This window comes from Salmo salar, chromosome ssa26 (assembly GCF_905237065.1).
Source record: "Salmo salar chromosome ssa26, Ssal_v3.1, whole genome shotgun sequence".
Lineage (NCBI taxonomy): Eukaryota > Metazoa > Chordata > Actinopteri > Salmoniformes > Salmonidae > Salmo > Salmo salar.
The window spans coordinates 30,379,466-30,509,275 of NC_059467.1; the positions used below are offsets into that span (position 1 = coordinate 30,379,466).

The window sequence follows — 129,810 nt, forward strand, 5'->3', positions numbered from 1 at the left end:
TGCACAACATTTTAGAAAAATAAGCTTTTTGTGCATATGGAACATTCCTGGGATTTTTTTTATTTCAACTCATTAAACATGGGACCAACACTTTACATGTTGCGTTTATATTTTGGTTCAGTGGTTTATCTGCATGTTCTGTTCTGCAACCCACCACCAGGTGACAGCAGTCATCCACTTGACCAGCATCATCCCTCTCTCCAAGGGAAGAGGATAGGAGTTGAACAAGCCAATTGGAAGCTGGGGATGATTAAATTTCTTATTGTATGATGGCCGCGGGATGATTGTGGCTATAATTAAGATTCATGTCAGCAGAGGTGGTGCAGTGCACATCTACAAAATGCTTGCTTTTAGCTTTTGTTACTTGATTCTTACTTACAACATTTATTGTAAACTGGGAGACAAATACAACCTTTTAACCCCATGATGGAGATACTGATGTATGTATCACACAATGGCTGCGTTTACACAGGCAGCCCAGCTAATATTTCTTCACTAATTGTTATTTTGAGCAATCAGATCAGCACATGTATTTATTTATTTATTTTTCACTAGGCAAGTCAGTTAGGAACCAATTCTTATTTTACAATGACGGCCTTACCTGGCCAAACCCTCCCCTAATCCGGACGACACCGGCCAATTGTGTGCTCGCCTATGGGACTCCCGATAATGGCCGGTTGTGATACAGCCCGGGATAGAACCAGAGTCTGTAGTGACGCCTCTAGCACTGAGATGCAATGCCTTAGACCGCTGTGCCACTCGGGAGCCCAAAGGGGATCTGATGTGAAAAGATCTGATGTGATTGGTCAACAGATCAATTGGTAGAAAAAGTTATCTGAATTGGGCTGGCTGTGTAGACGCAGCCAAACTGGCCCAACATCTTTTCACTGCCATCTATTTACCAACATGCATTTTAGTTAACTATTTCAATTTCATTTTTACTAGTGTCCAGATTACCACAATATATATATATATATATATAGAGAGTTTTCTTTTAATTGTAAATTAATGTTTTGGCCTATTTCTTCACATTGTGCTGGATAGCTATGCTGTTGATACGGTTGATACCTTATTAATTGCTCTTCTTTTCCCACAGTCAGGGGCATTAGTTAGCTCCGTGTAGTTTGTTTTTTACTCTCTTCTTTCTGTGTAAATCTCTCAGTTGACTATGGACCAAAAAATACTTTCTGAAGATTTGTCCCTCAGAAAAGAAGGGGATTTAAATGAATGGGATTTAAACCTGTCACGCCCTGACCATAGAGAGCCCTTGGTTCTCTATGGTGTAGTAGGTCAGGGCGTGACTAGGGGGTGTTCTAGTATGACTAGGGGGTGTTCTAATATGGTTCCCAATTAGAGGCAGCTGTTTATCGTTGCCTCTGATTGGGGATCATATTTAGGTAGCCATTTCCCCACCTGTGTTTTGTGGGATATTGTTTGTGTTTGGTTGCCTGTGTGCACGTCATGACTTCACGTTTCGTTGTTTCTTTATGGTTTTGTTTGTTTCACAGAGATTCAAAATATGTGGAACTATACTCACGCTGCGTCTTGGTCTGCTCATTACGACGATCGTGACAAAACCTAACTGCAGAAGAAAATCTAATCGTTTGTGAAAGAAAAGTATAGCATTGATTACCATTCTCTAATATCTGGCCTAAGGAGGCTAAAGTCTATCCAATTACCTTCGGCTGCCACCATCGTTAGCTTGACGGGCCCTCTAGCCAGTCGGCCCCTATTGTCTGTCTTACTGAGATGCCAAACACAGGGACAATGGCTGCCATGCAGTGAGATGGTCCTAATTAGAGGCTGCTGGCTGGGTATGGGTATGGTAATACCTCCAATGTAAAACCTCTACTAGGGTAATACCTCTCCTCTCAACTAAAGCTGTTTTACCAATCTCTTCTGTGGGCTGTGGGACTTTTACATTTATTTATTTCACCTTTATTTAACCAGGTAGGCCAGTTGAGAACAAATTCTCATTTACAACTGCGACCTGGCCAAGATAAAGCAAAGCAGTGCGACAAAAACAACAGAGTTACACATAAACAAATGTACAGTCAATAACACAATAGAAAAATCTATATACAGTGTGTGCAAATGTAGAAGAGTAGGGAGGTAAGGCAATAAATAGGCCAAGAAGGCGAAATGATTACAATTTAGCATTAACACTGGAGTGATAGATGTGCAGATGATGATGTGCAAGTAGAGATACTGGGGCGCAAAAGAGCAAGAAGATAAATAACAATATGGGGATTAGGTTGTTGGGTGGGCTATTTACAGATTGATTGTGTACAGGTACAGTGATCGGTAAGCTGCTCTGACAGCCGTTACAGATCTACCCACCAAAAACGGACCAGGCAGCGTGGAGGGGAGCAGCACCAGGAGTGGAGGAAGCAGCGTGCTCAGGAGGTGATGGCATCCTGGTCGCTGGAGGAATTGAAGGGAAGAATAGACTGGACTTGGGAACAGCTATTTTACCATTGCAACAACCTGCCGGGAAGCAGGTGGAGGTGAAGAGGCAGCCCCAAAAATTATTTGGGGGGGGCACACGGGGAGATTGGCAGAGTCAGGCGTTAGACCTGAGCCAACTCCCCGTGCTTACCGGAAGCGGCGTGGTACTGGTCAGGCACCGTGTTATGCGGTGGAGCGTACGGTGTCTCCAGTGCGCGCTCATAGCCCGGTGCGCTACATCCCAGCCCCCCGCAAGTGCCATGCTAGAATGGGCATCGAGCCAGGACGGGTTGTGCAGGCCGAGCGCTCTAGACCTCCAGTGCGTCTTCAGGACCCGGTCTATCCTGTGCCTGCGCCCAGAACCAGGCCTCCTGCATGTCTTCCCAGCCTGGTGAGTCCTGTGCCTGCGCCCAGAGCCAGGCCTCCTGCATGTCTTCCCAGCCTGGTGAGTCCTGTGCCTGCGCCCAGAGCTAGGCCTCCTGCATGTCTCGCCAGCCTGGTGAGTCCTGTGCCTACGCCCAGAGCCAGGCCTCATGCATGTCTCCTCAGCCGGGGGAATCCTGTGCCTGCGCCCAGAGCCAGGCCTCCTGCATGTCTCCCCAGCCTGGTGAGTCCTGTGCCTGCGCCCAGAGCCAGTCCGGAGCCGCCAGAGCTGCCCGCCAGTCCGGAGCCGCCCGCCAGTCCGGAGCCGCTGGAGCCGCCGGAGCCGCCCGCCAGTCCGGAGCCGCCGGAGCCGCCCGCCAGTCCAGAGCCGCCGGAGCCGCCCGCCAGTCCGGAGCCGCCGGAGCCGCCTGCCTGTCCGGAGCCACCCGCCTGTCCGGAGCCGCCCGCCTGTCCGGAGCCGCCCGCATGTCCGGAGCCGCCAGAGCTGCCCACCTGTCCGGAGCCGCCGGAGCCGCCCGCCTGTCCGGAACCACCGGAGCCACCCGCCTGTCCCGGAGCCGCCGGAGCCGCCCGCCTGTCCGGAGCAGCCAGAGTCACCCTCCAGTCCGGGGCCCGCTGCGAGGGTCCCCAGTCCATGGTCGGCGGCAGGAGATCACGCTCTAGGGGAGCCAGTGAAGTGGGGTGAGCCAGTGGTGGAGCGGGGTCTGCGTCCCGCTCCAGAGCCTCCACCGTGGAGAAATGCCCACCCAGACCCTCCCCTATAGGTTCAGGTTTTGCGGCCGGAGTCCGCACCTTTGGAGGGGGGGGGTACTGTCACGCCCTGACCTGAGAGAGCCTTTTTATGTCTCTATTTAGGTTTGGTCAGGGTGTGATTTGGGTGGGCATTCTATGTCTGTATTTCTATGTTGGGGATTGCTTTGTTTCGGCCGGGTATGGCTCCAAATCAGGAACAGCTGTACATCGTTGTTGCTTATTGGGAGTCATACTTAGGCAGCATGTTTTTCCTTTGGGTTTTGTGGGTAGATATTTTCTGTTTAGTGTTTTGCACCTGACAGAACTGTTTGGCTGTCGGTTTCTTGTTTAAAGTGTTTAAAGTGTTCGATCTTTAATAAATTCATGATGAGCACTTACCACGCTGCGCCTTGGTCCACTCTCTCCAAACACAGCCGTTACACATGTATATTCTCTGTTTGGACCATAGATTGTGGGTTTGGACCTTTTTGTCTCTCTAGGCTACTAAAACATGCTGCCTCCTTTTCACATCTAAGTTTGAGTATGGTAAACTAAGGTGGTCAGGGACGGACAGGTTAATACCCAATCCATCAAAGGGCCAACACATACCCTAACCGACTGACTTTGCACCTGTTGGATGGACAGGGCAAGCTCCAACTGGGCTCTGGCCAAGCTTACTATTGACCCATTCAAAGTCTCTTGTCTTCCCTGCAATTCTCTAGGTTGTTGCTGTATAAGAGAATGTTCTCAGCTCAATTGACCAGTTAAAATAAGGGTTAAATAAGACAGAACAGGTGAGAATATGCAAAATTGCATGAATTTCAGTAGAATTGCTTGAATTGGCTGACAGGTGTTTAGGGTTAGAATCATATATTGTATGAGGGGTGTTTAGGTAGTTTATGCAGGGTGTGCAGGTAGTTAATGCAGGGTGTTTAGGTAGTTTATGCAGGGTGTTTAGGTAGTTTATGCAGGTTGTGCAGGTAGTTTATGCAGGGTGTTTAGGTAGATTATGCAGGGTGTTTAGGCCGTTTATGCAGGGTGTGCAGGTAGTTATGCAGGGTGTTTAGGTAGTTTATGCAGGGTGTGCAGGTAGTTATGCAGGGTGTTTAGGTAGTTTATGCAGGGTGTGCAGGTAGTTTACCCAGGGTATGCAGGTAGTTTATGCAGGGTGTGCAGGTAGTTTGTGCAGGGTGTGCAGGTAGTTTATGCAGGGTGTGCAGGTAGTTTATGCAGGGTGTGCGGGTAGTTTATGCAGAGTATGCAGGTAGTTTATGCAGGATGTGCAGGTAGTTTATGCAGGGTGTGCAGGGTGTAAGCCTATAATACTGTAAGTGTGTGGGGGGACTGACAGCTGGAATGTAGTGAATATAGTAGTTACTTTAAGGACCAAGGGTCTACTGTTTTTTTCTATCTAATCGTATTCTCTGTGCCACTCCATCTTCTGTATGGCCACTGTAGAACAGCAGAATAGAGCTCAGAGCTACCATAACCAGATGCCCTGACATGGATAGAAATCTACCAGATAAGGAATACGGAAATCCTACTCAAGTCTTGGCACAAACACCTATTGCACTTTTTTATCAGATCACGAAAACACTCTGCCACAGGATAACACACTTAGGGACTTTACAGAGTATGTAACTAATTGTAACATGAAAAGACCTCCCTGTAAAATACAGGATAAAACAGTGCTTATAGATGGATTGTTTCCTTCTTTGACAGAAGCATCCTATTGTACTCCCATCCCTGGGTTTTTGTAACTCTTTCAGAGAACAAACACATATTTTACATTATCTAATAGCTACTTTATGTATTCTTATTGTTTCTCCCTTGATTCATATAGTAGTACTACTATAATAGCACTGCATGTGTTTCACAAATGCTTGAAATGAAAAACATGCATATGAACCCCTCCATGTTTTGTCTTTGTACTTTTATTTCACAATATTGTATTGCCTGCCTGCAGGTGTAAGTGGTATGGACAGACCGATGCCTGTCAATACACACACACACACACACACACACACACACACACACACACACACACACACACACACACACACACACACACACACACACACACACACACACACACACACACAGAGAGAGAGAGAGCCTGGTCGGACGATGCTCCAGGGGCCTCACACACACACACACATCGCCGGTCCTCGCCTCGGCCTCCCAGGAAATCCGCTGCAGATGGACAGGATAACATCAAGTCCACTTCCTCAAGCCTGTGGTATGGCTGTAACAGATCCCAGAGCGAAACGCTGCTGAGCAGAGGACGAGAACTAGAAAGGATTAGAGAAGAGGGAGAGATACGATCTACAGTATACTCCATAACTCTGAGTCAGGGAAACAAACACTACAGAGCGCTCTCTCTCTCTCTCTGTCTCTCTCTCTCTCTCTGTCTCTCTCTCTCTCTGTGTCTCTCTCTCTCTCTCTCTGTGTGTGTGTATGTGCGTGCGGTAGCCACATATCCCCTCTGCCCACGTCTCCGCCTTTCCCCCCTTCCCTGTCTCTCTCCACCTCCCTCCTCTTGTTTGTGTTGTGTGTTGGCAGCGATATCACGGATGTTGTTGCAGTGTTGCACATGGTGGGAACTAGCACCGGTGTTGTGACCACCACCACTCTGACTGGGTTCAAAGTGTTCAAACAGTCTGTGTCCCAAACGGCCCTGGTCAGAAGTAGTGCACTATATATGGAATAGGTTGTAATTTGGGACACAACCAATGTTTTACGTAACTATAACCTTCTGTTAGTGTGTTCTTCTGGTTCCTGAATGTACATTGCGTCTTCTTGGGCAGAAGCTTTTCTAGTCATACTGTACCCTGAGGTCAACATTTTTAGCAAATTGCTGAAGCGCCACTTCTCCTTGCTCATGAGTTCATTGGATTTCAAAGGGCTTCCTCATAGTGCAAGTGCAATGATATTATGCATGGCCATAGGGGAGATGATGCTGTAACTGTATAACTACAAGATGTGTAGAGTAGGGTTAAGGTTTAAGCTACAAAAATGGTTTACTGTACTTATATTCCTAGAACTGACTTACCAGGCATTGGTCATGGATTTACTTGTCATTGTTTTGGAGGTTAAGTCCATAAATTCTTTGTTCTGAGGTCTTCAACTGTTCCACAGACGTCTCATATAGCCTACAGACATAGATGATATACTGTTGTAGACGTTGATGAAAGAAACTCCTAGAACTGTTTAGGAAACAGCTTCTCATTGTTATTATGTGCATGATGTCAAGATTGAGTAAAGATAGTCCTGTATATTGGTTCTTGATGACAATAGGCTACAACACATTAATTTACCATGTGAATATAGGACACAAGAGGCTCTGAGGACCTACTGTATCTTAATTTCTAATACAAAAAAGCTAGGGTTTGTTATCATAGGAGGGATAAATAGCCAGATAACTAGAGTTCATTGTGGGTTCAGTTTCAATGACGCACTGTAACTCACTCATCATAATAAACAACAATAATTGGGCTACAGTAGCTTTTTAGACTGAACAGACTGCTTTTCTTACCTGAACACTGGAGTACGAGCATTATGATGCCGTGTCACGTAAGACTTCATTGTATTCTGACTTGATATATTGATATGTTTCAATGGAAAATGAACAGCAAAGACATATGCCTACAAACTTACACAACCCCCCTGACTCACCCTGACTCAGGATTCTATTTTTTGATAATCACAGTTGGTGTACGTCAATGAGAAATCAAGAGAAAATTGAATTTCCTGTTGATACTTATCTTTACTTGACAGCAGAACGGGTTGGAAGATAGCAACCCATTGTCTTCTTATTTTGTTGCACAGTCATCATGCCTTTATGCAGCATTTCAGAAGCTAGACCTCTCCTCACCTGGGCTCATGTGGTCACTTCACCCTATTCTTTCTCCACAGAGGGCTCTATGGCTGGCAAGAGAATGTACTTCAACTCAATGTCTCAAGACAGTGACACTTCCAGTACAGTAGTACTGTACCAGCACAGGAAACGCATGGTCAAATCTGCAAGAGTTGAATCCCTGCTCACACACATGTAACCCCATATGGCAAGGTCAAGCAGATACCCGCTTGACCTCTGAAAGACGTCAACGCACCCTGGCAGCAGAAAAAACAAGACACGGTACTGCAGAACAAAAAACAGCTGTGGAGGAAACATACTTGAACCGTTAACAAACTCTTAGAAGAGCTGAGGAGTGACTGAGTGAGGACTGCCCATGGCCCGCTGGCTGGCAACACAGAGCTGAGCAGCAGCAATTGTGTATCCAAGTTGTGATCTCACTCTGTTTATGCATATCATCTCATAGGCATTCTCATCTCAAAATAATACAGTGAGGGAAAAAAGTATTTGATCCCCTGCTGATTTTGTACGTTTGCCCACTGACAAATAAATGATCCGTCTATAATTTTAATGGTAGGTTTATTTGAACAGTGGGAGACAGAATAACAACAAAAAAATCCAGAAAAACTAATGTCAAAAATGTTATATAATGATTTGCATTTTAATGAGGGAAATAAGTATTTGACCCCCTCTCAATCAGAAAGATTTCTGGCTCCCAGGTGTCTTTTATACAGGTAACGAGCTGAGATTAGGAGCACACTCTTAAAGGGATTGCTCCTAATCTCAGCTTGTTACCTGTATAAAAGACACATGTCCGCAGAAGCAATCAATCAGATAATTTTTTAAGAATCCTCTTTGCATTATTGCATCTCCATGAAATGCAGTTTTTCCTACTAGAGATATATATTTTTAGGGCTCTATTCAATCCATAGTGCTGAAGATCCACTTTATAGCTTGATTGACAATTAAAGGCAATGTTGCCGCGGTCTCGCGGACTGCATTCACAGTAAATGCAGCATATGTCGGCTCAATCGCATTTTAATGCGGATTGGATTAAATCCAGCCCTTAGTTATGAAATTAAGGGGGTAACCTTTTACCCAGATAACGTTCACCATGTACTTTCTCAGCATAATGAAACAGCACTATTCAATATTGTTGTGCTTCATGTCATGTTATACGTTATATGTAATATGTCTGACAGGAGTTTCTGTCTGTCATGTTTGTGAAAGTCCAGAGCCTAATACTAATATTCCAGTAAATTGATAGGGTTGTGACCTGAGCCTTGTGTAGGTGGATCATATCATCTCTAAATGAACATCATTTATGTTTGAACTCTGTCTATAATATGCCAAAAGTCAAACCTCTCTGGAGGTTAAGTCTAATAAATCGATTATGTCTAATATGTTATATCATATCAGAGGGTTTTTTCTGCCGTGAGACTCTCCAAGTTCAAGCTCAGGTCCACAAGATTTAGTAGCCGTTGCCAATTCATTTTCTACTGGATCTGTCTTCTGTGAAAATCCTACAATGTTATTCCAAACAGTGACATCATGTGTTATAGTAGTCTGATGGTGAAAGAAGACATTGTTCTGGCAAGGAGACATTAACTGGGAACAGTTAAGCAGAACAGTTGTAATATTATTAGAAGCCATTGTCGTTGCAAACACAAATGTTAGGGAGAGGGCCAAGAGTTCATTCTTAAGTATCTTATAGAATCACAACAATAAATTGTACAGGGATGTCTATATTTATCTAACTTTGGTGTTGTAGACAGACATGTCTGGCTATGTCAGAGAGCATTGCTTAACTTCTACGACTTAAAAGATTGCAGTAATGAAATAATAACAATATGGATGTTGAATGTCTATTCCATTACTAACTATATGTCTCAAAATGATAGTACCTGTAGGTTGGCTTAGATTGTTGGTAACATGTAGACTATATTTCATCTCCAATGTTTATTGAAAACATACATTAAGTTGCACAATGAGCACTTGTCTCTTAAATACATTGTTACAGTTGTTGGTTAGCTAGTTTGCAAATTTAAGCCATATTTGCATAGATGTGACATCAGCCAAAACACCTCAAAACAAGACATGGTATCAATAACAAGACCAAACTAGCTGCAACGTTCCACTTACAATTCACTACATGGCAGTTTATAGTCATTGTTGCTAGCTATCTGGCCATCCACAATGCAATACACAGCCTTCTGTCCCTTTGAAGTACATACATTGGGAATAACAAAAATCAATGGAACATATTTCGTCATGCATGTGTCCCACTATCTAATGGAAAGAGTTACTTCTCTTAGTTGGAAAGACATCTCCCTCAATCATTTGCCAGTTCATTCTATAAAAACATGTTTATAGATTTTTATTTTTTTATTTAACCTTTATTTAACTAGAATGAGTACCAATCTCTGTCCTGTCAATTTTTAAGGCTGGCCTGCTCTTAGCAACCCAACAAAGAAAATTATAGCAGATATTTTTTGGGGCAGCTTCCTTAAATAGTACCCGCAAAACACCAGTCTCAACATCAACAGTGAAGAGGCGACTCCGGGATGCTGGCCTTCTCGGCAGAATTGCAAAGAAAAAGCCATATCTCAGACTGCCAATAAAAAGACTAAGATGGGCAAAAGAACACAGACACTGGGCAGAGAAACTCTGCCTAGAAGGCCAGCATCCCGGAGTCGCCGCTTCACTGTTAACGTTGAGACTGGTGTTTAGCGGGTACTATTTAATAAAGCTGCCAGTTGAGGATTTGTGAGGCGTCTGTTTCTCAAACTAGACACTCTAATGTACTTGTCCTCTTGTTCAGTTGTGCACCAGGGCCTCCCACTTCTCTTTCTATTCTGGTTAGAGCCAGTTTGCGCTGTTCTGTGAAGGGAGTAGTACACAGCGTTATACGAGATCTTCAGTTTCTTGGCAATTTCTCGCATGGAATAGCCTTCATTTCTCAGAACAAGAATAAACTGAGTTTCAGAAGAAAGTTCTTTGTTTCTGGCCATTTTGAGCCTGTAATCGAACCCACAAATGCTGATGCTCCAGATACTCAACAAGTCTAAAGAAGTCCAGTTTTATTGCTTCTTTAATCAGAACAACAGTTTTCAGCTGTGTTAACATAATTGCAAAAGGGTTTTCTAATGATGAATTAGCCTTTTAAAATGATAAACTTGGATTAACTAACACAACGTGCCATTGGAACACAGGAGTGATGGTTGCTGATAATGGGCCTCTGTACGCCTATGTAGATATTCCATAAAAAAATCTGCCGTTTCCAGCTACAATAGTCATTTACAACATTAACAATGTCTACACTGTATTTCTGATCAATTTGATGTTATTTAAATGGACAAAAAAATAGCTTTTCTTTCAAAAATAAGGACATTTCTCAGTGACCCCAAACTTTTGAACGGTTGTGTAGGTACGTGGTTGCAAAGGGCATTAGTGTTCCAAGGCAGGATACTCTGAGCACAGCCCAATCCAGAAATCTGGCAGTGACTTCTGATTAAATTCAATTTTCACAGAACCGCTTGTTGCAATTTCGATGAGGCTCTCTTGTTCAGATATCGGTAAGTGGACTGGAGGCAGAGCATGAAAGGGATAACGAATCCAGTTGTTTGTTTCATCCGTTTCGGGGAAAGTACCTGCGTAATTGAGGACCCAACTCACTCAGGTGCTTCGCTATATGACAGCTTGAGTTCATTTGCACACAAAAAAATCATACAATGATGGAAAGACCTGTGTGTTGTCCTTCTTAATGCAGACAGAGAAGAGCTCCAACTTCTAAATCATAGCCTCAATTTTGTCCCGCACATTGATTATAGTTGCAGAGAGTCCCTGTAATCCTATATTCAGATCGTTCAGGTGAGAAAAAACATCACCCAGATAGGCTAGTCGTGTGAGAAACTCGTCATCATGCAAGTGGTCAGACAAGTGAAAATTATGGTCAGTAAAGAAAACTTTAAGCTTGTCTCTCAATTCAAAAAAACGTGTCAATACTTTGCCCCTTGATAACCAGCGCACTTCTGTATGTTGTAAAAGTGTTACATGGTCACTGCCCATATCATTGCATACTGCAGAAAATACACAAGAGCTCAGGGACCTTGATTTAATATAGTTAACAATTTTCACTGTAGTGTCCTAAACGTTTTTCAAGCTGTCAGACATTCCCTTGGCAGCAAGAGCCTCTCAGTGGATGCTGCAGTGTACCCAAGTGGCGTCGGGAGCAACTGCTTGCACGCTCATTACCACTCTACTATGTCTCCCTGTCATGGCTTTTGCGCCATCAGTACAGATACCAACACATCTTGATCACCAAAGTCCATCTGATGTCACAAAGCTGTCCAGTACCTAAAAAATATCCTCTCCTGTTGTCCTGGTTTCCAGTGGTTTGCAGAAGAAGATGTCTTCCTTAATTGACCCCGCATAAACGTAATGGACATATACCAGGAGCTGTGCCAGGCCCGCCACGTCTGTAACGCACAGCTGTAACGCATAAAATTCACTGGCTTGTATGCGAAGCAGTAATTGTTTCAAAACATCTCCTGCCATGTCACTGATGCAGTACTGTGTGTAGTACTGCTGGCAGTAGCAATACAACCAGTAGAGCTGGTATGTGTTTCTATGGACGTGGGCCTTACTTTACTGAACCATTTATCCATTTTCGAGCAAACGGAATGAGCAGCAGCTATGTTTGGCTACATACGGACCGTTAGTGGAATTCCCGTGAGAGAGTAACGGTTAATGTGATTGGATGTTAATAATTTCACTAGGCTACCTGTATTTGTGTTGTTACGTCTCTGAACACTAGATGGTTTAATTTTATTTTTGGCAGTGAAACGAGGCTACTCAGGCGAGAATAAAACCTCACCCAAATGTATAGCCCCGATGGGAAATATAAATGGACTGTTTGAAAATGTGAAGAAAAAAAATAAGAATGTTTATTTTCAATTTTTTATGTGAATCACATTTTTATTTGGCGTACCCCCGACGTCATTGTGCGTACCCCAGTTTGGGAATACCTGACCTACAGTATACTGTCATTCACACTGTGCCACAGAAAGACAAAGGGACCTAGAGTCCTAGACCGTGTCAATGTGGTAAAGTCAGATGACAGATGAATCCAGGCCTGATCATTAAAGAGGCTGGACAACCTTGGAGAGCATCTGGTGTCCTCTGAGAGGAGGAGGAGATACATCTGTACTTTCTCTGCGGTCGGCAATCTCCAGGAAAGACACACATGTTGGATCAGTCTTCTTTCTTTCGTTCTCTCTCTTTCTCTCTCTTTCGCTCTCTCTCAGTCTCACTCTCTTCATATCTACATTTCTTTCTCTCTTCCCGTCTCTTTCTCTATTTTGCTTTCTCTCACTCTCATTGTCTGTCTCTCTCTGCTAATTACACTGTTCTTATTATCAGCCTCTGTATAGAGATAAGGGGAAGACTCTATTGTATCAGAGACAACGGACACCTGGCTTTGACAAAGTGCACAATCAATTCACAGAAGAAGCAGAACTGCATGGGAAATTGTGCATATTGCTCATTTATTTTCATATAACCAAACTTCAATTTGCAGGAAATATAGTTTTCATCAGGTCTATTAAATCCTTGCAGGATACTTGAATAAAGAGATGTCTGGTTTAAATGTCTGTGGTTACTATGAGCTGTTAATGTTTAACCTCAGGTCATGGAAATACATGATTGATTGAAACAACATTTCCAGCAAATTAAAGTTTAGATATTTGAAAATAAAGTTTAGTCTTGTGTTCAGCTTAATCAAGAAGATGTCCAGTTGCTAGGTTACTGCTATGATTAGATACCTGTGTGGCCCACTACACTAGCTTTGGGGACAGGACAAAACAATCCACTGTGGACACCCTAGCCATCTTTTGGACACCTCATCTTCAAAGCCCTCATCTATGTGGTTGCTTATGGGGTAGGGCAGGGTCCAGTGTAGGTCTGCTGGTGGTGGTGGTTATGATGGTTGTAATGGGGGTGGGGGGAGAGTTACTGCCGTGGTCCAGGGAGAAAACAGGAAACATGTGCACTGAGGCAGGCACATCCTCCCTGGAGTGTGCCCATGTGACAATAAGTGTTTTGTAGCAGAAAGGAATGCTGGTCTAGCTGTTAACTGCACCCTCGGTGCCCACAAGCTGCTCTCATTGGTTCCTCTGAGTCTAATGGTCATATTGGTCATGTGGTCATGTTTAGCCTTGGTTAGACCCACAACGTTGTCATCATGACTTGCCTTTTGCCTCGGCTACAACCGCTGGTGTTGTGACCCTCACTGAATAAAAATGGAATGTGGTCCTACTGGACCCCACCCCCTTAATCCCAGAATGTTGGATGTATGGAACATACTGTACTATCACTACCATTACACTGTAAGGGAGTGCGTAACTGGCGGCAGGGAAGTCAGGCGCAGGAGAGCAAAACTTGGTAATCAACGGAGAAGTTTTATTCATAAAACTACCGGTAACCAGAATCACAAACAAATGGGTACAAAACCCGTCGCGCACCAGAGAAAACGTGCACATGCACTTACAATAAACAATTCCGCACAAAGACATGGGGGGAACAGAGGGTTAAATACACAACATGTAATGAGGGAAATTGAGACCAGGTGTGTGAGAAGACAAGACAAAACACATGGAAATGAAAAGTGGATCGATGATGGCTAGAAGACCGGCGATGCCGACCGCCGAGTGCCGCCCGAACAAGGAGAGGAACCGACTTCGGCGGAAGTCGTGACATACACACTGACTGATGTTCTAAAGTTTCCTGTCTCTTCACTTGCCTAAGAGATAATGACCTGCAGTAATCTCACAACAACAACTCTGCTGCCTATTCTAGTGTTGTGACATCGTAAGGTACGCAATATGTTTCGGCACATGCCGGTGGAAAAGCTAACGGCATATTATATATATCAAATAGATAAACAGTATTGGTCTTATAAGCAACAGCAAACGTCTGCCATTGAGACTGATCCAACATGTGTGTCTTTCCTGGAGATTGCCGACCGCAGAGGAAAAACACTCATCCTTCAATAAGCTTTCCTCCCCTGTCCAACAAAAACAACCACAGGGAATATTTACTGAACTAACGAAGACTATTGATGCCTGACTTCCTGTGTTACACCCTAAATACTCCATAAACGATCAAAATAAAGAGAGTCGCACACTCCATATATCACCTCCCAGTCATTTATTGGGTAAATCACCAACGTCTCAGCATCACTGTGCTTTATTTTAAAGTTTATTCACCGTTAGTCAGCACCTCCACATTAAATCATGTTTCTCGGTGTGCCCCAGCTCATGTTTTTTATCACACCCTAAATACTCCCCAGTACGGGAGAAAGAACCCCAGCATGACCTTTCCTCTTATATCAGTCTATGCAAGTCTCCTCAATTGTGTGTGTGTGTGTGTGTGTGTGTGTGTGTGTGTGTGTGTGTGTGTGTGTGTGTGTGTGTGTGTGTGTGTGTGTGTGTGTGTGTGTGTGTGTGTGTGTGTGTGTGTGTGTGTGTTCGTGCGTGCCTTTTGATATCTGTCTTTTGAAGTCCCCTGATAATATTTACTGAATACTGCAGGGAACCAGGTGGACTGGTCATATCGCACAGGAGGGTTCCCATGGGACTATTATACCAAGGTGTAACGTGTGCACTGGGAGTCGGGAAGCAAGTTCAGGGAGTGAATCATTTAATAAATAAATGAAAACATAATACAAAACAAGAAACACAAACAATGCACAGACAAGAAACAGAAACAATAAGTGAGATATATTGTCACCCCCTGACCTGAGAGAGAGGGTTTGTTTCTCTATGTGGTTAGGTCAGGGTGTGGGGTGGGCATTCTATGATGTCTATTTCTTTGTTTTGAGCCAAGTATGGTTCCTAATCAGAGGCAGCTGTCTATCGTTGTCTCTGATTAGGAATCATACTTAGGCAGCCTGTTCCCCACCTGTAGTTGTGGGATCTTTATTTTGTACTGCTTGTTAAGCCTACAAGACGTTACGGTCGTATTCATTATGTGTTCCTTTTGTTTGTAGTGTTCTGAGGGAAATAAATACTACGATGAACACTTACCACGCTGCGCTTTGGTCCACTCCTTTTGACGGTTGTGACATATATAGGGAAGGTAATCAGGGAAGTGATGAAGTCCAGGTGAGTCCGATGATGCGCAGGTGCGCATAACGATGGTGACAGGTGTGCGCCTCTCATGCCCTGGCCATAGAGAGGGTTTTATTCTCTATTTTGGTTAGGCCAGGGTGTGACTAGGGTGGGCATTCTATGTCCTTTTTTCTAGGTTTTGTGTTTCTTTGTTTTGGCCGGGTATGGTTCTCAATCAGGGACAGCTGTATATCGTTGTCTCTGATTGGGAGCCATACTTAGGCAGCCTGTTTTCCTTTGGGTTTGGTGGGTGGTTAATTTCTGTTTGGTGTTGCTAACCTGACAGAACTGTTTGGCTGTCGGTTTCTTGTTTCTTTGTTTATGTGTTCTCAGTACAATAAATTCATGATGAGCACTCAACACGCTGCGCCTTGGTCTACTCCCTTCGACGGCCGTTACAGAACCACCGACCAAAAGAAGACCAAGTAGCGTGGATTGGAGCACCGGGGAGAAGGATGGACATGGAAGTCGGAACGTCGATTCTGGGAGGACAAGTTAAGGGAGCTACAGGAGCCTGAGAGGCAGCCCCAACATTTTTTTTGGGGGGGGCACACGGGGAGTTGGGGTAAGTCAGGTTGGAGACCTGAGCCAACTCCCCGTACTTATTATGGGGAGCGATGGATCAAGCAGGCGCCCTGTTATGCTGAGTTACGCACTGTTTCACCAGTGCGCAGCTATAGCCCAGTGCGGTCGATACGGGCTCCTCAGCGTTGCCGTGCTAGAGTTGGCACTCAGCCAGAGAGAAGTGCGCTGGCGCAGCACATCTGGCCACCAGTGCGTCTCCTAGGTCCAGCCTACCCTGTGCCTGAAGGCCGTGCGCTCCAGACCTGCAGTGCGTCTCCAGGATCCGGTCTATCCGGTGCCTGCTCCCAGAGCCAGGCCTCCTGCAAGTCTCCCCAGCCTGGTGAGTCCTGTCCCTGCGCCCAGAGCCAGGCCTCCTGCAAGTCTCCTCAGCCTGGTGAGTCCTGTGCCTGACGCCTGTCCGGAGCCACCAGAGTCGCCCTCCAGTCCGGAGTCGCCAGAGTCACCCGCCTGTCCGGGGCCCACTGTGAGGGTCCCCAGTCCGGGGTCGGCGGCGAGGGTACCCACTCCAGAGGCGCCACCTAAGTGGGCCAAGCCGAAGGTGGAGCGGGGTCCACGTCTCGCACCAGAGCCACTGCCGTAAGGAAGGCCCACACGGACCCTCCCCTTTAGAGTCAGGTTTTGCGGCTGGAGTCCGCACCTTTGGGCGGGGGTACTGTCACGCCCTGGCCATAGAGAGGGTTTTATTCTCTATTTTGGTTAGGCCAGGGTGTGACTAGGGTGGGCATTCTATGTCCTTTTTTCTGTTTTGTATATCTTTGTTTTGGCCGGGTATGGTTCTCAATCAGGGACAGCTGTATATCGTTGTCTCTGATTGGGAGCCATACTTAGGCAGCCTGTTTTCCTTTGGGTTTGGTGGGTGGTTAATTTCTGTTTGGTGTTGCTAACTGGACAGAACTGTTTGGCTGTCGGTTTCTTGTTTCTTTGTTTATGTGTTCTCAGTACAATAAATTCATGATGAGCACTCAACACGCTGTGCCTTGGTCTACTCCCTTCGACGGCCGTTACAGCGCCATAACAAGCAGCCTGGTGACCTAGAGGCCGGAGAGGGAGCACATGTGACACAAGGAGAGTGCATAGGGCTCATACAGAAAGCAGACTCTCTGCTTCCTGTACACAAACATAAATACAACTGTACACTTAGCATACCAGTAGTTTAATATGTCAGAGCTTCAAAAGAATGTGAATCTTCGATAAAGCGTAAATCATGGTTCTGAGATGCAATAGTCTGGCCGGAGTCCCACGCAAGAACACGCACCTCCCCACAAGTCCTCTATTCATTTCAATGTGTTGACAGCTGGAGAAGTTGCTTGAGCTGCGCTGAGAGTTCGATAAGTATGAAAGCCAACGATCCAATATTCTAGAACACTGCTGTGTGTACGAGTACACATTTGCTAGACCCTTATGTGCAACACTTTGAAGGACAAATTTGCTTCACAGCAGCATGCAGAATACCCTGTATCCTGGTGGGCTTTTGACTTGCTTAGAAGTGATTTCCTGGCACAGCCATTTCTCAGTTCTGGGTGCTACAAGTTCAGGCATGGGCTGGTTTAATATTCTTTCTAAGTAGTTGAAATAAACGTCTGTAAATAGCAGGTAAAATCCAAAAAAGTCAACCATTATTATACTGACTGGCTTTGTGTCATTTTCTGATTCATTTCTAAGAAGAAAAAAACATGTAAAAGAAGATCTATTGGCATCATATGGTCATTGAGCCACTGCTTTTGTTTTATGTAACACTATGAGGACAATGAACAAGTGTTGATAATGGCAAACTATGTTGAAACAAGCGCTTCTATTGAATTGAACATCATGCTGGTTACTACTTAGTTTCATAATACCTAGAACCATCTCAGGCTTGAACGTACGCTGGGGAGAAATATCATTGCGTAACACAGGGAAATAGAACAACATAAACACAATTAAGGACCAGGAATTCTTGTTATTGTGGTTATCCTAGAATGTGCAATAACTCATGTTAACCTTGGCATTCATTTGTGAGCTCATGGAATCTGATATTTGTTTTACTATCTCCATTCAGTTGCTCAATTCCTTCAATTTACAACATTGGGTACCTACTGTGGTCTTGGGTGCCAATGGTACTTTGATTTATCATGCGTAAAGCCTCAACAAAGATTTGGCTGAATAATGTTCTCCTCTATGCCAACCACACTTCTGAATTCCACCAAGCAGACCTCTGCATCTATCTATTTTTAACAACACCTTCTCTGTTCTCTCAGAGGCTAAATCCATCAAGGAGTCTTTAGCTGCCTGCCATCAACAGGAGGAAAGATCTGTCGGTCACATGGATTCATCTCCACCAATTGGATTATAAGTAGAAAACAAGGCTTGGATATGAAGAGGAGGTAAACCTAAAAAAAGTCCTTATTTTCTCCCCAATCGCATTAGCTCTGCACAGAGCCAGTAATTAGGAGGCTGTCTGTGGAAGGCCAGCTCCAGCTTGACTTTTATTGGCTAAACAAATTTGATGAAAGTTTGTGGTTTTGACCTTTTTGCTGCGTTAAGGCCCAACGGGAGGTTCAGAGAGGCAGGCAGAGATAAGACTGAACGAAATGGAATGGCAGACGATGTCAGGGCCAGATCACCAGAAAGAGAGAGAGGGAGAGAGAGAGAAAGACAGAGTGAATGATATAGAGGGAGAGAGTGAGAGAGAGCACGAGAGAGCATGAGAGAGAGAGAGAGAGAGAGTGAGAGAGAGAGAGAGAGAGAGAGAGAGAGAGAGAGAGAAAAAGAGGGAGGGAGGGATAAAGAGAAGAGAGAAGAGAGGAGAGAGAGAGAGAGAGCGAGAGAGAGAGAGAGAGAGAGAGAGAGAGAGAGAGAGAGAGAGAGAGAGAGAGAGAATGGCGGGCATCTCCTGTAAATATCAATGGAAGTGTCCAATAATGGACTTCTAAATAAAATGAAAGACATCCTGCTTTTTGAAATGGTGTTATCTTCCACTCACAGCACTTTTTCCCCATTAGGTGCCCCAGCGGTACAGGTAATAACCATATCACCTGTGTTGATAACAGCCTACTTTATGGCTGACAAAACCCCTTTGATATGACAATTGCCTACACATTGTGTTTGGTTCTTATCGTTGTCATAATGGAGAAAAGACCCAACCTCAGACTGAGGAAACAGAGAGGCAGCATAGAAGGGCACATGAGGAGAGCATGTAAGTCCCTCATTGTCTACACGGGGAATGAGTTACAGTATATTTCTCTGTTGTTGCCAATAGAAACCATGCAGCGCTGTTAATAAAGGATTTTCTCAGTTTCAGCTTAGGTCTTAATCCTTTGGCTTCAAAGTCTCCTGCTACTTAAAGGAACCCCCTCTCAAAGACTGACTGTTCTCTCAAAGACTGACTGTTCTATCAAAGAAAGACTGTTCTCTCAAAGAAAGATTGTTCTCTCAAAGAAAGACTGTTCCTCAAAGAAAGATTGTTCTCTCAAAGAGTGACTGTTCTATCAAAGACTGACTGTTCTCTCAAAGAAAGACTGTTCCTCAAAGAAAGATTGTTCTCTCAAAGACTGACTGTTCTATCAAAGACTGACTGTTCTATCAAATCCCAGACTGGCACAGATTCTCAGGCTCCATCTCAAATGTCCCCCTGTAGGGCACTACTACTAGTACTTTAAACTACAGTAAGAGACCTGTCACCTGTCAATCGATGTCATTTCAAATAGGATGAACTGTGTATGGTGGCTGTGAACATGCCTGAATGCAGAGAGATAAGCTGTAGCATTGTTCTCCCAGGAACATCTACTGCACAGCAGTATGGGGTTACCTGGGGTCATAAAGGACTGTTACGGTACATCACCCACTCCCCTGACCTGTCATACGCCATGTTTGTCAGTTAAATGTAATGTTACACAATGACTGGCTGTACATGCGTTAATCAGACTAATTTCCTCTTCATTTGATTAGGTTTATCACACCATGTCAAGGTGATGATCTCTGCACCAGCTGCAGACCTTTGCAGTACATGAAACTGTCAACATGGGCAAAAAAAAGAAGTTAGCATATTTCTTTGACGTTAATGAGGTGATCAGGCAGTGGAAGTGTCAGTGTGGGAGAGAAAGCAAAACATGCTCCTGGCAATTACAATAATGAAGTGATCTTATTATGGAGCTGTGCCAGTCATTACTAATGTACTGTTAGATATAACTACTGTACTGTGTTAGACATAACTACTGTTCAGTGTCAGATATAACTACTGTACTGTGTTAGATATAACTACTGTACTGTGTTAGATATAACTACTGTACTGTGTTAGACATAACTACTGTTCAGTGTCAGATATAACTACTGTACTGTGTTAGATATAACTACTGTACTGTGTTAGACATAACTACTGTTCAGTGTCAGATATAACTACTGTACTGTGTTAGATATAACTACTGTACTGTGTTAGATATAACTACTGTACTGTGTTAGATATAACTACTGTACTGTGTTAGACATAACTACTGTTCAGTGTCAGATATAACTACTGTACTGTGTTAGATATAACTACTGTACTGTGTTAGATATAACTACTGTACTGTGTTAGAAATAACTATTGTACTGTGTTAGACATAACTACTGTACTGTGTTAGATATAACTACTGTACTGTGTTAGATATAACTACTGTACTGTGTTAGATATAACTGCTGTACTGTGTCAGTCATAACTACTGTTCTGTGTTAGATATAACTACTGTACTGAGTTAGATATAACTACTGTACTGTGTTAGATATAACTACTGTATTGTGTCAGTCATAACTACTGTACTGTGTCAGTCATAACTACTGTACTGTATTAGGTATAACTACTGTACTGTGTTAGATATAACTACTGTACTGTCTTAGGTATAACTACTGTACTGTGTTAGATATAACTACTGTACTGTGTTATATATAACTACTGTACTATGTCAGTCATAACTACTGTACTGTGTTAGATATAACTACTGTACTGTGTTAGATATAACTACTGTACTGTGTTAGATATAACTACTGTACTGTGTTATATATAACTACTGTTCTGTGTTAGGTATAACTACTGTACTGTGTTAGATATAACTACTGTACTGTGTCAGTCATAACTACTGTACTGTGTTAGACATAACTACTGTACTGTGTTAGATATAACTACTGTACTGTGTCAGTCATAACTACTGTACTGTGTTAGATATAACTACTGTACTGTGTTAGATATAACTACTGTACTGTGTTAGATATAACTACTGTACTGTGTCAGTCATAACTACTGTACTGTGTTAGATATAACTACTGTACTGTATTAGGTATAACTACTGTACTGAGTTAGATATAACTACTGTACTGTGTTAGATATAACTACTGTACTGTGTCAGTCATAACTACTGTACTGTGTTAGATATAACTACTGTACTATGTCAGTCATAACTACTGTACTGTGTTAGATATAACTACTATACTGTGTTAGATATAACTACTGTACTGTGTTAGATATAACTACTGTACTGTGTTAGACATAACTACTGTACTGTGTTAGATATAACTACTGTACTGTGTTAGATATAACTACTGTACTGTGTCAGTCATAACTACTGTACTGTGTTAGATATAACTACTGTACTGTGTTAGATATATCTACTGTACTGTGTTAGATATAACTACTGTACTGTGTCAGTCATAACTACTGTACTGTGTTAGATATAACTACTGTACCATGACTCCCTATGAACAGTTTTCAACCACATTAACACAGTTCCATTAATGGCATCTACATGATGGAAGATGTAGTCGTACAGTATCATAAGGAGAATATCTGGGTGGAACTCTACATGTGGGTATTCCATTTTTCTAGTAATTGTTTAGTTTTGTTCTCAGGCTAAACTAGAACATTGGATGTTGTTAATTGAATAGGATCTAATTAGGTCAATGAATTAGCAACAGCAAAAAGACAAGAAAGGCCTGTAGTCAGTCTCTGTAGGTGTGAGCTGTTCAGAAAGAGAGAGAGAAAGGGGACAGGGAGAGAGAGAAAGAGAGAAAGAGAGAGAGGGGGACAGGTACAGAGAGAGAGAAAGAGAGAGAGGAGGGAGATAGAAGATCGAGAGACAGTTGGGGAGAGAGAGATAAAAAGAGAGAGGGGAGAGCTAGAGAAAGAGAGAGTCTTAAAAAGCACTGCACAGTCACATGTAATAGCTTTTGGGGATCCCTCCAGAAATGTGTGCATTAATACCATAGAGCAGTTTGGCAATAGGCATGCAGGAGAAACAGACAAGGATTATGTACTGTTCTGCATCCCACACCTGCTGCTGATTAAAAACAATAGCAGCATAGCCGGCCACTCAGCCGACAGCAGAGCGGAGCTCAGGGACAGTGGCACAAAGCTTTGGTCATTGTGTGGTGGCCTGTGTGGTGTGGGGTATGACATGGGCACAGAGCAGCCGCACATGAAGAGAAAAGAGACATGACAGCAGAATGCAACAGTTAGCTACAGTACTGCAATGAGAAATCCTCGCTCAGCAGAAACAGAGGAGAACACTGTCAAAATATTGTCAAAGAGCAGCATCAACCGTGCTGTTAAATTGCTATTTGGCTCACCACACACTAAGCATCTGTTAACTTCATATTATATGTGGAGAGTGCTAAAACTCTGTATCATATACAGTGATTCCGATGCCTTTGAATCATGGATACTATATCTGATGGATGTGAGATGTGAGATTTGTTTGACTAACTCGTTATTGTCATTTTTATTGTATTACTATTTTTCCTTTAGTTTATTTAGCAAAAGTTGTCATACTTTTTTTTTTAACTCTGCATTGTTGGTTAAGGTAAGCGTTTCACGCTATACAACATATTCGACGCATGTGACAAATAACATTTGATTTGCATCAGTCTGTGTAAGGTGAGAGAAATGAATAGGCTTTGTTGTTGTTATAAATGATTCACCTCTGTATAAAGCTATTGCCATTAGCTTCTCTTTGTACTGTATATCCTTCACTTGTTGCTGAGACAAAAATTGAAAAATACATTTAAGGAACCTGCATTACTCTCTATAGCTGTGAATATGCAATGTTTTTGCACCGGCAGAGATGCTTCGCTGTATCTGTGTCAGTCAACGCTGCAGAATATATATCCTGACGAAACATAAACAATACAATTCCCACATAGCTTTACTTCAAAAAAGAACTCAGAATAAACGCATGATGCATGGAGCTGGAGCCTCCAGCAGTGAAAACAGAAGTACATTTCTTTCTTCTGTTGAAGTACAATTATGCAACACTTGCTGAATCAGTGGAGAGAGAGAGAGAGAGAGAGAGAGACAGAGGGAGAGAGAGTGAGAAACGTATGTAGATGGTCCCTTCCAGAAGAAGAATCCCCTTTCCCTCATCAGAGCTCCAAACATCCCCCCTTTCTGGTTCCTCTATTATCTAAGCCCCATGCATTCATCCTTTGGATACTGTACAGTCTACCCTCTCGAACACAACACAATGGACCGGGAATTCAATTCCATTCACAGAAGCTTATAATCCCATTCTTCCAACAATAAATCAATGCTTATACCCCCATCTGTGTGTGTAGAAGAACTCTTTATTATAATAGTGTGCATATTTTGACTTCTTCATATATAGTTGTCACTCACGTTCAACAGGACTTTTGTATTGTACACAGTGTTCTGTAAACTTAGCTCAGGTAATGCCAGGGCTCTACATTCACGTTGCAAAGTTACCCCGGTTACACTGGAGAATACATCTGTAAATAGATTAATCTTACCTACATCAAACACAATGATATAACAGTAACAGTGGACAGTTACGTTTAAAATACTTTACATTCACGTTTCGTTTATAAACAATTTGATAAATACAAGATTAGATATATAACAAAAGAATATATTTATATATTTTTCCATATCTTATACTCCACATACAATATAATTTTTGTGTGTGGCTTGCTTCCTGCCATTAATGTTATTTCACAATTTAAAAAAAAATCTATTACATTTCAACTCCATTTCAATAAATAGAGAAACAGAACAAAACAAAAACGAAAGACAAAAACAGCAGACGTCTCTAAAAAAAAAGGGGTGAACATTTTGGCACTTCCTTGGTGGTGAATTTTCTTTAAGTCAAGTTTGACAAAAAATAGGCTTCAACAGATGCCAATGTAACATATAAAGACACCATAAACTATTTAACATAACAATCCTTGTACAATGAATGAGGCATTTCAAACTTAAAATGCACTATCTATCCACACACACACACACACACACACACACACACACACACACACACACACACACACACACACACACACACACACACACACACACACACTCTTTGAAGGAGAAGCTCCTGATTTCCCTCACCCATATGGACCACAAAACAATGCATTGGAAAGATGCAACATAACAAAGAGAACATTATATAAAAAGTAAAGAAACGTCACTTGTTTTGTTGAGTCTACCTGTGTTAGTGCTGTAATTCAGTTAAGCTTTTGATAAAACAGGGCATTTCTTGCAGGCCTGAAAACATTCCCTAAAACACTAAGAGTGCTTACCTATCCATAGAAAACTGAAACAAGTATTTCTGTTAAAGACTTCTTTCAAGTGCTGGATTCAACTTCATTTAATCAAAGCCTCCCTTTGTGTCTTCACCACTGTTCAATTACTACTGTTTATCCACAAGCACAGTGAAGGTAAAATCATTGGATCAAGGGCACAAATATGCTAGTACTATGCAACACATTAAAGTTGGTACACACAGTACCATTAGTAACCATAGCAGGACAATGTAGACCTCTACTCTGTGTAAAGGCCATGTGGAAAGCATAAGGACGACCACTTGCAAGACAAAACATTTCTGAGTCTCAACATAAATTGTTCCCTTTTCTGTGAGACAGGTGACAAAAGCTTCACATCTGTTTCAGGAAGGTTTCAAAAGATGGAGAAGGCAACTGGGAAAAACCTCTACTGCTGTAAGATGAATATCTAAAGCACATTGTCATTCAAACTGAATTAATAACGTATGTTGGTAACCATAAAGTGTATCTATCATCCACGAGCTCTGATCTGCAGGAGGATTCCTGAGTCGTCGGGTAAAACCTTTCTGTATGGACCAATGAAAACATTTACCTTTCTGTATGGACCAATGAAAACATTTACCTTTCTGTATGGACCAATGAAAACATTTACCTTTCTGGATGGACCAATGAAAACATTGGCAGGTTCTGAAGTGTCTAGCTCGATAAGGCACTGACACAGTTGAGCTGCTGTTATCTAGAGTAGTGACTGGAGACCTACTCAGTCAGACATACAAAGAGGGCAATGAAACTAGATTTCTTCCCTTTCTCATTCACCTAAAAGCTTGAGGGTCCTCTTTGAAAAGAATCAAGAAGATAAAAAGCAATGTAAGTCATGTTTGTCTCCCCCTGCCTAGAGTATACATGATGACAGAAGTGGTCATTTGGTACTTTCTGACATGGTTTAAGTGTCTAACCCATGTATAACTAATGAACACAGAACAACAGTCATCGTAAAAAAAACATGTAAAAAAACGAATGATATGAAAAACAATAATTGTGTCCATGAACACAGAAAACACCTGTAGATGCTCTGCATGGAATGTCTCCATCTTATGAGTTGTATACATTTAAAAAAATGACGATGATGACGATGTCACATGGTATAAAGTTTTAAATAAAAAGAAAAATTTAAAAATAAAAAACATGGAGGATACTGGGTTGACTCTGTAGGCAGAGGTTGATGAGAGAATCTGTAGTCACTCGACATAGAGAGAAGGAGATGAGGGGCGGAGTGGAAAAGAGGGGATGGCAGGTCGCAGGTTGGGTCAGAACCAACAGAACACAGAGAGGCAGAAAGGAGCATGGCGTTTTCCCTGTCCATCCTCCAGTAGCAGGAGGCTCAGCAGCAGGAACATCTGCCGTCGAAACACAATGACTCCAACACCCCGGAATTGTGAGTAGTGGGGAAGGTTGGGTGACATCAGGTTGTCAGATAGCCAACCAGTGCTTGAGCTGAAATAGAAAAGGGTGAATTTGATAAAGCTTCATTGCCAATGCAGTATGGAGCATCATTAGATGTCACATTCATAGTTTTCCATTCTGGTCATCACTCTGTCTACCTCCACTATACCTCTCTGTTTTCCAGCCCTTACAGATGTAGAACCTTAAACACACTACAAGTCTGCATTTCCTGCTGTGCAAGAAAATTGTCAGCAACAAAAGAGTGATCAAATTGAGTTTTAAAAAGGTTTCTAAAGTTTTTCATTTTCACCTTAAAATGTCACTTAATTTGCCATAATGAAAAATATATCAACCCCTACAAAAATGTCCATTCATTATAATACACATAATAATTCAAATGTCCTGTTGCTGCAGGATTATTTTCCTGCTCTAGCACACTGGCTCAAATTAAGATCCAACATCTGTACTCACCGTGAACTGTCTGATGGTAGCTCCCTCCGCCACCAGATGATGTTCGTGTTCTGGTGTGATGCAGTAGGCTATCCTCTGAAAATAAACCATTACAGTACGTTATATTACATAACTCATACCTTACAATAAACACATAGTTTTACACTGCATAAAACAGAATCCAAAGAGTTTAGATGCACATTGTCCAAAGCACAAGAGATAGGATCTTGAAGCTTGTAATAAACTAGCGCTTTAATCTATGGTCACAGTTTATTCTATAGATCCACCATTTCTTCTATAGATAAGGAACTTCGAGATAGCTCAAATATGTCGAACAGCTTTCTGATTCTGATGTGATCAGGCTGGACTGGATGTACACTGTACTGTAGTGTGTACTGCATGACCTCTGATGTCTGTTCCAGATTGCCCCCTTCCTCATATCTGACTGAGCGCACTTGGTGTAATAACCGTAGACTGTGATCTCAGCTGGAGGAAAAGCATGGGAGATAGTCACGGAAGGAGTCTAAACACTGCCAGGATATCAGAAGGAAATGCCACGAGGAGTGAGTAAGAAAACACAAGGTAACACTGTTTACTGCTCAGGAAGATAATCAAAGCTGTGGAATGTTGTTTTTATGATTGTACTGTACACTGTTCAGGCTTTGAACCCTCAAGATCTCTAACCAGCGTCCCAAAAGTATTGACATCATCAACCATCAACCATTGAAAAGGAAAAAGTCAGTTTATGAGTCAATTCAATGTCAAGCCGTGAAGACTCCAAGCTAAATGCCTGCCACTGATCTAAGAGTATCTTTGCATAAAATAAACACATACTATTCCAGGGGGGAAACCCTGGTTGAAATGACATCATAATCTGGTTATAAGGATGGCATTTCAACCAGTTTTGACCGCTGGGATACAGATAAGAGGTTGCTATTTACCACAGCTTTCAAGTTACATGACTTCAAGCTACAGTACATACTGTACCTGCCAACATTAACACACTACATGTTAAAACCTCCTAAGGATTGGACCCTTTTTCGCCTAAAATTATATACCCAAATCTAACTACCTGTAGCTCAGAACCTGAAGCAAGGATATGCATATTCTTGATAACATTTTTTATAATTTTTTATTTAACCTTTATTTAACTAGGCAAGTCAGTTAAGAACAAATTCTTATTTACAATGACGGCCTACCCCGGCCAAACCCGGACAATGCTGGGCCAATTGTGCACTGCCCTATGGGACTCTCAATCACAGCCGGTTGTGATATAGCCTGGAATCAAACCAGGGACTGTATTAACGCCTCTAGCACTGAGATGCAGTGCTTTAGACCGCTGCGCCACTCGGGAGCCATTTGAAAGGAAACACTTGGAAGTTTGTGGAAATGTGAAATTAATGTTGGAGAATATAACACATTAGATCAGGTAAAAGATAATACAAACAAAAAAACATGCTTTTTCTATTTATTTTTTGGTTCCATAATCTTTTAGATGCAAGAGAAAGGCCATACATTAAGATAGTAGCCTATGTGTCATTTCGATTGTGTCCACAAGATGGCAGCAGTGTGTGTGCAAAGTTTCAGACTGATCCAGAGAAGAATTACCTCACTATACAAGATTTTGCATCAATTCTGCCAGGAGTTTGCCAAAATGTGCCGAATTGGTCAATTTATACATTTTCAAGTACATAACTATAGAGAACATACAAAAATGCTATGGAAATAAAAAATTGAAGTTTACACACTCCCAGGAATGTCATACATGATGGATCATTAGCTCCCCAACAGAAAAGACACATCAAGATGGCCCGGCAGGGTGGGTGTGGAGCCAGACACAGCAGTGGGGTCAAACTATAGAACCCAGTTCCTACATTTGAATATCAAAATCGATTTTTTTCAAACAAAACTACACTACATTTGTGACCCGATTCAGGAAACTATGCGTATGTCGCAAGTCACGACTTCACAAGGGAGCTGTTTGAACATCAAAAATATTTTTTTTTAGCAAAATGCGTTTTTTGGCAGAAATGCCTTCTCAAACGTGAACTTTCATGTGCCTTAATATCAAACTTGTATGCCATCTGTAAATATTAATACAATTGTTAAATTACGAGCCTAGTTGGTTTAGCCACAGAAAAAGTGAGCAACCTTCCCGTTAGTCATGATTCACTTGAGATAATGAGTGGGCTGGACATGCCGAGAGTTGGATTTGGGTCTACCATATAGCCCACGTCTGTCTACTGGAGCTGGTCAGTATGTTTAGGTAATTTTTATCATGTTGTACAACTGAATAAACCTAATGTCAAGTTAAAGTGTACTGTTAGCTAGCTAACGTTAGCTGGCTGGCTCGCTAGCTAACAATATGTGTATGCTCTCCACTTTCTGGAAGACCGAGTTTAGAAATCAGTGGAATCCGAGCATGATAGCTAAGGAGATAGAGAAAACACCAGTCTGGATTACACTGTCAAACTAAGGCAACCATGCATGGCATCAGACAGGAGACACGTCCAACCATGATGTATACTGGTAAGATTTTCAGATATTACATGTTTGACAGAAAGTGAACTGTTAGCTAGCTAACGTTAGCTGGCTGGGTCGCTAGCTAAAATTAAGTGTATGATCTTATTCTTCGTATCTCATTTGCTTGACTAGTTATAGCCATAGAACCTGGTTGGTTAGCTACCTGCAGATTCATGCAGGGTAGTAACGTCATGAGTTCTGATTATGGTCCATTGTTTAGCTTGCTAGCTAGCTAGCTACATATCTTAACAAAAGACCCTACTCTAATTTTGACAAAGTATTTTCATTTCAAGTTAAAGTGTATTGTTAGCTAGCTAGCTAACGTTACATGGCTGGCTCGCTAACTAACGTTACGTCATGCATTGGGATTCATTGTATACCTAGCTAGCTATCTAGCTACATTTCTTAACAAAAGACTCTCATCTTAGTGTGCCAGAGCGCAGAAAAACTGATGCATTTTTGAACGCTCCACACCTGTTGAATATGTCCGGTGTCAGTAAACGTCGGCAACAAAGCGTATTTCAATTGTTGCCAGCAGCACAGTTAGTCACCAACGCTCTGGATAACATGAAAAAAACCTAACCAGCTCTGCTAGGGTGAGTAAAATGGTCAGTGTTCTCTCATTATGTGTCTGGAAGAAGCTAGCCAATGTTAGCCAGTTAGCTTGGATGCTTGACTGTAGTTGTGAGGTCAGAGCTTTCGTACCAATCCTACTTATTGGCCAGAGCATCCAGTGTGCACTCTGAACGCGAAACCACAGACAGAGCAATAGGGCGAGTAATGTTCAATGAGCTGTTCTCTCTCTCAGATGTCTGGAAGTTGTTGGCAAGTTAGTACAGAACGCACGGATCAACCCTTAAAGAGATTGGTGGGGCTAAGGCTTAAGAGGGTATGAACAATGTTGAATGGGTGTAGACAAAGAAGGGCTCTCCAATAGTAGCACCAAAACATTGAACGACGGTTTTCTCAAAAGTGAGTTTACAAGTTGATCAACTTTCAAAGCAGAATTACTTTCCCATTGTTTCCTCAAATGCAGAGTATGATATACCATTTTGGATCTCTAAATCTCTACTTTTATCCAATGTAAAAAACAGAAATTCAAATGTTGCTACATAAGACCGAATCCAAGTGGTGAGTCGCATTTTATCTCTGGGACCCTCAGCATGACAAATCAGAGCAAGATTACTGAATGTAAGTACATTATTTACCTTCAGAGGTGAATGTCTCAAACCAGTGTTTTGTTGTTGTGCACTATCCTCGAACAATAGAATGGTCGTTTTTTCTGTAATAGCTACTGTAAATTGGACACTGCAGTTAGATTAACAAGAATTTCAGCTTTCTGCCCATATAAGACATGTCTATGTTCCGGAAAGTTGGCTGTTGTATACAACATTTTCTAGTCACATTATTGCATATGAGCAACAACCGTTGACACCGATCCCGTAGAGGTTAATGTTTTTACATGTATGTAAATTGTAAAGTCTTTTGTCTGTAATGTCTTTTATGATATATGTCGGACCACAGTAAGACTAGCTGTCGCCATTGGCGTTGGCTAATGTGCATCCTAATAAATCAAATCAAATCGATCTAAGGTTATCTTTACATTATATAAACAACAACTATGCAGATGAGAGGGATTTGTTTTTCCACAGACCTGTTTGAATGTCCCTGGCATACTGAGGAACTTGTAGATGGCGTAGATGGGCACAAACATCATGGAGGACAGAGCTACGCCCCAGCCAATCACATTGGACCATGAAGGAAAGACATAGTCATCATAACTCAGGCCCGTGGACGTCACGATGCTGGCTATCACCACGACCTGGGGAGAGGAGAGAAACAACAGAACAGATAGCTAGGTCATCATACAAACTGAGGACAGGAGAAACAACAGAACTGTTAGCTAGGTCATCATACAAACTGAGGACAGGAGAAACAACAGAACCGTTAGCTAGGTCACCATATAAACTGAGGACAGGAGAAACAACAGAACGGTTAGCTAGGTCATCATACAAACTGAGGACAGGAGAAACAACAGAACCGTTAGCTAGGTCACCATATAAACTGGGGACAGGAGAAACAACAGAACCGTTAGCTAGGTCACCATATAAACTGAGGACAAGAGAAACAACAGAACGGTTAGCTAGGTCATCATACAAACTGAGGACAGGAGAAACAAGAGAACCGTTAGCTAGGTCACCATATAAACTGAGGACAGGAGAAACAACAGAACCGTTAGCTAGGTCATCATATAAACTGAGGACAGGAGAAACAACAGAACTGTTAGCTAGCTCACCATATAAACGGAGGATAGGAGAAACAACAGAACCGTTAGCTAGCTCACCATATAAACTGAGGACAGGAGAAACAACAGAACCGTTAGCTAGGTCATCATACAAACTGAGGACAGGAGAAACAACAGAACCGTTAGCTAGGTCACCATATAAACTGAGGACAGGAGAAACAACAGAACCATATAGGTCACCATATAAACTGGGGACAGGAGAAACAACAGAACTGTTAGCTAGGTCACCATATAAACTGAGGACAGGAGAAACAACAGAACCGTTAGCTAGGTTACCATACAAACTAAGGACAGGAGAAACAACAGAACGGTTAGTTAGGTCACCATATAAACCGAGGACAGGAGAAACAACAGAACGGTTAGCTAGGTCACATATAAACAGAGGACAGGTGTAAAAACAGAACGGTTAGCTAGCTCACCATATAAACTAAGGACAGGGAAAACAACAGAACCGTTAGCTAGGTCATCATATAAACTGAGGACAGGGGAAACAACAGAACGGTTAGCTAGGTCACCATATAAACTGAGGACAGGAGAAACAACAGAACGGTTTGCTATGTCACCATATAAACTGAGGACAGGTGTAAAAACAGAACGGTTAGCTAGGTCATCATACAAACTGAGGACAGGAGAAACAACAGAACCGTTAGCTAGCTCACCATATAAACTGAGGGCAGGAGAAACAACAGAACCGTTAGCTAGCTCACCATATAAACTGAGGACAGGAGAAACATCAGAACCGTTAGCTAGCTCACCATATAAACTGAGGACAGGAGAAACAACAGAACCGTTAGCTAGGTCACCATATAAACTGAGGACAGGAGAAACAACAGAACAGTTGCTAGGTCACCATATAAACAGAGGAGAGGAGAAACAACAGAACCGTTAGCTAGGTCATCATATAAACTGAGGACAGGAGAAACAACAGAACCGTTAGCTAGGTCACCATATAAAATGAGGACAGGAGAAACAACAGAACCGTTAGCTAGGTCACCATATAAACTAAGGACAGGGAAACAACAGAACCGTTAGCTAGGTCACCATATAAACTGAGGACAGGAGAAACAACAGAACCGTTAGCTAGGTCACCATATAAAATGAGGACAGGAGAAACAACAGAACCGTTAGCTAGGTCACCATATAAACTAAGGACAGGAGAAACAACAGAACCGTTAGCTAGGTCACCATATAAACTGAGGACAGGAGAAACAACAGAACCGTTAGCTAGGTCACCATATAAACTGAGGACAGGAGAAACAACAGAACGGTTAGCTAGGTCACCATATAAACTGAGGACAGGAGAAACAACAGAACGGTTTGCTATGTCACCATATAAACTGAGGACAGGGGAAACAACAGAACCGTTAGCTAGGTCACCATATAAACTAAGGACAGGAGAAACAACAGAACGGTTAGCTAGGTCACCATATAAACTGAGGACAGGAGAAACAACAGAACGGTTAGTTAGGTCACCATATAAACTGAGGACAGGGGAAACAACAGAACGGTTAGCTAGGTCATCATATCAACAGAGGACAGGAGGAACAACAGATCCACTAGGTCTTGATGCTGGCTATCACCACAAAGTAAGGAGAGGGGAAAAAACAACAGAGTGGTTATAATATTTCCAACGAGACATCAAACAGAGCTTCTGTAGAAATAACGAATACTCCTCCTCCACTCCGCCACTGTTCATTTTGACAAAAAATGTAAGCATTGCAGAGATGAAATTGAGTTGAATAGAACAGATTAGGGCATGGTTGCTCCCTCTGGGGTTTGAACATACTCTAATAGGCTTTCACTGTAAGTACTCTGGTTCACCTGGCTGCTGTAGACTAGAGACTGGAGGCCCATCACCATTGAACTGTAGCTCTGTAGCTTTGTAACTGTTGCCCCAGAGAGCAGCAAACATCACTAGTAGTTATAATACAACACTGGAAGGTCAGGGAAGTGTCTCTTCCTCATCTCCAACTGAATATCAAAGGCCAACAACATTATTCTATGTCCCTCTTCTACAAATGCCATCTATGCAACAGCCAAAGTTGCGTGCTATCTTCCTGACATCTGCTGTTTCTGCCTTGCTTCTGGAGGTAAGGCTAGCAGAACTATGGTAGCATACACTACACATTAAAACTAAACAATGATAGCTCCCCTCAGACATAAGGTTTAAAGATCATGGTGATGTATTGGTTTACAATCTAATCTACCTCTTTTCCTGGCTTTCAATCTTCCTCTGCTCTTTTTATTTCCTGTTTGCCATATAAAACATATACACTTCCCATATGGAAGGAAGAATATTGACTTATGACTGATCATAATCAATGTAAAAGCATTAAGGGAATAACATAATTTCCCACCAAGACAGATAATGTGCTTTTGGTAATCCCTATCTATACAAACCCATACAGTATCTGTGCTTCATTGACATAGCGTATTTCTAATATTATAAAATATAGAGACCTACACATCCTTAACTAATTCCTAGTGCACTGAACATTCTGTAAATCAATATGTTCAGTAAGTTGTAGTTCAATCAATCAATCAAATGTATTTATAAAGCCCTTTTAACATCAGCCGATGTCACAAAGTGCTATACAGAAACCCAGCCTAAAACCCCAAACATGCAAGCAAAGCAGATGTAGAAGCACGTTGGCTAGGAAAAACCCTAGAAAGGCAGGAACCTAGGAATAAACCTAGAGAGGAACCAGGCTGAGGGGGGCCCAGTCCTCTTCTGGCTGAGCTGGGTTGAGATTATAACAGTATGGCCAAGATGTTCAAATGTAGTTATATTGTAGTTTAATCAGTTTTCATGCAGAGTTCATGTGATGCTAATCTATTCTTGGAGAAACAGTACTTCTAACATGGAGGCGAACAACCTTTAAAAAAATGTAACAGGAAAACATATTTCCTGTGGAAAATTACGAATTGCTGGCACATAATAGGAGTTTAAAAAGACTATAGTACAGTATATGGCAGCCAGTAACAATTAAGAAACCTCTGTTGTGAATTTCCTCATTTAAGCACAATGACATACCTTAGATCATGATTCCTACAGTATGTTTAATACCTTAGGCTTGTGTCAGGCACTTTTCCCTCCCATCCCCACCCCCAGCACCATGCCAAAGGCTTCCGCCCCACCCCAGTCCCCCAACCCGCCCTTTCTTGCCCCCCGGGGGTCTCACCAGTAGGAAGGTGGGGCTGACAAACTTCCAGCACAGCCTCCAGTAGAGACCTGGCTTGAAGCCCATCATGCGCTCGATATCCTCACTGAAGCGGTCCACGCCTGGAGAGGAAACACAGGGCAGAAGACCAGGGCTTGAACTCACGCACACAGAACCAGATCCATAAACCCACTGCAGACCTGGGTTCAAATAGTACTTGTTTCCTTACAAACACTGAAGCTGAGCTTGATTGAGCTTGCCCGGTGCAATACAACCAATAGTCCCGAAAGTATAAACCCTGCCCATCTGGCACTACGGTAAGGTTGAATCAACACTCAACGTACTTGCAAATACTATTTGCACCCAGGTCAGACCCACAGTCCGCTTTGCTTCTGATGTCTCAAGTTCACAGGAGAACTAACGCTCCTCTCATCAATTTCCATACCTAACAGGTGGAGCATTGGCTGACAAAGAGCTTCATGGCACCCAACTCCAATTTCTTGTATAATTATGAGTTCACACAGCAGTAAAAATGCAGCTCAATGATATCTGTTTCATAAAAGTCTCTAAGCCTTCCAAGTATGTTATATTATAATTTCACACAGGGTTAAGTCTGCCTATAAGGAGATGGATCGTGTCCCAAACGGCACTATATAATACACTACTTTTGACCAAAAGTAGTACACTATATAGGGAATATGGTGCCATTCGGTACACAACCATGATGTTTCTATAGCTTGGGCATAATGTTTCTTAATCAAGGCAGCCCAGGCTTGTTAACATCTACAAGAAGACCCTCTCCTTTTATCTCCTCCCGACAACAGCTCAGCATCTGGGGTGCTCTGTCTGTCTCACCTCCTCATGAGGTTCAGTTTCAACAGTTAATGCTGACTATAAATCATGGTGTACATTGGTGGGCTGTAGTTTAAAGATAAAGCACAAGTCATCTTGTCGACGTACAGTATTATCTCTGTGCAATACATAAAACACTAAACAGACTGCATACAACTCTTCACACACCATATAATTATTCACTACTCTCCCTCACACATGCCCATGCTAGGTAGCCTAGCGGTTAGAGTATTGGGCCTGTAACCGAAAGGTTGCTAGTTCAAATCCCCAAGGTGAGAAGTCTGTTGATGTGCCCTAAAGCAAGGCACTTAACCCTAATTTGCTCCAGGGGTTCTGTACTACTATGGATGACCCTGTCACATTTATTCAAGTTTCTATTGGATGAATAACACAAACCGCTAAACAGACAATTACAAACACACTGTACTGTGCAGTCTCTTATGACTCCCCCATGCCTCCCCTCCCAGCCTCCCTCTCCTCTGACCCCCACCAAGGGAGACAGTCAGTAGTTAGCCTCCCCTCCCTGCCTCCCTCTCCTCTGTCCCCCACCAAGGGAGACAGTCAGTAGTTAGCCTCCCTCTCCTCTGACCCCCACCAAGGGAGACAGTGAGTAGTTAGCCTCCCCTCCTTGCCTCCCTCTCCTCTGACCCCCACCAAGGGAGACAGTCAGTAGTTAGCCTCCCCTCCTTGCCTCCCTCTCCTCTGACCCCCACCAAGGGAGAGAGTCAGTAGTTAGCCTCCCCTCCTTGCCTCCCTCTCCTCTGTCCCCCACCAAGGGAGACAGTCAGTAGTTAGCCCCCTCCTTGCCTGCCTCTCCTCTGACCCCCACCAAGGGAGAGAGTCAGTAGTTAGCCTCTCCTCCTTGCCTCCCTCTCCTCTGACCCCCACCAAGGGAGAGAGTCAGTAGTTAGCCTCTCCTCCTTGCCTCCCTCTCCTCTGACCCCCACCAAGGGAGACAGTCAGTAGTTAGCCTCCCATCAGTGGTCTGTGTGTGGCTCTGGCTGTGGCCTACTTTATGATGGCTGCAATCTACTGTCTGACAATGGGAGTGTATGGAGGGATGGAGAGGAGTGGAAGGGAGCAGGGAGGAAGGGAGAAGGCAGGAGGTGTAGGGAAGGAGGGGAGTGTATGGAAAGCTGAAGACATGGAGAGGGAGCAGAGGAGAGGAGTATTGGGAGAGATGGAGATCTATTAGTGAAGAGAGGCAGTCTAGAAGATAAGAGGAGGGAGAGAGTGTATGGAGAAATGGAAAGAGGAGTATTGGGAGAGATGGAGAAAGGGGGTTAACGGTGGCAGTCTAAGGAAGGGAAGCACGGTGTCTCTACACTGCCAGTAAATGTCAGGTGTAGCTGCAGGGCCTGGGTAGTGAAGATGCCAGGGAGTTAGGGAGGTTGAGAGAGCCCAGCGGAGGAGAGGGCAGGCCAGGAGAGGGCAACTGTGGGCAGGAGGTGATGGAGGGTGGGGTGATGGAGGGATGGACAGAACAAAGGGCTGGGCTCTAATGAACAACAGAAGAGGATGAGGAAAGGTACAGTAAATAAGCAGGTTCACCACAGTAAGAAGTCAGCATTAGTATGTGCCTCTGTACTATGCTAAGGGGGACCGATTATACATACCGTAGAACCAGGACACCCCAATGGCCTCAATCAGCACCCCAAACAAGATGGAGGTCCCTGCCGCGTAGTTATCCAACAAAGTCAGCACATATATACCTCCCTGAGAGAGAGAGACAGATACAGAGACACAATGTCAAAAGGTTGTTGCAGATGTTACTGAGGGCAACCTGGCTGCAGTTAACTACTGTGAGCTGGCAAGGATAAGCATGAAACACAAAGCTTATCCAGTCAGTCAATAACAGCACTTCACATGGTTGGACAGGGGTTTCCCTTTTCTGTCTTTCCTGTGACTAATCCACCTAAATCACAGAGGCACACTCTATCTTGTGTCTCTTTGGTTTGATTTATGCAATCATATGACAACTATGAAAATCATATGTGACTCAGAGGAACAGGAAGTGACCTCACATTAGTGATGCAGAAGAGCGCGACAAGGAAGGTTCCAAATGCCGTGGCGAAGGTGAACAGCTTCCTGTTCCTCTTCAGGATCTTGAAGTCGTCTGACAGTCCTGTGATGACCGCCTCCATACCGCCCATCTAGAAGACAGACAGACAGACAGACAGACAGACAGACAGACAGACAGACAGACAGACAGACAGACAGACAGACAGACAGACAGACAGACAGACAGACAGACAGACAGACAGACAGACAGACAGACAGACAGACAGACAGACAGACAGACAGACAGACAGACAGACAGACAGACAGACAGAAGGATGATTCAGTGACAAACACATAAACCGTAGTGCCTACAGTAGTAATGTAACAGAATCACAGTCTTCGCACCCAAACAGAATACCTTTGGCCTAGAATATAAATGATCAGACCTAGCTTTCTTAGTGCAGTGCTACATTGGGCATGACTACTACTGTAAAAGAAAATGTTCCCCTGCTGTGGAATTTCATTTCTCTCTTCATTTACAGTAAATTATCACCTTGTGTAACAGAAATTGAATGAGGAAAAATGTAAATCTCTCTGAACAAAGTTTTCCTGTGTTTCAGGTTGCGGTGCATGTGGTTTTCCACCTCATGCTTCATGGTTATTGGGTAACAGTCAAAACAACTGCCTTCCCTCACTGCTGCTAGTCTGGACAATACCTAGAGCACTCACTGCAACCATGGGAAAGTAGAATAATGCAGAGAGAGACAGAGCGAGGGACAGCGAGAGGGACAGAGAGAGACAGAGAGAGAGAGAGACAGAGGGACAGATAGAGAGAGAGCGAGACAGGGAGAGACAGAGAGAGAGAGACAGAAGAGGGAGAGAGAAGAGAGAGAGAGAGAGAGAGAGAGAGAGAGAGAGAGAGAGACAGAAAGACAGATATAGATAGATAGAGTGGAGGAGATTATATAGTATTCTAATCTTCACATACTATAAATCCACTAGATAGATCAGATAAACCCACCATAAGATAGAAACAAAAGGTCAGTAGCCATATGTGCCCTGTGGTGGTACATAGCATGCAGTCATTCAACCCTGAGGAAAGCCAGTAACTCACAGAGCTGTCGATGCCCAGAGTCAGCAGCATGATGAAGAATACTATGGCCCAGAAGGTAGATCCAGGCAGGGTGGAGATGGCCTCAGGATAGATGATGAACACCAGTCCTGCACCTGCACTCACAGATACACAGATAGAGACACTTGTGATAGGACACACCAGAGCCAACTGATTACCATCAGTCTATAAAACGGTGCCTTGTTTGGTGGGATGCTGAAATAAAACAGTATATTGTTGGGTGGGATGTTGATATATAACTTCCTTGTCCTGAGCTTGACCCTGTCCACAAGGTCGTTTTAGAGGAAATAAGAGATGGTTTAACAATGGAAAGGAAAGTGAAAGAAGGAGGAGCGGATGGAGAAAGACAGAGAAGTGAGGACACAAGATGACAAAGAAATGACAGACAACTAGAGACAGTAGAAAGTAGAAGACAAAAGAACTAGAAAGCAAAGCAGATTTTTAACAGATCCCATTCTTTTTGTATGTCTGCCAACCCCTCTCCACAGCAGGCCAGTATTTATGTGACTTCTTGGAAACTGCTTGCCTTAAAAAAACAGTTTGAAATGTTCTCTGGTATTTCAATTCCATCTGAACCCCAGAGCCTCTCAGCTACTGTTGCAATCAATTATATGAAAAGCATTGCACATTGCTGCTCATTCTTAAAGGGATGATTCACCCATTTTGAATGTTATATCATTTTTGTGCATCACTGAGCGATGTTTGATCGATTCCTGGGATCATTTCATGTTTTCATGTGTATCTGAGCTATTGCCGTACAAGCAGGAAGACTTTTGCATCACTTGTCATACCGGCTGTATTTCTGCCTGCTTGAATGGCAGTAGCTCAGATATACATGAAAACATGAAATCGCTTATAGACGCACAAAAACGATATAACATTCAAAATGGGTGAATCTTTATTTTAAGTTGTTTGATTTAGTGAGCAGTAACAGTAAGCTTGAGGAATGTTTAGTTCCATGATGAATTTATGTTTTGACTGGGTTTGAAACTCTCTAAATGGTGTGTAGATGACTGACTGTTGGGTGTTGTCAGAATCCTGTCCTCCCTTAGACCAGGTGACTCCCCTCGCTCTTCTCAGGGACTGTTCATGTGTTGAGTCTGTCCTAGCTGAGTCATAGCCTGGGTGGATCCACCATACAAACACAGCACTCTCTGGGGGCTGGCCAGGGAAAAGAGAATACTGTGGGTAGCCTGCAATATAGCCTTGTACTGTATGTTTCCTAATAAGGCATGTCTATCTTCCTATCTTTTTCTTTGTGTTTTATGAGGTATCTATGCTGTGGACAGTTTGGTCATGAATCTGGTTCTAAATGAAGTTGGGTGTGTTGTTGGAGTGTGTGTGGTCTGGTTGTGTTACACATGTCATCCTCCACACCACTTATTGTGTGTGTGTTCGTGTTCTTGCTTGTGTGTGTGTGTGTGTGTGTGTGTGTGTGTGTGTGTGTGTGTGTGTGTGTGTGTGTGTGTGTGTGTGTGTGTGTGTGTGTGTTTTTTGTTTGTGTGTGTGTGTGTGTGTGTGTGTGTGTGTGTGTGTGTGTGTGTGTGTGTGTGTGTGTGTGTGTGTGTGTGTGTGTGTATGCATGTCTAGTAGGGTTCCTTTCACCTTCAGTGGCCACGTCCTCTATCCTGACTCCGTGTTTGTAGGCCATGTAGCCGAGCACAGAGAAGATGGCGAACCCTGAAAAGAAGCTGGTGACACAGTTCACTGTACTGGTCAGGATAGCATCCCTGTTGGGAAGAGAACACACACACATAAAACATGTTTAGAAAAATAAAGCTACCATGAAAGTACCAGGACAGGTTTTAGAACAATAATAAACCCACCATATTAACACTTAGACTATTGGACTTCCTGTTGCTTCCTTGAACCATAGTCAATCTAAACCAACATTTTTATTGGAACCATATCTTGGGTCTTGTCTTGAGGGTCTTGTCTTGAGGGTCTTGTCAAGGTATTAGAAGACAGAATAACGAAGGGGCCGTAACCCCCCACCCCACCACCAAGCCCTGGGTCCAACCTCACCACATCATAGCAAGCTTCTGCCACAACATGGACCCAGCAGAGATCTCCCAGATCCGGAATGTGGTAGCCCACCAAGGAGCACTGTTAGGACGGCAGCAAGAACACCTCTCCCAAATCTCCGGGAACCTTCGGGCAATTGCTGAGTCGCTCCAACCATGGCATGCCCCCAACCCAGGAGGAGCCAATGCCCAGGTCTCATCGCCCAGTGCTACAGACGTCGTTGTGGTTCCTCCAGGGAACCTGCACCGGGAGCCCAAGATCCCAGCCCCTGAGCGGTATGACGGTCACCCGGGAGGATGCAAGGGGTTTCTCACTCAGTGTACTCTGGTGTTCGGGCTACAGTCCTCCTCGTTCCACACCGATCAGGCCATGATCACCTACATCATCACTCTACTCTCGGGCAAGGCCCTGGCGTGGGCAATGGCGGTGTGGGAACAGCAGCCACCATCTTGCAGATCTGTAGTAGCCTTCACTGCAACGAGTCTTCAACCACCCAGTCTGCCGGACGAGAAGTGGCCAGCCGACTGTTCAACCTCCGCCAAGGGGCCATTGAGTTCCGCATCCTCGCCGCCGGGAGTGGGTGGAATACGGAGGCACGCTTTCCACCAGGGTCTGTCTAACTCCATCAAAGATGAACTGCCCACTCGGGAACTGGGAGAGGACCTCGAGTCCCTGAAAACACTGGAAATCAGAATTGACAACCGGGAACGGGGCAGACAGCGCCCTTTTGACACCCCACTCCGGGATTCCGGTTTCCTGAGCACCCCAAGGCCACCGAGCCCAGCATGGAGGATCCCATACAGCTGGGTCGCACACGTCTGAGCCCACAGGAGCGTGACAGGCGCATGCACAAAGGCACCCCGGGGTTGTCTGTATTCCCTCTCGACCCCTAATGCAGCAGTCATGGACAATTACATCCGGGAGTCGCTGGAGGCGGGTTTCAATCGCCCCTCTACATCCCCTGCTGGTGGATGTAAGAAGAATGGAGGCCTGCATCCCTGCATCGACTACAGAGGGCTGAACCAGATTACAATCAAGAATTGTTACCCCCTATCCCTGATGTCCTCCGCATTGGAGTTGGTCCAAGGGGCACAATTCTTCACCAAACTGGACCTCCGCAACGCTTACAATCTGGTGAGAATCAGGGAGGGAGATGAATGGAAGACTGCCTTTAACACCCCTAGTGGCCACAATGAGTATTTAGTCATGCCCTTCAGATTATCGAACTCACCAGAAGTCTTTCAAGCATTGGTCAATGACACCCTGAGGGATATGTTGAATCGGTTCGTCTTTGTTAACCTCAACGACATCTTGATTTTCTCCAAGACCCTTCCGGAACACATACTGCACGTCCGCCAAGTCCTGAGACGCCTCCTGCAGAGCCAACTATATGTCAAGGTAGAGAAGTGTGAGTTCCACGTATCCCAGGATTCCTTCCTGGGTCACATTATCTCTACCACAGGCATCCAAATGGACCCCGTAAAGATTGAGGCGGTCGCAAACTGGCCCCGTCCCACCTCACTCAAGCAGGTCCAGCGGTTCCTTGGGTTTTCCAAATTTTACAGGCGTTTTACATACAACTTTGGTGCGGGTGCAGAGCCTCTCACGGTCCTAACCCGCAAGTCCCAGACCCGTTTTTGCTGGACCCCGAAGATGACAGGGCATTCATGGAGCTCAAGGGACGTTTCACCTCTGGACCCATCCTCGTTCATCCTGATCCGACTCATCCCTTTGTGGTGGAGGTGGACGCCTCGGACACCGGAGCAGGGTGGCCATTTCACAGCGGAACAAGTAGAACAAGAAACTGCACCCATGTCCCTTTTTCTCCAAACAGGTACTGTCATGGTTCCTCCTGGCACCAGAGAGACTTTTATTGGACTCAGGTGTGTCTTATTATTTCATGATTGTGTCCCTGTTAAAAGAGGTGTGTTTTCTGTGGTTTCTTTGCAGAAGCTTGAATTGTTTACCGTGTGCGTTTTGTTTGTTTATTGAGTGAGTTTGAGACTTAGTGTTTGGTGTTTTTCTAGTGTACTGTGATCCTGCGGCTACTGTTTCTCAGTAAAGTATTTCTGTTTATCCTTAACCACGTCTGGTCTCTTCTCTGCACCTGGGTCCAACCTCACCACATCACAGAAACAATAAAAAAGGGTCCCCCCCACCCCTGTTTTGGTAAGAAGCTGTGGGATGGGGCTGGAGAAATGTAACCTCTCTCAAATTCATAGACAGAGCTATGGATTTAAGGACTGACCATCCACGATATCAAATGTATAGTGTAAACCATGCTTTAAGGCTATATAGTGTTTGTTTACATTTACTTTGTTTACAAACTTTGGAGTAAAACAAAGCTTATATTTTGGGTTCTGATGGGGTACGACAGTTGAACTAAGCTCATGAGGCATTTATAAGTTATATTCTTCAAGAATCAATGAGTACATGTCATTAAATAATATGTCCAAAAATGGATGCATCAACTGCTGATTGCCCCTTTAAAGAGTTTAATTTTGTATTGGTTTTAATTAACCATTTTGATGCCAGAGGGACTGGATGTTGTTTGAGAGCCTTTGAGGCCCACCTGGAAATCAAACTAGGTGAAAGCCTGAAGACTGTTTGTGGTCAGTAACCCACGATCAGTCAGCAGACAGACAGAGAGAACATGGACCACAGTCTGACCTCAACCGTCCCATCTGTGTACAATATGGAGAATAATACAACCAGCTGCTAGCCACTTGGATGTCATTTGAGAATATCTACGGATGTAACAGCCAACTTTCACAAGTCCTCATTCAGCCTCTCAGCTCCCAAATATGGCCCAGCTGAGCACACATGAGGCCTTCAGCTGTGTTGGGGGAGGTGTTTAGATCAAGACAAGTAATCTATAAGAGTGGGAAATTCAATTGGCTGTACAGCGTCACACTACAATAAGACTACCCAGCTAACACATAACGTTCTGAGAACCCTATGTTTCCGAGACCTTGGTGAAAGCGTGGTAGTCCTATAGTAATTTTGCATACAACCTTCCCACAATGTTCTGTGAATGATGCAGGACACCCAGTTAGCACATACTGTTCTGAGAACCATATGTTTCTTAGGTGGGAAATTCATAACGTTTGCTACAGATTTGTAGCAGATACTGTAGCTATACACCTTGACAAACTTAGCAGTGAGTGAGTGATGACCATAAAAACACACATGACTGATGGCTATAGCTAATTAGCTGTGTTCAACAAGTATATTATTCTTCTGTCTTTATCTAGCTCTACTTGTGATATTTTACCTTGCCTTGCTGGCTTGATAGTTTGCTAGGTAATCAATCCTCTGATGACATCTGTGATGCTGTAGATGATAACTATCTGAATACATGAGCTGCGTCTGAAGTTGGATGTGGTCATATTCACTTCAATGTAAACAAGCCCATTATCTGGTGCGAACCTGCGCATGCAACTTTTCATGATGCGGCCGGGAAATTGGTCTATTGAATGGGTGGACAATGGTCCATGGACAAACATTACTGTATTGTTACCACTGCAGCCAGCGAGACACCTACTGACCTATACATACACAAACACAGCTGGAATACAAAAGAGACCATATATCTACACACGTGTTTTTAAAAGCAGAATGGGTCTGATAGCAGCACCCACCTCTCCACTTTCACAGGAACCTATTATTGATGACAAGGATCAGCAGACCCCACAGTCTAATGTCTGTTTCACGGTGAGGGGTTTAGAGGACGACAGAATGGCAGGGAAGGTAACACTGCCTATGGCTACAGCCATCATCTGGCCTAGCATGGCCTGCACTTATCCTGTTAGCTCCAAGCCAGAAGGTCCACTGGCCTGATACACATCACCTTTCTGTCCAGTTAAAACAGGAAAGATAAACCTAAAGAGCACTAAACAAAGCACAGGATCTGTTCTATCTCATTGCCTGGTTACGGGTTATAGAAGGTCATGTAAGCCTTGTAAGGTCATGATAGAGAAGCACTGAGGACAGCACCGTGATATCAACACAGTGATACGTCTTACCTGTAACAGTTGTTGTCAAATTTATTGTAGCTGGCAAATGCAATGAGCACTCCAAAGCCAGCTCCCAAGGAGTAGAAGATCTGGGTAGCAGCATCAATCCACACCTACAGCAGGAACATAGAAAGATACTTTATGTGTTGCTCTCAAAGATTTGTCTTCGTGGCCTGTGTGATCCGGAGGTTACAGCCTCTGACCCCGGCCCACTGCCCTTTGACTCACCCTTCCCCTATCCCCCCCATCTTTCCAACACTTTACTATCTCTTCAATCAAGCGAAGAAATTAAGAAACTGCCCCACTCCTTAAAAAAATATAAAATATTTGTCCTCAAAGAGCCCATGGCATTACAATAAAATACAGAGAAGAGCACTACATTTGACAGAATCTCTCCTGAGTACTGACTATCTACTGACTATTGGCTCTAAATAATCTCATCTCTGATATGATTCCTTGGCCATGTTTTCAAAAAGAGCTCCTTACCGTTCATTTACTGCGTTCTATATTGAATATGGCACATTTTATTCCTATCTTTTTTCCCTCCACTTTGTTTACAAAAACAGCTAACACATGTTTTGGTTTCTAAATGAGTTAATTACATGTATTTCCATATTGGACGTGACTATGGGAGCTCGAGCAGTAACACTGTCCTGCACTCTGAGGCTGTGTCTCTCAGTAAAAGGGTTTACAAATTCTTGTATCTTTTCCAAAATTCCCAGGTTTTAAGAAATCCTGTTCGGTGGATCCCGGATTTCTAGTTAATTCTCTCTTGATTCCGGGAACGTGGGAATTTTGTAAGTTATTGGAAATATTGCATCCCTAATTTCAGTAACACACTGTATTGTACTCAAAAGACCTGTCTGACCTTGGGGTCGTTGAGTTGTTTAAAGTCGATGTGGAGGTAGGCCCGTATGCCGTCCATAGCCCCTGGCAGAGTGATGCCTCTGATCAGCAGGACGAACAGCACCACATAGGGCATTGTGGCCGTGATGTACACCACCTGGACACAACACAACACAGAACATTAGCTACATGACAACAGTAGTGTTCAATACACCACCTGGACACAACACAACACAGAACATTAGATACATGACAACAGTAGTGTTCAATACACCACCTGGACACAACACAACACAACACAGAACATTAGCTACATGACAACAGTAGTGTTCAATACATCACCTGGACACAACACAACACAGAACATTAGCTACATGACAACAGTAGTGTTCAATACATCACCTGGACACAACACAACACAGAACATTAGATACATGACAACAGTAGTGTTCAATACATCACCTGGACACAACACAACACAGAACATTAGATACATGACAACAGTAGTGTTCAATACATCACCTGGACACAACACAACACAGAACATTAGCTACATGACAACAGTAGTGTTCAATACACCACCTGGACACAACACAGAACATTAGATACATGACAACAGTAGTGTTCAATACACCACCTGGACACAACACAACACAGAACATTAGATACATGACAACAGTAGTGTTCAATACACCACCTGGACACAACACAGAACATTAGATACATGACAACAGTAGTGTTCAATACACCACCTGGACACAACACAACACAGAACATTAGATACATGACAACAGTAGTGTTCAATACACCACCTGGACACAACACAACACAGAACATTAGATACATGACAACAGTAGTGTTCAATACACCACCTGGACACAACACAACACAGAACATTAGATACATGACAACAGTAGTGTTCAATACACCACCTGGACACAACACAACACAGAACATTAGATACATGACAACAGTAGTGTTCAATACATCACCTGGACACAACACAACACAGAACATTAGATACATGACAACAGTAGTGTTCAATACATCACCTGGACACAACACAACACAGAACATTAGATACATGACAACAGTAGTGTTCAATACACCACCTGGACACAACACAACACAGAACATTAGATACATGACAACAGTAGTGTTCAATACATCACCTGGACACAACACAACACAGAACATTAGATACATGACAACAGTAGTGTTCAATACACCACCTGGACACAACACAACACAGAACATTAGATACATGACAACAGTAGTGTTCAATACATCACCTGGACACAACACAACACAGAACATTAGCTACATGACAACAGTAGTGTTCAATACATCACCTGGACACAACACAACACAGAACATTAGATACATGACAACAGTAGTGTTCAATACATCACCTGGACACAACACAACACAGAACATTAGATACATGACAACAGTAGTGTTCAATACACCACCTGGACACAACACAACACAGAACATTAGATACATGACAACAGTAGTGTTCAATACATCACCTGGACACAACACAACACAGAACATTAGATACATGACAACAGTAGTGTTCAATACACCACCTGGACACAACACAACACAACACAGAACATTAGATACATGACAACAGTAGTGTTCAATACACCACCTGGACACAACACAACACAACACAGAACATTAGCTACATGACAACAGTAGTGTTCAATACATCACCTGGACACAACACAACACAGAACATTAGATACATGACAACAGTAGTGTTCAATACACCACCTGGACACAACACAGAACATTAGATACATGACAACAGTAGTGTTCAATACACCACCTGGACACAACACAACACAGAACATTAGATACATGACAACAGTAGTGTTCAATACACCACCTGGACACAACACAACACATAACATTAGCTACATGACAACAGTAGTGTTCAATACATCACCTAGACACAACACAACACAGAACATTAGCTACATGACAACAGTAGTGTTCAATACATCACCTGGACACAACACAACACAGAACATTAGATACATGACAACAGTAGTGTTCAATACATCACCTGGACACAACACAACACAGAACATTAGATACATGACAACAGTAGTGTTCAATACACCACCTGGACACAATACAGAACATTAGATACATGACTATCTGCACCTGTCTTTTCTTACCATCACAGATTTTGCTGATAACTACTTTATTGAGGGAAAATGTGCAAGCTACAACTGTGATATGTGGTTGTCTCACCTAGCTATCCTAAGATTAATGCACTAATTGTAAGCCGCTCTGGATAAGAGCGTCTACCTGGAACCAAAAACATTTCTTCAAAGGCTTATCCTATGGGGACAGCCGAAGAACCCTTTATGGTTCTAGATAGCACCTTTATTTCTAAGAGTGTACAGTAGTGTTCAATACACCACCTGGACAACATAACATTACAGATTACTGCAGATTATTGCTGTGAGATCATGTCCTATGACATGCAGACATCATGTGAATTGTATTCTCCCTGGTCTGTCAGCTTTGGTGACCGTATAGATGTTCTTTTTCAGATGTGTGTAGACTCACGCACCAAGCCGTACTAAACAGGGCTTAGATCTGTCAACTCAGAGACTGGTTATGGTCACACTCCGGTTACTGTTTATAGATTTTATTTCTCAAGGTACTGGAGTGTAGCACAACCACATTTCATTTTGTGTACAGTAGGAGTGAGTGCTATACTAGGGAAAGGGAAGGGGGATACCGAAATGTGTCTTCCGCATTTAACCCAACCCCTCTGAATCAGAGAGGTGCAGGGGGCTGCTTCAATCAACGTCATCGGCACCTGGGGAGCAGTTGTTGTTGGGGGTTAAGTGCCTTGCTCAAGGGCAGAACGACAGTAGGAGTGTGTGTTGTACTACAGTAGGATAGTGTGTGTTGTATTACAGTAGGGTGTATGTGTTGTACTACAGTAGGATAGTGTGTTGTACTACAGTAGGAGTGTGTGTTGTATTACAGTAGGATTGTGTGTTGTACTACAGTAGGAGTGTGTGTTGTACTACAGTAGGAGTGTGTGTTGTATTACAGTAGGAGTGTGTGTTGTATTACAGTAGGAGTGTGTGTTATATTACAGTAGGAGTGTGTGTTGTACTACAGTAGGAGTGTGTGCTATATTACAGTAGGAGTGTGTGTTGTACTACAGTAGGAGTGTGTGCTATATTACAGTAGGAGTGTGTGTTGTACTACAGTAGGAGTGTGTGCTATATTACAGTAGGAGTGTGTGTTGTACTACAGTAGGAGTGTGTGTTGTATTACAGTAGGAGTGTGTGTTGTACTACAGTAGGAGTGTGTGTTGTACTACAGTAGGAGTGTGTGTTGTACTACAGTAGGAGTGTGTGTTGTATTACAGTAGGAGTGTGTGTTGTACTACAGTAGGATGTGTGTGTTGTATTACAGTAGGAGTGTGTGTTGTACTACAGTAGGATAGTGTGTGTTGTACTACAGTAGGAGTGTGTGTTATATTACAGTAGGAGTGTGTGTTGTACTACAGTAGGAGTGTGTGCTATATTACAGTAGGAGTGTGTGTTGTACTACAGTAGGAGTGTGTGTTATATTACAGTAGGAGTGTGTGTTGTACTACAGTAGGAGTGTGTGCTATATTACAGTAGGAGTGTGTGTTGTATTACAGTAGGAGTATGTGTTGTATTACAGTAGGAGTGTGTGTTGTACTACAGTAGGAGTGTGTGTTGTATTACAGTAGGAGTATGTGTTGTACTACAGTAGGATAGTGTGTGTTGTATTACAGTAGGAGTGTGTGATGTACTACAGTAGGATAGTGTGTGTTGTACTACAGTAGGAGTGTGTGTTGGACTACAGTAGGATAGTGTGTGTTGTATTACAGTAGGACTGTGTTGTATTACAGTAGGAGTGTGTGTTGTACTACAGTAGGAGTGTGTGTTATATTACAGTAGGAGTGTGTGTTGTACTACAGTAGGAGTGTGTGTTGTACTACAGTAGTAGTGTGTGTTGTATTACAGTAGGAGTGTGTGTTATATTACAGTAGGAGTGTGTGTTGTACTACAGTAGGATAGTGTGTGTTGTATTACAGTAGGAGTGTGTGCTATATTACAGTAGGAGTGTGTGTTGTATTACAGTAGGAGTATGTGTTGTACTACAGTAGGAGTGTGTGTTGTACTACAGTAGGAGTGTGTGTTGTATTACAGTAGGAGTGTGTGTTGTACTACAGTAGGATTGTGTGTTGTATTACAGTAGGATTGTGTGTTGTATTACAGTAGGAGTGTGTGTTGTACTACAGTAGGAGTGTGTGTTATATTACAGTAGGAGTGTGTGTTGTACTACAGTAGGAGTGTGTGTTGTACTACAGTAGTAGTGTGTGTTGTATTACAGTAGGAGTGTGTGTTGTACTACAGTAGGAGTGTGTGTTGTACTACAGTAGGAGTGTGTGTTATATTACAGTAGGAGTGTGTGTTGAACTACAGTAGGAGTGTGTGTTGTACTACAGTAGGAGTGTGTGTTGTACTACAGTAGGAGTGTGTGTTGTACTGCAGTAGGAGTGTGTGCTATATTACAGTAGGAGTGTTTGTTGTACTACAGTAGGAGTGTGTGTTGTATTACAGTATGATTGTGTGTTGTACTACAGTAGGAGTGTGTGTTGTATTACAGTAGGAGTGTGTGTTGTACTACAGTAGGAGTGTGTGTTGTATTACAGTAGGATTGTGTGTTGTACTACAGTAGGAGTGTGTGTTGTACTACAGTAGGAGTGTGTGTTGTACTACAGTAGGAGTGTGTGTTATATTACAGTAGGAGTGTGTGTTGTACTACAGTAGGAGTGTGTGTTGTACTACAGTAGGAGTGTGTGTTGTACTCCAGTAGGAGTGTGTGTTATATTACAGTAGGAGTGTGTGTTATATTACAGTAGGAGTGTGTGTTGTACTACAGTAGGAGTGTGTGTTGTATTACAGTAGGAGTGTGTGCTATATTACAGTAGGAGTGTGTGTTGTACTACAGTAGGAGTGTGTGTTGTATTACAGTAGGAGTGTGTGTTGTATTTCAGTAGGATTGTGTGTTGTACTACAGTAGGTACCGTGCAGTATCGAAGAGCCCTCACTGCTGCTCGATCATCCTATTTTTCCAACTTAATTGAGGAAAATAAGAACAATCCGAAATTTATTTTTGATACTGTCGCAAAGTTAACTAAAAAGCAGCATTCCCCAAGAGAGGATGGCTCTCACTTCAGCAGTGATGAATTCATGAACTTCTTTGAGGAAAAGATCATGATCATTAGAAAGCAAATTACGGACTCCTCTTTAAATCTGCGTATTCCTCCAAAGCTCCGTTGTCCTGAGTCTGCACAACCCTGCCAGGACCTAGGATCAAGGGAGACACTAAAGTGCTTTAGTACTATATCTCTTGACACAATGATGAAAATAATCATGGCCTCTAAACCTTCAAGCTGCATACTGGACCCTATTCCAACTAAACTACTGAAAGAGCTGCTTTCTATGCTTGGCCCTCCTATGTTGAACATAATAAACGGCTCTCTATCCACCGGATGTGTAGCAAACTCACTAAAAGTGGCAGTAATAAAGCCTCTCTTGAAAAAGCCAAATCTTGACCCAGAAATTATAAAAAACTATCGGCCTATATCGAATCTTCCATACCTCTCAAAAAAAATTAAAAGCTGTTGCGCAGCAACTCACTGCCTTCCTGAAGACAAACAATGTACACGAAACGCTTCAGTCTGGTTTTAGACCCCATCATAGCACTGAGACTGCACTTGTGAAGGTGGTAAATGACCTTTTAATGACGTCAGACCGAGGTTCTGCGTCTGTCCTCGTGCTCCTAGATCTTAGTGCTGCTTTTGATACCATCGATCACCACATTCTTTTGGAGAGATTGGAAACCCAAATTGGTCTACATGGACAAGTTCTGGCCTGGTTTAGGTCTTATCTGTCGGAAAGATATCAGTTTGTCTCTGTGAATGGTTTGTCCTCTGACAAATCAACTGTACATTTCGGTGTTCCTCAAGGTTCCGTTTTAGGACCACTATTGTTTTCACTATATATTTTACCTCTTGGGGATGTCATTTGAAAACATAATGTTAAATTTCACTGCTATGCGGATGACACACAGCTGTGCATTTCAGTGAAACATGGTGAAGCCCCAAAATTGCCCTCGCTAGAAGCCTGTGTCTCAGACATAAAGAAGTGGATGGCTGCAAACTTTCTACTCTTAAACTCGGACAAAACAGAGATGCTTGTTCTAGGTCCCAAGAAACAAAGAGATCTTCTGTTGAATCTGACAATTAATCTGGATGGTTGTACAGTCATCTCAAATAAAACTGTCAAGGACCTCGGCGTTACTCTGGACCCTGATCTCTCTTTTGAAGAACATATCAAGACTGTTTCAAGGACAGCTTTTTTCCATCTACGTAACATTGCAAAAATCAGAAACTTTCTGTCCAAAAATTACGCAGAAAAATTAATCCATGCCTTTGTTACTTCTAGGTTGGACTACTGCATTGCTCTACTTTCCGGCTACCCGGATAAAGCACAAAATAAACTTCAGTTAGTGCTAAATACGGCTGCTAGAATCCTGACTAGAACTAAAATATTTGATCATATTACTCCAGTGCTAGCCTCCCTACACTGGCTTCCTGTTAAGGCAAGGGCTGATTTCAAGGTTTTACTGCTAACCTACAAAGCATTACATGGGCTTGCCTCTACCTATCTTTCCGATTTGGTCCTGCCATACATACCTACACGTATGCTACGGTCACAAGACGCGGGCCTCCTAATTGTTCCTAGAATTTCTAAGCAAACAGCTGGAGGCAGGGCTTTCTCCTATAGAGCTCCATTTTTATGGAATAGTCTGCCTACCCATGTGAGAGACGCAGACTCAGTCTCAACCTTTAAGTCTTTACTGAAGACACATCTCTTTAGTAGGTCCTATGATTAAGTGTAGTCTGGCCCAGGGGTGTGAAGGTGAACGGAAAGGCTGGAGCAACGAACCGCCCTTGCTGTCTTTGCCTGGCCGGTTTCCCCACTTTCCACTGGGATTCTCTGCCTCTACCCCTATTACGGGGGGCTGAGTCACTGGCTTACTGGTGTTCTTCCATGCCGTCCCTGGGAGGGGTGCGTCACTTGAGTGGGTTGAGTCACTGACGTGGTCTTCCTGTCTGGGTTGGTGCCCCCCCTTGGGCTGTGCCGTGGCGGAGATCTTTGTGGGCTATACTCGGCCTTGTCCCGGGATGGTATGTTGGTGGCTGGAGATATCCCTCCAGTGGTGTGGAGGCTGTGCTTTGGCAAAGTTGGTGGGGTTATATCCTACCTGTTTGGCCCTGTCCGGGGGGTTTCATCGGATGGGGCCACAGTGTCTCCTGACCTCTCCTGTCTCAGCCTCCAGTATTTATGCTGCAGTAGTTTATGTGTCGGGGGGCTAGGGTCAGTCTGTCACATCTGGAGTATTTCTCTTGTCTTTTCCGGTGTCCTGTGTGAATTGAAATATGCTCTCTCTAATTCTCTCTTTCTCTTTCTTTCTTTCTTTCTTTCTCTCTCTCGGAGGACCTGAGCCCTAGGACCATGCCTCAGAACTACCTGGCTTGATGACTCCTTGCTGTCCCCAGTTCACCTGGCCGTGCTGCTGCTCCAGTTCCAACTGTTCTGCCTGCAGCTATGGAACCCTGACCTGTTCACCGGACGTGCTACCTGTCCCAGACCTGTTGTCCCAGACCTGCTGGAACCCTGACCTATTCACCGGACGTGCTACCTGTCCCAGACCTGCTGTTTTCAACTCTCTAGAGACAGCAGGAGCGGTAGAGATACTCTCAAAGATCGGCTATGAAAAAGCCAACTGACACTTACTCTTGTGTTACTGACTTGTTGCACCCTCGACAACTACTATGATTATTATTATTTGACAATGCTGGTCATTTATGAACATTTGAACATCTAGGCCATATGCTGTTATAATCTCCACCCGGCACAGCCAGAAGAGGACTGGCCACCCCTCATAGCCTGGTTCCTCTCTAGGTTTCTTCCTAGGTTTTGGCCTTTCTAGAGAGTTTTTCCTAGCCACCGTGCTTCTACACCGGCATTGCTTGCTGTTTGGGGTTTTAGGCTGGGTTTCTGTACAGCACTTTGAGATATCAGCTGATGTAAGAAGGGCTATATAAATAAATTTGATTTGATTTTGATTTGATTTGTTGTACTACAGTAGTAGTGTGTGTTGTATTACAGTAGGATTGTGTGTTGTACTACAGTAGGAGTGTGTGTTGTACTACAGTAGGAGTGTGTGTTATATTACAGTAGGATTGTGTGTTGTACTACAGTAGGAGTGTGTGTTGTATTACAGTAGGCGTGTGCGTTGTACTACAGTAGGAGTGTGTGTTGTATTACAGTAGGAGTGTGTGTTGTATTACAGTAGGAGTGTGTGTTGTACTACAGTATGAGTGTGTGTTGTACTACAGTAGGAGTGTGTGCTATATTACAGTAGGAGTGTGTGTTGTACTACAGTAGGAGTGTGTGTTGTACTACAGTAGGAGTGTGTGTTGTATTACAGTAGGAGTGTGTGCTATATTACAGTAGGAGTGTGTGTTGTACTACAGTAGGAGTGTGTGCTGTCCTAAGCGGTAGGGTACAGCACAGTGTGTCAGCAGTACCTTGCCGGAGGACTTGACGCCCTTCCAGAGACTGAAGTAGAGAAGAAAGACCACAGCCACCAGACAGAGGACCAGCTCCCAGCGAGGCATGCCCAGGTCCTGGATCCCCCTGCTCTCATGGAGGTGGAGTACGCCACGCCTGGAGAACACACACACACTAAGGCTGAGTCCCGATTCTACAAGCTTCTACTGTAGTGTCCTTTGCACACATTCACATGGCCAATGCTTACACCAACCCTGTGCTTTTAAATCAATGACGGGGAGTCTGAAAGTGTGTACTTCTGGAAAAGGGTGTAGAATCTGGAAGCATCCACATATTTAACAAGACAGTGGTGTGGAGGATGACATGTGTAACACAACCAGACCACACACACTCCAACAACACACCCAACTTCATTTAGAACCAGATTCATGACCAAACTGTCCACAGCATAGATACCTCATAAAACACAAAGAAAAAGATAGGAAGATAGACATGCCTTATTAGGAAACATACAGTACAAGGCTATATTGCAGGCTACCCACAGTATTCTCTTTTCCCTGGCCAGCCCCCAGAGAGTGCTGTGTTTGTATGGTGGATCCACCTAGGCTATGACTCAGCTAGGACAGACTCAACACATGAACAGTCCCTGAGAAGAGCGAGGGGAGTCACCTGCTCTAAGGGAGGACAGGATTCTGACAACACCCAACAGTCAGTCATCTACACACCATTTACTCCAGTCTGAACTTAAACCACTTCAATCAGGTAGAAAGTATGTAGAAATGATAATGAACTCAACTTTTTTAAATAATCTCAAAAAAAAATCTTCAATCACAGTATTTTCAATAAAGAGCTATTAGCAGCAGTATTCTGGTTGATTTTGTGGTCTCAAGCCAGTGAGACTATTAACATGAATATGGACAAAATGTAATTATTGACAATGAATGAGGTGGGAATGTTGTTCACTTGTCATATACGTAATTGCAACATTTAATATCAATATAGCATTAAAATTAGTTTTCCAGATTGTATTTTGCCGATTATTTTTCGCGATGTGAATATTGGGTCGCGACAGAGACAACCTAGTTCAATTTGGTTCCTGAGGTGTTAAAACCCAGTCACAGCATCTATACATTCATCATTGAACTAACCATTCCACAAGCTTACTGTTATTGCTCACTAAATCAAACAACTTAAGAATGAGATAGCAAAGTTCAAAGCTTTTATCTCAACATTTGTTCTGTATCCATTCAATCATCTAGCTAACAGAATCACGAGGGAAGAATGAAGGACTCTGGGTTTGGAGTACCTGAGAAAAGATTTTCTACTCTTAATATGCACAAAAGCACGCATGCATGCACACACACACTCTCTCTCACACTCCTTCAAAGACCTTGGCAGCTAGAGGTTTTAATAACAGACTTTGTCAACCCTCTTGGGAGCCATTCCCCTCAAAGCACTCTGACTACTACTCTCAGTTGAAGGGGCGCTCAAAGGTTCAAGTGCTTTACCGGAACATAAATAAAAGAGGGGAGACGGCAGGAAGACAAATGGTGTCTCATCCTTCCCTACATAAATATTGTTTCCTGCTATCTATCTCCTCATTCCCAGATCATTCTCGGATCTTCCCAGGACAGGCATACTGAGCCACACCTGCTCTGAGTCCCACCGGACTGACCGGACTGACAGCGGATCTGGATCAACTTCCAGCTCAGCGATATTAGGGAGCATCCCGTTCCTGCTCTGCATCTCAAGTGGCACCCTATTCCCTTTATAGTGCGCTACTTTTGTCCTGGGACCATAGGGATTTGGTCAAAAGCTGTGCACTATATAAGGGAATAGGGTGCCATTTAAAGACACTGCCTTGCTCAAAGGGAAGCAGGGGTCAGAGGTCATAGTGTTTAAATGATCAACGGTATTGACCAATATTGACCTCTAGCGAGAACGGTCATGTGTTTTTTTCCCTCTTCTTCTAAACTGAGTAAGGAGGAAGAAGTAAACGTGAGTCATCACAAGTGGACAGTATTATGGGACATCTGATCTCATTCTAATCGCAGAGGGTGCCCTAAAACGATTTAAGTTTACATCGAGATGACAGATGGTTTGTTTCTGCTTTCAAAACCAGGTAATCATAGCTCCCTGAGGAGCGGGTTGATGGCTGCTTGTTTCTTCATCTTCCAGTCTTTGAAACAGGCCTGAGGCTCAGTGTTCAGCCCAGCCGAGGGCTCACCACCATTGGGGAGAGAGATGTGGGACTCCATGGAGCCGACAACAAAGAGCCAGGCCAGAATTATGCTCACCACGAAGCTCATATCCAAGACAACATGATCTTTAGGGTCTCCTCTGTCTCTCCAAGACCTGATGTTTTGTCTGCTGTCTCTTTCTGGAGCCCTCAAAGTTGTTGTCATGTGTTGCTGCCATGCTATGTTGTTGTCTTAGGTCTCTTTATGTAGTGTTGTGGTGTCTCTCTTGTCATGATGTGTGTTTTGTCCTATATTTGTATTTTTAATCCCAGCCTCCGTCCCCGCAGGAGGCCTTTTGCCTTTTGGTAGGCCGCCATTATAAATAAGAATTTGTTCTTAACTGGCTAGGTATCCCCCTTTCCCTAATACTATGTTCACTTGCCTAGTTAAATAAAGGTTAAATAAAATGAATAAAAATAACACCCATCCTATTCATCAGAGAAACAGCTGTCTAAGAGCTGCACATCAAAACAATCCATCCTTTAACTTCATTATCTGTTTCTGATTCCTCCTCTCTGTCTGTTGGACCGGTGGGCTAACGAGGCGATTCGATCTGGCGGGCAGCCTCTCTCTGTGATTATGCTGATAAGTGTAGCTACGAAATTACATGTGGATCTGATGCCCCCGGATGGTTACACAATCCACCGCCTGGCAAGCCAGAAGAGAAGACACAGGAACAAGCCAACTGTCTGTCCAGACTAGACATCAAGGACAAGGGGACATCTGTCAGATCAGACAGCCCAGTCATAAATATGTCTAACTGATGTGATTTATATCCTGATGATAATACATTTAAAGCTGTTAGAACACGCGTTTCAAAATTAGTTTGCCACTTCACCAGGTGAAGAGAGAACGAGAGATAGAGGAGAGGGCAGTGGAGGGAAGAGGAGAGGAGAGGAGAGGAGAGGAGAGGAGAGGAGAGGAGAGGAGAGGAGAGGAGAGGAGAGGAGAGGAGAGGAGAGGAGAGGAGAGGAGAGGAGAGGAGAGGAGAGGAGAGGAGAGGAGAGGAGAGAGGCTGTCTAAGAAGGACAGAACGGAACAAGAGACAGACATGTTGATATTTATGACTAGTCATTTATAGGCAGGGGGTCTAGGGTTGTTGTGGTGCTTCCAGGCTGTACAGTCTATCTGATATCACACTAACCGTAAATGTCATCAAACATCAATGCATGTTCTTTGGACCAGTTATTCTAAAAACAAACTCTTATCTGCTTTCCCTGAAATGGTCAACACATAAGTGATCTGAAGCTATTTGGCCAAAGTATATCAATCCCTAAGGCCTCTTTTACAAATTCTGGGCTAAAATGTTCTTTAAGAAGCATATATATACACAACAGAGACACACATATAATATGGTAGTGATATGAACAATATGCCTTTAAAAAAAGGAAAACAATGTCTTCCAGGAAAAATTCAAGCAATTCTGTATGCTTTATCAAATATTATTCCCACGGGGGACCAGTAGGGAGAAAAAAATGTATGAAATGTATGCATTCACTACTGTAAGTCGCTCTGGATAAGAGCGTCTGCTAAATGACTAAAATGTAAAATGTAATTATTGACCAGTATTAATCTCTTTGGGCCATTTTCCCAGACATGTATAGCAAGTTCTCCAGAATGAGGTAAACGTCTGACTTGACTTTAAGTAGACACACCAAGCAGCAACACTACTTACTACCAATACCCTCAGAACCATGCAAGTGGAACTGATGGAAAGTGAGATTGATCAAATAAAAGCTAATTATCTCTTATGTAATTGTTCAAGCAATTTCCCAAAAAAACGGTTTAATTGAGCACTTCATCAATCGAGTGACATTGAAGTCAATCGTCTAAAAATGCAAATAGCCCTTTTTTAAAGAAGGCTACACTCTTAGAAATTTTTTTCCAAAAGGGTTCTTCGGCTGTCCCTATAGGACAACTATTTTTGGTTCCAGGTAGAACCCTTCTTGGTTCCATGTAGAACCCTCTATAGAAAGGGTTCTACATGGACCCGAAAAGGGTTCTACCTGCAATTAAAAAGGGTTCTTCAAAGAGTTATCCTATGGGGACAGCCGAAGAAACCTTTAAGGTTCTAGATAGCACTTTTATTTCTAAGAGTGTATCAGGTTGCTGGATGGAATCCCCGAGCTGACAAGGTAAAAAGCTGTCGTTCTGCTCCTGAGCAAGGCAGTTAACCCACTGTTCCCCGGGCGCTGAAGACGTGGATGTCGATTAAGCAGCCCCCTGCACCTCTCTGATTCAGAGGGGTTGGGTTAAATGCGGAGGACACATTTCAGTTGAAGGCAGTCAGTTGTACAACTGACTAGGTATCCCCCTTTTCCTTTCCTTTCCATCAAGTCAAGCCATCCCTGACACTAAATCAAACGCAGCTATTTTAGCATGTAAAGAATCTATACAAACCATCTGTTGTTGATGAAACAGTGTGATAATGTAATGTTTCAACGTTCACACAGGATGTGTATAGCATGTCTGCTGATTTAAATACAGATCATTGTTGAACTGACCATGCAAGGACCACTGGGATATTCCTACTAAGACCAAAGTCCAGCCTGAGGATGTATCGGACTGATGGGCTCGATGTGCCAAGCTTCTATCACATACCTTTACCCTGGTCAAACATCTACAAACATGACTGATTACTTCTCTCAGTGTCTAGGTGATTGGCCAGTAGCTAGGTTGATGTTCTGTATGGAGACATATTTGTGCTGGATTTAAGATTGAAGTGTTTGACCTTGAGAACTATGGGCACCTGTGGGGTAGACAGGTCATAACCTAACAAGTGTTCATGTTGACCTGTGCCCTGACCCCTGACTTTTAGGGATTAGCCTCTACCATGCAAAGCGCCGAGTGAGCCACCCTGCCACGTGACTCACCTTTAACACTAATTGAACTGCCATGGTTTTTAAACACATGTTAACATAATAAAACGAACTAAGTTATCTAACAAGAATAATACACACATAGCACTGTGTATCAAATACATGCTGTGTCAAAAGGAGATTAAATCAATGCTCTATAAACAGTCTCCTCTGACCTTCCCAGAGAACATGATAATAAAATATTCCATTAAGGTTCAGCTAACCTCTGGTGGACTTGCAACAGCTCTTGGATATATCCCACTGATAGAGGGTGGGCGAGGGAGACAACTAGAGTCAGAGTGGGGAGACATGTCTAAAGCACGGAGACAACTAGAGTCAGAGTGGGGAAAAACATGTCTAAAGCACGGAGACAACTAGAGTCAGAGTGGGGAGAAACATGTCTAAAGCAGGGAGACAACTAGAGTCAGAGGGAGAGAAACATGTCTAAAGCAGGGAGACAACTAGAGACAGAGTGGGGAGACATGTCTAAAGCACGGAGACAACTAGAGTCAGAGTGGGGAGAAACATGTCTAAAGCACGGAGACAACTAGAGTCAGAGGGAGAGAAACATGTCTAAAGCACGGAGACAACTAGAGTCAGAGGGAGAGAAACATGTCTAAAGCACGGAGACAACTAGAGTCAGAGGGAGAGAAACATGTCTAAAGCACGGAGACAACTAGAGTCAGAGGGGGGAGAAACATGTCTAAAGCAGGGAGACAACTAGAGTCAGAGGGGGGAGACATGTCTAAAGCAGGGAGACAACTAGAGTCAGAGGGAGAGAAACATGTCTAAAGCAGGGAGACAACTAGAGTCAGAGGGAGAGAAACATGTCTAAAGCAGGGAGACAACTAGAGTCAGAGGGAGAGAAACATGTCTAAAGCACGGAGACAACTAGAGTCAGAGGGAGAGAAACATGTCTAAAGCAGGGAGACAACTAGAGTCAGAGGGGGGAGACATGTCTAAAGCAGAGAGACAACTAGAGTCAGAGGGGGAGAAACATGTCTAAAGCACGAAGACAACTAGAGTCAGAGGGGGAGAAACATGTCTAAAGCAGGGAGACAACTAGAGTCAGAGGGAGAGAAACATGTCTAAAGCAGGGAGACAACTAGAGTCAGAGGGAGAGAAACATGTCTAAAGCAGGGAGACAACTAGAGTCAGAGGGGGAGAAACATGTCTAAAGCACGGAGACAACTACAGTCAGAGGGAGAGAAACATGTCTAAAGCAGAGAGACAACTAGAGTCAGAGGGAGAGAAACATGTCTAAAGCACGGAGACAACTAGAGTCAGAGGGAGAGAAACATGTCTAAAGCACGGAGACAACTAGAGTCAGAGGGAGAGAAACATGTCTAAAGCAGGGAGACAACTACAGTCAGAGGGAGAGAAACATGTCTAAAGCAGGGAGACAACTAGAGTCAGAGGGAGAGAAACATGTCTAAAGCAGGGAGACAACTAGAGTCAGAGGGAGAGAAACATGTCTAAAGCAGGGAGACAACTAGAGTCAGAGGGAGAGAAACATGTCTAAAGCACGGAGACAACTAGAGTCAGAGGGAGAGAAACATGTCTAAAGCACGGAGACAACTAGAGTCAGAGGGAGAGAAACATGTCTAAAGCAGGGAGACAACTAGAGTCAGAGGGAGAGAAACATGTCTAAAGCAGGGAGACAACTAGAGTCAGAGGGAGAGAAACATGTCTAAAGCAGGGAGACAACTAGAGTCAGAGGGAGAGAAACATGTCTAAAGCAGGGAGACAACTAGAGTCAGAGGGAGAGAAACATGTCTAAAGCAGGGAGACAACTAGAGTCAGAGGGAGAGAAACATGTCTAAAGCAGGGAGACAACTAGAGTCAGAGGGAGAGAAACATGTCTAAAGCAGAGAGACAACTAGAGTCAGAGGGAGAGAAACATGTCTAAAGCAGGGAGACAACTAGAGTCAGAGGGAGAGAAACATGTCTAAAGCACGGAGACAACTAGAGTCAGAGGGAGAGAAACATGTCTAAAGCAGGGAGACAACTAGAGTCAGAGGGGGGAGACATGTCTAAAGCAGGGAGACAACTAGAGTCAGAGGGAGAGAAACATGTCTAAAGCACGGAGACAACTAGAGTCAGAGGGAGAGAAACATGTCTAAAGCACGGAGACAACTAGAGTCAGAGGGAGAGAAACATGTCTAAAGCACGGAGACAACTAGAGTCAGAGGGAGAGAAACATGTCTAAAGCACGGAGACAACTAGAGTCAGAGGGAGAGAAACATGTCTAAAGCAGGGAGACAACTAGAGTCAGAGGGAGAGAAACATGTCTAAAGCAGGGAGACAACTAGAGTCAGAGGGAGAGAAACATGTCTAAAGCAGAGAGACAACTAGAGTCAGAGGGAGAGAAACATGTCTAAAGCAGGGAGACAACTAGAGTCAGAGGGAGAGAAACATGTCTAAAGCAGAGAGACAACTAGAGTCAGAGGGGGGAGACATGTCTAAAGCAGGGAGACAACTAGAGTCAGAGGGAGATAAACATGTCTAAAGCAGAGAGACAACTAGAGTCAGAGGGAGAGAAACATGTCTAAAGCAGAGAGACAACTAGAGTCAGAGGGAGAGAAACATGTCTAAAGCACGGAGACAACTACAGTCAGAGGGAGAGAAACATGTCTAAAGCAGGGAGACAACTAGAGTCAGAGGGAGAGAAACATGTCTAAAGCAGGGAGACAACTAGAGTCAGAGGGAGAGAAACATGTCTAAAGCAGGGAGACAACTAGAGTCAGAGGGAGAGAAACATGTCTAAAGCAGGGAGACAACTAGAGTCAGAGGGAGAGAAACATGTCTAAAGCAGAGAGACAACTAGAGTCAGAGGGAGAGAAACATGTCTAAAGCACGGAGACAACTAGAGTCAGAGGGGGAGAAACATGTCTAAAGCAGGGAGACAACTAGAGTCAGAGGGAGAGAAACATGTCTAAAGCACGGAGACAACTACAGTCAGAGGGAGAGAAACATGTCTAAAGCACGGAGACAACTAGAGTCAGAGGGGGGAGACATGTCTAAAGCAGAGAGACAACTAGAGTCAGAGGGAGAGAAACATGTCTAAAGCAGGGAGACAACTAGAGTCAGAGGGAGAGAAACATGTCTAAAGCAGGGAGACAACTAGAGTCAGAGGGGGAGAAACATGTCTAAAGCACGGAGACAACTACAGTCAGAGGGAGAGAAACATGTCTAAAGCACGGAGACAACTAGAGTCAGAGGGAGAGAAACATGTCTAAAGCACGGAGACAACTACAGTCAGAGGGAGAGAAACATGTCTAAAGCAGGGAGACAACTAGAGTCAGAGGGAGAGAAACATGTCTAAAGCACGGAGACAACTAGAGTCAGAGGGAGAGAAACATGTCTAAAGCACGGAGACAACTAGAGTCAGAGGGAGAGAAACATGTCTAAAGCACGGAGACAACTAGAGTCAGAGGGAGAGAAACATGTCTAAAGCACGGAGACAACTAGAGTCAGAGGGAGAGAAACATGTCTAAAGCACGGAGACAACTAGAGTCAGAGGGAGAGAAACATGTCTAAAGCAGGGAGACAACTAGAGTCAGAGGGAGAGAAACATGTCTAACGCAGGGAGACAACTAGAGTCAGAGGGAGAGAAACATGTCTAAAGCAGGGAGACAACTAGAGTCAGAGGGAGAGAAACATGTCTAAAGCACGGAGACAACTAGAGTCAGAGGGAGAGAAACATGTCTAAAGCAGGGAGACAACTAGAGTCAGAGGGAGAGAAACATGTCTAAAGCAGGGAGACAACTAGAGTCAGAGGGAGAGAAACATGTCTAAAGCACGGAGACAACTAGAGTCAGAGGGAGAGAAACATGTCTAAAGCACGGAGACAACTAGAGTCAGAGGGAGAGAAACATGTCTAAAGCAGGGAGACAACTAGAGTCAGAGGGAGAGAAACATGTCTAAAGCAGGGAGACAACTAGAGTCAGAGGGAGAGAAACATGTCTAAAGCACGGAGACAACTAGAGTCAGAGGGAGAGAAACATGTCTAAAGCAGGGAGACAACTAGAGTCAGAGGGAGAGAAACATGTCTAAAGCAGGGAGACAACTAGAGTCAGAGGGAGAGAAACATGTCTAAAGCAGGGAGACAACTAGAGTCAGAGGGAGAGAAACATGTCTAAAGCAGGGAGACAACTAGAGTCAGAGGGAGAGAAACATGTCTAAAGCACGGAGACAACTAGAGTCAGAGGGAGAGAAACATGTCTAAAGCAGGGAGACAACTACAGTCAGAGGGAGAGAAACATGTCTAAAGCAGGGAGACAACTAGAGTCAGAGGGAGAGAAACATGTCTAAAGCAGGGAGACAACTAGAGTCAGAGGGAGAGAAACATGTCTAAAGCAGGGAGACAACTAGAGTCAGAGGGAGAGAAACATGTCTAAAGCAGGGAGACAACTAGAGTCAGAGGGAGAGAAACATGTCTAAAGCAGGGAGACAACTAGAGTCAGAGGGAGAGAAACATGTCTAAAGCAGGGAGACAACTAGAGTCAGAGGGAGAGAAACATGTCTAAAGCAGGGAGACAACTAGAGTCAGAGGGAGAGAAACATGTCTAAAGCACGGAGACAACTAGAGTCAGAGGGAGAGAAACATGTCTAAAGCAGGGAGACAACTAGAGTCAGAGGGGGAGAAACATGTCTAAAGCAGGGAGACAACTAGAGTCAGAGGGAGAGAAACATGTCTAAAGCACGGAGACAACTAGAGTCAGAGGGAGAGAAACATGTCTAAAGCACGGAGACAACTAGAGTCAGAGGGAGAGAAACATGTCTAAAGCACGGAGACAACTAGAGTCAGAGGGAGAGAAACATGTCTAAAGCACGGAGACAACTAGAGTCAGAGGGAGAGAAACATGTCTAAAGCAGGGAGACAACTAGAGTCAGAGGGAGAGAAACATGTCTAAAGCAGGGAGACAACTAGAGTCAGAGGGAGAGAAACATGTCTAAAGCAGAGAGACAACTAGAGTCAGAGGGAGAGAAACATGTCTAAAGCAGGGAGACAACTAGAGTCAGAGGGAGAGAAACATGTCTAAAGCAGAGAGACAACTAGAGTCAGAGGGGGAGACATGTCTAAAGCAGGGAGACAACTAGAGTCAGAGGGAGAGAAACATGTCTAAAGCAGAGAGACAACTAGAGTCAGAGGGAGAGAAACATGTCTAAAGCAGGGAGACAACTAGAGTCAGAGGGAGAGAAACATGTCTAAAGCACAGAGACAACTACAGTCAGAGGGAGAGAAACATGTCTAAAGCAGGGAGACAACTAGAGTCAGAGGGAGAGAAACATGTCTAAAGCAGGGAGACAACTAGAGTCAGAGGGAGAGAAACATGTCTAAAGCAGGGAGACAACTAGAGTCAGAGGGAGAGAAACATGTCTAAAGCAGGGAGACAACTAGAGTCAGAGGGAGAGAAACATGTCTAAAGCAGAGAGACAACTAGAGTCAGAGGGAGAGAAACATGTCTAAAGCACGGAGACAACTAGAGTCAGAGGGGGAGAAACATGTCTAAAGCAGGGAGACAACTAGAGTCAGAGGGAGAGAAACATGTCTAAAGCACGGAGACAACTACAGTCAGAGGGAGAGAAACATGTCTAAAGCACGGAGACAACTAGAGTCAGAGGGGGAGACATGTCTAAAGCAGAGAGACAACTAGAGTCAGAGGGAGAGAAACATGTCTAAAGCAGGGAGACAACTAGAGTCAGAGGGGAGAGAAACATGTCTAAAGCAGGGAGACAACTACAGTCAGAGGGAGAGAGACATGTCTAAAGCACGGAGACAACTACAGTCAGAGGGAGAGAAACATGTCTAAAGCACGGAGACAACTAGAGTCAGAGGGAGAGAAACATGTCTAAAGCACGGAGACAACTACAGTCAGAGGGAGAGAAACATGTCTAAAGCAGGGAGACAACTAGAGTCAGAGGGAGAGAAACATGTCTAAAGCACGGAGACAACTAGAGTCAGAGGGAGAGAAACATGTCTAAAGCACGGAGACAACTAGAGTCAGAGGGAGAGAAACATGTCTAAAGCACGGAGACAACTAGAGTCAGAGGGAGAGAAACATGTCTAAAGCACGGAGACAACTAGAGTCAGAGGGAGAGAAACATGTCTAAAGCACGGAGACAACTAGAGTCAGAGGGAGAGAAACATGTCTAAAGCAGGGAGACAACTAGAGTCAGAGGGAGAGAAACATGTCTAACGCAGGGAGACAACTAGAGTCAGAGGGAGAGAAACATGTCTAAAGCAGGGAGACAACTAGAGTCAGAGGGAGAGAAACATGTCTAAAGCACGGAGACAACTAGAGTCAGAGGGAGAGAAACATGTCTAAAGCAGGGAGACAACTAGAGTCAGAGGGAGAGAAACATGTCTAAAGCAGGGAGACAACTAGAGTCAGAGGGAGAGAAACATGTCTAAAGCACGGAGACAACTAGAGTCAGAGGGAGAGAAACATGTCTAAAGCACGGAGACAACTAGAGTCAGAGGGAGAGAAACATGTCTAAAGCAGGGAGACAACTAGAGTCAGAGGGAGAGAAACATGTCTAAAGCAGGGAGACAACTAGAGTCAGAGGGAGAGAAACATGTCTAAAGCACGGAGACAACTAGAGTCAGAGGGAGAGAAACATGTCTAAAGCAGGGAGACAACTAGAGTCAGAGGGAGAGAAACATGTCTAAAGCAGGGAGACAACTAGAGTCAGAGGGAGAGAAACATGTCTAAAGCAGGGAGACAACTAGAGTCAGAGGGAGAGAAACATGTCTAAAGCAGGGAGACAACTAGAGTCAGAGGGAGAGAAACATGTCTAAAGCAGGGAGACAACTAGAGTCAGAGGGAGAGAAACATGTCTAAAGCACGGAGACAACTAGAGTCAGAGGGAGAGAAACATGTCTAAAGCAGGAAGACAACTAGAGTCAGAGGGAGAGAAACATGTCTAAAGCAGGGAGACAACTACAGTCAGAGGGAGAGAAACATGTCTAAAGCAGGGAGACAACTAGAGTCAGAGGGAGAGAAACATGTCTAAAGCAGGGAGACAACTAGAGTCAGAGGGAGAGAAACATGTCTAAAGCAGGGAGACAACTAGAGTCAGAGGGAGAGAAACATGTCTAAAGCAGGGAGACAACTAGAGTCAGAGGGAGAGAAACATGTCTAAAGCAGGGAGACAACTACAGTCAGAGGGAGAGAGACATGTCTAAAGCACGGAGACAACTACAGTCAGAGGGAGAGAAACATGTCTAAAGCACGGAGACAACTAGAGTCAGAGGGAGAGAAACATGTCTAAAGCACGGAGACAACTACAGTCAGAGGGAGAGAAACATGTCTAAAGCAGGGAGACAACTAGAGTCAGAGGGAGAGAAACATGTCTAAAGCAGGGAGACAACTAGAGTCAGAGGGAGAGAAACATGTCTAAAGCAGGGAGACAACTAGAGTCAGAGGGAGAGAAACATGTCTAAAGCAGGGAGACAACTAGAGTCAGAGGGAGAGAAACATGTCTAAAGCAGGGAGACAACTAGAGTCAGAGGGAGAGAAACATGTCTAAAGCAGGGAGACAACTAGAGTCAGAGGGAGAGAAACATGTCTAAAGCAGGGAGACAACTAGAGTCAGAGGGAGAGAAACATGTCTAAAGCACGGAGACAACTAGAGTCAGAGGGAGAGAAACATGTCTAAAGCAGGGAGACAACTAGAGTCAGAGGGAGAGAAACATGTCTAAAGCACGGAGACAACTAGAGTCAGAGGGAGAGAAACATGTCTAAAGCAGGGAGACAACTAGAGTCACAGGGAGAGAAACATGTCTAAAGCACGGAGACAACTAGAGTCAGAGGGAGAGAAACATGTCTAAAGCACGGAGACAACTACAGTCAGAGGGAGAGAAACATGTCTAAAGCACGGAGACAACTAGAGTCAGAGGGGGAGAAACATGTCTAAAGCAGGGAGACAACTAGAGTCAGAGGGAGAGAAACATGTCTAAAGCAGGGAGACAACTAGAGTCAGAGGGAGAGAAACATGTCTAAAGCAGGGAGACAACTAGAGTCAGAGGGAGAGAAACATGTCTAAAGCAGGGAGACAACTAGAGTCAGAGGGAGAGAAACATGTCTAAAGCAGGGAGACAACTAGAGTCAGAGGGAGAGAAACATGTCTAAAGCACGGAGACAACTAGAGTCAGAGGGAGAGAAACATGTCTAAAGCAGAGAGACAACTAGAGTCACAGGGAGAGAAACATGTCTAAAGCACGGAGACAACTAGAGTCAGAGGGAGAGAAACATGTCTAAAGCAGGGAGACAACTAGAGTCAGAGGGAGAGAAACATGTCTAAAGCAGGGAGACAACTAGAGTCAGAGGGAGAGAAACATGTCTAAAGCAGAGAGACAACTAGAGTCAGAGGGAGAGAAACATGTCTAAAGCAGGGAGACAACTAGAGTCAGATGGAGAGAAACATGTCTAAAGCACGGAGACAACTAGAGTCAGAGGGGGAGAAACATGTCTAAAGCACGGAGACAACTACAGTCAGAGGGAGAGAAACATGTCTAAAGCAGGGAGACAACTAGAGTCAGAGGGAGAGAAACATGTCTAAAGCAGAGAGACAACTAGAGTCAGAGGGAGAGAAACATGTCTAAAGCAGGGAGACAACTACAGTCAGAGGGAGAGAAACATGTCTAAAGCACGGAGACAACTAGAGTCAGAGGGAGAGAAACATGTCTAAAGCAGAGAGACAACTAGAGTCAGAGGGAGAGAAACATGTCTAAAGCAGAGAGACAACTAGAGTCAGAGGGAGAGAAACATGTCTAAAGCAGGGAGACAACTAGAGTCAGAGGGAGAGAAACATGTCTAAAGCACGGAGACAACTAGAGTCAGAGGGAGAGAAACATGTCTAAAGCACGGAGACAACTAGAGTCAGAGGGAGAGAAACATGTCTAAAGCAGGGAGACAACTAGAGTCAGAGGGAGAGAAACATGTCTAAAGCAGGGAGACAACTAGAGTCAGAGGGGGAGAAACATGTCTAAAGCACGGAGACAACTAGAGTCAGAGGGAGAGAAACATGTCTAAAGCACGGAGACAACTAGAGTCAGAGGGAGAGAAACATGTCTAAAGCACGGAGACAACTAGAGTCAGAGGGAGAGAAACATGTCTAAAGCACGGAGACAACTAGAGTCAGAGGGAGAGAAACATGTCTAAAGCACGGAGACAACTAGAGTCAGAGGGAGAGAAACATGTCTAAAGCACGGAGACAACTACAGTCAGAGGGAGAGAAACATGTCTAAAGCACGGAGACAACTAGATTCAGAGGGAGAGAAACATGTCTAAAGCAGGGAGACAACTAGAGTCAGAGGGAGAGAAACATGTCTAAAGCACGGAGACAACTAGAGTCAGAGGGAGAGAAACATGTCTAAAGCAGGGAGACAACTAGAGTCAGAGGGAGAGAAACATGTCTAAAGCAGGGAGACAACTAGAGTCAGATGGAGAGAAACATGTCTAAAGCAGGGAGACAACTAGAGTCAGAGGGAGAGAAACATGTCTAAAGCACGGAGACAACTAGAGTCAGAGGGAGAGAAACATGTCTAAAGCACGGAGACAACTAGAGTCAGAGGGAGAGAAACATGTCTAAAGCAGGGAGACAACTAGAGTCAGAGGGAGAGAAACATGTCTAAAGCACGGAGACAACTAGAGTCAGAGGGAGAGAAACATGTCTAAAGCAGGGAGACAACTAGAGTCAGAGGGAGAGAAACATGTCTAAAGCACGGAGACAACTAGAGTCAGAGGGAGAGAAACATGTCTAAAGCAGGGAGACAACTAGAGTCAGAGGGAGAGAAACATGTCTAAAGCAGGGAGACAACTAGAGTCAGAGGGAGAGAAACATGTCTAAAGCACGGAGACAACTAGAGTCAGAGGGAGAGAAACATGTCTAAAGCACGGAGACAACTAGAGTCAGAGGGGAGAGAAACATGTCTAAAGCACGGAGACAACTAGAGTCAGAGGGAGAGAAACATGTCTAAAGCACGGAGACAACTAGAGTCAGAGGGAGAGAAACATGTCTAAAGCAGGGAGACAACTAGAGTCAGAGGGAGAGAAACATGTCTAAAGCAGGGAGACAACTAGAGTCAGAGGGAGAGAAACATGTCTAAAGCAGGGAGACAACTAGAGTCAGAGGGGGAGAAACATGTCTAAAGCAGGGAGACAACTAGAGTCAGAGGGAGAGAAACATGTCTAAAGCACGGAGACAACTAGAGTCAGAGGGAGAGAAACATGTCTAAAGCAGGGAGACAACTAGAGTCAGAGGGAGAGAAACATGTCTAAAGCAGGGAGACAACTAGAGTCAGAGGGAGAGAAACATGTCTAAAGCACGGAGACAACTAGAGTCAGAGGGAGAGAAACATGTCTAAAGCACGGAGACAACTACAGTCAGAGGGAGAGAAACATGTCTAAAGCAGGGAGACAACTAGAGTCAGAGGGAGAGAAACATGTCTAAAGCACGGAGACAACTAGAGTCAGAGGGAGAGAAACATGTCTAAAGCAGGGAGACAACTACAGTCAGAGGGAGAGAAACATGTCTAAAGCACGGAGACAACTAGAGTCAGAGGGAGAGAAACATGTCTAAAGCAGGGAGACAACTAGAGTCAGAGGGAGAGAAACATGTCTAAAGCACGGAGACAACTAGAGTCAGAGGGAGAGAAACATGTCTAAAGCAGGGAGACAACTACAGTCAGAGGGAGAGAAACATGTCTAAAGCACGGAGACAACTAGAGTCAGAGGGAGAGAAACATGTCTAAAGCACGGAGACAACTAGAGTCAGAGGGAGAGAAACATGTCTAAAGCACGGAGACAACTAGAGTCAGAGGGAGAGAAACATGTCTAAAGCAGAGAGACAACTAGAGTCAGAGGGAGAGAAACATGTCTAAAGCAGGGAGACAACTAGAGTCAGAGGGAGAGAAACATGTCTAAAGCAGGGAGACAACTAGAGTCAGAGGGAGAGAAACATGTCTAAAGCAGGGAGACAACTAGAGTCAGAGGGAGAGAAACATGTCTAAAGCAGAGAGACAACTAGAGTCAGAGGGAGAGAAACATGTCTAAAGCAGGGAGACAACTAGAGTCAGAGGGAGAGAAACATGTCTAAAGCACGGAGACAACTAGAGTCAGAGGGAGAGAAACATGTCTAAAGCAGGGAGACAACTAGAGTCAGAGGGAGAGAAACATGTCTAAAGCAGGGAGACAACTAGAGTCAGAGGGAGAGAAACATGTCTAAAGCAGGGAGACAACTAGAGTCAGAGGGAGAGAAACATGTCTAAAGCACGGAGACAACTACAGTCAGAGGGAGAGAAACATGTCTAAAGCAGGGAGACAGCTAGAGTCAGAGGGAGAGAAACATGTCTAAAGCACGGAGACAACTAGAGTCAGAGGGAGAGAAACATGTCTAAAGCAGGGAGACAACTACAGTCAGAGGGAGAGAAACATGTCTAAAGCACGGAGACAACTAGAGTCAGAGGGAGAGAAACATGTCTAAAGCAGGAGACAACTAGAGTCAGAGGGAGAGAAACATGTCTAAAGCACGGAGACAACTAGAGTCAGAGGGAGAGAAACATGTCTAAAGCAGGGAGACAACTAGAGTCAGAGGGAGAGAAACATGTCTAAAGCACGGAGACAACTAGAGTCAGAGGGAGAGAAACATGTCTAAAGCACGGAGACAACTAGAGTCAGAGGGAGAGAAACATGTCTAAAGCACGGAGACAACTAGAGTCAGAGGGAGAGAAACATGTCTAAAGCAGGGAGACAACTAGAGTCAGAGGGAGAGAAACATGTCTAAAGCACGGAGACAACTAGAGTCAGAGGGAGAGAAACATGTCTAAAGCAGGGAGACAACTAGAGTCAGAGGGAGAGAAACATGTCTAAAGCACGGAGACAACTAGAGTCAGAGGGAGAGAAACATGTCTAAAGCACGGAGACAACTAGAGTCAGAGGGAGAGAAACATGTCTAAAGCACGGAGACAACTAGAGTCAGAGGGAGAGAAACATGTCTAAAGCAGAGACAACAGAGGGAGAGAAACATGTCTAAAGCACGGAGACAACTAGAGTCAGAGGGAGAGAAACATGTCTAAAGCACGGAGACAACTAGAGTCAGAGGGAGAGAAACATGTCTAAAGCAGGGAGACAACTAGAGTCAGAGGGAGAGAAACATGTCTAAAGCAGGGAGACAACTAGAGTCAGAGGGAGAGAAACATGTCTAAAGCAGGGAGACAACTAGAGTCAGATGGAGAGAAACATGTCTAAAGCAGGGAGACAACTAGAGTCAGAGGGAGAGAAACATGTCTAAAGCACGGAGACAACTAGAGTCAGAGGGAGAGAAACATGTCTAAAGCACGGAGACAACTAGAGTCAGAGGGAGAGAAACATGTCTAAAGCAGGGAGACAACTAGAGTCAGAGGGAGAGAAACATGTCTAAAGCAGGGAGACAACTAGAGTCAGAGGGAGAGAAACATGTCTAAAGCAGGGAGACAACTAGAGTCAGAGGGAGAGAAACATGTCTAAAGCACGGAGACAACTAGAGTCAGAGGGAGAGAAACATGTCTAAAGCAGGGAGACAACTAGAGTCAGAGGGAGAGAAACATGTCTAAAGCAGGAGACAACTAGAGTCAGAGGGAGAGAAACATGTCTAAAGCACGGAGACAACTAGAGTCAGAGGGAGAGAAACATGTCTAAAGCACGGAGACAACTAGAGTCAGAGGGAGAGAAACATGTCTAAAGCACGGAGACAACTAGAGTCAGAGGGAGAGAAACATGTCTAAAGCAGGGAGACAACTAGAGTCAGAGGGGGAGAAACATGTCTAAAGCACGGAGACAACTAGAGTCAGAGGGAGAGAAACATGTCTAAAGCACGGAGACAACTAGAGTCAGAGGGAGAGAAACATGTCTAAAGCAGGGAGACAACTAGAGTCAGAGGGGGAGAAACATGTCTAAAGCAGGGAGACAACTAGAGTCAGAGGGAGAGAAACATGTCTAAAGCAGGGAGACAACTAGAGTCAGAGGGAGAGAAACATGTCTAAAGCAGGGAGACAACTAGAGTCAGAGGGAGAGAAACATGTCTAAAGCACGGAGACAACTAGAGTCAGAGGGAGAGAAACATGTCTAAAGCACGGAGACAACTAGAGTCAGAGGGAGAGAAACATGTCTAAAGCACGGAGACAACTAGAGTCAGAGGGAGAGAAACATGTCTAAAGCACGGAGACAACTAGAGTCAGAGGGAGAGAAACATGTCTAAAGCAGGGAGACAACTAGAGTCAGAGGGAGAGAAACATGTCTAAAGCAGGGAGACAACTACAGTCAGAGGGAGAGAAACATGTCTAAAGCACGGAGACAACTAGAGTCAGAGGGAGAGAAACATGTCTAAAGCAGGGAGACAACTAGAGTCAGAGGGAGAGAAACATGTCTAAAGCACGGAGACAACTAGAGTCAGAGGGAGAGAAACATGTCTAAAGCACGGAGACAACTAGAGTCAGAGGGAGAGAAACATGTCTAAAGCACGGAGACAACTAGAGTCAGAGGGAGAGAAACATGTCTAAAGCACGGAGACAACTAGAGTCAGAGGGAGAGAAACATGTCTAAAGCAGGGAGACAACTAGAGTCAGAGGGAGAGAAACATGTCTAAAGCACGGAGACAACTAGAGTCAGAGGGAGAGAAACATGTCTAAAGCAGGGAGACAACTAGAGTCAGAGGGAGAGAAACATGTCTAAAGCAGGGAGACAACTAGAGTCAGAGGGAGAGAAACATGTCTAAAGCAGGGAGACAACTAGAGTCAGAGGGAGAGAAACATGTCTAAAGCACGGAGACAACTAGAGTCAGAGGGAGAGAAACATGTCTAAAGCAGGGAGACAACTAGAGTCAGAGGGAGAGAAACATGTCTAAAGCACGGAGACAACTACAGTCAGAGGGAGAGAAACATGTCTAAAGCAGGGAGACAACTAGAGTCAGAGGGAGAGAAACATGTCTAAAGCACGGAGACAACTAGAGTCAGAGGGAGAGAAACATGTCTAAAGCACGGAGACAACTACAGTCAGAGGGAGAGAAACATGTCTAAAGCAGGGAGACAGCTAGAGTCAGAGGGAGAGAAACATGTCTAAAGCACGGAGACAACTAGAGTCAGAGGGAGAGAAACATGTCTAAAGCAGGGAGACAACTAGAGTCAGAGGGAGAGAAACATGTCTAAAGCACGGAGACAACTAGAGTCAGAGGGAGAGAAACATGTCTAAAGCACGGAGACAACTAGAGTCAGAGGGAGAGAAACATGTCTAAAGCACGGAGACAACTAGAGTCAGAGGGGGGAGACATGTCTAAAGCAGGGAGACAACTAGAGTCAGAGGGGGAGAAACATGTCTAAAGCACGGAGACAACTAGAGTCAGAGGGAGAGAAACATGTCTAAAGCAGGGAGACAACTAGAGTCAGAGGGAGAGAAACATGTCTAAAGCAGGGAGACAACTAGAGTCAGAGGGAGAGAAACATGTCTAAAGCAGGGAGACAACTAGAGTCAGAGGGAGAGAAACATGTCTAAAGCAGAGATACAACTACAGTCAGAGGGAGAGAAACATGTCTAAAGCACGGAGACAACTAGAGTCAGAGGGAGAGAAACATGTCTAAAGCAGGGAGACAACTACAGTCAGAGGGAGAGAAACATGTCTAAAGCAGGGAGACAACTAGAGTCAGAGGGAGAGAAACATGTCTAAAGCAGGGAGACAACTAGAGTCAGAGGGAGAGAAACATGTCTAAAGCAGGGAGACAACTAGAGTCAGAGGGAGAGAAACATGTCTAAAGCAGGGAGACAACTAGAGTCAGAGGGAGAGAAACATGTCTAAAGCAGGGAGACAACTACAGTCAGAGGGAGAGAAACATGTCTAAAGCAGGGAGACAACTACAGTCAGAGGGAGAGAAACATGTCTAAAGCAGGGAGACAACTAGAGTCAGAGGGAGAGAAACATGTCTAAAGCACGGAGACAACTAGAGTCAGAGGGAGAGAAACATGTCTAAAGCAGGGAGACAACTACAGTCAGAGGGAGAGAAACATGTCTAAAGCAGGGAGACAACTAGAGTCAGAGGGAGAGAAACATGTCTAAAGCACGGAGACAACTAGAGTCAGAGGGAGAGAAACATGTCTAAAGCAGGGAGACAACTACAGTCAGAGGGAGAGAAACATGTCTAAAGCACGGAGACAACTAGAGTCAGAGGGAGAGAAACATGTCTAAAGCAGGGAGACAACTAGAGTCAGAGGGAGAGAAACATGTCTAAAGCACGGAGACAACTAGAGTCAGAGGGAGAGAAACATGTCTAAAGCAGGGAGACAACTACAGTCAGAGGGAGAGAAACATGTCTAAAGCAGGGAGACAACTAGAGTCAGAGGGAGAGAAACATGTCTAAAGCACGGAGACAACTAGAGTCAGAGGGAGAGAAACATGTCTAAAGCAGGGAGACAACTAGAGTCAGAGGGAGAGAAACATGTCTAAAGCAGGGAGACAACTAGAGTCAGAGGGAGAGAAACATGTCTAAAGCAGGGAGACAACTAGAGTCAGAGGGAGAGAAACATGTCTAAAGCAGGGAGACAACTAGAGTCAGAGGGAGAGAAACATGTCTAAAGCAGGGAGACAACTACAGTCAGAGGGAGAGAAACATGTCTAAAGCAGGGAGACAACTACAGTCAGAGGGAGAGAAACATGTCTAAAGCAGGGAGACAACTAGAGTCAGAGGGAGAGAAACATGTCTAAAGCACGGAGACAACTAGAGTCAGAGGGAGAGAAACATGTCTAAAGCACGGAGACAACTACAGTCAGAGGGAGAGAAACATGTCTAAAGCAGGGAGACAACTAGAGTCAGAGGGAGAGAAACATGTCTAAAGCACGGAGACAACTAGAGTCAGAGGGAGAGAAACATGTCTAAAGCAGGGAGACAACTACAGTCAGAGGGAGAGAAACATGTCTAAAGCACGGAGACAACTAGAGTCAGAGGGAGAGAAACATGTCTAAAGCAGGGAGACAACTAGAGTCAGAGGGAGAGAAACATGTCTAAAGCACGGAGACAACTAGAGTCAGAGGGAGAGAAACATGTCTAAAGCACGGAGACAACTACAGTCAGAGGGAGAGAAACATGTCTAAAGCACGGAGACAACTAGAGTCAGAGGGAGAGAAACATGTCTAAAGCACGGAGACAACTAGAGTCAGAGGGAGAGAAACATGTCTAAAGCACGGAGACAACTAGAGTCAGAGGGAGAGAAACATGTCTAAAGCAGGGAGACAACTAGAGTCAGAGGGAGAGAAACATGTCTAAAGCAGGGAGACAACTAGAGTCAGAGGGAGAGAAACATGTCTAAAGCAGGGAGACAACTAGAGTCAGAGGGAGAGAAACATGTCTAAAGCAGGGAGACAACTAGAGTCAGAGGGAGAGAAACATGTCTAAAGCACGGAGACAACTAGAGTCAGAGGGAGAGAAACATGTCTAAAGCAGGGAGACAACTAGAGTCAGAGGGAGAGAAACATGTCTAAAGCACGGAGACAACTAGAGTCAGAGGGAGAGAAACATGTCTAAAGCAGGGAGACAACTAGAGTCAGAGGGAGAGAAACATGTCTAAAGCACGGAGACAACTAGAGTCAGAGGGAGAGAAACATGTCTAAAGCAGGGAGACAACTAGAGTCAGAGGGAGAGAAACATGTCTAAAGCAGGGAGACAACTAGAGTCAGAGGGAGAGAAACATGTCTAAAGCACGGAGACAACTAGAGTCAGAGGGGGAGAAACATGTCTAAAGCACGGAGACAACTAGAGTCAGAGGGGGAGAAACATGTCTAAAGCAGGGAGACAACTAGAGTCAGAGGGAGAGAAACATGTCTAAAGCAGGGAGACAACTAGAGTCAGAGGGAGAGAAACATGTCTAAAGCAGGGAGACAACTAGAGTCAGAGGGAGAGAAACATGTCTAAAGCAGGGAGACAACTAGAGTCAGAGGGAGAGAAACATGTCTAAAGCACGGAGACAACTAGAGTCAGAGGGAGAGAAACATGTCTAAAGCAGGGAGACAACTAGAGTCAGAGGGAGAGAACATGTCTAAAGCAGGGAGACAACTAGAGTCAGAGGGAGAGAAACATGTCTAAAGCACGGAGACAACTAGAGTCAGAGGGAGAGAAACATGTCTAAAGCAGGGAGACAACTACAGTCAGAGGGAGAGAAACATGTCTAAAGCAGGGAGACAACTAGAGTCAGAGGGAGAGAAACATGTCTAAAGCAGGGAGACAACTAGAGTCAGAGGGAGAGAAACATGTCTAAAGCACGGAGACAACTAGAGTCAGAGGGAGAGAAACATGTCTAAAGCAGGGAGACAACTAGAGTCAGAGGGGGAGAAACATGTCTAAAGCAGGGAGACAACTAGAGTCAGAGGGAGAGAAACATGTCTAAAGCACGGAGACAACTAGAGTCAGAGGGAGAGAAACATGTCTAAAGCACGGAGACAACTAGAGTCAGAGGGAGAGAAACATGTCTAAAGCAGGGAGACAACTAGAGTCAGAGGGGGAGAAACATGTCTAAAGCACGGAGACAACTAGAGTCAGAGGGAGAGAAACATGTCTAAAGCACGGAGACAACTAGAGTCAGAGGGAGAGAAACATGTCTAAAGCAGGGAGACAACTAGAGTCAGAGGGAGAGAAACATGTCTAAAGCACGGAGACAACTAGAGTCAGAGGGAGAGAAACATGTCTAAAGCACGGAGACAACTACAGTCAGAGGGAGAGAAACATGTCTAAAGCACGGAGACAACTAGAGTCAGAGGGAGAGAAACATGTCTAAAGCAGGGAGACAACTAGAGTCAGAGGGAGAGAAACATGTCTAAAGCACGGAGACAACTAGAGTCAGAGGGAGAGAAACATGTCTAAAGCAGGGAGACAACTAGAGTCAGAGGGAGAGAAACATGTCTAAAGCAGGGAGACAACTAGAGTCAGAGGGAGAGAAACATGTCTAAAGCAGGGAGAAAACTACAGTCAGAGGGAGAGAAACATGTCTAAAGCAGGGAGACAACTACAGTCAGAGGGAGAGAAACATGTCTAAAGCAGGGAGACAACTAGAGTCAGAGGGAGAGAAACATGTCTAAAGCACGGAGACAACTAGAGTCAGAGGGAGAGAAACATGTCTAAAGCACGGAGACAACTACAGTCAGAGGGAGAGAAACATGTCTAAAGCAGGGAGACAACTAGAGTCAGAGGGAGAGAAACATGTCTAAAGCACGGAGACAACTAGAGTCAGAGGGAGAGAAACATGTCTAAAGCAGGGAGACAACTACAGTCAGAGGGAGAGAAACATGTCTAAAGCACGGAGACAACTAGAGTCAGAGGGAGAGAAACATGTCTAAAGCAGGGAGACAACTAGAGTCAGAGGGAGAGAAACATGTCTAAAGCACGGAGACAACTAGAGTCAGAGGGAGAGAAACATGTCTAAAGCAGGGAGACAACTACAGTCAGAGGGAGAGAAACATGTCTAAAGCAGGGAGACAACTAGAGTCAGAGGGAGAGAAACATGTCTAAAGCACGGAGACAACTAGAGTCAGAGGGAGAGAAACATGTCTAAAGCAGGGAGACAACTAGAGTCAGAGGGAGAGAAACATGTCTAAAGCAGGGAGACAACTAGAGTCACAGGGAGAGAAACATGTCTAAAGCAGGGAGACAACTAGAGTCAGAGGGAGAGAAACATGTCTAAAGCAGGGAGACAACTAGAGTCAGAGGGAGAGAAACATGTCTAAAGCAGGGAGACAACTAGAGTCAGAGGGAGAGAAACATGTCTAAAGCAGAGAGACAACTAGAGTCAGAGGGAGAGAAACATGTCTAAAGCAGGGAGACAACTAGAGTCAGAGGGAGAGAAACATGTCTAAAGCAGGGAGACAACTAGAGTCAGAGGGAGAGAAACATGTCTAAAGCAGGGAGACAACTAGAGTCAGAGGGGGAGAACATGTCTAAAGCACGGAGACAACTAGAGTCAGAGGGAGAGAAACATGTCTAAAGCAGGGAGACAACTAGAGTCAGAGGGGGAGAGAACCATGTCTAAAGCAGGGAGACAACTAGAGTCACAGGGAGAGAAACATGTCTAAAGCACGGAGACAACTAGAGTCAGAGGGAGAGAAACATGTCTAAAGCAGGGAGACAACTAGAGTCAGAGGGAGAGAAACATGTCTAAAGCAGGGAGACAACTAGAGTCAGAGGGAGAGAAACATGTCTAAAGCAGGGAGACAACTAGAGTCAGAGGGAGAGAAACATGTCTAAAGCAGGGAGACAACTAGAGTCAGAGGGAGAGAAACATGTCTAAAGCAGGGAGACAACTAGAGTCAGAGGGAGAGAAACATGTCTAAAGCAGGGAGACAACTAGAGTCAGAGGGAGAGAAACATGTCTAAAGCACGGAGACAACTAGAGTCAGAGGGAGAGAAACATGTCTAAAGCAGGGAGACAACTAGAGTCAGAGGGGGAGAAACATGTCTAAAGCAGGGAGACAACTAGAGTCAGAGGGGAGAGAAACATGTCTAAAGCACGGAGACAACTAGAGTCAGAGGGAGAGAAACATGTCTAAAGCACGGAGACAACTACAGTCAGAGGGAGAGAAACATGTCTAAAGCAGGGAGACAACTAGAGTCAGAGGGAGAGAAACATGTCTAAAGCACGGAGACAACTAGAGTCAGAGGGAGAGAAACATGTCTAAAGCACGGAGACAACTAGAGTCAGAGGGAGAGAAACATGTCTAAAGCACGGAGACAACTAGAGTCAGAGGGGGAGAAACATGTCTAAAGCAGGGAGACAACTAGAGTCAGAGGGGGAGAAACATGTCTAAAGCACGGAGACAACTAGAGTCAGAGGGAGAGAAACATGTCTAAAGCACGGAGACAACTAGAGTCAGAGGGAGAGAAACATGTCTAAAGCACGGAGACAACTAGAGTCAGAGGGAGAGAAACATGTCTAAAGCACGGAGACAACTAGAGTCAGAGGGAGAGAAACATGTCTAAAGCACGGAGACAACTAGAGTCAGAGGGAGAGAAACATGTCTAAAGCAGGGAGACAACTACAGTCAGAGGGAGAGAAACATGTCTAAAGCACGGAGACAACTAGAGTCAGAGGGAGAGAAACATGTCTAAAGCACGGAGACAACTAGAGTCAGAGGGGGAGAAACATGTCTAAAGCACGGAGACAACTAGAGTCAGAGGGAGAGAAACATGTCTAAAGCACGGAGACAACTAGAGTCAGAGGGGAGAGAAACATGTCTAAAGCAGGGAGACAACTAGAGTCAGAGGGAGAGAAACATGTCTAAAGCAGGGAGACAACTAGAGTCAGAGGGAGAGAAACATGTCTAAAGCAGAGAGACAACTAGAGTCAGAGGGAGAGAAACATGTCTAAAGCAGGGAGACAGCTAGAGTCAGAGGGAGAGAAACATGTCTAAAGCACGGAGACAACTAGAGTCAGAGGGAGAGAAACATGTCTAAAGCAGGGAGACAACTAGAGTCAGAGGGAGAGAAACATGTCTAAAGCAGGGAGACAACTAGAGTCAGAGGGGAGAGAAACATGTCTAAAGCACGGAGACAACTAGAGTCAGAGGGAGAGAAACATGTCTAAAGCAGGGAGACAACTAGAGTCAGAGGGAAAGAAACATGTCTAAAGCAGGGAGACAACTAGAGTCAGAGGGAGAGAAACATGTCTAAAGCAGGGAGACAACTAGAGTCAGAGGGAGAGAAACATGTCTAAAGCAGGGAGACAACTAGAGTCAGAGGGAGAGAAACATGTCTAAAGCAGGGAGACAACTACAGTCAGAGGGAGAGAAACATGTCTAAAGCAGGGAGACAACTAGAGTCAGAGGGAGAGAAACATGTCTAAAGCAGAGAGACAACTAGAGTCAGAGGGAGAGAAACATGTCTAAAGCAGGGAGACAACTAGAGTCAGAGGGAGAGAAACATGTCTAAAGCACGGAGACAACTAGAGTCAGAGGGAGAGAAACATGTCTAAAGCACGGAGACAACTACAGTCAGAGGGAGAGAAACATGTCTAAAGCAGGGAGACAACTAGAGTCAGAGGGAGAGAAACATGTCTAAAGCACGGAGACAACTAGAGTCAGAGGGAGAGAAACATGTCTAAAGCACGGAGACAACTAGAGTCAGAGGGAGAGAAACATGTCTAAAGCACGGAGACAACTACAGTCAGAGGGAGAGAAACATGTCTAAAGCACGGAGACAACTAGAGTCAGAGGGAGAGAAACATGTCTAAAGCACGGAGACAACTAGAGTCAGAGGGAGAGAAACATGTCTAAAGCACGGAGACAACTAGAGTCAGAGGGAGAGAAACATGTCTAAAGCACGGAGACAACTAGAGTCAGAGGGAGAGAAACATGTCTAAAGCACGGAGACAACTAGAGTCAGAGGGAGAGAAACATGTCTAAAGCAGGGAGACAACTAGAGTCAGAGGGGGAGAAACATGTCTAAAGCACGGAGACAACTAGAGTCAGAGGGAGAGAAACATGTCTAAAGCAGGGAGACAACTAGAGTCAGAGGGAGAGAAACATGTCTAAAGCACGGAGACAACTAGAGTCAGAGGGAGAGAAACATGTCTAAAGCAGTCGTCTCCTGAGGAAGCTAGGCTTTTGGCCATCCTCTTACCACACCTCTTTTTAGAGCCCCATGTGTTCATAATCACTGACCCAGGTCAGCCTCTGCTCTTACTCAATCACTCTCTTTCCCATCCAGTGGTCTACAGGCTCCCCTCGTCCACATTATATTACATTCTAGAAATCACGCCCAACTTAATTCCATGTAACTGTGTGATTGATAACCTACCACAGATGTAGGAATAGATTTATGAGAGGATTCACACGCACAATGCGAAAATGATATCAAACGTTTTAGAATTGAAACATTTGATAGGCTACAGTCACATTCAAAGCGGTTGTCTGAAGCTTGCTAGAGTTCACAGATGGCGATCCCTCATCGTGATTAGTCATTTGCAACAATCTCAATGAGCGTAATCATTATCTTTCCTTTGCGGTATCTCAAACTGTCGTGATTACCAGCTGAGATAAACTTTTGTGAATTGATTTTACTCCTGGTTCAGAGTTTCTTAACATCATCCTAAAACCTGCTTTGAGCTGGGAGGTTTTTTTTGTCTTAAAACTGGTTTTAACAGGATTCCTAGGGCCTTTTCTGAGACACTTCATGGATCCAGGCCCAGAAGTATGCCTGATGTCTGTTATCTTTGGCCTTTATAATTAGGGTACAGGGTCCGACACAAAGCCACTAATAAGCATTTTTCTACGGCTGGCCATGCTTCCCACCTGGCTACCCCTACCCCGGTCAACAGCCCTGTGCTCCCCACAGCAACTCGCCCAAACCTCCCCCACTTCTCCTTCACCCAAATCCAGATAGCGAGTGTTCTGAAAGAGCTGCAAAATCTGGACCCCTACAAATCAGCCGGGCTAGACAATCTGGACCCACTCTTTCTAAAATTATCTGCCGAAATTGTTGCAACCCCTGTTACTAGCCTGTTCAACCTCTCTTTTGTATCGTCTGAGATTCCCAAAGATTGGAAAGCTGCCGCAGTCATCCCCCTCTTCAAAGGGGGAGACACTCTAGACCCAAACTGCTACAGACCTATATCTATTCTACCCTGCCTTTCTAAGGTCGTTGAAAGCCAAGTTAACAAACAGATTACCGACCACTTCGAATCTCACCGTACCTTCTCCGCTATGCAATCTGGTTTTAGAGCTGGTCATGGGTGCACCTCAGCCACGCTCAAGGTCCTAAATGATATCATAACCGCCATCGATAAGAGACATTACTGTGCAGCCGTATTCATCGACCTGGCTAAGGCTTTCGACTCTGTCAATCACAACATTCTTATTGGCAGACTCAACAGCCTTGGTTTCTCAAATGACTGCCTCGCTTGGTTCAACAACTACTTCTCCGATAGAGTTCAGTATGTCAAATTGGAGGGCCTGTTGTCCGGACCTCTGGCAGTCTCTATGGGGGTGCCACAGGGTTCAATTCTCGGGCCGACTCTCTTCTCTGTATACATCAATGATGTCGCTCTCGCTGCTAGTGATTCTCTGATCCACCTCTACGCAGATGACACCATTCTGTTTACCTCTGGCCCCTCTTTGGACACTGTGTTAACTAACCTCCAGATGAGCTTCAATGCCATACAACTCTCCTTCCGTGGCCTCCAACTGCTCTTAAATGCAAGTAAAACTAAATGCATGCTCTTCAACCATTTGCTGCCCGCACCTGCCCGCCCATCCAGCATCACTACTCTGGACGGTTCTGACTTAGAATATGTGGACAACTACAAATACCTAGGTGTCTGGTTAGACTGTAAACTCTCCTTCCAGACTCACATTAAGCATCTCCAATCCAAAATTAAATCTAGAATCGGCTTCCTATTTCGCAACAAAGCATCCTTCACTCATGCTGCCAAACATACCCTCGTAAAACTGACCATCCTACCGATCCTCGACTTCGGCGATGTCATTTACAAAATTGCCTCCAACACTCTACTCAACAGATTGGATGCAGTCTATCACAGTGCCATCCGTTTTGTCACCAAAGCCCCATATACTACCCACCACTGCGACCTCTATGCTCTCGTTTGCTGGCCCTCGCTTCATACTCGTCGCCAAACCCACCGGCTCCAGGTCATCTACAAGTCTTTGCTAGATAAAGCCCCACCTTATCTCAGCTCACTGGTCACCATAGCAGCACCCACACGTAGCACGCACTCCAGCAGGTATATCTCACTGGTCACCCCCAAAGCCAATTTTTCCTTTGGCCGCCTCTCCTTCCAGTTCTCTGCTGCCAATGATTGGAACGAACTGCAAAAATCTCTGAAGCTGGAGACTCTTACCTCCCTCACTAGCTTTAAGCACCAGCTGTCAGAGCAGCTCACAGATCACTGCACCTGTACATAGCTCATCTGTAAATAGCCCATCCAATCTACCTCATCCCCATACTGTATTTATTTATTTATCTTGCTCCTTTGCACCCTAGTATCTCTACTTGCACATTCATCTTCTGCACACCCTACCATTCCAGTGTTTACTTGCTATATTGTGATTGCTTCACCACCATGGCCTATTTATTGCTTACCTCTCTTATCCTACCTCATTTGCACATGCCGAATATAGATTTTTCAACTGTATGATTGATTGTATGTTTTCTTATTCCATGTGTAACTTTGTGATGTTTTATGTGTTGAACTGCTTTGCTTTATCTTGGCCAGGTCGCAGTTGCAAATGAGAACTTGTTCTCAACTAGCCTACCTGGTTAAATAAAGGTGAAATATATATATTTTTTAAATAACACTCTCAGTGAACAATGGGGTGTGCTTAAAAAAACAAGGCAGAAAAACAATGGCCTAAAAGCATTTCTAGTTTACACACATTCTCATTACTCAGTGAATGAGAAATCATTTGGTGGTATGGGGAAAGGGTCAAATCAGGTTAGGGCTAATATGGGGTCAATGCTTTCCTGGAACTGACAAAAGCAATATGTTAGGGGCAGAGGGATAGAAAGTGTCTACAGTACGTTTGGCGAGAGTATTCGGTTGGGGAGGAGTATTTGGTTGGGGGAGTATTTCGTTGAGAGGAGTATTTGGTTGGGGCAGTATTTGGTTGGGGAGGAGTATTTGGTTGGGGGGAGTATTTGGTTAATGGGAGTATTTGGTTGGGGGGAGTATTTGGTTGGCGGGAGTATTTGGTTGAGATGAGTATTTGGTTGGGGCAGTATTTGGTTGGGGAGGTATTTGGATGAGGGAGAATTTGGTTGGAGGAGTATTTAGATGGGGGAGAATTTGGTTGGGGGGAGAATTTGATTGATAAAGAGGACAAGAATACAATAGTTGTTTCAAGACGAGATTTCAAGATTTGATGTTTGATTCAAAATAAATCTGTTTTCTTATTGTCTTATGTATCATTAAAAAGGCATTTTATCCAAGGTATTGGAAAGAGAAGTCTGAGCGGGTCATGGTATATGTTTCAGATCCCCTGTGAGTGTTCACAATGTCTAGACTTGGAACACATGACCTATTGATGTCCCAGCAGTGGACTTGTTCAATTAAGACCGATAAAGGTTGTGTGAGACTTCCAATGGAGGTGTTCTGAGTTCTAACCTTTTGATAATCTAATAGTTATTTAATGGATAATCTGAGCTGCTAATAGAATAAAATGGCTCTCAATTTGTGTTGATTTCATTTGGACTGGATTTTCACTCGCCATTTAATTAAGCAATGCTTGCAATTATAAACACCTGCTTCAAACCTCCAAATCCACTATCACTATTTCACTACTTCAAGGTAGAAAAAGACAGATCATTTGTTGAGTAACAGATTAGACTGTGCGTAATATTATTGATGGCATTCTCTAATTAATATAACAAACTGATCTGTACTCAAACTGTATAAATTGACATGACTGATTGACCTTTATTGATATAAGCTGAGACAACCCATCAGCACCATCAACACAGAAGGTATATATTTACCCAGCCTCTCGGTAGCCCAGCTTGGTTTCTGAGAATCCTAGTCTCTCATTAGGTGTTGATAGCTATGTTGAGCCCCTGTGATAGCATTGTAACTGACACCTGCTGTGTGTCCGCCCCGGGACGTTGCCATGACACTAATGACTATACTCCAGGGACCTTTGCACTGCAGCTCCACAGATTGCAGGGCAGCCGTGATCAATGAAACCAATAATAAAGGCCTAATAGGAGAGGAAATGAGGGCCTAGCACATCCTCAGTCAGCTGAGGAGAGGACAGCAACACATCACACAGCAGCACATCAACGTGGCCTGGTGTGAGAACCAGAGCAATGCAGCAGCAAAGGAAAAGTAAGCTGTGTGTGTGTGTGTGTGTGTGTGTGTGTGTGTGTGTGTGTGTGTGTGTGTGTGTGTGTGTGTGTGTGTGTGTGTGTGTGTGTGTGTGTGTGTGTGTGTGTGTGTGTGTGTGTGTGTGTGTGTGTTGAATGTTACAGGTTAACCACATGCCCTCAAATCTCTAAAATCTCTTGAGAAAATGTCTCCTCTGTCTCTGTTCATCTCTAGGGGATACAGGAGGATCAAATCTCCATATCTCCGAACTAAGAACACCTGCAGCTCCTTGAGACTCAGAGATCACTGCTCATTACATAAGGAGGCAAACTGACGTCAGAAAGAAAGAGAAAGAATAGAGAGGGAAAACATGAGGGGAAGAGATAGAGAGAGGTAAATTAAGAGAGAGAAAGAGAGAAAGAAAGAAAGAAAGAAAGAGGAGGGAGAAAAATAAAAAGAGAGGAAAAGGACAGAAAGAGGTAGAAAATGAGAAAACGAGGGGAAAAATGAGAGAGAAAGAGAGAATGTAAGAGAGAAAGATGAAGAAAAAGAGAAGAAAAAAAAGAGAAAGAGGGAGAAAAGGAGAGGGAGAAAATGAGGGAAAGAAGGAGAGAGAGAAATATGTCAGTCACTGTGACCTCTCCCAGAGTGTGCAGTGGCAGCGTGCAGTGGTCTGATGGCCTTGTTCCTGTTCCTGGTGCTCTGTGGGAGCAGGGGTTTATGTCCCCCACACAAGGCCTGACTGAAATATACAATGAGATTAGAAGTGTTGTCAGAGAAAAATCACTGTCTATTCCAGAGCTCCCACTGCTTGGGTCTCTGTGTTTTTCATTCAGCCTGTCTAGAATCAACTATAGTAATACTGGGATATAGTGGCTCTCAGGGGAGTATGGACCTAAAGCTTTTTGATAGAGCCGTTGTCAATACACCAATGAGTATTTAAGGTCTGTGAAGATGGTAGAGTACACAAAGAATGACATTTTCTGGTAAATAAATGCAGGAAGATATGCTGATAAAGGAACCAACTTGACTCCATTGACTTCCTTTAATTACCAAGAATTGAAGGTCTATTAATAATTTTTACAGTACGGTAGAAGCAGTGGTTAAGTGGAGGGTAAACGCACGTAAACGTTGTTCACCTAACTTTTTTTCCCCCAACAGTTTACCCACCTTTTGCAAAAAAAAGGCATTGAAAGTATACGGAGAGTAACTTTATTCACCACAGATGGCGATCAGAGTTTACCCACCTATTCTTTTTACCACTACATCACTGGGTTGAAAGAATGAGAGTGCAATTTTATGGTAAAAGGAAGAAAATAGGATGTAATGGGAACTGACTGTATTCAGGTTTAGAGGGATTGATGAGAGAAAAACATTGGAGGAAATCCAGAGATGTTGATTACATAAACACACAGGACATCAATGCAGATCAGCATTCTGGTAGAGGGTCTTTCATCTGCTCTTATTGGCCGCCTGTCACGCACTCTTAGGCTGCGTCCCAAATGGCTCACTATTCCTTATATAGTGCACTTGTAAAGTTTGGAATGCAAGCTTAGAATGTTTTGTTGGTGCCTCCCTGGCGCTCTACTCTGTACTGCACATCAGCTGCAGGATAAGGATGCTGCTGTATGTCCCAGTCATTTCAGACGACTTCCTTTGGGCTGCAGAAGTAATCTTCACACAGAGCTCTGGAAAGGAATTCTTTGAAGTGCAAACGGATGGGGCTTTTCGTGTCAACTTCAAACGCAGCATCTAAGCTTTTTATGCCTTTTTGTAGAGCAATCGGTATATGGGCGGATGGCTTCAGACATTTTGGGGATACTACACAAAAGTTTTAATGACAGTGGCCCACTTCACAGTGGAACTGTTTGAGTATGAGTAGGGTTGCAAAATTCCTGAAACGTTCAATAAATTCTCTGGTTTTCCCGAAATTCTGGAATCCGGAGGGAATAAGCAGGAAATCTGTAATCCTCCAACCAGGATTTCTGGAAAACCGGGGAATTTATTGAAAGTTCCAGGAATTTTGGTAACCTAAAATGAAGTGTCATATACACTGGTACCATGCAGAGATGCAATAATAGTCAATAAAAACACTTTCAATTTAGATTCATTGCTTAGTAAAGGCCTTTGTTGCCTGAACACGTTCTGCTCAGCATGTAAGCAGATTGAGCCACGTCATCAGAATCTACTGAATGGTAAAAGTCACTCTTCAATGAGACAAGGGCCCAGAAGCTTAAAGACACACTGTAAGACTGTGACTCTGCAGAAGTCCAAAGCTTATCTATTCCTCAAGCCACTCCAGAACTTTAGACTTCATACTGGTCAGTCTTGGTAAGATGTAGAGTGAGTAAGCAGGGGTTTCATGGCAGGTGATGAGAGTGAGTGTGTGCAGTTTGCTGTCCACTCACTGATGTCCACTAACTAAATATTGATTTATGAAGACCTGCCATACTGTACACGCCATTAATAATACATTTAAAAACAGTTATTTCCTGTTTATGAAATGCTTAAGTGTACAATGTCCACTTCAAAAAGTGGCCAGACTAAATAACCAAGCTTCGAAAAGGTTAAGCCTACTTCTAACACATTTAGTCTCTAATGAAAATACTTATTTTGACACAGTTCATATTTGGCACTGTAGGTCAGGTCTATCCCAACGAGAAACATGTTAAAAGGCTGGTTTATTTATCTTTTAGATTCCGCGACAGAGGAGGGTCAGGACAGGACAGGACCCACTGTACTCACTCATAGGACACGGATAGGACCCACTGTACTCACTCATAGAACAGGGACAGGAACCACTGTACTCACTCATAGAACAGGGACATAATCCACTGTACTCACTCATAGAACAGGTACTGAACCCACTGTACTCACTCATAGAACAGGGACATAATCCACTGTCCTCACTCATAGAACAGGTACTGAACCCACTGTACTCACTCATAGAACAGGGACATAATCCACTGTACTCACTCATAGAGTACTGAACCCACTGTACTCACTCATAGAACAGGGACAGAACCCACTGTACTCACTCATAGAACAGGTACTGAACCCACTGTACTCACTCATAGAACAGGGACATAATCCACTGTACTCACTCATAGAACAGGGACAGAACCCACTGTACTCACTCATAGAACAGGTACTGAACCCACTGTACTCACTCATAGAACAGGGACATAACCCACTGTACTCACTCATAGAACAGGTACTGAACCCACTGTACTCACTCATAGAACAGGGACAGAACCCACTGTACTCACTCATAGAACAGGGACAGAACCCACTGTACTCACTCATAGAACAGGGAGAGAACCCACTGTACTCACTCATAGAACAGAACAGAACCCACTGTACTCACTCATAGACCAGGAACAGGACAGAACCCACTGTACTCACTCATAGAACAGGACAGAACCCACTGTACTCACTCATAGAACAGGAACAGGACAGAACCCACTGTACTCACTCATAGAACAGGACAGAACCCACTGTACTCACTCATAGAACAGGACAGAACCCACTGTACTCACTCATAGAACAGGACAGAACCCACTGTACTCACTCATAGAACTCTGCAGCCGGCGTCATCTTGTACTTGGCATAAGACGTCCCGTTGCCCAGGAAGGATCCGTTTAGTAGCTTGGGGTCTGTGCAGTTCGGACTGTTCCAGGCGTTGTCACAATGGAGCCAGGGCAGCTCACTGGTCATAGAGGAGAACAGGTAGTACAGGGACCAGGCTATGATGACGTTGTAGTAGAAACCCACATACAACGCTATGATGATCACAGTGTAGCCCACACCTGAGGGAACGAGAGAAACAGAGAGAGAAACAGAGAGCGAGAGAGAGAGCAGAGAGAAAGAGAGATGGTTACATACTGTAGGTTACATAGGGTTACAGAGGGTGGAATGCTGCTACTCCTGTGTAATGCCAATCATAAATGTGTATGTGTGAGGGAACACAAATATCAAGCCAAACTATGCAGCATGTATCCACAAGACCTTGGACAGCAGAGACTACTGAAAAACAAGCACAGCAGTGGAATACCAGCTAGTATTATGTAAAAAAAAAGAACTTGAGGAAATGTGAGGATTCAACCACTTATTTCACCTGATTCAATGTATTATTTGAGCAACATGTGATGTGCTATAACTCTACCATCAGAACAAGCAGCAGATGAACTTAACAACGTCAGTTTAACATTATCTTTTTTACTTTTACCCCTTTTTCTCCCCAATTTCGTGGTATCCAATTGGTAGTTACAGTCTTGTTGCTGCAACTCCCGTATAGACACAGAGCCATGCGTCCTCCGAAACACAACACAACCAAGCCGCACTGCTTTTTGACACAATGCCCACTTAACCTGGAAGCCAGCCACACCAATGTGTCAGAGGAAACACCGTACAACTGGCAACTGTGTCCTCGTGCATGCGCCCGGCCCGCCACAGGAGTCGCTAGAGCGCAATGGGACAAGGACATCCCTGCCGGCCAAACAACAATATACAATAGACTTAATGTGTAACATACTGTAAATCACAACACTGCCTGTAAACTTCTGGTGAAGCTTTCAGGTTCAACAGTTCAGATGTCATGGTGTGTGTGGTAACAGTATGCCATGGTGTGTGTGGTAACAGTATGTCATGGTGTGTGTGGTAACAGTATGCCATGGTGTGTGTGGTAACAGTATGCCATGGTGTGTGTGGTAACAGTATGTCATGGTGTGTGTGGTAACAGTATGCCATGGTGTGTGTGGTAACAGTATGCCATGGTGTGTGTGGTAACAGTATGTCATGGTGTGTGTGGTAACAGTATGTCATGGTGTGTGTGGTAACAGTATGCCATGGTGTGTGTGGTAACAGTATGCCATGATGTGTGTGGTAACAGTATGTCATGGTGTGTGTGGTAACAGTATGTCATGGTGTGTGTGGTAACAGTATGCCATGGTGTGTGTGTGGTAACAGTATGTCATGGTGTGTGTGGTAACAGTATGTCATGGTGTGTGTGGTAACAGTATGTCATGGTGTGTGTGTGGTAACAGTATGTCAAGGTGTGTGTGGTAACAGTATGCCATGGTGTGTGTGGTAACAGTATGCCATGGTGTGTGTGGTAACAGTATGTCATGGTGTGTGTGGTAACAGTATGCCATGGTGTGTGTGGTAACAGTATGTCATGGTGTGTGTGGTAACAGTATGTCATGGTGTGTGTGGTAACAGTATGCCATGGTGTGTGTGGTAACAGTATGTCATGGTGTGTGTGTGGTAACAGTATGTCATGGTGTGTGTGTGTGTGGTAACAGTATGTCATGGTGTGTGTGGTAACAGTATGTCATGGTGTGTGTGTGTGGTAACAGTATGTCATGGTGTGTGTGGTAACAGTATGCCATGGTGTGTGTGGTAACAGTATGCCATGGTGTGTGTGGTAACAGTATGTCATGGTGTGTGTGTGGTAACAGTATGCCATGGTGTGTGTGTGGTAACAGTATGCCATGGTGTGTGTGTGGTAACAGTATGCCATGGTGTGTGTGGTAACAGTATGCCATGGTGTGTGTGGTAACAGTATGTCATGGTGTGTGTGGTAACAGTATGTCATGGTGTGTGTGTGTGGTAACAGTATGTCATGGTGTGTGTGGTAACAGTATGTCATGGTGTGTGTGTGGTAACAGTATGTCATGGTGTGTGTGGTAACAGTATGCCATGGTGTGTGTGGTAACAGTATGTCATGGTGTGTGTGGTAACAGTATGTCATGGTGTGTGTGGTAACAGTATGTCATGGTGTGTGTGGTAACAGTATGTCATGGTGTGTGTGGTAACAGTATGCCATGGTGTGTGTGGTAACAGTATGTCATGGTGTGTGTGGTAACAGTATGTCATGGTGTGTGTGGTAACAGTATGCCATGGTGTGTGTGGTAACAGTATGTCATGGTGTGTGTGTGGTAACAGTATGCCATGGTGTGTGTGGTAACAGTATGTCATGGTGTGTGTGTGGTAACAGTATGCCATGGTGTGTGTGGTAACAGTATGCCATGGTGTGTGTGTGGTAACAGTATGCCATGGTGTGTGTGGTAACAGTATGCCATGGTGTGTGTGGTAACAGTATGTCATGGTGTGTGTGTGGTAACAGTATGCCATGGTGTGTGTGTGGTAACAGTATGTCATGGTGTGTGTGGTAACAGTATGTCATGGTGTGTGTGGTAACAGTATGCCATGGTGTGTGTGGTAACAGTATGTCATGGTGTGTGTGTGTGGTAACAGTATGCCATGGTGTGTGTGGTAACAGTATGCCATGGTGTGTGTGTGGTAACAGTATGCCATGGTGTGTGTGGTAACAGTATGCCATGGTGTGTGTGGTAACAGTATGTCATGGTGTGTGTGTGGTAACAGTATGCCATGCTGTGTGTGGTAACAGTATGTCATGGTGTGTGTGTGGTAACAGTATGCCATGGTGTGTGTGGTAACAGTATGCCATGGTGTGTGTGGTAACAGTATGTCATGGTGTGTGTGGTAACAGTATGCCATGGTGTGTGTGGTAACAGTATGTCATGGTGTGTGTGTGGTAACAGTATGCCATGGTGTGTGTGGTAACAGTATGCCATGGTGTGTGTGGTAACAGTATGTCATGGTGTGTGTGTGGTAACAGTATGCCATGGTGTGTGTGGTAACAGTATGCCATGGTGTGTGTGGTAACAGTATGTCATGGTGTGTGTGGTAACAGTATGCCATGGTGTGTGTGGTAACAGTATGTCATGGTGATAATGCTGTCAGTAATAAAACTAATCAACAAACAGCCTTTATGTGTCCATCTTCATTCCAATGCATATCTATGTTTCTACAGTATATCTACTGTATGTTTACTGTTGTACAGTGTCTTGAGATTTACTGGATACTTCTAAAAGACCACATCTCTCCTTCCTCTCTCCTCTGATCAAGGCTTTTGGAAAAGTGGACAGTGAGAGCTGAAGACGGGAAAATGAAAAAGAGAGGTACTGTATATAGGAGAAAGGAGAGATGAACGAAGGAGATTATAGGGAAAACCCACTGGGTAGAAACTGGTTGAATCAACGTTGTTTCAATGTAATTTGTCAACATATTGTGACGTGGACTCTGTGTGTAATATACTATACATTGAGTTTGGTAAAACTGTTGTTTTGAGGGTGAAATTACAACCAAAGGATTATGTCATCATAGTTAGCAATTTTCAGCGTAGACAAAGCTTGAATAAAACATGTTGAATTTGTATGTTGAGTTATATCCACTAGCATAAGAAATGATAGGCTGGGCAGCACCTCTTACTGGAGAATGTCTCTATCTACAGCTATCCCCTTTGGTCTCTCAACCAGGGTTTTAAAAAAGCCCAGCCGTGCTTTGCTTTGAAATGTATCACTGACACCATTGTGCTATCGTGAGAATGAGAGATCTCCACTTAAAAACTAAATAGAGTCACTGTTGCAATTAAAGTCATTTCCAAAGGATAGGTTTAACAGAGGTTTAACATATAGCATTAATGATACTATTTAGGCCTATATAGCCTTTGCATCAACAGCTATTGTTTCAATTCAACTTAAAAATAGACAATAAATAGGCCTAGGATTTCAAGTTTAGCTTGATTTCAAATTTAGTCTACAAGTTAATAATGAATATGTTGGATTCACGTCTCCATCTCAACCAAAAATCAAAGTTATAGAACAGGACAAAATCAAATCAAATCAAACTTCAAATGCACTTTAAATGAAGTTGTGTTTGATTTTGTCCTGTTCTATAACTTTGATTTTTGGTTGAGATGGAGCCGTTGAATCCAACATATTCATTATAAACTTGTAGATTCAATTTGAAATCAAGCGAAATTGGAATTAAAGCCAGACTCAGTGGCACAGATGAAACTTTCCAAGCAGAAGATACATCTCCTTCAAACGGTGACACTGTAACTATAAATGTCTTCTTATGTAATCATATAAAGCGGACGTGTTGAAGATCGCAGGTCTGTGGAGATCTTCACAATTTCTATAATAATCTCCCCGGAATCTCCAACAGCATTGATCACTTGCATCATGAATATACTTTTAATGTAATCTCAACTGCAATCCAGGTAATTTGGTTGTGCTATTACATGAAGCACTGTGATAACAAATTAAGTTGTTGTATTAATCAGCAAAATCACTGTCATTGTGTTACCATTTCAACTTTGTTGTGCTTTTAAATGGCTTAAAGTGCATTGATACACATTTAGGTGACAACGAAACCAAAATCAGACATTGTTTTTCCATTGGAATTTGGTTTTGCTTTTAGATGGTTGAACGCATACTGACCACATTTACATGCACATCAATATCCCGTTATTATTCAGGATACTCAAGTATTCTGTGTTTGAGTTGACGCATATAAACATCACATCCAGTTTACAATAACCTGAAAAAGCTTGAATCCCGGCTAAAAGAAACCTGGATAAGATGCCTGGGACAGGCTGATCTAAGACGGGATACTGTGTCATGTAAACATCCTACCCCATTTACTGTTGTTTCTGTGGTCTGTGCTGTCAGGCTCAGTTTCACATATCAGGAGTGTTGTGTGATGATGTTTTCATCTGATTGTCAAACTAATCACTTCAAAAAGTAGGTTACCTGCTCAGTTCGATCCACACAAAGAATTCCATAATAATTTAGCATACTATAATTAATTTACTACAATTTAAATTACGTTTCTGCTTATAATTTCCGACATTTGGGAGGGCATATTATAATTTCAAGCATTTGCAATTTGTTTGTCAACTAAAGATTGATACATGCAGCTTCTCTTCTGTCATAACTTCTGCCTAGTTACATCTTCTGCCTAATTAAATAAAGGTTATATAAAAAAAAAATGACTTGTTGCCCCAGAAGACTAAATAAAGTAGTGCTCACCAGAATAATGTCTTCCATGGATAAAATGAATGCATTAGTAATCTAGTTAACACCGGTAAAGTTGTCTGTCCAAACGTCATCAGTTTGACCTGTTTTAAGGAAATGAAAAGCTGAGAAAACGCCGAAACACGTTTGGGATAAGACTTTAGTTCGTCTTCGGTGCATATTTTATGTGGTTGAAATACTGTCTGCTTGCATAACAGTGTGAAAGATAACACATTACACAAGCATTTGCATTTTCTCAAGAGATGCTGAAATAAATAAATTATATTTCTTAACTACTGTTCCCGAGACAAAATTAACATTTGTTGTATAATTTCACTGCAAGAAATGCATAGTTCTGCAAGAGTTAATATTATATTACACTACATGTGAGAGGTTATAGGCCTACAGTCAGTGTCCATAGTTCAGTTACTATTCCATTTAACCCAAATTAACTTAAATTAGAAGTATTCCGTTTATTCATGGTTACAGGTATACTCATGAGCGGGATATATCATCTATATTACGGCCGTAATTTTTGCTGGACCCCAGGAAGTGTAGTTTCTGCCTTGGCAGCAGCTAATGGGGATCCAAAATACTGACAAAATATCAAAGATGCATGTAAACAGCTTATACCGAATAAGACCTTAAGCGGGATATGAGCTACTATCCGGAATACTGTGCGCCTTCAATAAACTTTTGGCTGTCTTTTTGAGTGGGTGAATATAGGTTGCAATCTCATTCATCAATGTCTTGTCCACATTGTCCAAATTGAAATGATGTGGTGTGCCCACTGGGAAGGAACATTAAAAGAGCGGGGAAAGGAAGGAGGGGAAAGGACAAGAGGTGAGTGAAAAAAGAGAGAGATGTTCAAAGATAGAGAAGAAAAGAGAGGCCTGGAGACTTGAGAAGGTGAGAGGTGGGAGATGAGGCAGAGGTCAGGAAAAATATGGAATACAAAGATGGGAGAGAGAGAGAAAGCTCACCTTTAAAGACAGGGCAGATCTTCCAGACTGTAGCAGCTCCTTCCCTATTGTACTGTCCCAGGGCTAGTTCCATATAGAACAGAGGCATCCCAGCAATCACCAGGAACAGAATGTAGGGGATTAGAAAGGCACCTGAAATCACGACAAAACCCCACAAAACAACGTTTTTGAATGTGATCCTTTTGGCATTTGTGTTGCAGCCAAGACAACATATTTAGCATTTTGTGGGTGTTTTCGCCCTAGCAATTTGTGTTGATGATGATATCTAAAGAACAATCACATGAAACAGACATCAACATGGACTCTCCAGGCACAGACAGTGAATTGTTCATGCTTGGTAGCTTTTTATGTTCCAGTGAATTCAAGGAAGAATAAAATTCCCTTCATCTAGTATAATTAAAAATATCTTGTATGCAACATTTTAACAAAGAGCTGAGCGTTGGGCTGCATTACAGCCTTTCAGAGAGCGCCAAATGAACATGACCCACAGCTGAAGAGTTGGCACCACAGGACACAACATTGCAACACAGTTCACCAGATAAAGATACACATGTCTATTTTCACCACGTGAAGTGTAATGCTGCCAAAGGGGACAGGAAATCTAGTAAACACTAGTAATCACTGTTATTACAACAAGCTACTGAAGGTCTGTGGTGGCAAACCCAAAATGTCACTTTGTAATTAACAAGGACCTTTGGTTTGTTAACATTCACTCGGCTCGATTATAGATATATTCAGGTGCAATTTTTATGTTTTCTCTTGTTTTGGTCATTTGATTTGGTCATTGTTGGCAATCAATAATCTCTGTAGTTAGCCTTTGCTTTGTTGTTCATTCTTCAGATTTGTGATAACAGTGACTGGCACTTCTAACAGATGTTATCTAAAACTCTTCTTATCAAACAAATGCAGCACACATATTTCAAGTGATTTGCTTACTTGTTCCACCACCACTACTGAGCCACTGAAATATGCCTCAGCCATTATTATTCACTCTCAACCTGGTCTCAGAGCATTTTGTATTATTCTCTACGTTAATCTGAGGCATTACATTTATTATATGTTAAGAATCACAATTCGTATATGTTACAAATTAGCAAAACCTACAATATGTTACGAATTTGCAGAACTTATGATATGTTACGAATTCTAGCTAGTTGGCAAGGTGGCTAACATTAGCTATCTGGCAAACGTTATCTAGGCTAGGGGTTAGGGTTAAGGTTAGGAGTTAGGTTAAAGGGTTAGGGGAAGGGTTAGCTAAAATACGGTTTGGGAAGGGTTAGCTAACATGCTAAGTATTTGCAAAGTAGCAAGTATTTGAAAAGTTACAAATGAGCTAAAGTTGTCTGTCATGAGATTTGAATTCGCAACCTTTGGATTTCTAGAAGTTAGCATTACACGCCCACCCACCCAAACCATCTGTAACCATACCAAAAGTAACATGTCATACTAATTTGAGTGTCAGGGATACATTTTTACTATGTTAAGTCTGGATTATGAGACCAGGCTGTAACTCTTAATGGTCAATACCACATATCGAGGCCTGCAGGCAGGATCTGGCCCTCGAGCCCATTCAAAATTCCAAAACCAATAGTTAAAAACAATTGTTGAGCAAATATTTTGACTGCGAGGAAATATAATACATCTTAAGTGTGCCCCCCCCCCAGACCTCGGTGAAGACCGAATGCGGCCCGCAGGAAAAATGGGTTCGACACCGCTGATCTAGACACATTTAAATTAAATTATTAATTATTAACATATTTACATAGCTATCTGTTCAACTGTGAGTATTTAAATATTTCCTAACATGTGCCATCAGCAATAAAGCACTTATGAGCCAGCAACTGGTGTGAATGGGTTATAAATCAACCCTTTACAGTAAGATACAGTTGCACCCAGATACAGTATTTGCAGTTGAGTCAACCACACTGACCTGAATGAATTTATGCAATGAGGTATTTCCGTTTTCCTCTTAAACTACACTGACCTGAATGAATTTATGCAATGAGGTATTTCCGTTTCCCTCTTACCAGCAAAGCCTCTTGGCTCAAGAAAGCCTGCGCAAAGCTATTTGGGGATTTCAAAAAATCACTGACTAGTCACTGGTACGTATGGTAGCATACAAACTAACAGATTGGCAGATTTTATCATAAAATCACGTAGAAAGTTATTTCACAACAGTAAAACAAACTTGATATTAGTTCCAAAGCAGTCTCGCGTTGCCATACCAAGCCTGGTTCTCTACGAGGATAGTTCCAAAGGAACCTGGGAAAGTCTTAACAGAAGTCTTTACAGAAGTTTTAACAGTTCACTCACCACCTCCATTCTTGTAGCAGAGGTAAGGGAATCTCCAGACATTGGCCAAGTCCACTGCGAAACCTATGACGGATAGGAGAAAGTCTATTTTCTTTCCCCATGTTTCTCTCTCCTCCAGCTCCTCAGCCGTGCAGGGGGTGCCGTGCGTGCTGGGGGTGGGCATGATGGTCGAACTGGTATACTGGACCCCATTTTGGTCCTTCACCAGTATCAGTTGCACTTCCTTCTTCTCCACATTGCAGGGTTTCAGCGGGGCCACTGATGACAGCTTGTGGTCTGGCAGGACCTGGATGTTCATCTTTTCTCCGGAGTCGGTGTGCAGCTCGCCGACGGCCTTGTGCTCTCACCGCACGGAGGAAGTATCCGCGGCGGAGGTGATGCTCGCGCTGCAGTGGACCGTGACGACGATGGGAGTCCCGCTAGCGTGGAAAGGCAAACTCTGCATAAGTGACTATTTTCTCCACGAACTACAGTGGACTCCACCGCATTCATCGGCTAGAGAGGTAAAACAATAGTTTGCAGAGGTAGAATTGTTATGATAAGTTTTATAGCTACGCTAGCGCACAGAGAGGAATAGGCAATATATGGGTGATAGAAAATGATTTCCTTGTTTCAGAAACCTCAGTCATGTTTTACAAATACATTGTCTTATATTATATTAAATCATATAAACTACTAGTTATGCTATTGGAAACACATTTCAAAATGTTAAAATACACGTAAATAACAGGTGAACGTCGTATAATAGGCTTAGGCTATTCCATTGCTCCTGCGTATTTCTCATAATCCCCGTGCGCATTTGTTGAACGCAGCTAAGCAACATTGGTTAATCAATCAAATTGATACAAACTGGCAGCAATACACCATAAAATATCAGTTAAAAGTACAATAGTATAGTCAGTGATGCATAGTATCGTTATTAAAGCACATTAAAACCCGTATAAGTAGAAGAGGAGCGACGGTTGGTCCGTACTTGTGAAGCTACGGACACCTCTCCATGACCCGTTGCTGCTGTCGTCCTGCTGCGTCTGAGGAGAGACTGCCCATTCTGATGGAACTTTAAGACTCACCTTCTCATGAGAGATAGACGATATACATTCAGAGCTTTTAAATCAGGTCCTCTCTCTCTCTCTCTCTCCACGTGATTTTTTATAATTGAAAATGTTCTTTCTGCTCCTCCCTCCCTCACTTCATGTTGGATCTTTCTTGGCACGCCGTCGCCACTGTTGTGAAGTGCGCGCCAACATGCGCCCTGGTCTCACCTCGCCAAACCCGCAGCACCAGACCTAAAGGAATATACATTACATGACCAAAAGTATGTGGACACCTGCTCATCAAACATCTCCTTCCAAAAATCATGGGCATTAATATGGAGTCGGTCCCCCCTTTGCTGCAATGACAGCCTCCACTCTTCAGGGAAGGCTTTCCACTAAATGTTGGGACATTGCTGCAGGGACTTGCTTCCATTCAGCCACAAGAGCATTAGTAAGGTCAGGCACTGATATTGGCCGATTAGGTCTGGCTCGCAGTTGGTGTTCCAATTCATCCTAAAGGTGTTCGATGAGATTGATTTTAGGGCTTCTGTGCAGGCCAGTCAAGGTCTTAAACACTGATCTCGACAAATTATTTCTGTATGAACCTCACTTTGTGCACGGGGGCATTGTCATGCTGAAACAGGAAAGGGCTTTCCCCAAACTGTTGCCACAAAGTTGGAAGCACAGAACCGTCTGAATGTCATTGTATGCTGTAGTGTTAAGATTTCCCTTTAATGCAACTAAGGGGCCTACTAAGAACCATGAAAAACATCCCCAGACCATTATTCCTTCCCCACCAAACTTTACAGTTGGCACTACACATTGGGGTAGGTAGCGTTCTCCTGGCATCTGCCAAACCCAGATTCAATCGTTGGACTGCCAGATGGTGAAGTGTGATTCATCACTCCAGAGAACGCGTTTCCACTGCTACAGAGTCCAATGGCGGTGAGCTTTACACCATTTCAACCTCACAATAACAGCCCTTACAGTTGACTAGGGCAGCTCTAGCAGGGCTGACTTGACGAACTGACTTGTTGAAAAGGTGGCATCCTATGACGGTGCCACGTTGAAAGTGACTGAGCTGTTCATTAAGGCCATTCTACTGCCAATGTTTGTCTATGGAAATTGCAAGGCTGTGTGCTTGATTTTATACACCTGTCAGCAATGGGTGTGGCTGAAATAGCCGAATCCACTAATTTGAAGGGGTGTCAAACATACTTTTGTATATACAGTGCATTCGGAAAGTATTCAGACCCCTTGACTTATTCCACATTTTGTTACATTACAGCCTTATTCTAAAACTGATTAAATTGTTTTTTTCCCTTCGTCAATCTACACACAATACCCCATAATGACAAAACAAAACAGGACTGACTCACATTTTCATAAGTATTCAGACCCTTTACGCTTTTTGTTGAAGCACCTTTGGCAGCGATTACAGCCTTGAGTTTCCTTGGGTATGACGCTACAAGCTTGGCACACCTGTATTTGGGGAGTTTCTCTAATTTTTCTCTGAAGATCCTTTCAAGCTCTGTCAGGTTGGATGGGGAGCGTGACGGTTATTTTCAGGTCAGCTATTTTCAGGTCTCTCCAGAAATGTTTGATCAGGTTCAAGTCCGTGCTCTGGGTGGGCTACTCAAGGACATTCAGAGACTTGTCCTGAAGCCACTCCTGCGCTGTCTAGGCTGTGTGCTTAGGGTCGTTGTCCTGTTGGAAGGTGAACCATCGCTCCAGTCTGAGGTCCTGAGCGCTGTGGAGAAGGTTTTCATCAAGGATCTCTCAGTACTTTGTTCCGTTCATCTTTCCCTTGATCCTGACTAGTCTCTCAGTCCCTGCCGCTGAAAAACTTATCATGATGCTGCCACCCCCACGCCTCACCATAGGGATGGTGCCAGGTTACCTCCAGACGTGAAGCTTGACATTCAGGCCAAAGAGTTCAATCTTGGTTTCATCAGACCAGAGAATCTTCTTTCTCATGGTCTGAGTGTCATTTAGGTGTATTTTGGCAAACTCCAAGCGGGCTGTCATGTGCCTTTTAGTGAGGAGTGGCTTCCGTCTGGCCACTCTACCATAAAGGCCTGATTGGTGGAGTGCTGGAGAGATGGTTGTCCTTCTGGAAGGTTCTCCCATCTCCACAGAGTAACTCTGGAGCTCTGTCAGAGTGACCATCGGGTTCTTGGTCACCTCCCTGACTAAGGCCCTTCTCCCCTGATTGCTCAGTTTGGCCGGGCGGCCAGCTCTAGGAAGAGTCTTGATGGTTCCAAACTTCTTACATTGATGGAGGCCACTGTGTTCTTGGGGACCTTCAATTGTTTACAGAATTGCCTCTACACAATCCTGTCTCAGAGCTCTACGGACAATTCCTTCGACCTCATGGCTTGGTTTTTCCTATGACATGCACTGTCAACTGTGGGACCTTATATAGACAGGTGTGTCCCTTTCCAAATCATGTCCAAACAATTGAATATACCACAGGTGGACTCCAATCAAGTTATAGAAACATCTCAAGGATGATCAATGGAAACAGAATGCACCTGTGCTCAATTTCGAGTATCATAGCAAAGGGTCTGAATACTTATGTAATTGACATGTGGAAAAAGGGAAGGGGTGTGAATACTTTCCGAATGCACATGTGTACATACATGTTGAATTTAATCCGTGGTAAATGCAGCATAGGATACAGAGAATGCAATAGGCCTTCTTCTCACGCAATTAGATTTGGATGACTTATTATAGGCAATTTTCAATAGGATATTTAAAAGTGTTGACAGACTGAATGTAATAAATTTTTTGTAGCATATTGAAGCCATAACATTTTTTGAAAGTATGAACAGTTAAAAATGACAGTTCTATTTTTGTTCTATTTTGATATTTTCTAAAATTGTTTTTTCTTTTACCGAAAGCAAGAAAATAAAACTTCTTTCAGAAATGTTTTAATTTGGACTTTATTTATCTGTTTCTTCTCTCAACTAAATATATTGAATTACAGTTTTCTAAGAAGCGGTAAAAGCACTGTGTTCCATACATAATTAAATAACACACCAGCTTTTGCCATGGGCAATGATTTCTATTAGATATGGTTGATCAGTTCATCCCATTAAAGTCAATGAATGTCCCCTTAAAGCTCTCCAGTGCTTTCCAGGCTTCTCTTATAAAACCTTAAAAGGGCTATTTGGGGGCGTTTTGTTTGTAAAGATGAAATAATTGAAGTGATAGAAAAGGAAAGAGCGAGGTGAGGCCTATATGGATGGGTTATATGTTATTAGTGGTGTTTTCCTCTGGCAGCTTGGATGTATTTCCTCCCATTTGACAGAGTTGTGAAGGTAGGCTACATTTGAATAGGTGAACCCAGGACAAACAGATGGAAAACAATACCTGTCTAAAGTTCATGTTTTAATTCATATGAAGGCCTATTCATGTTAAAGAATAAATGGCAATTTCAAACACATGTACTAACTAAGGACTGAATCTTAACATACATAATGTGAATTTCCATACATATCTTCCATTGATATCAATGTATTAAGATAGCCGGGAATACAAACTAGTGAAACATATCAGTTTGGTTTCCAGGCTAGTATTACGTAACAGTTGAAGTGACGTCTCAGGATAGATTTTCAGCCTTGGTGACATATTACATCCTTACACTTCGATGGATAGGCTGTCCAGCATTGTGCCTGGCTGTCAGCCTAGAAGATGACCTGTGACTGGAGATGGATTGCAGTGATGGCCTAGATCAACTCTATTGTGCTCTGGTTGTCTTGACAGGGGCATATTTGTCCTCCAAAACCACAGCAGTTCTGATAACCTCTGACACCAACCCACATGACATGGAGCACCATCATTCTGTCATAAGGAAGCTTCCCTTCCTTTTAGATGCAGATCCTAGTGACCTAGGTCAAGGATAACTACTAACACCCAGGCCGGCATTTACTGCTGCCTTACCCTTATTTCTGAATCCCATTCTAACTGCTCACGGCAAAGCAATCTCTTCCCTCCCTTCTGGCCTCTATCAACCATCCCTTCCAGGCCCCTGCAGCCAGTCTGTCTTCCTCCATGCCTGTCTGCCTGCCTCCATGCCTGTTTCTCTGTCTGTCTGTCCGTCTGTCTGTGTTCCTGTCTGCCTGCCTGCCTGCCTTTCTGTCTCTGTGTACCAGCATCCGTCCATCCATCTGCCTACCCGCCTGCCTCCTTCCCTTCCTCTCCCTCTCTTCCTTCCCTCCGTCTTCCCTCTGCCCCGGGGCCTCTTCTCTCCATGGGCAAGCTAGATCCTGATCTCAGATCAGATGAGGTTGATGAGACGTGAAATGTCTCTCACAACAGTCCAGAAAGGCCCCAGCCTCCTCTAGGACCATAGCCAGCCAGGGACCCCTGTGCTCTCTGTCCACAACGCTCTCCATCTTCCAGGCCTGCCCTGCCATCAGAGGACCACCCCATCTCTTAACCCTGGAAAGAGCAGAGGCAGGTCCTGGTCATTCAGGCTCAGTCCAAGTGACTCAGGGAAGAGAGTGGAGAAATGTTGTTTGAGCTAGGATGAGTAGGTCATGAGTAGGACTGTTTTCAATATGTTTTGAGATTAAATGAAATTAGTGGTTTCTTAAGTACCATGTTCTTATGTTTCATATTGTACTGAATGCATTGCCAAAGTTATATTGCCAAAGGCATTCAAGTTGATTTCCATGCACTTGTAATATGAACTTAGGCTACAGCACTTTGTTTCTTTATAGATTTAGCCCACATTAAATAATACTAAAGTTTACTATGGAATACTACAGTACTTACTATAGAATTCTGTAGTTAACTGTAGTATAATGTAGAATACTATACTACACACTAATATCCCTCGATCATGTGAACAACTTAGTATAGAATTTTGCAGTATACTGTAGAATACTATAGTAAATACTACAGTATTATCCCCAAAAAACATTGTATTAAATACTAAACTAAATACTACACTATAGTCCGCAAAACACATTTTTATTTACTAGAGTAAATACTACAGTATTTCATTTGCATTTACCCTGCCCATTCCTCTCACCATATCCCAATTTGTGAGAAACCTACAGGCCAAGTACAGTTGAAGTGGGAAGTTTAGCCATCATACCGCTCAGGAGGAGACGCGTTCTGTCTCCTAGAGATGAACGTACTTTGGTGCGAAAAGTGCAAATCAATCCTAGAACAACAGCAAAGGACCTTGTGAAGATGCTGGAGGAAACAGGTACAAAAGTATCTATATCCACAGTAAAACACTTCCCACTCAGCAAAGAAGAAGCCACTGCTCCAAAACCACCATAAAAAAAGCCAGACTACGGTTTGCAACTGCACATGGGGACAAAGATTGTACTTTTTGGAGAAATGTCTTCTGGTCTGATGAAACAAAAATAGAACTGTTTGGCCATAATGAACATCATTATGTTTGGAGGAAAAAGGGGGATGCTTGCAAGCCGAAGAACACCATCCCAACCGTGAAGCATGGGGGTGGCAGCATCATGTTGTGGGGGTGCTTTGCTGCAGGAGGGACTGCTGCACTTCACAAAATAGATGGCATCATGTGGAAGGAAAATGATGTGGATATATTGAAGCAACATCTCAAGACATCTGTCAGGAAGTTAAAGCTTGGTCGCAAATGGGTCTTCCAAATGGACAATGACCCCAAGCATACTTCCAAAGTTGTGGCAAAATGGCTTAAGGACAACAAAGTCAAGGTATTGGAGTTGCCATCACAAAGCCCTGACCTCAATCCTATAGAACATTTGTGGGCAGAACTAAAAAAGCCTGTGCGAGCAAGGAGGCCTACAGACCTGACTCAGTTACACCAGCTCTGTCAGGAGGAATGGGCCAAAATTCACCCAACTTATTGTGGGAAGCTTGTGGAAGGCTACTCGAAATGTTTGACCCAAGGTAAACAATTGAAAGGCAATGCTACCAAATACTAATTGAGTGAATGTAAACTTCTAACCCACTGGGAATGTGATGAAAGAAATAAAAGCTGAAATAAATCATTCTCTCTACTATCATTCTGACATTTCACATTCTTAAAATGAAGTGGTGATCCTAACTGACCTAAGACAGGGCATCTTTACTTGGATTAAATATCAGGAATTGTGAAAAACTGAGTTTAAATGTATTTGGCTAAGGTGTATGTAAACTTCCGACTTCAACTGTATATACCATATTCCATACAGGTTATATAAAAGAGCAGAATCTCTGAACTCTCCGTTCAGAACCCAGTCCTACCTACCTACAGGTTATAGAACATTTGCTCTTTTAGTATTTCTCCAGTAGGTGGTTGGGTTGGGTTTGAAAATCTTGTTTATAGAATTCTATAATTTCTAAAATGTTCTCATGCATAGATTTGATCATTGTGTGAAATTTACACCAATATTGTAATTTATTAACAGAACATGATGTGGAAATGTGCATTTTCTTTTGATTTTGAATTAGATTTACAAATAAAATGTGTTATAATGTATTCATTTACACTACCGGTCAAGAGTGTGCAAAGCTGTCATCAAGGCATGGTGGCTACTTTGAAGAATCTCAAATATAAAATATATATTGATTTGTTTAACGCTTTTTTTTGGTTACTACATGATTCCATATGTGTTATTTCATAGTTTTGATGTCTTCACTATTATTCTGCAATGTAGAAAATGGTAAAAAAGAAAGAAAAACCCTTGAATGAGTAGGTGTGTCCAAACTTTTGACCGGTAGTCTATATGTGATTTATTTTATATACAGTAGATGCTTATGCACATGTTCTAAATTGTATGTCCTCACTTTGAAGAACTGACTCCACGCTGAGCACATTTTATAATTTAGGCCCTGATCTATGGAAGTACACAATGTGCCTGACGAGACCTAGTGCAAGCTGTCATTACCAGCGTTGAGCCCTGTTAATGTCCCTGAACATCCCTTATGTAGGACAGCACTGTACCATGTGCATATATGTAGCCTGGCTGGGTAGTCATCATACCAGGAGAATGGCACAAGCAGTCAGGTCAAATTAGATTTCTGAGGGGCTCCTTAGGATGTGTGTGTTGGCTCTAAACACTCTGTCTCAAACATCATACTCTACTTTACACTTCAGCTTCTTTTAGAAATCCTCTGGTTCATATTTTGGTGAATTTCCTTTGTGCCTATAAGCCTCTCCGTGTGACCTACAGATGTGAAGAGATTTAAGTACCCCAGCAATGTTAAGTCTTACTGAGTCAGATACCCACCCACACAGTGAGAAGAAAAAGCTCCCTACAACTGTCATTTGATCAATCGACAATTAATAATAGGACTTTTCATCCAGTTTCAGCTGCTTCTAAGAGACATACAAATGAATCACCAATCAGAGATGCACAAAAGCTCTTCATAGTGACAATAGGATCAGCTGTGTAACTAATTTGAAGCAGGGTTTATTGGTTGGTGTGGAATGCTATTTGGCGTCACAGAGAAAAGATGGTTAGAGTGATTGATAAATCGGTGTAAAGCCTAATTTACCACTTCCCCAAAATAAAAAAAAATAAAAAATCTAGCAAATACATTAATAATTCCCTAGTAATCAAGCAGAATATCCTATAAATCAACTTCAATTTCCTATCAATCAAACAATAAGATTGATTGACAAGGGGACATGGGTTGGTGTTTACAGTGCGGGCGCATTCCTCTGCCCAGATGTTGCTGACGCATGTCAGATCTTACAACGCCTGCATAGCTATTTTACGTATCAGCTAACCACATCATATGTTGTAGCAATCTGGTGCCCGACTGGCACAGTTGATGGCACGCAACCATTGGTTGATGGATGCAACATCTGAGCAGGGGAAGGTGACCTGTGTCTGTGCTCAGTAATCAGACATGTAATCAATAATCAGCCAGAGTGCCTGCTTGGAGTGCCGTGAGGCTGCTGATTGGTTTGGTGGGCAGGAGGCCCTTTGTTGGTTTTATAGTCTTTAGTTTGGGCATGCCTGTAGTTTCCCTTTTGTACATATTTATGTTTCCTCACCATGTGAACAAATAATAATCTGCTTTGACTGGCCAACCAAGAGGTCAAGGTGGACAGAGCTGGCCCTGGACCAAGTTTAGGTTGCTGTCTCCCTGGGCACATGTATCTTCAACACCTAGGCGCATACGCTGATTTCTCACATAAATGCACACATTCATTCAGGTTACAGACCATGTAACTAGGCCTAGGACCCCTACAGAAAGTGAGTGCAACAATATCCGTAGGCTACTTATTGGTTCGTAACAAACTAATAACTGGCCTACCTAACAAACCTTCCTCTGCCAGCTGTCTCCCACCTTCTCTGGCCACTTTCACCCCATTATGGATCCTCTTTTCCAACCAAAGAGCAAGCTGACCCACACTTGAGCTAGAGCTCAGGAATACTCTCTATCCCGCTCCAGATGTCTGGAAACAAATCACACACACTCTATCCCAGGGTTGTGAAATTATACAATGAGTTGGAAAACAACCGTGCACAACCAAATATCGGTTGGTTGGCCATTGATGTTCAAAACTTTCTCCAAAAATATTTTTCTTTGTCCAGAACTTTGTTATTATTCTGGAAAACCGTCGAACAAGATTTTGTTTATCTTTTTGGAGAAAATAATAGAATTGAGAAAATCAACAAGATGTCATCTGCCAGTTTAAGCTAACTGGAGGAACTAGTAAGTGCCAACAATGTGGTGTTGAGGCACTCCCTGAAACTCCCAGAGAGCTGAATGGTAAACTGGGGGAACTGTGCCAGAGTCAGCCATGCTACAGCCAAGGGTGACTGGGTGTCAGCTGGAAGAGTAAAAAGACCCTACAGATACAGTCAACTCCAAAATTATTTGGATAAAAAAATACTATCAAAAACTGTTGAGGGCCTCCCGAGTGGCACGGTGGTCTAAGGCACTGCATCGCAGTGCTAGCTGTGCCGCTAGAGATTCTGGGTTCGAGTCCATGTTCTGTCGCAGCCGGCCGCGACCGGGAGACCCATGGGGCGGCACACAATTTCCCAGCGTCGTCCGGGTTAGGGGAGGGTTTGGCCGGCAGGGATGTCCTTGTCCCATCGCGCACTAGCAACTCCTGTGACGGGCCAGGCACAGTGCACGCTAACACAGTCACCAGGTGTGCGGTGTTTCCTCCGACACATTGATGCGGCTGGCTTCCGGGTTAAGTGGACATTGTGTCAAGAAGCAGTGTGGCTTGGTTGGGTTGTGTTTCAAGTATGCACTGCTCTCGACCTTCGCCTCTCCCGAGTCCGTACGGGAGTTGCAGTGATGAGACAGGACTGTAACTACCAATTGGATACCACGAAATTGGGAAGAAAAAGGGGTAAAATAAAAAACGTAACCATTGAGCGTGAAAAACCCAGCAGCGTTGCAGCAGCGTTGCAGTTCTTCACACAAACCAGTGAGCCTGGCTCTGTCATGTCTGTCATGGAAACAGCAGCTGTTCTTAATGTTTTGTACACTCAATGTATGCGCCGAGAATTCTTTTTGAGAATAATTTTATTGATTATTTTGTTAAACAAAATATATTTCCTGAGCAATTGTATTAGTAAAAAATTATATAATTTTAAAATGTTTGTTGAGCGTACAATATAGCTCAGTATTTATATCATTTATTTTATACAGTCTTTTTTGCTCATCTTTATCAAGGGTGTCAATCATTTTTGAGGTGACTCTATGTCACACCTCTATGTGCAATGCCTGACTGGGGGGTGGTGGACTCTGTAGGGGGGCATAGATGTACAGCACCTCCTAGGCTCCATCTTAAATATCAACACATGAATCAACACGTGTATACACTCAGATAGACACTAGGTCACTGTCCTTTACAATCAAGGGAGGGTCCTACTACTTACAGTGTATAGCACCCATCTAGACTAATTGAGAGACACTCGGCACATATGTTCTTAGTGGGAAACTCCAGGCATGAAAAGGGTGAAACACACATAAGTTCATCTTTCAGTGTTTGTTGTCTGTATTATTAAGCCGTCAGCGCAAAGGAGAACACGCGCCCATCTGACTCCTCCTACCTACCTGGTGAGATAAATAAAAGCCATTCGATTGCAGCGTGTCAATTAGCCTGTTGTTGCTGTCAGGGATGACCTTTTCTTTATGGCTCTGGCCAGCACTGAGGCCTCTCATCTGTCTGACCGCTCGGTCCAGCCACAGCCCCAATGACCAGCCACATCTCTGCAGGAGAGGAGACCAAACCCGATTACAAACACTGATCGCCTGCAATCTAACCAGACAGGTTTACCCCCGGGTAGGGTTGGAATGGATACGGCAATATTGAGAGAGATGCAGAACAGACTGAGAAAGAGAGAGAGAGAGAGTAGGAGAAAAACAACACCAGACAAGACAACAACAATGTGATTTAATTGATTTTAATTGTTATTAAAATTAAATGGGCTCTGTACATTTGAAAAGGTTAAATCCAATTGAAGGTGGAAATCACAGCTGGCAATCACGGTCTGTCTAACAGCAGGCTTTTAATGAAGCGCCCTGGTTCCCATCATTCATCTGGAGGTGTGTGTGTGAGAGAGAGAGATGGAGAAATTGCATCTGGGTAGTAGACACTCTTCATGCATCGTTCTAGGGCAACAGACATCATGTTGACAGTTATCAACTGACAAATCACAGCTATGATGTAGACCTGTTACTTTTGTCATGACTTTCTCTTATGTATTGTATGTTGAAGTATAGGTTCCATTTCATTTAAGAAAACAATGACAACCAATATGATCCAGTGACATTTAGACCTTTCCTAGATTCCCAGTCCTTCATCTTCTGAATAGTAATTTCCCCAGGCTGTGTTATGTTATCAATAACTCTTTACTGAATGAAACATATTAATACTGGATAACACCATGATCTCCATCTATTGTTCATTATCAGCTCCTGACTGCACTGCTCTGTAATGTCAACGAGGAGCGTTATTGGTCATATTGGTAAGTTCCTCTTAAAAGTCCCAGATTTTCTAGTTCAATGAAATATTACTATCTAACTGCTATACATGTTGAGTTGAGTCAAAGATACTCTGTGGTTGAGTGAGTAAACCCTTTCTTCTCTAACAGATGTGTGGTTTTAACATGATAAAGTGTATGTAAATGCCTCCATCTAGTGGTTAATTTAGAACTGCGCATCTGTTTTTTGTTCTGGCAGCAGACTATGGGAATATCTCAATTGCATACTCATTGTGTCCTCTTTCCTCTCTCCTCATCTCCTTCTCAAAACCCATTGGATGAGAATGCCAGAGGTCCCGCCCCTCTGACCTTCGCCTCCAATGGGTTTTGAGAAGGAGGCAAGGAGAGAGGACTCGAGGAGTATGCAATTGCTTTCCTATGTCCGCAGTGACCATTGACCAATTAGGAGTCGTGGGTGGAGAATGGCGAGAACAACAATGAACAACATTTTGATCAATGGGTTAGTAACGCTCACGTAACATTCAAGTGATGCTCCAGAACTTTTGTATAATTTCAGACAGTAGTTTTGAAAGTAGTGCTCACGTTTAGGTACTACAGTACGTCATCCAATTGTGTATTACGTCATCCATTTCGTATGATATGTTGTAGAATTGTTTTTGCAGTTCGTATATTATGTTAGGAATCCAATTCATACAATATGTTACAAATTTGTTGTGCATAAGATCCCAGACTGCATCTTTAACTTAAAGTTGTGACATGGGATTTACACTAAACACCGATTGACATCTAGGCTTACTGTTAATGATGTAGAAGTCCTATTGTTGACCTCTAGGCTTACTGTTAATGATGTAGAAGTCCTATTGTTGACCTCTAGGCTTACTGTTAATGATGTAGAAGTCCTAGTGTTGACCTCTAGGCTTACTGTTAATGATGTAGAAGTCCTAGTGTTGACCTCTAGGCTTACTGTTAATGATGTAGAAGTCCTAGTGTTGACCTCTAGGCTTACTGTAATTGATGTAGAAGTCCTATTGTTGACCTCTAGGCTTACTGTTAATGATGTAGAAGTCCTATTGTTGACCTCTAGGTTTACTGTTAAGGATGTAGAAGTCCTATTGTTGGCCTCTAGGCTTACTGTTAATGATGTAGAAGTCCTATTGTTGACCTCTAGGCTTACTGTTAATGATGTAGAAGTCCTATTGTTGACCTCTAGGCTTACTGTTAATGATGTAGAAGTCCTATTGTTGACCTCTAGGCTTACTGTTAATGATGTAGAAGTCCTATTGTTGACCTCTAGGCTTACTGTTAATGATGTAGAAGTCCTATTGTTGACCTCTAGGCTTACTGTTAATGATGTAGAAGTCCTATTGTTGACCTCTAGGCTTACTGTTAATGATGTAGAAGTCCTATTGTTGACCTCTAGGCTTACTGTTAATGATGTAGAAGTCCTATTGTTGACCTCTAGGCTTACTGTTAATGATGTAGAAGTCCTATTGTTGACCTCTAGGCTTACTGTTAATGATGTAGAAGTCCTATTGTTGACCTCTAGGCTTACTGTTAATGATGTAGAAGTCCTATTGTTGACCTCTAGGCTTACTGTTAATGATGTAGAAGTCCTATTGTTGACCTCTAGGCTTACTGTTAATGATGTAGAAGTCCTATTGTTGACCTCTAGGCTTACTGTTAATGATGTAGAAGTCCTATTGTTGACCTCTAGGCTTACTGTTAATGATGTAGAAGTCCTATTGTTGACCTCTAGGCTTACTGTTAATGATGTAGAAGTCCTATTGTTGACCTCTAGGCTTACTGTTAATGATGTAGAAGTCCTAGTGTTGACCTCTAGGCTTACTGTTAATGATGTAGAAGTCCTATTGTTGACCTCTAGGATTACTGTTAATGATGTAGAAGTCCTATTGTTGACCTCTAGGCTTACTGTTAATGATGTAGATATCCTATTGTTGACCTCTAGGCTTACTGTTAATGATGTAGAAGTCCTATTGTTGACCTCTAGGCTTACTGTTAATGATGTAGAAGTCCTATTGTTGACCTCTAGGCTTACTGTTAATGATGTAGAAGTCCTATTGTTGACCTCTAGGCTTACTGTTAATGATGTAGAAGTCCTATTGTTGACCTCTAGGCTTACTGTTAATGATGTAGAAGTCCTATTGTTGACCTCTAGGCTTACTGTTAATGATGTAGAAGTCCTAGTGTTGACCTCTAGGCTTACTGTTAATGATGTAGAAGTCCTATTGTTGACCTCTAGGCTTACTGTTAATGATGTAGAAGTCCTATTGTTGACCTCTAGGCTTACTGTTAATGATGTAGAAGTCCTATTGTTGACCTCTAGGCTTACTGTTAATGATGTAGAAGTCCTATTGTTGACCTCTAGGCTTACTGTTACTGATGTAGAAGTCCTATTGTTGACCTCTAGGCTTACTGTTAATGATGTAGAAGTCCTATTGTTGACCTCTAGGCTTACTGTTAATGATGTAGAAGTCCTATTGTTGACCTCTAGGCTTACTGTTAATGATGTAGAAGTCCTATTGTTGACCTCTAGGCTTACTGTTAATGATGTAGAAGTCCTAGTGTTGACCTCTAGGCTTACTGTTAATGATGTAGAAGTCCTATTGTTGACCTCTAGGCTTACTGTTAATGATGTAGAAGTCCTATTGTTGACCTCTAGGCTTACTGTTAATGATGTAGAAGTCCTATTGTTGACCTCTAGGCTTACTGTTAATGATGTAGAAGTCCTATTGTTGACCTCTAGGCTTACTGTTAATGATGTAGAAGTCCTATTGTTGACCTCTAGGCTTACTGTTAATGATGTAGAAGTCCTATTGTTGACCTCTAGGCTTACTGTTAATGATGTAGAAGTCCTATTGTTGACCTCTAGGCTTACTGTTAATGATGTAGAAGTCCTATTGTTGACCTCTAGGCTTACTGTTAATGATGTAGAAGTCCTATTGTTGACCTCTAGGCTTACTGTTAATGATGTAGAAGTCCTATTGTTGACCTCTAGGCTTACTGTTAATGATGTAGAAGTCCTATTGTTGACCTCTAGGCTTACTGTTAATGATGTAGAAGTCCTATTGTTGACCTCTAGGCTTACTGTTAATGATGTAGAAGTCCTATTGTTGACCTCTAGGCTTACTGTTAATGATGTAGAAGTCCTATTGTTGACCTCTAGGCTTACTGTTAATGATGTAGAAGTCCTATTGTTGACCTCTAGGCTTACTGTTAATGATGTAGAAGTCCTATTGTTGACCTCTAGGCTTACTGTTAATGATGTAGAAGTCCTATTGTTGACCTCTAGGCTTACTGTTAATGATGTAGAAGTCCTATTGTTGACCTCTAGGCTTACTGTTAATGATGTAGAAGTCCTATTGTTGACCTCTAGGCTTACTGTTAATGATGTAGAAGTCCTATTGTTGACCTCTAGGCTTACTGTTAATGATGTAGAAGTCCTATTGTTGACCTCTAGGCTTACTGTTAATGATGTAGAAGTCCTAGTGTTGACCTCTAGGCTTACTGTTAATGATGTAGAAGTCCTATTGTTGACCTCTAGGCTTACTGTTAATGATGTAGAAGTCCTATTGTTGACCTCTAGGCTTACTGTTAATGATGTAGAAGTCCTATTGTTGACCTCTAGGCTTACTGTTAATGATGTAGAAGTCCTATTGTTGACCTCTAGGCTTACTGTTAATGATGTAGAAGTCCTATTGTTGACCTCTAGGCTTACTGTTAATGATGTAGAAGTCCTATTGTTGACCTCTAGGCTTACTGTTAATGATGTAGAAGTCCTATTGTTGACCTCTAGGCTTACTGTTAATGATGTAGAAGTCCTATTGTTGACCTCTAGGCTTACTGTTAATGATGTAGAAGTCCTATTGTTGACCTCTAGGCTTACTGTTAATGATGTAGAAGTCCTATTGTTGACCTCTAGGCTTACTGTTAATGATGTAGAAGTCCTATTGTTGACCTCTAGGCTTACTGTTAATGATGTAGAAGTCCTATTGTTGACCTCTAGGCTTACTGTTAATGATGTAGAAGTCCTATTGTTGACCTCTAGGCTTACTGTTAATGATGTAGAAGTCCTATTGTTGACCTCTAGGCTTACTGTTAATGATGTAGAAGTCCTATTGTTGACCTCTAGGCTTACTGTTAATGATGTAGAAGTCCTATTGTTGACCTCTAGGCTTACTGTTAATGATGTAGAAGTCCTATTGTTGACCTCTAGGCTTACTGTTAATGATGTAGAAGTCCTAGTGTTGACCTCTAGGCTTACTGTTAATGATGTAGAAGTCCTAGTGTTGACCTCTAGGCTTACTGTTAATGATGTAGAAGTCCTATTGTTGACCTCTAGGCTTACTGTTAATGATGTAGAAGTCCTATTGTTGACCTCTAGGCTTACTGTTAATGATGTAGAAGTCCTATTGTTGACCTCTAGGCTTACTGTTAATGATGTAGAAGTCCTATTGTTGACCTCTAGGCTTACTGTTAATGATGTAGAAGTCCTATTGTTGACCTCTAGGCTTACTGTTAATGATGTAGAAGTCCTATTGTTGACCTCTAGGCTTACTGTTAATGATGTAGAAGTCCTATTGTTGACCTCTAGGCTTACTGTTAATGATGTAGAAGTCCTATTGTTGACCTCTAGGCTTACTGTTAATGATGTAGAAGTCCTATTGTTGACCTCTAGGCTTACTGTTAATGATGTAGAAGTCCTATTGTTGACCTCTAGGCTTACTGTTAATGATGTAGAAGTCCTATTGTTGACCTCTAGGCTTACTGTTAATGATGTAGAAGTCCTATTGTTGACCTCTAGGCTTACTGTTAATGATGTAGAAGTCCTATTGTTGACCTCTAGGCTTACTGTTAATGATGTAGAAGTCCTATTGTTGACCTCTAGGCTTACTGTTAATGATGTAGAAGTCCTATTGTTGACCTCTAGGCTTACTGTTAATGATGTAGAAGTCCTAGTGTTGACCTCTAGGCTTACTGTTAATGATGTAGAAGTCCTATTGTTGACCTCTAGGCTTACTGTTAATGATGTAGAAGTCCTATTGTTGACCTCTAGGCTTACTGTTAATGATGTAGAAGTCCTATTGTTGACCTCTAGGCTTACTGTTAATGATGTAGAAGTCCTATTGTTGACCTCTAGGCTTACTGTTAATGATGTAGAAGTCCTATTGTTGACCTCTAGGCTTACTGTTAATGATGTAGAAGTCCTATTGTTGACCTCTAGGCTTACTGTTAATGATGTAGAAGTCCTATTGTTGACCTCTAGGCTTACTGTTAATGATGTAGAAGTCCTATTGTTGACCTCTAGGCTTACTGTTAATGATGTAGAAGTCCTATTGTTGACCTCTAGGCTTACTGTTAATGATGTAGAAGTCCTATTGTTGACCTCTAGGCTTACTGTTAATGATGTAGAAGTCCTATTGTTGACCTCTAGGCTTACTGTTAATGATGTAGAAGTCCTATTGTTGACCTCTAGGCTTACTGTTAATGATGTAGAAGTCCTATTGTTGACCTCTAGGCTTACTGTTAATGATGTAGAAGTCCTATTGTTGACCTCTAGGCTTACTGTTAATGATGTAGAAGTCCTATTGTTGACCTCTAGGCTTACTGTTAATGATGTAGAAGTCCTATTGTTGACCTCTAGGCTTACTGTTAATGATGTAGAAGTCCTATTGTTGACCTCTAGGCTTACTGTTAATGATGTAGAAGTCCTATTGTTGACCTCTAGGCTTACTGTTAATGATGTAGAAGTCCTATTGTTGACCTCTAGGCTTACTGTTAATGATGTAGAAGTCCTATTGTTGACCTCTAGGCTTACTGTTAATGATGTAGAAGTCCTATTGTTGACCTCTAGGCTTACTGTTAATGATGTAGAAGTCCTATTGTTGACCTCTAGGCTTACTGTTAATGATGTAGAAGTCCTAGTGTTGACCTCTAGGCTTACTGTTAATGATGTAGAAGTCCTATTGTTGACCTCTAGGCTTACTGTTAATGATGTAGAAGTCCTATTGTTGACCTCTAGGCTTACTGTTAATGATGTAGAAGTCCTATTGTTGACCTCTAGGCTTACTGTTAATGATGTAGAAGTCCTATTGTTGACCTCTAGGCTTACTGTTAATGATGTAGAAGTCCTATTGTTGACCTCTAGGCTTACTGTTAATGATGTAGAAGTCCTATTGTTGACCTCTAGGCTTACTGTTAATGATGTAGAAGTCCTATTGTTGACCTCTAGGCTTACTGTTAATGATGTAGAAGTCCTATTGTTGACCTCTAGGCTTACTGTTAATGATGTAGAAGTCCTATTGTTGACCTCTAGGCTTACTGTTAATGATGTAGAAGTCCTATTGTTGACCTCTAGGCTTACTGTTAATGATGTAGAAGTCCTATTGTTGACCTCTAGGCTTACTGTTAATGATGTAGAAGTCCTATTGTTGACCTCTAGGCTTACTGTTAATGATGTAGAAGTCCTATTGTTGACCTCTAGGCTTACTGTTAATGATGTAGAAGTCCTATTGTTGACCTCTAGGCTTACTGTTAATGATGTAGAAGTCCTATTGTTGACCTCTAGGCTTACTGTTAATGATGTAGAAGTCCTATTGTTGACCTCTAGGCTTACTGTTAATGATGTAGAAGTCCTATTGTTGACCTCTAGGCTTACTGTTAATGATGTAGAAGTCCTATTGTTGACCTCTAGGCTTACTGTTAATGATGTAGAAGTCCTATTGTTGACCTCTAGGCTTACTGTTAATGATGTAGAAGTCCTATTGTTGACCTCTAGGCTTACTGTTAATGATGTAGAAGTCCTATTGTTGACCTCTAGGCTTACTGTTAATGATGTAGAAGTCCTAGTGTTGACCTCTAGGCTTACTGTTAATGATGTAGAAGTCCTATTGTTGACCTCTAGGCTTACTGTTAATGATGTAGAAGTCCTATTGTTGACCTCTAGGCTTACTGTTAATGATGTAGAAGTCCTATTGTTGACCTCTAGGCTTACTGTTAATGATGTAGAAGTCCTATTGTTGACCTCTAGGCTTACTGTTAATGATGTAGAAGTCCTATTGTTGACCTCTAGGCTTACTGTTAATGATGTAGAAGTCCTATTGTTGACCTCTAGGCTTACTGTTAATGATGTAGAAGTCCTATTGTTGACCTCTAGGCTTACTGTTAATGATGTAGAAGTCCTATTGTTGACCTCTAGGCTTACTGTTAATGATGTAGAAGTCCTATTGTTGACCTCTAGGCTTACTGTTAATGATGTAGAAGTCCTATTGTTGACCTCTAGGCTTACTGTTAATGATGTAGAAGTCCTATTGTTGACCTCTAGGCTTACTGTTAATGATGTAGAAGTCCTATTGTTGACCTCTAGGCTTACTGTTAATGATGTAGAAGTCCTATTGTTGACCTCTAGGCTTACTGTTAATGATGTAGAAGTCCTATTGTTGACCTCTAGGCTTACTGTTAATGATGTAGAAGTCCTATTGTTGACCTCTAGGCTTACTGTTAATGATGTAGAAGTCCTATTGTTGACCTCTAGGCTTACTGTTAATGATGTAGAAGTCCTATTGTTGACCTCTAGGCTTACTGTTAATGATGTAGAAGTCCTATTGTTGACCTCTAGGCTTACTGTTAATGATGTAGAAGTCCTATTGTTGACCTCTAGGCTTACTGTTAATGATGTAGAAGTCCTATTGTTGACCTCTAGGCTTACTGTTAATGATGTAGAAGTCCTATTGTTGACCTCTAGGCTTACTGTTAATGATGTAGAAGTCCTAGTGTTGACCTCTAGGCTTACTGTTAATGATGTAGAAGTCCTATTGTTGACCTCTAGGCTTACTGTTAATGATGTAGAAGTCCTATTGTTGACCTCTAGGCTTACTGTTAATGATGTAGAAGTCCTATTGTTGACCTCTAGGCTTACTGTTAATGATGTAGAAGTCCTATTGTTGACCTCTAGGCTTACTGTTAATGATGTAGAAGTCCTATTGTTGACCTCTAGGCTTACTGTTAATGATGTAGAAGTCCTATTGTTGACCTCTAGGCTTACTGTTAATGATGTAGAAGTCCTATTGTTGACCTCTAGGCTTACTGTTAATGATGTAGAAGTCCTATTGTTGACCTCTAGGCTTACTGTTAATGATGTAGAAGTCCTATTGTTGACCTCTAGGCTTACTGTTAATGATGTAGAAGTCCTATTGTTGACCTCTAGGCTTACTGTTAATGATGTAGAAGTCCTATTGTTGACCTCTAGGCTTACTGTTAATGATGTAGAAGTCCTATTGTTGACCTCTAGGCTTACTGTTAATGATGTAGAAGTCCTATTGTTGACCTCTAGGCTTACTGTTAATGATGTAGAAGTCCTATTGTTGACCTCTAGGCTTACTGTTAATGATGTAGAAGTCCTATTGTTGACCTCTAGGCTTACTGTTAATGATGTAGAAGTCCTATTGTTGACCTCTAGGCTTACTGTTAATGATGTAGAAGTCCTATTGTTGACCTCTAGGCTTACTGTTAATGATGTAGAAGTCCTAGTGTTGACCTCTAGGCTTACTGTTAATGATGTAGAAGTCCTATTGTTGACCTCTAGGCTTACTGTTAATGATGTAGAAGTCCTAGTGTTGACCTCTAGGCTTACTGTTAATGATGTAGAAGTCCTATTGTTGACCTCTAGGCTTACTGTTAATGATGTAGAAGTCCTATTGTTGACCTCTAGGCTTACTGTTAATGATGTAGAAGTCCTATTGTTGACCTCTAGGCTTACTGTTAATGATGTAGAAGTCCTATTGTTGACCTCTAGGCTTACTGTTAATGATGTAGAAGTCCTATTGTTGACCTCTAGGCTTACTGTTAATGATGTAGAAGTCCTATTGTTGACCTCTAGGCTTACTGTTAATGATGTAGAAGTCCTATTGTTGACCTCTAGGCTTACTGTTAATGATGTAGAAGTCCTATTGTTGACCTCTAGGCTTACTGTTAATGATGTAGAAGTCCTAGTGTTGACCTCTAGGCTTACTGTTAATGATGTAGAAGTCCTATTGTTGACCTCTAGGCTTACTGTTAATGATGTAGAAGTCCTATTGTTGACCTCTAGGCTTACTGTTAATGATGTAGAAGTCCTATTGTTGACCTCTAGGCTTACTGTTAATGATGTAGAAGTCCTATTGTTGACCTCTAGGCTTACTGTTAATGATGTAGAAGTCCTATTGTTGACCTCTAGGCTTACTGTTAATGATGTAGAAGTCCTATTGTTGACCTCTAGGCTTACTGTTAATGATGTAGAAGTCCTATTGTTGACCTCTAGGCTTACTGTTAATGATGTAGAAGTCCTATTGTTGACCTCTAGGCTTACTGTTAATGATGTAGAAGTCCTATTGTTGACCTCTAGGCTTACTGTTAATGATGTAGAAGTCCTATTGTTGACCTCTAGGCTTACTGTTAATGATGTAGAAGTCCTATTGTTGACCTCTAGGCTTACTGTTAATGATGTAGAAGTCCTATTGTTGACCTCTAGGCTTACTGTTAATGATGTAGAAGTCCTATTGTTGACCTCTAGGCTTACTGTTAATGATGTAGAAGTCCTATTGTTGACCTCTAGGCTTACTGTTAATGATGTAGAAGTCCTATTGTTGACCTCTAGGCTTACTGTTAATGATGTAGAAGTCCTATTGTTGACCTCTAGGCTTACTGTTAATGATGTAGAAGTCCTATTGTTGACCTCTAGGCTTACTGTTAATGATGTAGAAGTCCTATTGTTGACCTCTAGGCTTACTGTTAATGATGTAGAAGTCCTATTGTTGACCTCTAGGCTTACTGTTAATGATGTAGAAGTCCTATTGTTGACCTCTAGGCTTACTGTTAATGATGTAGAAGTCCTATTGTTGACCTCTAGGCTTACTGTTAATGATGTAGAAGTCCTATTGTTGACCTCTAGGCTTACTGTTAATGATGTAGAAGTCCTATTGTTGACCTCTAGGCTTACTGTTAATGATGTAGAAGTCCTATTGTTGACCTCTAGGCTTACTGTTAATGATGTAGAAGTCCTATTGTTGACCTCTAGGCTTACTGTTAATGATGTAGAAGTCCTATTGTTGACCTCTAGGCTTACTGTTAATGATGTAGAAGTCCTATTGTTGACCTCTAGGCTTACTGTTAATGATGTAGAAGTCCTATTGTTGACCTCTAGGCTTACTGTTAATGATGTAGAAGTCCTATTGTTGACCTCTAGGCTTACTGTTAATGATGTAGAAGTCCTATTGTTGACCTCTAGGCTTACTGTTAATGATGTAGAAGTCCTATTGTTGACCTCTAGGCTTACTGTTAATGATGTAGAAGTCCTATTGTTGACCTCTAGGCTTACTGTTAATGATGTAGAAGTCCTATTGTTGACCTCTAGGCTTACTGTTAATGATGTAGAAGTCCTATTGTTGACCTCTAGGCTTACTGTTAATGATGTAGAAGTCCTATTGTTGACCTCTAGGCTTACTGTTAATGATGTAGAAGTCCTATTGTTGACCTCTAGGCTTACTGTTAATGATGTAGAAGTCCTATTGTTGACCTCTAGGCTTACTGTTAATGATGTAGAAGTCCTATTGTTGACCTCTAGGCTTACTGTTAATGATGTAGAAGTCCTATTGTTGACCTCTAGGCTTACTGTTACTGATGTAGAAGTCCTATTGTTGACCTCTAGGCTTACTGTTAATGATGTAGAAGTCCTATTGTTGACCTCTAGGCTTACTGTTAATGATGTAGAAGTCCTATTGTTGACCTCTAGGCTTACTGTTAATGATGTAGAAGTCCTATTGTTGACCTCTAGGCTTACTGTTAATGATGTAGAAGTCCTATTGTTGACCTCTAGGCTTACTGTTAATGATGTAGAAGTCCTATTGTTGACCTCTAGGCTTACTGTTAATGATGTAGAAGTCCTATTGTTGACCTCTAGGCTTACTGTTAATGATGTAGAAGTCCTATTGTTGACCTCTAGGCTTACTGTTAATGATGTAGAAGTCCTATTGTTGACCTCTAGGCTTACTGTTAATGATGTAGAAGTCCTATTGTTGACCTCTAGGCTTACTGTTAATGATGTAGAAGTCCTATTGTTGACCTCTAGGCTTACTGTTAATGATGTAGAAGTCCTATTGTTGACCTCTAGGCTTACTGTTAATGATGTAGAAGTCCTATTGTTGACCTCTAGGCTTACTGTTAATGATGTAGAAGTCCTATTGTTGACCTCTAGGCTTACTGTTAATGATGTAGAAGTCCTATTGTTGACCTCTAGGCTTACTGTTAATGATGTAGAAGTCCTATTGTTGACCTCTAGGCTTACTGTTAATGATGTAGAAGTCCTATTGTTGACCTCTAGGCTTACTGTTAATGATGTAGAAGTCCTATTGTTGACCTCTAGGCTTACTGTTAATGATGTAGAAGTCCTATTGTTGACCTCTAGGCTTACTGTTAATGATGTAGAAGTCCTATTGTTGACCTCTAGGCTTACTGTTAATGATGTAGAAGTCCTATTGTTGACCTCTAGGCTTACTGTTAATGATGTAGAAGTCCTATTGTTGACCTCTAGGCTTACTGTTAATGATGTAGAAGTCCTATTGTTGACCTCTAGGCTTACTGTTAATGATGTAGAAGTCCTATTGTTGACCTCTAGGCTTACTGTTAATGATGTAGAAGTCCTATTGTTGACCTCTAGGCTTACTGTTAATGATGTAGAAGTCCTATTGTTGACCTCTAGGCTTACTGTTAATGATGTAGAAGTCCTATTGTTGACCTCTAGGCTTACTGTTAATGATGTAGAAGTCCTATTGTTGACCTCTAGGCTTACTGTTAATGATGTAGAAGTCCTATTGTTGACCTCTAGGCTTACTGTTAATGATGTAGAAGTCCTATTGTTGACCTCTAGGCTTACTGTTAATGATGTAGAAGTCCTATTGTTGACCTCTAGGCTTACTGTTAATGATGTAGAAGTCCTATTGTTGACCTCTAGGCTTACTGTTAATGATGTAGAAGTCCTATTGTTGACCTCTAGGCTTACTGTTAATGATGTAGAAGTCCTATTGTTGACCTCTAGGCTTACTGTTAATGATGTAGAAGTCCTATTGTTGACCTCTAGGCTTACTGTTAATGATGTAGAAGTCCTATTGTTGACCTCTAGGCTTACTGTTAATGATGTAGAAGTCCTATTGTTGACCTCTAGGCTTACTGTTAATGATGTAGAAGTCCTATTGTTGACCTCTAGGCTTACTGTTAATGATGTAGAAGTCCTATTGTTGACCTCTAGGCTTACTGTTAATGATGTAGAAGTCCTATTGTTGACCTCTAGGCTTACTGTTAATGATGTAGAAGTCCTATTGTTGACCTCTAGGCTTACTGTTAATGATGTAGAAGTCCTATTGTTGACCTCTAGGCTTACTGTTAATGATGTAGAAGTCCTATTGTTGACCTCTAGGCTTACTGTTAATGATGTAGAAGTCCTATTGTTGACCTCTAGGCTTACTGTTAATGATGTAGAAGTCCTATTGTTGACCTCTAGGCTTACTGTTAATGATGTAGAAGTCCTATTGTTGACCTCTAGGCTTACTGTTAATGATGTAGAAGTCCTATTGTTGACCTCTAGGCTTACTGTTAATGATGTAGAAGTCCTAGTGTTGACCTCTAGGCTTACTGTTAATGATGTAGAAGTCCTATTGTTGACCTCTAGGCTTACTGTTAATGATGTAGAAGTCCTATTGTTGACCTCTAGGCTTACTGTTAATGATGTAGAAGTCCTATTGTTGACCTCTAGGCTTACTGTTAATGATGTAGAAGTCCTATTGTTGACCTCTAGGCTTACTGTTAATGATGTAGAAGTCCTATTGTTGACCTCTAGGCTTACTGTTAATGATGTAGAAGTCCTAGTGTTGACCTCTAGGCTTACTGTTAATGATGTAGAAGTCCTATTGTTGACCTCTAGGCTTACTGTTAATGATGTAGAAGTCCTATTGTTGACCTCTAGGCTTACTGTTAATGATGTAGAAGTCCTATTGTTGACCTCTAGGCTTACTGTTAATGATGTAGAAGTCCTATTGTTGACCTCTAGGCTTACTGTTAATGATGTAGAAGTCCTATTGTTGACCTCTAGGCTTACTGTTAATGATGTAGAAGTCCTATTGTTGACCTCTAGGCTTACTGTTAATGATGTAGAAGTCCTAGTGTTGACCTCTAGGCTTACTGTTAATGATGTAGAAGTCCTATTGTTGACCTCTAGGCTTACTGTTAATGATGTAGAAGTCCTATTGTTGACCTCTAGGCTTACTGTTAATGATGTAGAAGTCCTATTGTTGACCTCTAGGCTTACTGTTAATGATGTAGAAGTCCTATTGTTGACCTCTAGGCTTACTGTTAATGATGTAGAAGTCCTATTGTTGACCTCTAGGCTTACTGTTAATGATGTAGAAGTCCTATTGTTGACCTCTAGGCTTACTGTTAATGATGTAGAAGTCCTATTGTTGACCTCTAGGCTTACTGTTAATGATGTAGAAGTCCTATTGTTGACCTCTAGGCTTACTGTTAATGATGTAGAAGTCCTAGTGTTGACCTCTAGGCTTACTGTTAATGATGTAGAAGTCCTATTGTTGACCTCTAGGCTTACTGTTAATGATGTAGAAGTCCTATTGTTGACCTCTAGGCTTACTGTTAATGATGTAGAAGTCCTATTGTTGACCTCTAGGCTTACTGTTAATGATGTAGAAGTCCTATTGTTGACCTCTAGGCTTACTGTTAATGATGTAGAAGTCCTATTGTTGACCTCTAGGCTTACTGTTAATGATGTAGAAGTCCTATTGTTGACCTCTAGGCTTACTGTTAATGATGTAGAAGTCCTAGTGTTGACCTCTAGGCTTACTGTTAATGATGTAGAAGTCCTATTGTTGACCTCTAGGCTTACTGTTAATGATGTAGAAGTCCTATTGTTGACCTCTAGGCTTACTGTTAATGATGTAGAAGTCCTATTGTTGACCTCTAGGCTTACTGTTAATGATGTAGAAGTCCTATTGTTGACCTCTAGGCTTACTGTTAATGATGTAGAAGTCCTATTGTTGACCTCTAGGCTTACTGTTAATGATGTAGAAGTCCTATTGTTGACCTCTAGGCTTACTGTTAATGATGTAGAAGTCCTATTGTTGACCTCTAGGCTTACTGTTAATGATGTAGAAGTCCTATTGTTGACCTCTAGGCTTACTGTTAATGATGTAGAAGTCCTATTGTTGACCTCTAGGCTTACTGTTAATGATGTAGAAGTCCTATTGTTGACCTCTAGGCTTACTGTTAATGATGTAGAAGTCCTATTGTTGACCTCTAGGCTTACTGTTAATGATGTAGAAGTCCTATTGTTGACCTCTAGGCTTACTGTTAATGATGTAGAAGTCCTATTGTTGACCTCTAGGCTTACTGTTAATGATGTAGAAGTCCTATTGTTGACCTCTAGGCTTACTGTTAATGATGTAGAAGTCCTATTGTTGACCTCTAGGCTTACTGTTAATGATGTAGAAGTCCTATTGTTGACCTCTAGGCTTACTGTTAATGATGTAGAAGTCCTATTGTTGACCTCTAGGCTTACTGTTACTGATGTAGAAGTCCTATTGTTGACCTCTAGGCTTACTGTTAATGATGTAGAAGTCCTATTGTTGACCTCTAGGCTTACTGTTAATGATGTAGAAGTCCTATTGTTGACCTCTAGGCTTACTGTTAATGATGTAGAAGTCCTATTGTTGACCTCTAGGCTTACTGTTAATGATGTAGAAGTCCTATTGTTGACCTCTAGGCTTACTGTTAATGATGTAGAAGTCCTATTGTTGACCTCTAGGCTTACTGTTAATGATGTAGAAGTCCTATTGTTGACCTCTAGGCTTACTGTTAATGATGTAGAAGTCCTATTGTTGACCTCTAGGCTTACTGTTAATGATGTAGAAGTCCTATTGTTGACCTCTAGGCTTACTGTTAATGATGTAGAAGTCCTATTGTTGACCTCTAGGCTTACTGTTAATGATGTAGAAGTCCTATTGTTGACCTCTAGGCTTACTGTTAATGATGTAGAAGTCCTATTGTTGACCTCTAGGCTTACTGTTAATGATGTAGAAGTCCTATTGTTGACCTCTAGGCTTACTGTTAATGATGTAGAAGTCCTATTGTTGACCTCTAGGCTTACTGTTAATGATGTAGAAGTCCTATTGTTGACCTCTAGGCTTACTGTTAATGATGTAGAAGTCCTATTGTTGACCTCTAGGCTTACTGTTAATGATGTAGAAGTCCTATTGTTGACCTCTAGGCTTACTGTTAATGATGTAGAAGTCCTATTGTTGACCTCTAGGCTTACTGTTAATGATGTAGAAGTCCTAGTGTTGACCTCTAGGCTTACTGTTAATGATGTAGAAGTCCTATTGTTGACCTCTAGGCTTACTGTTAATGATGTAGAAGTCCTATTGTTGACCTCTAGGCTTACTGTTAATGATGTAGAAGTCCTATTGTTGACCTCTAGGCTTACTGTTAATGATGTAGAAGTCCTATTGTTGACCTCTAGGCTTACTGTTAATGATGTAGAAGTCCTATTGTTGACCTCTAGGCTTACTGTTAATGATGTAGAAGTCCTATTGTTGACCTCTAGGCTTACTGTTAATGATGTAGAAGTCCTATTGTTGACCTCTAGGCTTACTGTTAATGATGTAGAAGTCCTATTGTTGACCTCTAGGCTTACTGTTAATGATGTAGAAGTCCTATTGTTGACCTCTAGGCTTACTGTTAATGATGTAGAAGTCCTATTGTTGACCTCTAGGCTTACTGTTAATGATGTAGAAGTCCTATTGTTGACCTCTAGGCTTACTGTTACTGATGTAGAAGTCCTATTGTTGACCTCTAGGATTACTGTTACTGATGTAGAAGTCCTATTGTTGACCTCTAGGCTTACTGTTAATGATGTAGATATCCTATTGTTGACCTCTAGGCTTACTGTTAATGATGTAGAAGTCCTAGTGTTGACCTCTAGGCTTACTGTTAATGATGTAGAAGTCCTATTGTTGACCTCTAGGCTTACTGTTAATGATGTAGAAGTCCTATTGTTGACCTCTAGGCTTACTGTTAATGATGTAGAAGTCCTATTGTTGACCTCTAGGCTTACTGTTAATGATGTAGAAGTCCTATTGTTGACCTCTAGGCTTACTGTTAATGATGTAGAAGTCCTATTGTTGACCTCTAGGCTTACTGTTAATGATGTAGAAGTCCTATTGTTGACCTCTAGGCTTACTGTTAATGATGTAGAAGTCCTATTGTTGACCTCTAGGCTTACTGTTAATGATGTAGAAGTCCTATTGTTGACCTCTAGGCTTACTGTTAATGATGTAGAAGTCCTATTGTTGACCTCTAGGCTTACTGTTAATGATGTAGAAGTCCTATTGTTGACCTCTAGGCTTACTGTTAATGATGTAGAAGTCCTATTGTTGACCTCTAGGCTTACTGTTAATGATGTAGAAGTCCTATTGTTGACCTCTAGGCTTACTGTTAATGATGTAGAAGTCCTATTGTTGACCTCTAGGCTTACTGTTAATGATGTAGAAGTCCTATTGTTGACCTCTAGGCTTACTGTTAATGATGTAGAAGTCCTATTGTTGACCTCTAGGCTTACTGTTAATGATGTAGAAGTCCTATTGTTGACCTCTAGGCTTACTGTTAATGATGTAGAAGTCCTATTGTTGACCTCTAGGCTTACTGTTAATGATGTAGAAGTCCTATTGTTGACCTCTAGGCTTACTGTTAATGATGTAGAAGTCCTATTGTTGACCTCTAGGCTTACTGTTAATGATGTAGAAGTCCTATTGTTGACCTCTAGGCTTACTGTTAATGATGTAGAAGTCCTATTGTTGACCTCTAGGCTTACTGTTAATGATGTAGAAGTCCTATTGTTGACCTCTAGGTTTACTGTTAATGATGTAGAAGTCCTATTGTTGACCTCTAGGCTTACTGTTACTGATGTAGAAGTCCTATTGTTGACCTCTAGGCTTACTGTTAATGATGTAGAAGTCCTATTGTTGACCTCTAGGCTTACTGTTAATGATGTAGAAGTCCTATTGTTGACCTCTAGGCTTACTGTTAATGATGTAGAAGTCCTATTGTTGACCTCTAGGCTTACTGTTAATGATGTAGAAGTCCTATTGTTGACCTCTGGGCTTACTGTTAATGATGTAGAAGTCCTATTGTTGACCTCTAGGCTTACTGTTAATGATGTAGAAGTCCTATTGTTGACCTCTAGGCTTACTGTTAATGATGTAGAAGTCCTATTGTTGACCTCTAGGCTTACTGTTAATGATGTAGAAGTCCTATTGTTGACCTCTAGGCTTACTGTTAATGATGTAGAAGTCCTATTGTTGACCTCTAGGCTTACTGTTAATGATGTAGAAGTCCTATTGTTGACCTCTAGGCTTACTGTTAATGATGTAGAAGTCCTATTGTTGACCTCTAGGCTTACTGTTAATGATGTAGAAGTCCTATTGTTGACCTCTAGGCTTACTGTTAATGATGTAGAAGTCCTATTGTTGACCTCTAGGCTTACTGTTAATGATGTAGAAGTCCTATTGTTGACCTCTAGGCTTACTGTTAATGATGTAGAAGTCCTATTGTTGACCTCTAGGCTTACTGTTAATGATGTAGAAGTCCTATTGTTGACCTCTAGGCTTACTGTTAATGATGTAGAAGTCCTAGTGTTGACCTCTAGGCTTACTGTTAATGATGTAGAAGTCCTATTGTTGACCTCTAGGCTTACTGTTAATGATGTAGAAGTCCTATTGTTGACCTCTAGGCTTACTGTTAATGATGTAGAAGTCCTAGTGTTGACCTCTAGGCTTACTGTTAATGATGTAGAAGTCCTATTGTTGACCTCTAGGCTTACTGTTAATGATGTAGAAGTCCTATTGTTGACCTCTAGGCTTACTGTTAATGATGTAGAAGTCCTATTGTTGACCTCTAGGCTTACTGTTAATGATGTAGAAGTCCTATTGTTGACCTCTAGGCTTACTGTTAATGATGTAGAAGTCCTATTGTTGACCTCTAGGCTTACTGTTAATGATGTAGAAGTCCTATTGTTGACCTCTAGGCTTACTGTTAATGATGTAGAAGTCCTATTGTTGACCTCTAGGCTTACTGTTAATGATGTAGAAGTCCTATTGTTGACCTCTAGGCTTACTGTTAATGATGTAGAAGTCCTATTGTTGACCTCTAGGCTTACTGTTAATGATGTAGAAGTCCTATTGTTGACCTCTAGGCTTACTGTTAATGATGTAGAAGTCCTATTGTTGACCTCTAGGCTTACTGTTAATGATGTAGAAGTCCTATTGTTGACCTCTAGGCTTACTGTTAATGATGTAGAAGTCCTATTGTTGACCTCTAGGCTTACTGTTAATGATGTAGAAGTCCTAGTGTTGACCTCTAGGCTTACTGTTAATGATGTAGAAGTCCTATTGTTGACCTCTAGGCTTACTGTTAATGATGTAGAAGTCCTATTGTTGACCTCTAGGCTTACTGTTAATGATGTAGAAGTCCTATTGTTGACCTCTAGGCTTACTGTTAATGATGTAGAAGTCCTATTGTTGACCTCTAGGCTTACTGTTAATGATGTAGAAGTCCTATTGTTGACCTCTAGGCTTACTGTTAATGATGTAGAAGTCCTATTGTTGACCTCTAGGCTTACTGTTAATGATGTAGAAGTCCTATTGTTGACCTCTAGGCTTACTGTTAATGATGTAGAAGTCCTATTGTTGACCTCTAGGCTTACTGTTAATGATGTAGAAGTCCTATTGTTGACCTCTAGGCTTACTGTTAATGATGTAGAAGTCCTATTGTTGACCTCTAGGCTTACTGTTAATGATGTAGAAGTCCTATTGTTGACCTCTAGGCTTACTGTTAATGATGTAGAAGTCCTATTGTTGACCTCTAGGCTTACTGTTAATGATGTAGAAGTCCTATTGTTGACCTCTAGGCTTACTGTTAATGATGTAGAAGTCCTATTGTTGACCTCTAGGCTTACTGTTAATGATGTAGAAGTCCTATTGTTGACCTCTAGGCTTACTGTTAATGATGTAGAAGTCCTATTGTTGACCTCTAGGCTTACTGTTAATGATGTAGAAGTCCTATTGTTGACCTCTAGGCTTACTGTTAATGATGTAGAAGTCCTATTGTTGACCTCTAGGCTTACTGTTAATGATGTAGAAGTCCTATTGTTGACCTCTAGGCTTACTGTTAATGATGTAGAAGTCCTATTGTTGACCTCTAGGCTTACTGTTAATGATGTAGAAGTCCTATTGTTGACCTCTAGGCTTACTGTTAATGATGTAGAAGTCCTATTGTTGACCTCTAGGCTTACTGTTAATGATGTAGAAGTCCTATTGTTGACCTCTAGGCTTACTGTTAATGATGTAGAAGTCCTATTGTTGACCTCTAGGCTTACTGTTAATGATGTAGAAGTCCTATTGTTGACCTCTAGGCTTACTGTTAATGATGTAGAAGTCCTATTGTTGACCTCTAGGCTTACTGTTAATGATGTAGAAGTCCTATTGTTGACCTCTAGGCTTACTGTTAATGATGTAGAAGTCCTATTGTTGACCTCTAGGCTTACTGTTAATGATGTAGAAGTCCTATTGTTGACCTCTAGGCTTACTGTTTATGATGTAGAAGTCCTATTGTTGACCTCTAGGCTTACTGTTAATGATGTAGAAATCCTATTGTTGACCTCTAGGCTTACTGTTAATGATGTAGAAGTCCTATTGTTGACCTCTAGGCTTACTGTTAATGATGTAGAAGTCCTATTGTTGACCTCTAGGCTTACTGTTAATGATGTAGAAGTCCTATTGTTGACCTCTAGGCTTACTGTTAATGATGTAGAAGTCCTATTGTTGACCTCTAGGCTTACTGTTAATGATGTAGAAGTCCTATTGTTGACCTCTAGGCTTACTGTTAATGATGTAGAAGTCCTATTGTTGACCTCTAGGCTTACTGTTAATGATGTAGAAGTCCTATTGTTGACCTCTAGGCTTACTGTTAATGATGTAGAAGTCCTATTGTTGACCTCTAGGCTTACTGTTAATGATGTAGAAGTCCTATTGTTGACCTCTAGGCTTACTGTTAATGATGTAGAAGTCCTATTGTTGACCTCTAGGCTTACTGTTAATGATGTAGAAGTCCTATTGTTGACCTCTAGGCTTACTGTTAATGATGTAGAAGTCCTATTGTTGACCTCTAGGCTTACTGTTAATGATGTAGAAGTCCTATTGTTGACCTCTAGGCTTACTGTTAATGATGTAGAAGTCCTATTGTTGACCTCTAGGCTTACTGTTAATGATGTAGAAGTCCTATTGTTGACCTCTAGGCTTACTGTTAATGATGTAGAAGTCCTATTGTTGACCTCTAGGCTTACTGTTAATGATGTAGAAGTCCTATTGTTGACCTCTAGGCTTACTGTTAATGATGTAGAAGTCCTATTGTTGACCTCTAGGCTTACTGTTAATGATGTAGAAGTCCTATTGTTGACCTCTAGGCTTACTGTTAATGATGTAGAAGTCCTATTGTTGACCTCTAGGCTTACTGTTAATGATGTAGAAGTCCTA

General features: G+C 42.8%; 1 protein-coding gene across 5 annotated transcripts; it reads right to left on the minus strand.

The window, feature by feature from the left end:
• Positions 1–23,719: 23,719 nt before the first annotated feature.
• On the minus strand, positions 23,720–98,491 carry LOC106562417 (sodium-dependent noradrenaline transporter-like). 5 transcript variants are annotated; one of them, XR_006762205.1, is made up of 16 exons: positions 98,192–98,490; positions 97,219–97,637; positions 94,906–95,037; positions 88,609–88,846; positions 54,128–54,266; positions 45,470–45,604; positions 44,611–44,714; positions 40,166–40,290; positions 38,543–38,655; positions 37,452–37,580; positions 37,044–37,143; positions 34,597–34,697; positions 30,764–30,931; positions 26,608–26,682; positions 25,346–26,187; positions 23,720–25,315 (listed from the first exon to the last, which is right to left on the minus strand). XR_006762205.1 is itself a non-coding variant. In XM_045708625.1 (15 exons), the coding sequence occupies exons 2-15, from the start codon at positions 97,514–97,516 to the stop codon at positions 26,164–26,166; spliced, it is 1,881 nt and encodes a 626-aa protein (XP_045564581.1). In that variant the 5' UTR covers positions 97,517–97,637; positions 98,289–98,491; the 3' UTR covers positions 23,720–26,163. The 5 variants fall into 5 exon arrangements, 3 of the variants coding, with proteins under 3 accessions (XP_045564581.1, XP_045564580.1, XP_045564579.1); XR_006762206.1 differs by having other exon boundaries at positions 23,720–25,255; positions 25,286–26,187; XM_045708625.1 differs by having other exon boundaries at positions 23,720–26,187; positions 98,289–98,491.
• Positions 98,492–129,810: the final 31,319 nt, after the last annotated feature.

What these genes read in the sequence shown, in the direction of transcription:
- LOC106562417 (XM_045708625.1), bottom strand. Translation starts at nt 97,516, where the DNA reads ATGAACATCCAGGTCCTGCCAGACCACAAGCTGTCATCAGTGGCCCCG. An exon ending in GATCTGCCCTGTCTTTAAAG is followed by an intron (nt 88,847 to 94,905) that starts GTGAGCTTTCTC and finishes TCGTTCCCTCAG; the next exon opens with GTGTGGGCTACACTGTGATC. An exon ending in TGCCAGGGACATTCAAACAG is followed by an intron (nt 26,683 to 30,763) that starts GTCTGTGGAAAA and finishes GTTTATTTTCAG; the next exon opens with AGGATAGCCTACTGCATCAC.